The sequence below is a fragment of the Oncorhynchus mykiss genome, chromosome 22, assembly GCF_013265735.2.
Source record: "Oncorhynchus mykiss isolate Arlee chromosome 22, USDA_OmykA_1.1, whole genome shotgun sequence".
Taxonomy (NCBI): Eukaryota; Metazoa; Chordata; class Actinopteri; order Salmoniformes; family Salmonidae; genus Oncorhynchus; species Oncorhynchus mykiss.
In genome coordinates this window covers 31,421,073-31,565,251 of record NC_048586.1, presented here as the reverse complement: position 1 = coordinate 31,565,251, position 144,179 = coordinate 31,421,073, and the positions used below count along the sequence as shown (strand labels likewise).

Below are 144,179 nucleotides of genomic sequence, written 5' to 3'. Positions count from 1 at the left end.
TTGCACAAATCTGGCCTTTATGGAAGAGTGGCAAGAAGAAAGCCATTTCTTAAAGATATCCATAAAAAGTGTGGTTTAAAGTTTGCGACAAGACACCTGGGAGGCACACCAAACATGTGGAAGAAGGTGCTCTGGTCAGATGAAACCAAAATTGAACCTTTTGGCAACAATGCAAAACGTTATGTTTGGCGTAAAAGCAACACAGCTCATCACCCTGAACACACCATCCCCACTGTCAAACATGGTGGTGGCAGCATCATGGTTTGGGCCTGCTTTTCTTCAGCGGGGACAGGGAAGATGGTTAAAATTGATGGGAAGATGGATGGAGCCAAATACAGGACCATTCTGGAAGAAAACCTGATGGAGTCTGCAAAAGACCTGAGACTGGGACGGAGATTTGTCTTCCAACAAGACAATGATCCAAAACATAAAGCAAAATCTACAATGGAATGGTTCAAAAATAAACATATCCAGGTGTTAGAATGGCCAAGTCAAAGTCCAGACCTGAATCCAATCGAGAATCTGTGGAAAGAACTGAAAACTGCTGTTCACAAATGCTCTCCATCCAAGCTCACTGAGCTCGAGCTGTTTTGCAAGGAGGAATGGGAAAAAATGTCAGTCTCTCGATGTGCAAAACTGATAGAGACATACCCCAAGCGACTTACAGCTGTAATCGCAGCAAAAGGTGGCGCTACAAAGTATTAACTTAAGGGGGCTGAATAATTTTGCACGCCCAATTTTTCAGTTTTTGATTTGTTTAAAAAGTTTGAAATATCCAATAAATGTCGTTCCACTTCATGATTGTGTCCCACTTGTTGTTGATTCTTCACAAAAAAATACAGTTTTATATCTTTATGTTTGAAGCCTGAAATGTGGCAAAAGGTCGCAAAGTTCAAGGGGGCCGAATACTTTCGCAAGGCACTGTATCTACCTACCTCATCCCCATACAGTATTTATTTATTTATCTTGCTCCTTTGCACCCCAGTATCTCAACTTGCACATTCATCTTCTGCACGTCTACCATTCCAGTGTTTAATTGCTATATTGTAATTACTTCGCCACCATGGCCTATTTATTGCCTTAACTCCCTTATCTTACCTCATTTGCACTCACTGTATATAGACTTTTTGTTTTATTTTGTTCTACTGTATAATTGACTATGTTTTGTTTATTTCATGTGTAACTCTGTGTTGTTGTATGTGTCGAATCGCTATGCTTTATCTTGGCCAGGTCGCAGTTGCAAATGAGAACTTGTTCTCAACTAGCCTACCTGGTTAAATAAAGGTCAAATAAAAATTAAATAAATAAAAAAGTAGCCACCCTTTGCCTTGATGACAGCTTTCCACACTCTTGGCATTCTCTCAACCAGCTTCACCTGGAAACCTTTTCCAACAGTCTTGAATGAGTTCCCACATATGCTGAGCACTTGTTGGCTGCTTTTCCTACACTCTGAGGTCCAACACATCCCAAACCATCTCAATTGGGTTGAAGTCGGGTGATTGTGGAGGCCAGGTCATCTGATGCAGCACTCCATCACTCTCCTTCTAGGTCAAATAGCCCTTACACAGCCTGGAGGTGTGTTGGGTCATTGTCCTGTTGAAAAACAAACGATAGTCCCACTAAGCGCAAACCAGATGGGATAGCGTATCGCTGCAGAATGCTGTGGTAGCCATGCTGGTTAAGTGTACCTTGAATTCAAAATAAATAGCTGACAGTGTCACCAACAAAGCACCCCCACACCATCACACCTGCTCCTCCATGCTTCACGATGTGAACCACACATGCAGAGATCATCCGTTCACCTACTCTGCATCTCACAAAGACACGGTGGTTGGATCCAAAAATCTCACATTTGGATTAATCAGACCAAAGGACAGATTTCCACCAGTCTAATGTCCATTGCTCATGTTTCTTGGCCCAAGCAAGTCTCTTCTTCTTATTGGTGTCTTTTAGTAGTGGTTTCTTTGCAGCAATTTGACCATGGAGGCTGGCTTGGCTCAAACGCATTAAGAAGAAATTCCACAAATTAACTTTTTACAAAGCATACTTGTTAATTGAAATGCATTCCAAGCGACTACCTCATGAAGCTGATTGAAAGATTGCCAATAGTGTGCAAAGTTGTCATCAAGGCAAAGGGTGGCTACTTTGAAAAATCTCAAATATATTTTGATTTGTTTAAAAAAAATTCTGTAACTACATGATTCCATATGTGTTATTTCATAGTTTGATGTCTTCACTATTATTCTACAAAAACCCTTGAATGAGTAGGGTGTATACAAACTTTTGACTGGTACTGTAGGTCATTGATTGTATTGACACTAAACTCTACCACTTTGTAAAACATGCACACACAGCAAGTCTGTATCATATGCTACTGGGTTACTGGTGCTTATTGTCTGTCTCCAGTTATCTTCAGTGCCACACTTGAACACCTCTCTTTCCTGTACTGTCCCGTCCTGTCCTATCCCGCCATGTCCTGTCTCCACCTAACAGATCCGTAAGAGGAGACCTACACCAGCTACCCATGTCATCTATCTTCCACCAGACCTAACTGCAGCAGGTAAGACACTGCTACTGAGTGAAGAACAGGGTTGGGGTCAATTCATTCAATTCCGGAAATAAACTGAAATTCCAATTGTAATTTTCCTCACTGAAAAGCAATGGAATTGGAATTTATTTTATTTCCTGTGTCGCAATGGAATGTTGAAGCCATTTGCCAAGCTTCACTCTGCATGACTCACAAACTGTCATGGAAGTTATGTGTGTCTTCATGTGACAATGTTTGTTTTGTTTGTTATACTCTAGTCTACTGGCATTGAGCATGTTATGCTTAAGTAGAGGCGTATTTGTGTTTAGAGGGGTTTTGTTCATGTATGTATCCCAATTTACTCAAGTTTTACTGCTAAAGAGAAGAATTAAGACTTTGGCTCGATCTCATTATGTCAATAAAGTGTTTTCTTTCAGAACCATCTGTTGATATTTAATGAAGAGCTGTGGGATATGAAGGAGTTTTGTTAATTTGGGTTGAATGAGGGCTTGAGACTATTCTTATGGGGTACACAAAATTGAGTGTTACTATAAGAGGTCTGGGGGGAGAAGGATGGATGGAGGGTGATAAAAGGATAGATGGAGATTGATAGGATGGACGAAGGGTGATAGGATGGATGGAGGGTGATAGAAGAATGGATTGAGACTAAAAAAAGGATGGATGGAGGGTGATAGAAGGATGGATGGAAGGTGATAGAAGGATGGATGGAGGGTGATACAAGGATGATGGAGGTTGATAGAAGGATGGAGGTTGATAGAAGGATGGAATTAAGGATGATAGAAGGATGGATTGATGCTGATAGAAGGATGGATTAAGGTTAATAGAATGATGGATGGAGGGTGATAGGATGGATGGAGGGTGATAGAATGGCTGGAGGTTGATAGAAGAATGGATGGAGGTTGATAGAAGGATGGATAGAGGGTGATAGAAGGATGGATGGAGGTTGATAGAAGGATGGATGGAGGTTAATAGAAGGATGGATGGAGGTTAATAGAAGGATGGATGGAGGGTGATAGGATGGATGGAGGGTGATAGGATGGATGGAGGGTGATAGGATGGATGGAGGTTGATAGGATGGATGGAGGTTGATAGAAGGATGGATGGGGGGTGATAGGATGGATGGAGAGTGATAGAATGATATAATTAAGGTTAATAGAAGGATGGATGGAGGGTGATAGAAGGATGGATGGGGGTTGATAGGAGGATGGAATGGAGGTTGATTGGAGGGTGATCAAAGGCTGGATGGAGGGTGATAGAAGGATGGAATGGAGGTTGATAGAAGGATCGATTGAGGCTGATAGAAGGATGGGTGGAGGGTGATAGGATGGATGGAGGGTGATAGGATGGATGGAGGGTGATAGGATGGATGGAGGGTGATAGGATGGATGGAGGGTGATAGAAGGCTGGATGGAGGATGATAGAAGGATTTAATGGAGGTTGATTGGAGGGTGATAGAAGGATGGATGGAGGTTGATAGAAGGATGGATTAAGGTTAATAAAAGGATGGATGGATGGAAGGTGATAGGATGGATGGATGGTGATAGGATGGATTAAGGTTAATAGAAGGATGGATGGAGGGTGATAGGATGGATTAAGGTTAATAGAAGGATGGATGGAGGGTAATAGAAGGATGGATGGATGGTGATAGAAGGATTGATGGAGGGTGATAGAAGGATGGGTGGAGGGTGATAGGATGGGTGGAGGGTGATAGGATGGATGGAGGCTGATAGAAGGATGGATGGAGGTTGATAAAAGGATGGATGGGGTGATAGGATGGATGGAGGGTGATAGAAGGATGGATGGAGGTTGATAGAAGGATGGATGGAGGTTGATAGAAGGATGGATGGGGGTGATAGGATGGATGGAGAGTGATAGAATGGATGGAGAGTGATAGAATGATATAATTAAGGTTAATAGAAGGATGGATGGAGGGTAATAGAAGGATGGATGGGGGTTGATAGGAGGATGGAATGGAGGTTGATTGGAGGGTGATCGAAGGCTGGATGGAGGGTGATAGAAGGATGGAATGGAGGTTGATAGAACGATGGATGGAGGTTGATTGGAGGATTGATGGAGGGTGATAGAAAGATGGATGTAGGGTGATAGAAGGATGGATGGAGGTTGATAGAAGGATCGATTGAGGCTGATAGAAGGATGGGTGGAGGGTGATAGGATGGGTTGAGGGTGATAGAAGGATGGATGGAGGCTGATAGAAGGATGGATGGAGGGTGATAGAAGGATGGATGGAGATTGATAGGATGGATGGATGGAGGGTGATAGAAGGATGGATGGAGATTGATAGGATGGATGGATGGTGATAGAAGGATGAATGGAGGTTGATTGGAGGGTGATAGAAGGATGGATGGAGGTTGATAGAAGGATGGATTAAGGTTAATAGAAGGATGGATGGATGGAGGGTGATAGGATGGATGGTGATAGGATGGATTAAGGTTAATAGAAGGATGGATGGAGGGTGATAGGATGGATTAAGGTTAATAGAAGGATGGATGGAGGGTGATAGGATGGATGGAGGTTGATAGAAGCATGGAAGGGGGGTGATAGGATGGATGGGGAGTGATAGAAGGATATAATTAAGGTTAATAGAAGGATGGATGGAGGGTGATAGGATGGATGATGGGTGATAGAATGATGGATTGGGGTTGATAGGAGGATGGAATGGAGGTTGATTGGAGGGTGATCGAAGGCTGGATGGAGGGTGATAGAAGGATGGAATGGAGGTTGATAGAACAATGGATGGAGGTTGATTGGAGGGTGATAGAAGGATGGATGGAGGTTGATAGAAGGATGGAATGGAGGTTGATAGAACGATGGATGGATGTTGATTGGAGGGTGATAGAAGGATGGATGGAGGTTGATCGAAGGATGGATGGAGGGTAATAGAAGGATGGATGGATGGTGATAGAAGGATTGATGGAGGGTGATAGAAGGATGGATGTAGGGTGATAGAAGGATGGATGGAGGTTGATAGAAGGATCGATTGAGGCTGATAGAAGGATGGGTGGATGGTGATAGGATGGATGGAGGCTGATAGAAGGATGGATGGAGGCTGATAGAATGATGGATGGAGGGTGATAGAAGGATGGATGGAGATTGATAGAAGGATGGATGGATGGTGATATGATGGATGGAGAGTGATAGAAGGATATAATTAAGGTTAATAGAAGGATGGATGGAGGGTGATAGGATGGATGGAGGGTGATAGAAGGATGGATTGGGGTTGTTTGGAGGATGGAATGGAGGTTGATTGGAGGGTGATTGAAGGCTGGATGGAGGGTGATAGAAGGATGGAATGGAGGTTGATAGAACAATGGATGGAGGTTGATTGGAGGGTGATAGAAGGATGGATGGTTGATAGAAGGATGGAATGGAGGTTGATAGAAGGATGGAATGGAGGTTGATAGAACGATGGATGGATGTTGATTGGAGGGTGATAGAAGGATGGATGGAGGTTGATCGAAGGATGGATGGAGGGTAATAGAAGGATGGATGGATGGTGATAGAACAATTGATGGAGGGTGATAGAAGGATGGGTGGAGGGTGATAGGATGGATGGAGGGTGATAGAATGATGGATGGAGGGTGATAGAAGGATGGATGGAGATTGATTGAAGGATGGATGGAGATTGATTGAAGGATGGGTGGAGGGTGATAGGATGGATGGAGGGTGATAGGATGGATGGAGGGTGATAGAAGGCTGGATGGAGGATGATAGAAGGATTTAATGGAGGTTGATTGGAGGGTGATAGAAGGATGAATGGAGGGTGATAGAAGGAGGGATGGAGGTTGTTAGAAGGATGGATTAAGGTTAATAGAATGATGGATGGATGGAGGTTGATAGGATGGATGGATTAAGGTTAATAGAAGGATGGATGGAGGGTGATAGGATGGATGGAGGGTGATAGAAGGATGGATGGAGGTTGATAGAAGGATGGATGGGGGGTGATAGGATGGATGGAGAGTGATAGAAGGATATAATTAAGGTTAATAGAAGGATGGATGGAGGGTGATAGAAGGATGGATGGGGGTTGATAGGAGGATGGAATGGAGGTTGATTGGAGGGTGATCGAAGGCTGGATGGAGGGTGATAGAAGGATGGAATGGAGGTTGATAGAACGATGGATGGAGGTTGATTGGAGGGTGATAGAAGGATGGATGGAGGGTGATAGGAGGATTGATGGAGGGTGATAAAAAGATGGATGTAGGGTGATAGAAGGATGGATGGAGGTTGATAGAAGGATCGATTGAGGCTGATAGGACGATGGGTGGAGGGTGATAGGATGGGTGGAGGGTGATAGGATTGATGGAGGGTGATAGAAGGATGGATGTAGGGTGATAGAAGGATGGATGGAGGTTGATAGAAGGATCGATTGAGGCTGATAGAAGGATGGGTGGATGGTGATAGGATGGATGGAGGGTGATAGGATGGATGGAGATTGATAGGAAGGATGGATGGTGATAGAAGGATGAATGGAGGTTGTTAGAAGCATGGAATTAAGGTTAATAGGATGGTTGGAGGGTGATAGGATGGATGGAGGGTGATAGAATGAATGATGGAGGTTGGTAGGAGGATGGATGGAGGTTGATAGAAGGATGGATGGTGAATGATAGAAGGATGGATGGAGGTTGATAGAAGGATGGATGGAGGGTAATAGAAGGATGGATGGAGGGTGTTAGAAGGATGGAATGGAGGTTGATTGGAGGGTGATATAAGGAGGGATGGAGGGTGATAGAGGGATGGAATGGAGGTCGATAGAAGGATGGATGGAGGTTGATAGAAGGATGGATGGAGGTTGATAGAAGGATGGATGGAGGGTGATAGAAGGATGGAGGGAGGTTGATAGAAGGATGTATGGGGAGTGATAGGAGGATGAAAGAAGGGTGGATGGAGGTTTATAGAAGGATGAATGGGGTTGACAGAAGGATGCATGGAGGGTGATAGGATGGATGGTGGGTGATGGGAGTAACCAGAAGAGAGTAAAAGAAAGACAAGGCTGTGCACAGCAAGGTGAATGTTCTGTCTGTGTTGCGTCATCCTGAAACAGTGAGATTGGAATCTAACCTGGGGTGAGAGATCCAGAACATTGTGTGAGAGGGTCACAATGTGACATCAGTACAAATACCTTCCCTGTGACACAGCCACAGCTTACAGCTCAGACTGCAGCACAGCCTGCTGCTTAGCCATAGTCACAACTCATACACTGCAGCACAGTCACAGCAAAACAAGCTGCCTTGTCCACACTCTGGTCCTCCCCACTACTTTTGGAAAGGTCACCATAGAGTAAGACAGGGAGGACCTATGCCAAAAGCCCCCAGGCACAGCTGTGGATGACAGTGAGACAGTTAGAAGAGGCCATAAGGACCAAACTAGAGATGTGAGTACAGGAGCTGTCTGTAATAAAACACTTGTGTATGTTTTACACTTCAAAGCTGATAGAAAGCTGTGTGTGCCTGTACAGTATACAAACAGGTTGTATCTATCTATACTATCTATACTGTTAGTTGATGGATGGTGTGCTGGCCCGTATGTTTCTCATAGAGAGGTCCAGGCAGAATAGGGGGTGTTCTTGTCTGCTTCTCAAATGGAACCCTATTCCCTACATCAGGAATATTAAACTCTTACCCTTCAAGGTCCGGCACATGATGTTTTTTTGTTCTAAGTGATCATTTATTGCACCCACCTTGTGTCCCATCTAAATCCCTGATTAGAGGAGAACAATTTAAAATAGCAGTGGAACTGACTTCGAGGTCCAGAGTTGAGTTTGAGGGGCCTATATAGTGCACTACCTTTGACCCTATTGGCTCTGGTAAAAGGTAGTGCATTTCATAGGAAATAGAGTGCCATTTGGGCCAAACCTGTCTCAGGGACAAACCATCTAACACAAATCTACTGGGTGGCAATGAAATAGCCCTGCATCCAGGAGCCAGTTTAGAGTTGTTACATTGTCAGAATGGCATTGGTATGTGTGTGTGTGTTGCATCATAGACCCAGGTTGTCTTTTATCCATGGATTTCTTCCTCCTCAGTTCCAGGTCTGTGTTTATGGCAAACTTAGGTAACTGGAGATGATTGTGGACTGCAGGAAAAAGAGGACAGAGCACGCCCCCATTCTCATCAACAGGGCTGCAGTGGAGCAGGTTGAGAGCTTCAAGTTCCTTGGTGTCCACATCACTAACAAACTAACATGGTCCAAGCACACCAAGACAGTCGTGAAGAGGGCACGACAAACCTATTCCCCCTCAGGAGACTGAAAAGACTCGGCATGGTCCCCAGATCCTCAAAAGGTTCTACAGATGCACCATCGAGAGCATGATGGTTGCATCACTGCCTGGTATGGCAACTGCTCGGTTTCCGACCGCAAGGCACTACAGAGAGTAGTGCGAACAGCCCAGTACATCACTGAGGCCAAGCTTCCTGCCATCCAGGACCTTTATACCAGGCAGTGTCAGAGGAAAGCCCTAAAAATGGTCAAAGACTCCAGCCACCCTAGTCATAGACTGTTCTCTCTGCTACCACATGGCAAGCAGTACCGGAGCACCAAGTCTAGGTCCAAGCGGCTTCTAAACAGCTTCTACCCCCAAGCCATAAGACTCCTGGACATCTAATCAAATGGCTACCCAGACTATTTGCATTGCCCCCCCTTTTAAACCTCTGCTACTCTCGGTTGTTATCATCTATGCATAGTCACTTTAATAACTCTACCTACATGTACATATTACCTCAACTAACCAGTGCCAACACACATTGACTCTGTACCGGTACCCCCTGTATATAGTCTCGCTCTTGTTATTTTACTGCTGCTGTAAGTAAGCATTTCACTGTAAGCATTCACCTGTTGTATTCGGCGCATGTGAATAATACAATTTGATTTGATTTGAACTGCTGCCGATGGGACAGTTCTGTTCCCTTCATGAGCCTGGTTCTATCCCTCCCTCCATCCCTCTTTCCACCTGCGTCTCCATGGGTGTAGTCAATGGCTTTATGGACAGTTTTCTCCAGCCTAGTTGTCTCGTCAAGCTCTTTGTTTAGTTGATCAACTGTTTATGCTATATGGCCTTTTACATTTACATTACCCTGCCTGTGTGTTGTGAATGGTACTGGGTGGTGTACTGTAATGTAGCCTGTCTGTAGTTTGTCTGCTTGTGTCGGGTGAAACTTGTTTTGCTCAACTCTGTCTGTGTATGTGAGCTGCATACTGTAGTGTGCGTGGGACCCTTTTCACTATTCACAGCCATTATTTCAGCTACAAGCAGCTCTTTGTCTTGCTAATATTTCCCTGTGAATGTCATCTGAACTGTGTCTCTTGAAGAGAGACCACTTCGGAAGGTTAATACTGAACCTTACTGTAGTGTTGTGTCTCTGGATCATTGTTTGTCCTGAATCAGAATTGTATCCTTGAAAACCAGATGTGTTATCAAAATATTTGAGAAGCAGTGCCCTATGGCTTTAATTGAACACTCCCAAACAGATATATAATATGTGAAAACCATGGAGCTGGCCTCAGAGGACAACATACTGTACAATACAGGGCTTGTGTGTTGCCCCTTGCCATGCATTCAACAAATGAGTCATGTTAATGTGTTTCACATGTTGTTCTTCCGTTTATATACTCTTGTACTGTGTTGACCTTCAGAATACAACATAGGCGTGTCTGTGATGCAGTCCAATTCATTTATAAATGTGCTCATGTGTGTTTCACATGTTTGTCCTGTCCTTGTGTTCTCCTCATCAAACAAAGGCTAGAAGGTTTTATCAATGGCCCAGTGCTGTTCATTCAACAAAATGGTTAGCTAGTTATTGATCTTAAGCTCCAGCTGTCATGTTCATGGTGATAAAACCCATCATCAGAACTGTCTCAATGACACCCTATGAATCACCCTCTGCTTGATGGAGATCTCAATTTCAATTCAGAGAAATGTAAATGGAGGTGGAGTGGAATAGTCACCAGTCAGCCATTAGAGCCTGAGGTCAGCAGTGATCTGGACACTGAACCATAAACTCTCAGCCTCATGGTGACCATCTTATCGCTCTCCATCTCTCTCCCAGGGTCTTAGTCTATAATAAACCAAGTCACATGTCACACGCTGTCTCTCTCTGTGTGGGTGTGGGTGTGGGTGGGTGTGTGTGTGGGTGGGTGCAGAGCCTCAACACACAGATAGGCTGCACATCACTAACTGTCTGCTTTTCTCTCCCACAGATGACAAGCATCAAGGAGAGGTAGGTTACACACACTGTCACCCATACCCGACTGCTCTGTTTCAAAATCATGTGATGTCACAAATAAAATTTCCCATAAAATCAACTTTTATTTAAATGTTGCATGTTTGGATATGGACAGAATAGCCAGATTGCAAAAACCTCATCTCTAGCTGTTGTCTATGGTTCAAGAGGCATTTCTGATGCAGTTGTCATTGATTCCTGAAATAGCATCAGTGAAATGGGATCTCTGGCTCTGCCTTGTTGGTTCACATGCTGTTCTTTTCCACCCGCACCATTCCTCCTCGACACCTCCTCCCTCCATCCCTCTACACCTCCTCCCTCCATCCCTCTACACCTCCTGCCTCCATCCCTCTACACCACCAGGTCCAGAGTGCAGAGTCGTCTCCTGCTCAGAGGAAACACAGTGTCTACTCTCCACCCACCATGAAAGGTACAGTACAGAACCTTGTTCACACAAACTGCCATAACATGATGAGATGGAAGTGCCATTAGTTCATACTCTCCCTTTTATTCTGGTGAGTGTAGGAAACACTGATGAAACGTCTGTAGTCAGCATTATACCGCCACAGAGACCACTGAAATGTGTGACAGAGCTAGTCAGGTGCTGACTTAGACAGGAGGTAGCACTGTAAATCTACATTAGATATTGATTGACTGACCAGGGAAGCTACGCAATCCTACTTTAGCTGCAGTGATAGACAGGGCAAAGAGAGAGCTACACCATCCTACTGCATGTCTCTCAAATAGATAGTTGTTATTCAGACAATATGTACAGAGGATCAAAATTCATTTCAGCACAGCAGCCTATTTATGGTCCAATTTTATACCACAACAAATATTTTCTTCACAAACCTGGCTTGTTAATTAGTGTGTAGATTAGAAAATATCCAACATGGCCAAACACCCCAGGTTGGATGGCCTTGAATTCAGTTGACCGAGAGTAGCATGCTGAATATGGTCCAGTAAAATAATCGGCCCAGGTTTGTACATGGCTGGAAGGCATAGGGCTACAGATTATACTGGTAATTCATGCAATTACGGAAACACAAAAACAACATTCTGTGTTCCCAGAAGAAATCTGAAAGGAAATAGAAAACACACATTTCTCAGTCGGGAGAGCAAAGGTTAAGAGTAGGAGACCAATTTCCGTACAAATTAAGCACACCATTATAATTGTGATCATTGGACAAATCAAATCAAATTTATTTATATAGCCTGTCTTACATCAGCTGATATCTCAAAGTACTGTACAGAAACCCAGCCTAAAACCCCAAACAGCAAACAATGCAGGTGTAGAAGCACGGTGGCTAGGAAAAATTCCCTAGGAAGAAACCTAGACAGGAACCAGGCTATGAGGGGTGGCCAGTCCTCTTCTGGCTGTGCCGGGTGGAGATTATAACAGAACATGGCCAAGATGTTCATAAATTACCAGCATGGTCAAATAATAATAATCACAGTAGTTGTCGAGGGTGCAACAGGTCAGCACCTCAGGAGTAAATGTCAGTTGGCTTTTCATAGCCGATCATTAAGAGTATCTCTACCGCTCCTGCTGTCTCTAAAGAGTTGAAAACAGCAGGTCTGGGACAAGGTAGCACGTCCGGTGAACAGGTCAGGGTTCCATAGCCGCAGGAGGAACAGTTGAAACTGGAGCAGCAGCACGGCCAGGAGGACTGGGGACTGCAAGGAGTCATCATGCCAGGTAGTCCTGAAGAATGGTCCTAGGGCTCTGGTCCTCCGAGAGAGAGAAATAAATAAAGAGAGAATTAGAGAGCATACTTAAATTCACACAGGACACCGGATAAGACAGAAGAAGTACTCCAGATATAACAGACTGACCCTAGCCCCCCGACACATAAACTACTGCAGCATAAATACTGGAGGCTGAGACAGGAGGGGTCAGGAGACACTGTGGCCCCATCCGATGATACCCCCGGACAGGGCCAAACAGGTAGGATATAACCCCACCCACTTTGCCATACTGTGGACCTCTATAATGTACTGTGTGTGTCCTCCACAGGCAGAGAGCCCACAGACTGCTGTAGAGGCCACAGTGAGGACAGAGACAGCCTGCCTCCTACCAGACTGCCCCAGTCCCACACAGATACACTGGCCCTAGCAGATGAGCTATCAGGGGATCTGCCACGACTGGCAGACACACCAAGGCGCAAAGACACCCCCTATCAATACCAGCCTCCCTTTACTCCAGGTAAGGCCATCACAACTCCACACATATGGAGTGACATAGCTGCCAAAAGGTTGAACGTACGTATCGTTTTGATCGCACAAAAATCCATAGGTAAATTGTTAGGATCGTAAGAAAAGCCATGCTTGAAACATAACGTACATGTTAAATTAGTACGTACAAACCCTATGTTACGACTCTGAATGAACATTCCCAATCTTACTTTACGTCACCATTTACTCAGTTACAGATCTTTTTGTATATGTACAAACTTTTGGCAGTAGACAAACAGTAGCTAGTTGAAGTTAGCTAGTCAATCAAGCAACTCTAGCCCAGATGTTAGAGTTGCTTTGCAGCTTCTGGTTTCATTTTCATAATAAAAGTCTAGTGTGGCATCCTAAGATGCTGGGTTCTTTTACTGAAGACACCAAAGCGTGCTTATAATGAACGGAACAGATTTATTTAATGTTCTCCTTAACACATTCCAGTCTACTACTCTGTATAGTGTCTTCAGCCCAACTCCCCAATACATCATTGAACTTTAACCCCCCTTGCATCTCATAATCCAATCAGTTCAAATCAAGAATGGAAACCCCATTGTCATTTGTTAATTCAAATAACTCAACCTCTGCATACAAATCCATTGGCTATGTGCAACCATTTTAAATATAAACTCATTAACACAAAACACATTTCTCAATACACCACATCTAGAGCTTGTTTTTAGAACTGCATTCAATAACGACGTTGTACCAGTAGATGGCGTAGTATAGGCTTGGGCCATCAGCAAATGACTTGTGTGAGAATGATAAAGACACACAAGAGACTTGTCTAGAATAACCTCCTGAGCTGCAAAATGTAAAGTATTTTTTGATTTATGCTAGTAGAAGTCGGAAGTTTACATACACTTAGGTTGGAGTCATTAAAACTTGTTTTTCAACCACTCCACAAATTTCTTGTTAACAAACTATAGTTTTGGCAAGTCGGTTAGGACATCTACTTTGTACATGACACAAATAATTTTTCCAGCAATTGTTTACAGACAGATTATTTCACTTATATATGTGCCAGACGTTTACATACAGTAAGTTGACAGTGCTTTTAAACAGCTTGGAAAAATCCAGAAAATTATGTCATGGCTTTAGAAGCTTATTATAGGCAATTTGACATTGTTTAAGTCAATTGGAGGTGTACCTGTAGATGCATTTCAAGACCTACCTTCAAATCAGTGGCTCTTTGCTTGGCATCATGGGAAAATCAAAAGATATCAGCCAAGACCTCAGAAAAACAATTGTAGACCTCCACAAGTCTGGTTCATCATTGGGAGCAATTTCCAAATGCCTGAAGGTTTATCTGTACAAACAATAGTATGCAAGTATAAACACCATGGGACCACGCAGCCGTCATACCGCTCAGGAAGAAAATGTGTTCTGTCTCCTAGAGATGAATGTACTTTGGTGCGAAAAGTGCAAATCAATCCCAGAACAACATGCTGGAGGGAGCAGGTACAAAAGTATCTATATCCACAGTAAAACGAGCCCTATATCGATATAACCTGAAAGGCCGCTCAGCAAGGAAGAAGCCACTGCTCCAAAACCGCCATAAAAAAAGCCAGATTACAGTATGCAACTGCACATGGGGACAAAGATCGTACTTTTTGGAGAAATGTCCTCTGGTCTGAGGAAACAAAAATAGAACTGTTTGGCCATAATGACCATTGTTATGTTAGGAGGAAAAAGGGGGAGGCTTACAAGCCGAAGAACACCATCCCAACCGTGAAGCACGGGGGTAGCAGCATCATGTTGTGAGGGTGCTTTACTGCAGGAGGGACTGGTGCACTACACAAAATAGATGGCATCATGAGGTACTGAAATTATGTGGATATATTGAAGCAACATCTCAAGACAATGACCCCAAGCGTACTTCCAAAGTTGTGGTGAAATGGCTTAAGGACAACAAAGTCAAGGTATGGAGTCAAGGTATGGAGTGGCCATCACAAAGCCCTGAGCCAAAATTCACCCACCTTATTGTGGGAAGCTTGTGGAAGGCTACCCGAAATGATTGACCCAAGTTATAAGGCAATGCTACCAAATACTAATTGAGTTTCTCTAAAACAGGATATAGTCTACATGTGCAGCATCACGTCAGAACAGTAGGCAAAATTAAGAGTGAAAAATGGACCAAATTATTAGGGTGAGGCACATGGGCTACTAACAGCTTACTTCACAACATACACTTAGTATTACTTTCTGAGCTACAGTATACATATCTCCCTGGCAATTTACATAATTTATGCAGCAGCATACAATACATTTTTGGCCTCACCTTGTTGTGCTGTGGCATTCTCTGCATTTATGGTGCTTTCAAGACAACTGGGAACTCAGAAAAAAACAAGGTTGAATCATGATGACATTGGTGATATTCAGGTCGGAGCTCTAGAAAGAGGCCCAAGTCCCCGACTTGATACTCCGAGTTGGATGACTATTCAAAATGTATTTTCGCAGTCAGAGCTTGTTTCTTACTGAGTTTCCAGTTGTTTTGAGTCCGTCAGAAGTCATGCTGGATTGACAGAATGGCCAATGTAGATGTTTATCCTTTTAAGCTGGGGGGGGGGGGGGGGGGGGGTGGGGCTGGTGCACTAACTGACCTAAGACCTACACCGAGTTTAAATGTATTTGGCTAAGGTGTATGTAAACTTCCGACTTCAACTGTATATAGTAGATGTCCTAGCCTACCTCTTTCAGGTAATACATTCACTGCAGTATTAGCCTTATATTTAGCTAATTAATGATGGGTTATGCATAATACGTTTCTAACTTTACTGTAAATATGCCATGCTGTTGTGTTATTTATTGGCCTTATAATTGCATAATTTATTTTTATAGCCGCATGGGGCTACTGTGATGACCATGCAACCTAATGAATCAGACTTTTTCCAGTATTGGCCTTATATTAGTCATTTTGCCTGTTGTATTAGTGAATTCCACTCTGTATGTAGGGCATGATGTGGAAGTCCACTGTACTCTAGTAGCCTGGAACCAAATCTCTATCGGCACGCGTTACCTACGAATTTCTCAGGAGGCTATTTCGTATTCAGATTTACCTTATTTAGTCGCGTAACAGGCTCTGCAGGTGTGGCTAATTTGCGCACTTTTGAATAAATGTCATTCAACCGTTGAAAACTCTCCCACTTGCTTGCCAACACATTTTCCCCTTGAGTTTTCAGTACATTTCTTTTAAGCCATCCCTTTAAATACGTTACACATTTAATTAGAATTTTGTCGACAGACTCAGTAGAACAAATACATCGAGAGAGGTTCAGATTATAGGGATCAAAGGAAGAAGGCAATCTATGCATATTCGTCTCCATTTCAGCACCAACTGGAAGAATACAAATACTCTGATTTTATATATTATTTATGCACATTTATGCACGGAATACTTTATATTGATGAATACAAAATACAGAGGTTTGATTAATCCTGAATGATGTCATATTCAAGTTCAATACATGAAATATTGGAATGTCGAACAATAATCCTATGAATCTACTCTAAATCTCACTATCATGGAACTGTATGACAACGGTCCAGTTGTCGTGAACCGTGCGCCATGATCCACTAACGCTAGCGACCCTTAGGAACAATTTACAAGGATGTGACAGCGAAAAAAAAAAGATGAATGGAATGATGCGAAAATAAATGTATGTGGGTATTACCAACGGTGGCGCCCGATAGTGTCTCACATGATACATTTATCAAAACATTATAAAGCCGTGCAGGCGCGCAAGATAGTGGTCAGTGCAGATGCGATTATTTTTGGTAGCTGAAGGAATTATTGGATTTCCTCACCCAAATAGGACCATGTGGTTATTTCTATGGTCATAAAACCCTGCATGAATATGGTCTAGTGTGTTTACCAAAGTAATTGATTACTTTCTGCAAGTTATTCACTTCAAACTATTAAGTTAGCGACAACACTAGATAGCCAGATCAGCTAGCTAGCTCAAAAACGAGAATGTCTTCATGAAAACTTCCACGACCAGAACCAAAATAAAATAAATTGATCAATCATCAGATGGACAATTAACTGCAAAAGATGGTATGGTTTTGGGTACTCCTCTTCAGAATGTAACTGTGGGGTGAAATACTGCTGTGGGTGATGAAAATCTGGTGAGCACGGACAACAATGCTGACAACTTGCGCCCACCCAGTCCCCAGCTCAGGCTGTCACTTTACGACCACGACACTCCAGTCAAGCCCCAGGGGAAAAAGATGAGAGGGCAAGAGGGCAACCTCTTGAGATGCAAAACAATATTGTGATGCTTTTGACAGCAAAGATAGGTGAAAGGGCATATGGCTTGGAGGACACGGTTAGGGAAAATACTATGAAAATTGAGGCCATACAAAAAAATATGTTGACTTTATGGAGAAGTGAAAACTAACAGATCCAGCATTGTTAATCCTGAGATTAATAATCTATGTCTTGGTCTTGGATTATTCGATATTTGGAGATGTAAATGTCCTGATAAAAGGGACTTCACTTGGAGTAACAAGGACATGTCCAGACAGTCAAGAATGAGTCAGGGTATCAATTGAACCATCAATTCTTACTGATCATAAAAATATATTCTCATCTTTAATATTAATGGATCTGAAGTTAATAAATCGAATCAGAGTTATTGGAAACTCAATAGTAGACTGTTGGGAGATGATCATTTCAAGATGGATGCCAAAGATAGACCATATAATTGGAGGAAAGCCCAACTATTTAAGTCTTATGGGAAATATTGAGAATGAATGAAGTATGACAAACAGCCACGAAGAGAGGTAAAGAAATGGCTGAACTTAAAAGATTGAGGGAAGAGAAACTTGTTATCCAGAATTCATGAGAACACACAATGTTACATTCACTCTTGAGTAGTTTCAAATAGTTGTTAGAGCTGTCCCTTAAGGTGCTATTCTTCGTTTAGAATATAACAGTGCTCCAAGTACAACTGTTGAGGATTTTGTAGCTTCGACACAGTTAGAAGGAATTTATATATTAAACTATAAATGTAATAATGTGTATATAAAAAAACCAATGTCAATATGTTACTATTCCCTTTGCTAGAAGATACTAGAATGCAGTCCTAGGACAAGTGAACTGGAACAAAGTCTGGTTGTTGTCTGGAAAATATTTTATATCTAATAAGGTGAAGTATCATATAAACTCATTCATAGAATCTACCCTGTAAAGACCTTTATTATACACAGATTCAAAATAGCTGTTGATAACAAATGTGTATGTTGTGGTTGTGACCCAGAGAGTCTTGACCATTTATTTTGGGACTGTTCTTATGTCAGATGATTTTGGAGTGAGTTCATGTTCATTTGAAAGACTCTGATAATATGTTTTATTTGGAACCAAATGATATGGACCCCGATTTTAACTTTCATTGTTCATGTGTTTATTTTTCATGGCATATTCTTTATCCATAAAATGAAATGGGTGGAGTACAAACTGCTCTTCACATCGTTTCAGATAGAATTGAAATATTATTTTGAAATGATCAGTCAGTGTAAAAACAAAAAAGCAATGTGTACCATCAAACTTTTTGGCAAATTGAAAATGTATCTCGATATGTAATGCCCGTCTGTTAGGTTCATGTACATTTGTTTGTATAATTATGTTTTGGTATTTGTTTTGTTCATAATAATAATATATATATATTAAAATTATTTAAAAAATATATAATGAATAAAGCAGTGCATGGAGAATGGTGTTCTCAATAGAAAAAATAAAGTAGATGCTTTTTCCACTTGGAACCAGTAGGTTCGCTCGACCATATTCATGGTTTCTTCAAGCTTAAAGGTGGTGGAATTAATTAGAGAATTAAGTCAAGGACAGAATATGTCATATCTGTAGAGCAGAGTTTGCTGGTGGGAGGAGCTATAGGAGGACGTTCTTATTGTAATGGCTCGATTGACAAATGGAATGGAGTCAAACATGTCATACCTTCCCGTTTATTAAATTCCAGAAATTACAATGATCCCGTCCTCCTATAGCTCCACCCACCAGCCTCCACTGCTGTAGACACCTCCACCTTCATTTATTCAAGCTACACCTCAGACGAATAGTGGGTGAATCTCATGCTATTCTCATGCTTAAGTTCAAGGTCAGAATACACATAGAGAGAAAAGCCATTAAAAAGGGAATAAAGTTCAATTTACGATGTGATTAACTGGAGTTGGAACCTGGGCCTATGTGCTGCCTTGTCACCTCAAGGGATCTAAGACCAGGCCAGTCAAGTAGGCCAGGAAAAGCCAATGTTGTTTTATTTGTAGAATGCTTAGTAACAGGTGTAGCTCAATACTGTTGTTTAGGAGGTGCGGGTGAACAAATTCACATTGTCAAGTCTAGTGAGTCACACACTATGCACTGTATTTTCTTGAGACAACAGCTTGTGGGTTGATGTTGATCAGTGCTGTAGTGGTGGGGGTAAACTAATCACCAGTTGCGTTGAAAAATGTAACGCTCCCTATACTTTCAATGCTTTTTTTCCACAAAAAAAAGGTGGGTAAACCACTACACCACTGATGTAGATTGCAGTCAGCGGATATGAGTCAGAAAGAATATTGAGTCATAAGTGTGGTCATCACTGAGTGTTTATCAAGAGAGTGAAAAAAGCTCTTTGAAACATGAGCTGTTGATTGTAGCTGCAAGGAGCACTCTGGTAACCTTAACTAACAGATGGTCTGGTCACAGGACAGATGACAGTTGGCCCCTACGCTGACACAAACAGCATCATGCTTACACACAACAACAACACAGCATCATCCTCTGAAACACTTACTACAGTCCCAACACTGATGGACATATAGTTTCATCCTTTGACAGCAAGGGGACTACACAGACAGAAATTATTGTAGTTTAGGCTTGTAGATCATGACACAGTGTGTGTCAGTGAAGAGCTAGTAGCTGTTAGAAGACACTGAGTGGGTTTCCTATTGATCTCTCTGATGTGACTGCAGTCACAGTCTGTCACATTACCCATGACTATCCAGCACTCTGTCTGTCCAATCCCCAGGGGTCAAGCTGCTCAAGAGCAAATCAAAAGTATCCTTCCCTGAGGAAGAAGAGAAAGAGTAGGAGAGGGAGGAGGAGGAAGACAAGCAGAAGGATCCAAAGTGAAGAGGAACACAAACTGCAGATCCATGTTTCTGATGGTTCAAACACATGACTGGGTTAAGAACTCTTGGTTAGAAATGTATCTAAACTTGATCAGGTTATAATTTCTAAACTTATAATCCATTTTATTCAGCCTTGTATTGTTGAGGTCAAGAAAGGACATTTTAATGAATTTCTCAAACTCTTCTTTTAAGTCTTGGTTATGTATGGTGGATTATCGTTATATATTGTAATAAGAGAGTATGTGGGGAATATCAACAGCAATACTGACTGATATGCACTTAACGTTCACTGGAAATATACAGGTTTTAGTTTTAATTTTCTTATAAAAGAAAATATCTACTTCTATTTTTTGCATCTCAGATTGTCATCTCATAATGTAAAAACACTTGCTGATATTTCACATATATTTTTGTAGTATTTTATACTGAAACTGGGCTTTTGTGCATACAGTATAGCAGGCTTGTGTACTACATACAGTACACTGAGGTACAAACAAAGACGTCCTGCAAAAAAAAAAGGGTCTTCTCTGGAGTGTCTTAAGTCCTAATAAAGTTACTCATTTTATGAACACTTGGCGAAACCTGTATGTTTTTTCATCATTCATTATTGTACAAAAATGACAAACAAATGTCATTTCTACAGCCTCATGGACACGTCATTTAACATCTATTGCCAAACCCTCTCTTCTGAATGGCAGGCATTATTATTTTAGTGGGCTAATTGTTATCTCAGCAAATGAATTATGGGAAGAGTTCATAAAACAAAATAAAAATATGTACCCATACATATTGTCGTCAGTGTATTTCTTGTGTCAATGAAGGGAGTGTAACTGTATGTTAACAGCATTACAAGGGGAAAGGTATGCAACAGCACCCCCAAGTGGGTAATATTAAGTTACATTAATCAAATCAAATGTATTTGTCACATACACATGGTTAGCAGATGTTAATGCGAGTGTAGCGAAATGCTTGTGCTTCTAGTTCTGACAAGGCAGTAATAACCAACGAGTAATCTAACCTAACAATTCCACAACTACTACCTTATACACACAAGTGTAAAGGGAAGAAGAATAATGTAGGGTATGTAAACAAAGTGGCATAGTTTAAAGTGGCTAGTGATACATGTATTAAACACAAGTGTAAAGGGATAAAGAATATGTACATAAAGATATATGAATGAGTGATGGTACAGAACGGCATAGATAAGATGCAGTAGATGATATAGAGTACAGTATATACATATGAGATGAGTAATGTAGGGTATGTAAACATTATATTAAGTAGCAATGTTGGCTAGTGATATATTTTACATCAATTTCCATCAATTCCCATTATTAAAGTGGCTGGAGTTGAGTCAGTGTGTTGGCAGCAGCCACTCAATGTTAGTGGTGGCTGTTTAACAGTCTGATGGCCTTGAGATAGAAGCTGTTTTTCAGTCTCTCGGTCCCTGCTTTGATGCACCTGTACTGACCTCGCCTTCTGGATGATAGCGGGGTGAACAGGCAGTGGCTCAGGTGGTTGTTGTCCTTGATGATCTTTATGGCCTTCCTGTGACATCGGGTGGTGTAGATTTCCTGTAGGGCAGATAGTTTGCCCCCGGTGATGCGTTGTGCAGACCTCACTGCCTTCTGGAGAGCCTTACGGTTGTGGGCGGAGCAGTTGCCGTACCAGGCCAATACAGACGCCCCCAGGTGGTGAGGGTAGGTAACAACATCTCCACCCCACTGATGCTCTCGATTGTGCATCTGTAGAAGTTTGTGAGCGCTTTTGGTGACAAGCCAAATTTCTTCACGACGCTGTCTGTGTGGGTGAACCAATTAAATTTGTCTGTGATGTGTACCCCGAGGAACTTAAAACTTACTACCCTTTCCACTACTGTCCCATCGATGTGGATAGGGGGGTGCTCCCTCTGCTGTTTCCTGAAGTCCACAATCATCTCCTTAGTTTTGTTGACGTTGAGTGTGAGTTTATTTTCCTGACACCACACTCCGAGGGCCCTCACCTCCTCCCTGTAGGCCGTCTCGTCGTTGTTGGTAATCAAGCCTACCACTGTAGTGTCGTCCGCAAACTTGATGATTGAGTTGGAGGCGTGCATGGCCACGCAGTCGTGGGTGAACAGGGAGTACAGGAGAGGGCTCAGAACTCACCCTTATGGGGCCCCAGTGTTGAGGATCAGCGGGGTGGAGATGTTGTTACCTACCCTCACCACCTGGGGGCGGCCCGTCAGGAAGTCCAGTACCCAGTTGCACAGGGCGGGGTCGAGACCCAGGGTCTCGAGCTTGATGACGAGTTTGGAGGGTACTATGGTGTTAAATGCTGAGCTGTAGTCGATGAATAGTATTCTCACATAGGTATTCCTCTTGTCCAGATGGGTTAGGGCAGTGTGCAGTGTGGTTGAGATTGCATCGTCTGTGGACCTATTTGGGCGGTAAGCAAATTGGAGTGGGTCTAGGGTGTCAGGTAGGGTGGAGGTGATATGGTCCTTGACTAGTCTCTCAAAGCACTTCATGATGACGGAAGTGAGTGCTACGGGGCGGTAGTCGTTTAGCTCAGTTACCTTAGCTTTCTTGGGAACAGGGTCAATAGTGGCCCTCTTGAAGCATGTGGGAACAGCAGACTGGGATAAGGATTGATTGAATATGTCCGTAAACACACCAGGCAGCTGGTCTGCGCATGCTCTGAGGACGCGGCTGGGGATGCCGTCTGGGCCTCTGCAGCCTTGCGAGGGTTAACACGTTTAAATGTTTTACTCACATCGGCTGCAGTGAAGGAGAGTCCGCAGGTTTTGGTTGCAGGCCGTGTCAGTGGCACTGTATTGTCCTCAAAGCAGACAAAAAAGTGATTTAATCTGCCTGGGAGCAAGACATACATACTGGTCCGTGACGGAGCTGGTTTTCTTTTTGTAATACGTGATTGACCTCTTGTGTCTGAGCCGTTGAATTGCGACTCTACTTTGTCTCTATACTGACGCTTAGCTTGTTTGATTGCCTTGCGGCGGGAATAGCTACACTGTTTGTAGTCGGTCATGTTTCCGGTCACCTTGCCCTGGTTAAAAGCAGTGGTTCACGCTTTCAGTGTCACACGAATGCTGCCATCAATCCACGGTTTCTGGTTTGGGAATGTTTTAATCGTTGCTATGGGAACGACATCTTTAATGCACTTTCTAATGAACTCGCTCACCGAATCAGCGTATTTGTCAATGTTGTTGTTGGACGCAGTGCGGAACATATCCCAGTCCACGTAATGGAAACAGTCTTGGAGCGTGGAATCAGATTGGTCGGACCAGCGTTGAACAGACCTGAGCGCGGGAGCTTCTTGTTTTAGCTTCTGTCTTTAGGCAGGGAGCAACAAAATGGAGTCGTGGTCAGCTTTTCCGAAAGGAGTACGGGGGAGGGCCTTATATGCGTCGCGGAAGTTAGAATAGCAATGATCCAAGGTTTTATCAGCCCTGGTTGCACAATCGATATGCTGATACAATTTAGGGAGTCTTGTTTTCAGATTAGCCTTGTTAAAATCCCCAGCTACAATGAATTCAGCCTCAGGATATGTGGTTTCCAGTTTGCAAAGAGTCAAATAAAGTTAGTTTAGAGCCATCGATGTGTCTGCTTGGGGTGGAATATATAAGGCTGTGATTATAATCGAAGAGAATTCCCTTGGTAGATAATGCGGTCGATATTTGATTGTGAGGAATTCTAAATCAGGTGAACAGAAGGACTTGAGTTCCTGTATGTTGTTGTGACCACACCACGTCTAGAGGCCAACATTCCAACATTCCAATAGTACCTCTCGAGCAGGCCTGGGCAATTATTTTCTATGGAGGGCCACAATAAAATATATTTTTGCCATCGCGGGCCAGAATCATATTACAGGATTATACATAATGTGTATGACTGTGTTGACAGATATATCTACTGTAAATCATGTCCAGATATGCTACTTATTTTACTTTTGACACGTGCACAGAAGTTAACCACAACCTTTTGGTAGGTATTTTCATTATTAAACATGCAATGAACTACACGGAGGGAAGAGTACACTGTGCATTCAGCACCATGGACAGAACTCTTGTTTTAACGGGTATGCACAAAAACACAAGAAAGAGAGAGAGCTCAACATTACATTTAAACTACTCAATCAATGTGAGGAGTTAAGTCTCTGATGGGCATTGACTAGAGCAGTGAAGTCAGGTATAGTTTCTGACGCTATGAGCAGGATTGCTGAGAGGTGAGAGTCAGTAAGAGATGAGCTGTGCCTTGACTTGCTATATTTCATTACTGAAAATGTCTGTTCACATACATAGGTAGACCCAAACAGTACAAACATCTTCTGAGCATGACTCCTTATGTTTGGAAAGTTTTGTTCATCGAGAGATGCTTAGAACCTCGTCAGTGACAGTGGAGAACTATTCACAACAAACACTGCATCAGACTGAAGATCGATAAGCTCAAGTTGCAGGTCAGTGGGAGTGTTATCCACATTGAAGGTGAAAGGAGAGGAAACCAACAGCATGTCATTTTCCAACACTTTGAAATCCTCAAAACGACAAGAAAACTCACAGTTCAAAGCACGCAGCAGCGATGTATACTTCTCCCGCTGGTCATCTGAGAGGAACAGACTAGTAGTGTCGGAAGGTGGGTGAGATTGTTGGCTTCTACTTGGCGTGTCAGGAGGAGTCATTTTCCCTTGAAGGCTTTGACAAGGCTGTACATCTGATGTGCTAAAAGGCCCTTCCCTTGTAGTTTGGAATTCAGTTCGTTCATGAGGGCCATGATGTCCACGGTGAAGGTAAAATCAGCCAATCCTTCTTTATCTTGCAGTTAAGGGAAATCCACGTTCCTTTAATTTGCAAAAACTCAGCAATCTCCGACTTCAGGTCCCACACCCTTTTAAGCACCTTCCCCAAACTCAGCCATCTCACTGTCATGACGTGGCCCTTTCTGGGTACAGAACGTGGCATCCTCCTCTCTCTCTCCTACACTCAGGTTCTGTTATCTCACGTCGTAAATTCCTACAGGAGACTCCCTCCTGGCCATGCAGTATATACACTGCTCAAAAAAATAAAGGGAACACTAAAATAGCACACCCTAGATCTGAATGAATTAAATATTCTTATTAAATACTTTTTTCTTTACATAGTTGAATGTGCTGACAACAAAATCACACCAAAATGATCAATGGAAATCAAATTTATCAACCCATGGAGGTCTGGATTTGGAGTCACACTCAAAATTAAAGTGGAAAACCACACTAAAGGCTGATACAACTTTGATGTAATGTCCTTAAAACAAGTCAAAATGAGGCTCAGTAGTGTGTGTGGCCTCCACGTGCCTGTATGTATGTCTCCTGAGGGATCTCCTCCCTGACTTGGACAAAAGCATCCACCAACTCCTGGACAGTCTGTGGTGCAACGTGGCGTTGGTGGATGGAGCGAGACATGATGTCCCAGATGTGCTCAATTGGATTCAGGTCTGGGGAACGGGCGGGCCAATCCATAGCATCAATGCCTTCCTCTTGCAGGAACTGCTGACACACTCCAGCCACATGAGGTCTAGCATTGTCTTGCATTAGGAGGAACCCAGGGCCAACCGCACCAGCATATGGTCTCACAAGGGGTCTGAGGATCTCATCTCGGTACCTAATGGCAGTCAGGCTACCTCTGGCGAGCACACGGAGGGCTGTGCGGCCCCCCAAAGAAATGCCACCCCACACCATGACTGACCCACCGCCAAACCGGTCATGCTGGAGGATGTTGCAGGCAGCAGAACGTTCTCCACGTTCTCCAGTCTGTCACATGTGCTCAGTGTGAACCTGCTTTCATCTGTGAAGAGCACAGGGCGCCAGTGGCGAATTTGCCAATCTTGGTGTTCTCTGGTAAATTAAAAACCTCCTGCACGGTGTTGGGCTGTAAGCACAACCCCCACCTGTGGACGTCGGGCCCTCATACCACCCTCATGGAGTCTGTTTCTGACCGTTTGAGCAGACACATGCACATTTGTGGCCTGCTGGAGGTCATTTTGCAGGGCTCTGGCAGTGCTCCTCCTGCTCCTCCTTGCACAAAGCCGGAGGTAGCGGTCCTGCTGCTGGGTTGTTGCCCTCCTACGGCCTCCTCCACGTCTCCTGATGTACTGGCCTGTCTCCTGGTAGCGCCTCCATGCTCTGGACACTACGCTGACAGACACAGCAAACCTTCTTGCCACAGCTCGCATTGATGTGCCATCCTGGATGAGCTGCACTACCTGAGCCACTTGTGTGGGTTGTAGACTCCGTCTCATGCTACCACTAGAGTGAAAGCACCGCCAGCATTCAAAAGTGACCAAAACATCAGCCAGGAAGCAGAGGAACTGAGAAGTGGTCTGTGGTCACCACCTGCAGAACCACTCCTTTATTGGGGGTGTCTTGCTAATTGCCTATAATTTCCACCTGTTGTCTATTCCATTTACACAACAGCATGTTAAATTTATTGTCAATCAGTGTTGCTTCCTAAGTGGACAGTTTGATTTCACAGAAGTGTGATAGACTTGGAGTTACATTGTGTTGTTTAAGTGTTCCCTTTATTTTTTTGAGCAGTGTATATAGAGAGTTTCACAGTAGAACAAAGGAACTTCTTCTACATCACAGAACTTGAGAACTGAACAATATCCATGTTTTGGAGAATGTGTAAATGGTCGGTGGAGAATCCAGCTACAACCCGATCCATTTTGTTTCATGTTTGTGACCTCATGAAAGACAATACAGCCACATTACCATTACTCTGCTAATACAGGTGCCTCCATTATGAGGTTTGCGTCTAATTATTGTATAAAATAAATGAGTAAAGATGAAACTATTTGTGAAATGATGTAATGATGTTAATGTGAGAGAATTGTATTCCCTTTAACGTTTAACTCATTGGCCTACCCCCATGAGCACAGACATCATCTGGCTCATGGGACAGTCCTTTTCTACTGTTCCGAATAAAACCCCAACCTGAAGAAATCCTATTCAGACCATGCGTACCTCGGTCAGCTGAGGGGGCGAAGGTTTGAGTAGAGACCACAAAAACCTCAGTGTCCGCTAAGGTTACAATGGTTGTTGAATTCCTAACCATACCACGTGGAGCATTGGCTGCATGGGTGGAAATGGTTCAACTCTGAGACTATCGATCCCGACAGAATAAGAGCAAATCTTAGATACTAATTACTAGTCTGCAGCTAGAAATTATGTACCATGGGATGAGAAGACCAACAGCCGCCAAAACATCTAATCTATAAGAACATTTCTGAATGGTACTCTGAAGTATCCATTCTAACCACGAAAAACTTCAGGGAAGCAGAGAGACTCTTGGATGAACTTTCCAACAGAAGGACTGATGATTCCAACAGAGACCAAGGCGACACAATGGGCGTGAATATATATTGATTGCAATTATTCCCGAATGAGTGAGCGTTCATGTGCAAAGGATTAGCATTTAATATAATTATCAACTGTGTAGTGACTCTTTTGTAATTCCCGCCCTCCTCAGTCCACACCCTCTTCCCTTTGTCCACCAAGCCGTCATGTTGGCTGAGCCCACTAGGGAACATCCCCTATCATTTCCTTGTAACCATATCTACTGTTTGTTTGTGCATTTCTGTGATTATTTAGTTAGTTAGTAAATGAATGATTAAGACAATTGATGTATGGATGATTCATAGTAAAGGCTGGGTCCGTGCAGATAACCAACAATTTACGACGTTTGGAATGAGACTAACGTGAGCTAAAGAATAATTGATCAGATATTAAAATATCTGAAGTTATATAGTAGGAAAATTATAACTTTGTAATCTGAAGATTTTCCTTGGTGCCCCGACTTCCAAGTTAATTACATTTACATGATTAGTTTAATCACGTAATAATAATTACAGAGAATTGATTTGATAAAATAACAGTCTTCACTTTAATGATGCCAAAGACACGACATCACGTTTGTGTGGTAGGGGAGATCTGCATGACCCGACTCTGTTTCTTCCAACAGTGAGACAAACTGCCTGTGGTTTAAAGATTTTGCTCTTATGAAGTTTACCACTTTAGTGACTGTATCCACAACATGGCTCATTTTCAGAAAACATTTACAGAGCACCTCCTGATGAATAATGCAATGCAGGGAAAAAAATCTGATCTGGGTTCAACTCTTGATTCTTGATCTTGTATCCAGTTTTTTCCTGTCAAGTTTGGGCACCCATCAGTGGTCACACTGGATAACTTTTCAAAACTCAGTTCAAAACTCAGTCCCACACACTTATTAACCTCCTCCAATAAATCTTTCCCTGTGGTTGTGCTCTTCATTGACTGAACTGAAGCAAGCTCCTCTGTAGTCTGGGGTTATGCCTCGTAAGAATATCAACAACTGCACCATGTCACATCACTGCTCTCATCCAGGACCAAGGAGAAATAGGTGAACTCCTTTACCTTGTCTTTCAACTGTTGCTCCATATTCTCTGCGATGTCCTCAACACGCAGTGTCACTGTTCTTCTTGACAGGGAAACATTTTCAAACATCTCTTTCTTGTGGGGGCAAAGTATTGCTGCAGAGTCAATTAAACATTCTTTAATGAATTTGGCCTCTGCGAATGGCTTGCTATGTTTAGCATTTTTGTGGAACAGTCCGTAGCTAGCTCTCACAATTCCGTCATTTGCTGAATGCAGCTTTGTGAAAAGTCCTTGCTGCTTTTGCAACTGAGAAAGCAACTATTTTGATGCACTTGCCCTCTGCTCAGAAGACATGTTCCTATATTTCTCTGCATGCTTTGTCTGGAAGTGTCGGGGCAAGTTGTAGTCTTTCAAGACAGCGATGTTTTCTTTGCACACTAAGCACACAGCTTTCCCTGATACCTCAATAAAGAAATAGTTCAATGTCCACTCTTGTTGGAACACTTTTCTTAGAAAAACACATTTTTGCGCAATTTCTAGCTAGCTACTATTTGTAACTGTGATGTGTGTGCCAGCCTGTCAGTCACTGTCGGTCCTCGTGCAGTTGTTATTTACACGATCCTTCAAAATAAATGTCCCACAAGCGGTGGGAGTTAAATCATTACAAAAAGGCGAGTATTCATTGGGCTTTAAATTTGAACAACAAATATGTTCTTCAAAACTTTACTATCACAAATTCTTTATGTGATCTGAGCATGATTCCGCGGCCCGTATTGAATCAGGTCGCGGGCTGCATACGGCCCCCGGGCCAGCCTTTGCCCAGGCCTGGTCTAGAGTAAAATATGTGTATGTCAACAGATCAACAGAGAACACTATCGTGATCGTCCTATTCTTACGCTTGATGTCTAATATAGTGAGTGTGTACGGTGCAGACCCATCTAAAAGACCGAATTTTTTTTTTTTTTTTTTTTTTTTTTTTTTTTTTTACCTTTATTTAACTAGGCAAGTCAGTTAAGAACAAATTCTTATTTTCAATGACGGCCTAGGAACAGGGGCAGAACGACAGATTTGTACCTTGTCAGCTCGGGGGTTTTGAACTTGCAACCTTCCAGTTACTAGTCCAACGCTCTAACCACTAGGCTACTAGGCTATTGAAAATAGACAGATAAATAGACCATAAAGACTGAATGAAAATAGACAAAAACCACTTGGAGCATGAAGACCCCTATCTTTAATAAATAACAATAAAATGAATCAGAACAAATTTACAATAAAAAAACAAACAAATATAATGCCTGTTGAATCAGGAAGTGGCAGTGTTGTTGGGTAGCCTATCAAAATCAAGGGCTCTGAAGAGACTCCTCCCCATGCTCAAGGACTGGCTCAGGGCCTTCTCCTGCAAGCAACACCAGTTACCATGACAACACAGCGTCACTCAGCTGTAACCTTGACAACCCTCCACTCGGCAGCTATCTATTTCTTCGACACTTGGTCACAGATGGCTGTAACTGACAACACAATTATAGAAACAAGAAAAATACCACATAGCTATAGCTTACTGACAGGGCAACAGCATTGTTAAAAGGCATGACTGTTGGTTTCACTGTGCTATTGTGCTGTGTTGTATTGCATTGCATGTTGTTGTGTTGCGTTATGTTACGTTGCACTACATTATGTTGCATTGTTGTATTGTACATTCTATCGTATATTGTATCGTATATCATATCGTATATCGTATCATATCATATCGCTAGCTAGCATTCCTACCGTTCCATGGTAGGTGTTCAGGAGAGATGGAACCATGTGATGTTGTCTCTTTATCCTCAGACGGTGACAGAGGCCTGTGAGGACTGTGGTCCAGCTCTGAGTCCTCCTGGGAAGAGTTATTGGAGTTTGTGTTTGTGTTGTTCATCAGTTCAATGAAGGGCTCTGATTGAAGCTCCTGGCTGTGTCTCTCAGGGCTGGTGTGAGTCAACGTAACCTCTGTGTTCATCAGGGACTCCTCCTCTGGGTCAGAAGTCAACTCAGCTTGCTCTTTCCTCGCCAACTCTGAAGAAACGAGATAACACAAGCAACAGAAATGAACCTGTAATGTCATGTCATAGTCTTCTGACAATGGAAAGAACATAAAACACAAAGAAGGATAGGTATTCAGGTGACTGAAGAAGACAAAGAAAAAAAAGGAAGAAGAGCAACAACAACAACAACAACAACAACAACTATACCTTGTACAGAGAGCTCCTTCCATCTGTCTTTGTTGTGTTGGATGACCTCTGCCAGTGTGTGTCTGACCCGTTTCAGGTCAATGCCAGCCAGGCTATAGTCTGTAGTGAGCCCCTGGTCAACCCCCTGGCTGGACCCTCGACCACTGTGTCTCTGGACTGACTCCACCACCGTCACTGACCCACTACCTGTCAAACTGAACCAACAAGCAACTTACAACAGAAACTCTGTCAAATGATGTCCATGCCGTAAGTCAAAATGACAATGACACCAACTCTTTGTGTGGCTGTCCAAATATGGACATATTATATAGAACAGAAAACACTGCAGTAATACTTGGTTGCTTATTCCACAGCGTAGAACGATCATAGAGATAGAAGACAGATACATTCTGAGTGTGAGTGGTACTGGTGATACTGGTAGGCATTTTGAATACGTCAGAGATGCTAATCTGGGAAAAGTGAGCCGGGAAAACTGGGATTTTCCAGAGTTTATAATAATGGGAATGTGTCTCACCTTGACCTGCGGACACCAGTGTCGTGTGACTTTAAGGTATCCTCTATGAGAGGTGTAATGATCTTCTCTGTCGTGTCCACCAACACAGAGAATGTGGGTTCTACTATGAAGTCAATGAACCCTGGGAGACAGACAGAGAAACTGATGATTGTACTTTTCAGAGAAACAGGAGAAAAAACAGTGTGTGATGTTACAGCAAACGTAATTTATGATGACAGACAATGAAGATTCCCATGCCTTATCGTAGCAAGGGAAAAATATCTGATGATTTCTCAAATGTCCACATGGTGGCGCATTTGCGCTATGGCCTGTCTGAGTACACAAACCCTTGAGAGCTGTATGAAACAGCTCACAGGGGGGTCAATAACAGGATGTGATGCTCACCTATTTGTGACTGGGCAATCATGGTAGCTTTACGATCACACAGAGGGGAGAATGGCAGCCCTAACTCAACCTCCTTATCGCCCTGTAAGAAACAACAACAATACCAGCCTTTATAACCAAATCAATGCAGAATGGCAGGAGCGGCTCTACTGTATAATGTAACATGATTCACTACAATACCCATAATGCTGAATGTAACATATCCAGTTGATCCAAGTGAAGATATTCCTAAAGCTATTGGAATGGTATCCCATATCCTTAGCAATACAGGATACATACATAATACAGTGGTCAAGTTTCCCTCTCCCATGGTATCTGTCAGGGACTGTAGGGTAGGACGTTGTTGGTACTGTACCTGTCTGAAGAACTCCTCCATCAGGGCCTGTGTCCATCGGTAGTGCAGCTTCCAGGCCTTGGCTGGGTGGCTGATGTCAGCTGCATGCAGCATCAGAGATAGGGCTTTAGCCTTGTCTACTCTGTAGAAACAACAGTACATCATCTAACACAAATACATATACACTGATACACTAAGACAGACAGCCAGACAGCATCAGAGATACAGTAGGGCTTTAGCCTGGTCTACTCGGTCAATCAACCACACAGACAACAGTACATCAGATACACTCAAGACAGACAGACGGACAGACGGACGGGCGGACGGGCGCACACACACACACAGATATCATACAGGGACACATAAAGGATCAAGATGAAAGGCATGGTCCAGAGAGCTGGGGCTATAGGTTAGACGTTAGGGTTTAGCGGTGGGGGCTAAGGGTTCAGGGGTCATAGGTCAGGGTCCAGAGGCAGTCCACTCACCCCTCGGGCTGCTGCAGGGCGTTCCTCATGGTTTTGATCTGCTGGAAATGGCAGGACATGTCTGTACTCATCACCATCTCAATCACCAGAGTCCGCAGTTCTCTGACAGACAGACAGGTTAGAGTTAGGTGAAAGAGAAATGGCAGGGCATGTCTGTACTTATTACTATCTCAATCATCAGGATCCGTAGCTCTCTGGAAACAAACACAGGAGAACAGGGTCAGTTTCCACCTAGCCACTCCAGCTGTTCTTAGATTCTCAAGGACAAGAACACAGTGTGATGTCTAGCACCGCTTCTTCACGACAAACCCCAGTCATTAGCATAGCATTTCTATACAGTACCTACTGATCGGAGTGAGCTGTGGAACGTTCCATAATCACTGAATCACAGCCAGAAGATGACTGACCACCCCTTAGAGCCTGGTTTCTCTCCAGGTTTCTTCCTAGGTTCCTGTTTTTCCTAGCCACCATGCTTCTACATTTGCATCGCTTGCTCATTGGTGTTTTAGGCTGGGTTTCTGTATAAGCACTTTGTGACAACTGCTGATGTTAAAAGGGCTTTATAAATACAGTATCTATACAAAGGTATGTGGACACCCCTTAAAATGTGTGGATTCTGCTATTTCAGCCACAACTGTTGCTGACAGGTGTACACAATTGAACACACAGCCATGCAATCTCCATAGACAAACATTGGCAGTAGAATGGGCTTACTGAAGAGCTCAGTGACTTTCAACATGGCACAGTCATAGGATGCCACCTTTCCAACAAGTCAGTTCGTCAAATGTCTGCCCTGCTAGAGCTGCCCCGGTCAACTGTAAGTGCTGTTAATGTGAAGTGAAAACTTCTAGGAGCAACAACGGCTCAGCCGCGAAGTGGTAGACCACAAAGCTCACAGAATGGGGTCGCTGAGTTCTGAAGCGCGTAGTGCGTAAAAATCGTCTGTCCTCGGTTGCAACGTTTACTACCGAGTTCTAAACTGCCTATGGAAACAACGTCAGCACAAAAACTGTTCGTCGGGAGCTTCGTGAAATGGGTTTCCATGGCCGAGCAGCCAAGCGTTGGGGGTGTAAAGCTCGCCAACATTGGACTCTGGAGCAGTGGAAACGCGTTCCCTGGAGTGATGAATCACGCTTCACCATCTTGCAGTCCGACAGACTAAACTGGGTTTGGCGGATGCCAGGAGAACACTAAAATGCCTTGAAAAAGTATTCATCCCCCTTGGCGTTTTTCCTATTTTGTTGCATTACAACCTGTCATTTAAATGTATTTATGTAATGGACATACACAAAATAGTCCAAATTGGTGAAGTGAAATAAAAAAAATAATGGAAAAGGGGTGCATGTACTGTATGTATTCACCCCCTTTGCTATGAAGCCCCTAAATAAGATCTGGTGCAATCAATTACATTCAGAAGTCGTATAATTAGTTAAATAAAGTCCACCTGTGTGCAATCTTAGTGTCACATGGTCTCAGTATATATACACCTGTTCTGAAAGGCCCCAGAGTCTGCAACACCACTTAGCAAGTGGCACCACCAAGCAAGCGGCACCATGAAGACCAAGGAGCGCTACAAACAGGTCAGGGACAAAGTTGTGGAGAAGTACAGATGAACATCCCATGGGGGACCATTAATTAAATTCTGAAAAAAATTGAAAGAATATGGCCACAACAAACCTGTCAAGAGAGGGCCGCCCACCAAAACTCATGGACCAGGCAAGTAGGGCATTCATCAGAGAGGCAATAAAGAGACCAAAGATAACCCTGAAGGAGCTGCAAAGCTCCACAGCGGAGATTGGAGTATCTGTCCATAGGACCACTTTAAACTGTACACTACACAGAGCTGGGCTTTATGGAAGAGTGGCCAGAAAAAAAGCCATTGCTTAAAGAAAAAAATAACAAAACACATTTGGTGTTCGCCAAAAGGCATGTAGGAGACTCCCCAAACAATATGGAAGAAGGTACTCTGGTCAAATGTAGCTTTTTGGCCATCAAGGAAAACGCATCTGGCACAAACCCAACACCTCCCATCACCCTGAGAACACCATCCCCGCAGTGAATGATGGGTGGGGATGTTTTTCATCGGCTTGGACTGGGAAACTGGTCAGGAAACCTGTTTCAGTCTTCCAGAAATTTGAGACTGGGACGGAGGTTCACCTTCCAGCAGGACAATGACCGTAAGCACACTGCTAAAGCAACACTTGAGTGGTTTAAGGGGAAACATTTAAATGTCTTGGAATGGCCTAGTCAAAGCCCAGACCTCAATCCAATTGAGAATCTGTGGTATGACTTTATAGAGACATACCCCAAGAGTGTTGCAGCTTTAATTGCTACAAATGGTAGCTCCACAAAGTGTTGACTTTGGGGGGTGAATAGTTATACATGCTCTTTTTTTGTGCTGTTTCCTGTTTGTTTCATAAAACAAAATATTTAGCATCTGTACCTCCCTGAACGCATTGTACCAACTGTGAAGTTTGGTGGATTAGGAATAATGGCCTGGGGCAGTTTTTCATGGTTCAGGCCAGGCCCCTTAGTTCCAGCGAAGGAAACTCTCAATGCTACAGCATACAATGACATTGTAGTCAATTCTGTGCCTCCAACATTGTGGCAACAGTTTAGGGAAAGCCCTTTCCTGTTTCAGCATGACAATACCCCTGTGCACAAAGTGAGGTCCATACAGAAATGGTTTGTCGAGATCTTCACTGGCCTGAACAGAGCCCTGACCTCAGCCCCATTGAACACCTTTAGGATGAATTGGAATTGTGAGCCAGGCCTAATCGCTCAACATCAGTGCCTGACCTCACTAATGCTTGTGTGGCTGAATGGAATAAAGTCCCTGCAGCAATGTTCCAACATCTAGTGAAAAGCCTTCCCAGAAGAGTGGAGGCTGTTATAGCAGCAATAAGGGGACCAACTCCACATTAATGCCTATGATTTTGGAATGAGATGAGTAGATGTCCACATACTTTTGGTTATGTAGTTTGATTGATTGATGGATTGAATGTAACATATTGACTCTGTCATCCAGGTTATATAATAGTCTTGCATTGAAATACACCACACCACATTCGTATCCAAACCTAGAATCAAGGCAAGTATCCAGGTTATGTTACAGTTCTTGCCCCTTCGTTCTTTGAAGTGTTGATCTCAATCAATTCATCAAATGCATTTTATAAAGCCTTTTTTACATCCGCAGTTGTCACTAAGTGCTTTACAGATATCCAGCCTAAAACCCCAAAGCTTGAGAATCTGAGGAGTCTTTCTTAACTCACCGCCAGTCATCTTTTGACAGGTTGACCAGTATGTTCATCTCATCTTCTTGCATAAGTCTATAGGCAGCACTGACATGGTGGTTCTCCAGGACTGACCGGTCATTGTACAGGATGGCCACCTCTGACCTGGAGAGAGGAAGAGAAGAAGAAGGAAGAGAAGGTGTGATTATTCATTGTGCCACATGGGGCTTCCCAGACTGGATAACTTTACCAGGTAGCCAACTTGTATGGAAACACTACCCCAGTGGGCAAAACTGGTTGAAGCGGAACTCATTCCGACCAGTTTTGAAACGACGATAGTGATTACGAAAGCGAAGGTAGCGACTCGAGATGGTAGCGATTTTAGAACACATAATCACAGAAGGGGAGTTTGAACAATACCTTCATATTCCATCTCAACACAACAACCCTCATGTCTAAAGGGCCAGAGGCCTTTCTGATCTATGTTATTAGACTAGAAAGCCATGCAGAGGTTTCAACTAAGTGAAGGGTTTAATCTCTCTCCCTTTCTCACACATTCTCACTCTGTCTCTCTTTCGTTGCGATCCCTTGTTATCACTGAGGTCAGTGAGGCAATATTAATTATTCTTATTGTGCACTTCACTTTAATGGGTTGTTTAAATGGGTTCTTTATACAGCCATGTTCCTTTCTTCAGGCTCCATTGGCATTCATTAGTCAGGGTCAGACTGACTGCACTGTCTGTCTCTCTGGGAGGCAAGTGGTGTACTAAAAGTACAATACAAGGACATCTTCAGTTTAACATTGGTATTGATAGGATGGAATGAATGGAAATGGCAATAAATAATTATCGATGAGTCATCAATCAGTCTCTTAGGTCGATTACTATCAGTGGTACAGTGGCTTAGGAATTAAAACATCTACTGACTGAAGAATACGGACACACTCACCTGGTCTGAATGTGAAAGTTGTTGGTTGTCCCAGTGTGTTCAAAGTCATGGATAGCTGCAGCAAACACCATGGCTAGAATGTCCAGTTCAGTGAGCCAGTGCTGAGAGCGGGAGAGTGAGAGCGAGAGAGAGAGAGAGAGAGAGAGAGAGATGGTAACAAGAAACATAATCAGAACCTGTCCTTTGATTTGTGTATGATGCTGGGGGATAATTCTCACCATAATGCCAGTGTGGAGCATCAGATAGTGTGCTGTCTGTGTGACGTCAGCAGCGTGGATGAGGTTGTGGTAGGGGTTTCTGTGTTTGCTGTAGCCCACCTCTAGAGCCTCTACGAAGGTCACCAGAGATGAAACTGGAATCTGGGGAAGAACAGGGAGGTTAAGACAGGTGGTTAGAGTATTAGACTAGTAACCGAAAGGTTGCAAGATCAAATCCCTGAGCTGACAAGGTACAAATCTGTCGTTCTGCCCCTGAATAAGGCCATTAACCCACTTTTTCTAAGCTGTCATTGAAAATAAGAATTAGTTATTAACTGACTTGCCTAGTTAAAAAAAAAAAAAAAAATTAAAAAAGATGACACTGGTATCTGAACAAGGAGGTTATGACACCAGAGATGACACTGGTATCTGGGTTAGAACAGAGAGGTTAAGACACCAGAGATGACACTGGTATCTGGGTTAGAACAGGGAGGTTAAGACACTTCTATCTGGGTTAGAACAGAGAGGTTAAGACACTGGTATCTGGGTTAGAACAGAGAGGTTAAAACACTGGTATCTGGGTTAGAACAGGGAGGCTATGATACCAGAGATGACACTGGTATCTGGGTTAGAACAGAGAGGTTAAGACACCAGAGATGACACTGGTATCTGGGTTAGAACAGGGAGGTTAAGACACTTCTATCTGGGTTAGAACAGAGAGGTTAAGACACTGGTATCTGGGTTAGAACAGGGAGGCTCAAAGTTTCAGCTAGATGAACAACTAGAAGGTGATTGGCTCTGTGCTGGGTCATGGAGGGCCAGTTTCACCACAGACAACCACTAACACAGTGAGTTCCAGGCAACTGGAGAGACAGAAGTCAAATGTTATCACGCACATCACCGACTTCATTACAGAAAATATAACTCATGCACACTCCTGCAATATACTGTATTACATCTGCAAGTTGTTTATTGTTCAAATTGTTATGTGTGCGGGAGTTAGCTTTTCTACAATGAAGCTGGAGAGATAAAGAGATACACGTGTGGGAGCTTCGTGTACATGTACTGTAGCTTGTGTGCAAGCTTAACTTCTATTGCTTAATCAGACTAAGAGCAGAGCACGGCCCAGAACACTGCTCTTCCTAAATCCACTATCTGTAGGCGACTATCTTTGGGTGACTATTTGTAGGCAACTATCTATGGGTGACTATCATTAGGTGACAATCTGTAGGTGACAATATACAGTAGGCAACTATCTGTAGGTGACCATCTATGGATGACCATCTGTAGGCGACTATCTATGGGTGACTATCTGTAGGTGACTATATATATAGTAGGCAACTATCTGTAGGTGACTATCTATGGGTGACTAAGGTCCTGTTCCTCTGCCCAGACATTTTTTGCTGATACATGCCATATCTTACAACACCTGGATAGGTATTTTATATCAGCTTACCACATCATATGTTACAGCAATCTGGTGCCCGACGGCACAGTCCATGCAATGTCTGAGCAGTGGAACACGACCTATCTATAGGTGACTATCTGTAGGTGACAGGGCTGAAGTGGCAGAAGTGTAAATATGTATAGGTCGGGTATTGATGGATTCACAAGGTGGGGCTACAAACAATATGACTTGGAATAGAGGGTCACTGTTGTATGATCTGTAACACATTATGGCTACATAAGAGTACTACATGCCTCAAACCCTGCTGTGTGTTCTGGGCCCTGCTCTTAGTTATGTCATATAGTGTTATGTAGTGTTATGTAGCCCTTATGACAGAGCGTTCAAGTAAAGTCCAACCATATGATCATATTAATGAAAAGATTATCCTCAAATTGGGATCAAAGCACAGTAAGTGTCGGTGATATTCTCACCACTCATCTAACAGAGGACGTGTACAAACTCTCATCTAAAACCAGACAAAGAGATGAGGACAAAGAACAGAACAGTGTGAGGTTGGAGTGCTAAATGATGTCTTCACGAGGCACCCAGAGGCCTGTGGTGTAGAACAGACGACAGAGGGAGACACACACACACAATACCCACGCATGCATGCACTCACAAACAGACCCACACACACACACGCACACGCACATACACACACATTTCAGGGACCCTTTTTGGCTCTTGAGCGCTACTTTCAGAATTACTGGTTTAAAAGTTTACAAAACCTCTGTTCAATTACTCACACACACAGATAGATGTACTCACACACATAGATAGATGCACTCACACACAGAGATAGATGCACTCACACACATAGATGTACTCACAAACATAGATAGATGTACTCACACACAGAGATAGATGCACTCAAACACAGAGATAGATGCACTCACACACACAGAGATAGATGCACTCACACACACAGAGATAGATGCACTCACACACAGAGATAGATGCACTCACACACAGAGAGATAGATGCACTCACACACAGAGAGATAGATGCACTCACACACACACAGATAGATGTACTCACACACACAGACCCTGACGTTAACGATCAAGAGAGAGACTGAAGAAAGACTAACCCTGAAGCGGTTGATCAGATCATAGCGGGTGAGCAGTTCGTACACCAGGAACTTCAATGCGTGTTCACTGCTGGCCTCGTGGAGGGCAAACACATCAAAGGCCCATTTATCTACATCCTGGAAACAATCAGATGATGGTAGGGATGATGACAGCACATAATTAAATACAACATACATTGGGTACTATAAAATAAAACATATTACTTACACACAATAACACATTTTATCCTCTCTATGGATTTCAGAATAGGATGATGTTATGATAAAGTCAGGTATATATTGTACAGCTGTAATAAAGCCTGTATTCTGTATCATTATGAATGATATGACACAGTTTATTATCCCTGTAATGTTTTAAAATGGCATCATTCCCATCTCAAAAAAGTATATAAAATCACGAGGAATTCAGCTAAAATCATTGTAATTGATTGAAATCCGTTCCCAAATATACCCACATGTAAAAAGAAAGACGTGATCATGTCTCAGCGTAATCAAAGTATGAAGTGATTGTTATTATAATATTTTAAGACTCAATCTCTTTTTGAGCATACTCGTGCTAAATTTGTAGTGTTAAACATTTAATTAAAATGATACTTCAGCCCACGACAATCTGCTCTGACAAAAATCAGGCTGAATTCTAGCTGCCTACCCTACTGTATAGTAGGCATAGTAATGGTAATATGATGTACAGTATCAAGCACCTTCAAAACAGCGATGGCAGCTGGAGGGTACGTCAGCCCAGCCATGTTAGACGTCCGTCTGTACATCCTGAAGACAGATACACAATCATTAGGTAGTTAGACAAAATAATTGCAATATGCCCAGTGGGCAAAATGGGTTGAAATAATGCTAGAATAATTAGTGGTTGTAATGATTTAATTTAAAGTCAGTTTTGCCTGCTGTGGCAGCTCGTGTACATGTACTTTGTACACATAGAAAACACAGGGACAACAAACAGCGGCTGATGATTTCAATTGTATACATCCTTTTATGGTATCAAAATGCTGCAGTGTCATAAAGACACAATACCTCCGTTTTCAACAATAACCAGTAATGGTGGGAGCAACAGTAATTACATTTTTTTTTTAAACTAAAAGGCAGCAAGGCTTTTGAGAAGGCATTCTTTGTAGATAAAATACTTTTGGACCGGCCAAAGGCTGGGTGTTGAAAGGGGTGCGGGGTGGGATGAGACAGAACTGTTAAATAAGGCCAAAGAAAGACTGGGCTGTGGAAACACAACAAAGAAAGACTGGACTGTGGAAACACAACAAAGAAAGACTGGGCTGTGGAAACACAACAAAGAAAGACTGGGCTGTGGAAACACAACAAAGAATGACTGGGCTGTGGAAACACAACAAAGAAAGACTAGGCTGTGGAAACAGTAACAAAGAAAGACTGGGCTGTGGAAACAGCAACAAAGAAAGACTGGGCTGTGGCAACAGCAACAAAGAAAGACTGGGCTGTGGCAACAGCAACAAAGAAAGACTGGGCTGTGGCAACAGCAACAAAGAAAGACTGGGCTGTGGCAACAGCAACAAAGAAAGACTGGGCTGTGGAAACAGCAACAAAGAAAGACTGGGCTGTGGCAACAGCAACAAAGAAAGACTGGGCTGTGGAAACAGCAACAAAGAAAGACTGGGCTGTGGCAACAGCAACAAAGAAAGACTGGGCTGTGGCAACAGCAACAAAGAAAGACTGGGCTGTGGAAACAGCAACAAAGAAAGACTGGGCTGTGGAAACAGCAACAAAGAAAGACTGGGCTGTGGAAACAGCAACAAAGAAAGACTGGGCTGTGGAAACACAACAAAGAAAGACTGGGCTGTGGAAACACAACAAAGAAAGACTGGGCTGTGGCAACAGCAACAAAGAAAGACTGGGCTGTGGAAACAGCAACAAAGAAAGACTGGGCTGTGGAAACACAACAAAGAAAGACTAGGCTGTGGAAACAGTAACAAAGAAAGACTGGGCTGTGGAAACAGCAACAAAGAAAGACTGGGCTGTGGCAACAGCAACAAAGAAAGACTGGGCTGTGGAAACAGCAACAAAGAAAGACTGGGCTGTGGCAACAGCAACAAAGAAAGACTGGGCTGTGGAAACACAACAAAGAAAGACTGGGCTGTGGAAACAGCAACAAAGAAAGACTGGGCTGTGGAAACACAACAAAGAAAGACTGGGCTGTGGAAACAGCAACAAAGAAAGACTGGGCTGTGGAAACACAACAAAGAAAGACTGGGCTGTGGAAACAGCAACAAAGAATGACTGGGCTGTGGAAACAGCTACAAAGAAAGACTGGGCTGTGGAAACAGCAACAAAGAAAGACTGGGCTGTGGCAACAGCAACAAAGAAAGACTGGGCTGTGGAAACAGCTACAAAGAAAGACTGGGCTGTGGAAACAGCAACAAAGAATGACTGGGCTGTGGAAACAGCTACAAAGAAAGACTGGGCTGTGGAAACAGCAACAAAGAAAGACTGGGCTGTGGAAACAGCAACAAAGAATGACTGGGCTGTGGAAACAGCAACAAAGAATGACTGGGCTGTGGAAACAGCTACAAAGAAAGACTGGGCTGTGGAAACAGCAACAAAGAAAGACTGGGCTGTGGAAACAGCAACAAAGAAAGACTGGGCTGTGGAAACACAACAAAGAAAGGTGTGACATGTCGGAATCCAGCCAAGTTCACTCTGTTCTTCAAGTGTCTAGCTAATTTAAGAGAAGAGGGCTGCGTCCCAAATAGCACACTATTCTCTACGGGTAATGGTCAAAAGTTGTGCACTATAGAGGGAATAGGGTACAATTTGGAACTCATCCTACATGTAGTTAATAAAAGAGAAGAAGAATCTGGCAGGCTGGGCTTTGACTGTATTCTCCTCTCTCCTCTTCTCTGAGAATGTTTGTAATCACAGACCTGTTAGTTTTTCACAGGATAATCTGGGCTGAAGAGATCACACTGTCTGACAGACATACTTTATAACTGTAACAACAGATCTTACAACATTCTTAACATGTGGAATTACAACACACATTTTATAACTCAAATTATACTGTTGGTCACTAAAGAAGAACCCATCAAACACATTAAACATTAACCTATTTAGTTTGACGAATTTGAGAAATAAACTAAGAAATAAAAACTGTCGAACCGAGCATGAAATCTCAAATACCTGCATTGTGCCTTTCATTTTGTAATATTCAGCTTCAGGAAATAAAGATGTAGAGGATTGTTTCCAACAGGTGTCTATGGCACACTGAAATAGCCTAGTAGTTGCCATGGGAATAAGAGTGAGACACAGGCCCTACGAGCAGCTCGGGGAGATTGAGACGCGTTGCTGAATATTATGTTTACATATTCATGTTGGTGCCCAATGTAAGTAGGCAATTATGCTCAAGAAATTGTACGCACATTTCACTAATGTCCATTTCTATTACTGGCAGAATGTCTGTTGTTCTTTACTTCTAAGAGCAACACCACAACTGAAAGCCACCATGTCTGTTTGTGCCCAGGTTTTGAATAATAATCATTTTCTATTGACAGTTGTGTTTTCCTTTTAAGAAACAACACTACCTCTGAAGTAATTCATAGGAGCTTGGAATAAGTGTTGATGGTCTGATGGTATGTTGTTTTTGTACTTATCTGTACATGTCTCTGCATACTTATCAATATCAATAGCCTACTATAATTCTCTTATAGGGTTATTTCCCCATGCCTCATGAAAGTACAATCTCTCAACAAAAAATAGTGTGTGTGTGTGTGTGTGCATGTGTGCGTGTGCGTGTACCTCTCGACGAAGATGCCAGCCTGCACGGCATGGACGATGCTCCTGAACCGTGGTTTCTCCTCGGGTCGTCTCCTGACCACGCCCATCTTCCTGGTGAAGGTTGAGGCCAGCCAATCACGCACCTCCATGGGCACAGAGTCCGCCTGGATGTCACTGAGCTCATCCTCAGTGTCCAGAAGACGCCTGGTAGGGGGACATCAAGGGACAGTCACACTCCGGCTCACATAGAATACACATTACACAAATGTATCAGCACCATACTATACCTCACAACCCTACCATACTATACCTCATAACCCTACCATACTATACCTCACAACCCTACCATACTATACCTCATAACCCTACCATACTATACCTCATAACCCTACCATACTATACCTCACAACCCTACCATACTATACCTCACAACCCTACCATACTATACCTCATAACCCTACCATACTATACCTCACAACCCTACCATACTATACCTCACAATCCTACCATACTATACCTCATAACCCTACCATACTATACCTCACAACCCTACCATACTATACCTCATAACCCTACCATACTATACCTCACAACCCTACCATACTATACCTCATAACCCTACCATACTATACCTCATAACCCTACCATACTATACCTCATAACCCTACCATACTATACCTCATAACCCTACCATACTATACCTCATACCCTACCATACCTCATAACCCTACCATACTATACCTCACAACCCTACCATACTATACCTCATAACCCTACCATACTATACCTCACAACCCTACCATACTATACCTCACAACCCTACCATACTATACCTCATAACCCTACCATACTATACCTCATAACCCTACCATACTATACCTCATAACCCTACCATACTATACCTCATAACCCTACCATACTATACCTCATACCCTACCATACCTCATAACCCTACCATACTATACCTCATAACCCTACCATACTATACCTCATACCCTACCATACCTCATAACCCTACCATACTATACCTCACAACCCTACCATACTATACCTCATAACCCTACCATACTATACCTCACAACCCTACCATACTATACCTCATAACCCTACCATATTATACCTCATAACCCTACCATACTATACCTCATAACCCTACCATACTATACCTCATAACCCTACCATACTATACCTCATAACCCTACCATACTATACCTCATAACCCTATCATACTATACCTCACAACCCTACCATACTATACCTCATAACCCTACCATACTATACCTCATAACCCTACCATACTATACCTCATACCCTACCATACCTCATAACCCTACCATACTATACCTCATAACCCTACCATACTATACCTCATACCCTACCATACCTCATAACCCTACCATACTATACCTCACAACCCTACCATACTATACCTCATAACCCTACCATACTATACCTCACAACCCTACCATACTATACCTCATAACCCTACCATATTATACCTCATAACCCTACCATACTATACCTCATAACCCTACCATACTATACCTCATAACCCTACCATACTATACCTCATAACCCTACCATACTATACCTCATAACCCTATCATACTATACCTCACAACCCTACCATACTATACCTCATAACCCTACCATACTATACCTCATAACCCTACCATACTATACCTCATAACCCTACCATACTATACCTCATAACCCTACCATACTATACCTCATAACCCTATCATACTATACCTCACAACCCTACCATACTATACCTCATAACCCTACCATACTATACCTCATAACCCTACCATACTATACCTCACAACCCTACTATACTATACCTCATAACCCTACCATACTATACCTCATAACCCTACCATACTATACCTCACAACCCTACCATACTATACCTCATAACCCTACCATACTATACCTCATAACCCTACCATATTATACCTCATAACCCTACCATACTATACCTCATAACCCTACCATACTATACCTCATAACCCTACCATACTATACCTCATAACCCTACCATACTATACCTCATAACCCTATCATACTATACCTCACAACCCTACCATACTATACCTCATAACCCTACCATACTATACCTCATAACCCTACCATACTATACCTCATACCCTACCATACCTCATAACCCTACCATACTATACCTCATAACCCTACCATACTATACCTCATACCCTACCATACCTCATAACCCTACCATACTATACCTCACAACCCTACCATACTATACCTCATAACCCTACCATACTATACCTCACAACCCTACCATACTATACCTCATAACCCTACCATATTATACCTCATAACCCTACCATACTATACCTCATAACCCTACCATACTATACCTCATAACCCTACCATACTATACCTCATAACCCTACCATACTATACCTCACAACCCTACTATACTATACCTCATAACCCTACCATACTATACCTCACAACCCTACCATACTATACCTCATAACCCTACCATACTATACCTCATAACCCTACCATACTATACCTCATAACCCTACCATACTATACCTCATAACCCTACCATACTATACCTCATAACCCTACCATACTATACCTCATAACCCTACCATACTATACCTCATAACCCTACCATACCTCATAACCCTACCATACTATACCTCATAACCCTACCATACTATACCTCATAACCCTACCATACTATACCTCATAACCCTACCATACTATACCTCATAACCCTACCATACTATACCTCATAACCCTACCATACTATACCTCACAACCCTACCATACTATACCTCATAACCCTACCATACTATACCTCATACCCTACCATACCTCATAACCCTACCATACTATACCTCATAACCCTACCATACTATACCTCATAACCCTACCATACTATACCTCACAACCCTACCATACTATACCTCATAACCCTACCATACTATACCTCATAACCCTACCATACTATACCTCACAACCCTACCATACTATACCTCATAACCCTACCATACTATACCTCATAACCCTACCATACTATACCTCATAACCCTACCATACTATACCTCATAACCCTACCATACTATACCTCCCAAATAATGAATACATAATGGTAAATAAGGTTATCCAAGCAATAATAACATCCCTAGAGAGTAGTAAAAATAATAAAAATACATAGAAATAAATCCAGAAAAGTTCAATGGAATGTGTTATAACCCGGTCTGGCACAAAGAGAAGTTTAAAGTGTGAGACAGACCTACACACACTCTGCATACATAAGTGTCCCATATCTGGAGCTAAATCAGTTTTCTTTTATTCCAGGCTATATCTAAACTTTTTGCTAACAGAAATTAACAATGAACAAAGTAAACATGTTCAGTTTCTCCTCATGGCTCAGCCACATAATGCCAGGTTATATCTGGTGGGCTTTCTCCTCATGGCTCAGCCACATAATGTCAGGGTTTCCATGGCCGAGCAGCCACAAACAAGCCTAAGATCGCCATGTGCAATGTCAAGCGTCGGTTGGAGTTATGTAAAGCTCGCCTCCATTAGACTCTGGAGCAGTGGAAACGTGTTCTCTGGAGTGATGAATCACACTTACCATTCAGCAGGCGGACGAATCTGGGTTTGGCGGATGCCAGGAGAACGCTACCTGCCCCAATGCATAGTGCGAACTGTAAAGTTTGGTGGAGGAGGAATAATGGTCTGTGGTCGGTTTTTCATGGTTCGGGCTCGGTCCATTAGTTCCAGTGAAGGGAAATCTTAACACTACAGCATACAGTGACATTCTAGATGATTCTGTGCTTCCAACTTTGTGGCAACAGTTTGGGGAAGGCCCTTTCCTGTTTCAGCATGACAATGCCCCCGTGCACAAAGCAGAAATGGTTTGTCCATACAGAAATGGTTTGTCGAGATCGGTGTGGAAGATCTTGACTGGCCTGCACAGAGTCCTGACCTCAATCCCATCAAACACCTTTGGGATGAATTGGAACGCTGACTGCGAGCCAGGTCTAATAGCCCAACATCAGTGCAGTGCCCGACCTCACTAATGCTCTTGTGGCTGAATGGAAGCAAGTCCCCACAGAAATGCTCCAGCATCTAGTGGAAATCCTTCCCAGAAGAGTGGAGGCTGTTATAGCAGCAAGGGGGGGACCAACTCCATATTAACGCCCATGATTTTGGAATGAGCAGGTGTGAATTTATTCACCAAAACAAAAGTGAAAAACAATTATCTTAGCAGCTGGTTTTCTAAAATCCATCAAGTGTTTTTTTCATGTGAATCATGAGTCTTGATCTTTTCCACCAATTGACTGTACTATTTACATTGACACCCTTTATTATTTCTATATCTTCATTGTTTTACACTGACTCTCTTGCACTGGCTCTATACACACATACTACACACACACACTTTACATACGCTGCTGCTATACACTGCTGCAATACGCTGCTGCTACTCTGTTTATGATACATCCTGATCGCCTAGTCACTTTTACCTCTACCCACATGTACAGTGCATGCGGAAAGTATTCAGACCCCTTGACTTTTTCCACATTTTGTTACGATACTCATACGTTACCCCCCCTCATATATCTACACACAATACCCCATAATGACAAAGCAAAAACAGGTTTTTAGAATTTTTCGCAAATGTATTAAAAATGTACTCAGTACTTTGGCAGTAAAAGCACCTTTGGCAGTCAATACAGCCTCGATTCATCTTGGGTATGACGTAACAAGCTTGGCACACCTGTATTTGGGGAGTTTCTCCCATTCTTCTCCTCTCAAGCTCTGTCAGGTTGGATGGTGAAAGTCTCTGCACAGCTATTTTCAGGTCTCTCCAGAGATGTTCGACCGGGTTCAAGTCCGAGCTCTGGCTGGGCCACTCAAGGACAATCAGAGACTTGCCCCGAAGCCACTCCTGCGTTGTCTTGGCTGTGTGCTTAGGGTCGTTGCCCTGTTGGAAGGTGAACCTTCACCCCAGTCTGAGGTATTGAGCTCTCTGGAGCAGGTTTTCATCAAGGATCTCTCGGTACTTTGCTCCGTTCATCTTTCCCTTGACCCTGACTAGTCTCCCAGTCCCTGCCACTGAAAAACATCCCAACAGCATGATACTGCCACCACCATGCTTCACTGTAGGGATGGTGCCAGATTTTCACCAGACGTGACGCTGGGAATTCAGGCCAAAGAGCTTGGAATCTTGTTTCTCATGGTCTGAGAGTCCTTTAGGTGCCTTTTGGCAAACTCCAAGCGGGCTGTCATGTGCTTTTTATTGAGGATTGGCTTCCGTCTGGCCACTCTACCATAAAGGCCTGATTGGTGGAGTGCTGCAGAGATGGTTGTACTTCTGGAAGGTTCTCCCATCGCCACAGAGGAACTCTGGAGCTCTGTCAGCATGACCATTGGGTTCTTGATCACCTCACTGACCAAGGCCCTTCTTCCCAATTGCTCAGTTCAGCGCGCAGTCAGCTCTAGGGAGATTCTTGGTGGTTCCAAACTTCTTCCATTTAAGAATGATGGAGGCCACTGTGTTCTTGGGGACCTTCAATGCTGCAGACATTTTTTGGTACCCTTCCCCAGATCTGTGCCTAGACACAATCCTACCTCGGAGGGCTACGGACAATTCCTTCGACTTCACGGTTTGAATTTTGCTCTGACATGCACTGTCAACTGTGGGACCTTATATAGATAGGTGTGTGCCTTTCCCAATCATGTACAACAATTTGTAGAAACATCTCAAGGATGTTGAATGTCATTTTGAGTCTCATAGCAAAGGGTCTGAATACTTATGTAAATAGGGTATTTCTGTTTTTTATTATTTACACATTTGCAAACATTTCTAAAAGCCTGTTTTCGCTTTGTTATTATGAGGTGTTGTGTGTAGATTGACGGGGAAAATGTTGTATTTAATTTATTTTAGAATAAGGCTATAACGTAACAAAATGTGGAAAAATTAAAGGGGTTTAAATGCACTGTACATAGGATATTACCTCCATTCCCTCAACTACCTCGTACCCCTGCACATTGACTCACTACTGGTACTCCTTGTATGTAGCCTCGTTATTGTTTTTACTGTGTTTTGTCTTACTTTTGAACTCTGCACTGTTGGCAATGGGCTCATTAGGAAGCATTTTACTGTTAATTCTAAACCTGTTGCATCCGGCGCAGGTGACCAATACAATTTGATTTGATGATTTGATTTGATGTCTTTTTCCAAATCACGAATAAACATAACAGAGTCAGTGATAAGGTGTCTCCTTGTTTTACAACTTAGGGTGTGGGGAAACCAATCTGTATGATATTCAATAACACATTCATATTTAGATTTTGGTCATTTAGCAGGAGTTCTTGAGCCTTATCAACTTACAGTCAAACAAGGCTGATAAAACTAACATCACAGTCATAGCAGGGAAAAACTTTCTTTAACCTTTTACGGAAAATGTTGTTGTAGTTAAGGATACATTGGTGTTCAAAATAATTGTAATTACAACAAGATATCTTATGATATCTTTGACTATCACTGGATAGTGCCAATACAATACTGAGATATACATGATCATTTGACGCCAGAGGAATGAAACACAGTTCAATACAGTGAAATTGACTACTAAACTGTAAGAAAATGATTTGTACATAATTTTACTGTAATTACAAGGGATTAGAACAAGCAGGTTGGCTGTAGGCATTTGCATATTAATAAATACTAGGTGTTTTATATAACTTGCACTTCTAGAGGCCTAAACAAAAGGCTTCTAAACTAAAGAGATGAAATGGACATGGGTAAATATTCAGCCATTAAACCATTTAAGACCCCCTAGCACTCTGATCTGTTCCCTATATACATGCGCCTGCAAATCTTTTTCATTCCAGTGCAGCATAATTTACAGTACGCTGTACAGTACGGTATTTTACTGTGCATTCTATGGTAATCTACTGCATTCAGTGTATATTTATTTAACTAGGCAAGTCAGTTAAGAACAGATTCTTATTTACAATGATGGCCTACCCCGGCCAAACCTGGGCCAATAGTGCGCCGCCCTATGGGACTCCCAGTCACGACCGGGAGTAAACCAAGTACTGCAGTGACGCCTCTTGCACTGAGATGCAGTGTCCTTAGACCACTGCGCCACTCAGGAGTATACAGTATCATACTTTTGATTAATACAGTAAGTTACTGATAAAATTACAAAAACGGCTAACAGTGTAGTATACTGTAGGTTCCATTTCCTGCAAAGGTATGCTATAAATGTCACTCTTTGTTTCCATTGCTGATTGTAATGTAATGAGTTGAGAGGCCAGGTATATTGAGTCTTGTAAATGTCTGTTTACCTGTCCTGGTATGGAGCTGTGTGATCTCCAGTAAATGTATGTTTACCTGTCCTGGTATGGAGCTGTGTGATCTCCAGTAAATGTCTGTTTACCTGTCCTGGTATGGAGCTGTGTGATCTCCAGTAAATGTATGTTTACCTGTCCTGGTATGGAGCTGTGTGATCTCCAGTAAATGTCTGTTTACCTGTCCTGGTATGGAGCTGTGTGATCTCCAGTAAATGTCTGTTTACCTGTCCTGGTATGGAGCTGTGTGATCTCCAGTAAATGTCTGTTTACCTGTCCTGGTATGGAGCTGTGTGATCTCCAGTAAATGTCTGTTTACCTGTCCTGGTATGGAGCTGTGTGATCTCCAGTAAATGTCTGTTTACCTGTCCTGGTATGGAGCTGTGTGATCTCCAGTAAATGTCTGTTTACCTGTCCTGGTATGGAGCTGTGTGATCTCCAGTAAATGTCTGTTTACCTGTCCTGGTATGGAGCTGTGTGATCTCCAGTAAATGTCTGTTTACCTGTCCTGGTATGGAGCTGTGTGATCTCCAGTAAATGTCTGTTTACCTGTCCTGGTATGGAGCTGTGTGATCTCCAGTAAATGTCTTTCTGAAGGCTGAATGGGGTTCTAACTGGATGAAGTGTAACTGACAGGTTCTCTTTCCACTGCAGTTTGTTTTGTTTCCCTTCTTCCTGTCTCACAGTGAGTCATCTTGTTTTACTGAGGAAAATAGCCTTGGTGATTTACTAACTGGAAAACAGATCTTTAGTCTTCATGTGAAAGAAAATGAGAAGAGAGGCATATATTTTTCATGATGTGATTATAGTGTCAACATTAGGTTAGATTCTAACGTAAGGAAATGAGGCCTTTAGAATCGCGATAAGGGTGCAGGTCAGGACTTCCTTCTGCAAGTAATTATTCTGAAATTGTAATACTGAGCGACCGTGAAAATAAATAATGATTTATTATGATGGGAAACAAAATTACTACACAAATATGATTCAATCAAAGTCTATGGGTACTGACCAACTAATGCACTACATAGTATATATGGTGCCATTTGGGATGCACACAAAGAACGACTTCATTGCAGTTTGTTTTGTTTCCCTTCTTCCTGTCTCACAGTGAGTCATCTTATTTAACTGAGGAAAATAGCCTTGGTGATTTACTAACTGGAAAACAGATCTTTAGTCTTCATGAAAATGTGGCCAATGAAGGAGAAGAGAAGCAGATATTTTTCATGATGTAATTATAGTGTCAGCATTAGATTAGATACTAACGTAAGGAAATTAGGTGTGTAGAATGGTGATACGGGTGCAGGTCAGGACTTCCTTCTGCAAGTAATTATTCTGAAATTGTAAAACTGAACGACCGTAAAAAACAAGAATAAACGACATAGTAAGTATGGTGCCATCTGGGATGCACACAAAGAACGACTTCATTATTTTGTTTGGATCAAACTTCTGGAAATGTAGCAGTGCTTTCTGGCAAACATGCCTTATGTTGTGGTGATTGAAGAGAGTTCTAGCACTGAGGACCAAAACCTTGTTAATGAAGAGCCAATACTAAAGGGAGGGAGATAGAATTGGGGCCTCAGAGAGATAGAATTGGGGCCTCAGAGAGATAGAATTGGGGCCTGAGAGAGAGAGAGAGAGAGAGAGAGAGAGAGAGAGAGAGAGAGAGAGAGAGAGAGAGAGGAGAGAGAGAAAGAGAGAGACATAGACAGAGACAGAGAGAGAGAGAGAGAGAGAGAGATATGTTGAACATGAGCTCTGTCAACATGCCTGCATGTGATCAGTCTACAGGCTATGTAAACACCTGCTTATCGTTGGAGAGCACAGCTGAGCTGACACACTGCAGTCTGCATAAACAACTACAGCCACAACAGCCCAGACTGAGGGGGGTGTGGGGCTCAGTCAGAATCTAGTTTAATAGTCTCCTCCATGGAGAGATGGAAAGCGTCCCACATGGAGTTGAAGAAGTAAAGCAGGGAGTGGATCAGCCTCCTTTCAGTTTATCTGTCACCCCATTTGAAGACAGACGTTCCCCCCTGACGTTTTCTCCCTGTCTCTGGCTTCAACACACATATAAGCATACACACGCACATGTACACGCATGTGAACGCGCACACACACACACACACACACACACACACACACACACACACACACACACACACACACACACACACACACACACACACACACACACACACACACACACACACCAGTCATTGATGGCTGGAGGGATAACCTTAATCAGTAGAATAACAGGCCAGACACAGACAGAACTGAGACACAGAAGGAGAACTGAGACACATAGGGAGAACTGAAGGGCTTTGATAAGCATACACATAGACACTGTTTGTACTGGAAACCTCACTTTCCAAACTGTCTGAGCTAAGGCACTAAAACAGAATAGTACCACACTGGTAGTACTGCACTCGATTCTGTCAAGGAATTTTATCATCAGAATATGTTTTATATATATATATGACTTGTATTGTCTGTGAGTTGTATTTGTGCCGTTCTTTCCTGTACCTTCAGCCGTGCAGAAAGTGCAATATACTTGCTGTAGTCATGCATGGAATGGGATTTCTTTGAAATGCACTCACCTGGTTTCATCAATATAGACTGCCTCTAGAACAGAGGCTGCATACTCTATATTCTTCCTCAGGTCCACCACGTTCACCTCTCCCTTGTCCAGCTGCTTCACCAGGCATCTCAATCTGTAAAGAGCAAGGTGGATCCATATTTCATCTTCACGTACAGTATGAGCTGATGAACACTGGATAATACTTACAGTACGGAGAAGAGTACGTCAATACGACTCAACTGTGCCATTGCATTATGTGTCAAAGAGTTCACTTATTCTATAGGCCTACATTGGATTCTATATCAACTGACAGTCAGCTTTAATACTAGCCTATATGTCTCTGGGTTAGGTCAAAGACCAATGGTTTGACAATTTGAGACAGTATAAATATTACAGTTATTGATCTGTTATGTTGTGCAGATAGCAGCAGTAGTTAAACAGGTTAGCCATGACAGATATTTGATAATAATGAATACTCTACCACATAATCCAATCAAATCATTCTATTTTAGATGGTTCAGACGGATCTTAAGTCCTACAGCACAGAATCACATTGACTAACTTTACAATGCCAACAACTAAAGCTTTCAGTGTGAACACTGAACTTTTTGAGAAAACACACAAAGCCAATGTCCTTGAAACTGCCATTAAAGGTCTACAAGGGAAGCAGTTCTCATTATCCTGCAGTATTTCAAGGACTAAACTAAACTCAGTTTTTTTATTCATGAACTGCAAAGGCACAGAAGGCAGAGAGGGAACGTGTCTTTACTGTAAGTAGGAGAACTGTCAGGATCACTGGTCCTGCCGCAGCAGAAAGGATCTGGGCTGGCGTGTGTGTGTATGTCTCTCCCAGTGTGTGTGTGTGAAACCATCCAAAGAATGAGCACCATTGAACTCCGCCGACTGTCTGATCAACAAAGCCCGGAAAGTGAGTGGCGTCTGTGAAGCCTTTGGTTCTGCTAGCATACAACTTTAAATATTTACCACGGGACTAGTGCCTCGTTACAACAGGGGATTGACACAGATCCATGCCTCGCCTCAGCAGGCACACACAGTCTCCAAACCTCAGACCCCCAACCAACCCTCAGAGAAATGAATTAGGATGCGTCCCAAATGGCACACTATTCACCATGTAGTGCACTACTTTTGACCAGAGGGCCTGTAGGGTTCTGGTCAAAAGTAGTGCACTATATAGGGAATAGGGTGCCATTTGGGACACCTTCTAAGCTCCCATAAGAGGAGCATCACCATACCTACCTTCAAACTCAGTGGCTCTTTGCTTGACATCATGGGAAAATCAAAAGACCTCAGAAAAAAAAATGTGGACCTCCACAAGCCTGTTCATCCTTGGGAGCAATTTCCAAACGCCTGAAGGTACCACGTTCATCTGTACAAACAATAGTATGCAAGTATAAACACCATGGGACCATGCAGCAGTCATACTGCTCAGGAAGGAGACGCGTTCTGTCTCCTAGAGATGAACGTACATTGGTGCGAAGAGTTCAAGTGAATTCCAGAACAACAGCAAAGGACCTTGTGAAGATGCTGGAGGAAACAGGTACAAAAGTATCTATATGCACAGTAAAAACGAGTGCTATATCAACATAAACTGAAAGGCCGCTCAGCAAGGAAGAAGCTACTGCTCCAAAACCACCATAAAAAGCTGCACATTGGGACAAAGATGGTACCTTTTGGAGAAATGTCCTTTGGTCTGATGAAACAAAAATAGAACTGCTTGGCCATAATGACCATCGTTATGTTTGGAGGATGGACAATGATGTCTTCCAAATGGACAATGACCCCAAGCATACTTCCAAAGTTGTGGAAAAATGGCTTAAGGACAACAAAGTCAAGGTATTGGAGTGGCCATCACAAAGCCCTGACCTCAATCCTATAGAACATTTGTGGGCAGACCTGAAAAAGCATGTGCGAGCAAGGAGGCCTACAAACCTGACTCCGTTACACCAGCTCTGTCAGGAAGAATGGGACAAAATTCACCCAACATATTGTGGGAAGCTTGTGGAAGGCTACCTGAAACGTTTGACTAATTGAGTGTATGTAAACTTCTGACCCACTGAGAATGTGATGAAAGAAATAAAAGCTGAAATAAATCATTCTCTATACAATTATTCTGACATTTCACATTCTTAAAATAAATTGGTGATCCTAACTGACCTAAGACAGGGAATTTTTTACTAGGATTAAACGTCAGGAATTGTGAAAAACTGAGTTTAAATGTATTTGGCTCAGGTATATGTAAACTTCCGACTTCAACTGTATCTCTTCCACATTGTCAACTGCCTGTGTTATTACATTTACACTCTTAGGATAAAACAGGTGCTAAGTAAAACCATGTAGGGTTCCTCGGCTTATCACCATAGGAGAACCCTTTTTGTTGATAGAACCCTTTGCAGAACCCTCTATGTAGGGCCTGCAAGTCACATTATACTAGCTTGCAATGCGATATTTAATTCCTATTGGAATCCAGACAGAGTTACGATATCCAACAAGTGTATTTATTTATCACCGTAACCTGCATTCAGAATGACTGCCAGGGTAGGGAAGAATGAATACTGAGACGACCTCAGTCATCATTCAGTTCAAATCCCCGAGCTGACAAGGTACAAATCTGTCGTTAACCCAATTATCCTAGGCCGTCATTGAAAATAAGAATTTGTTCTTAACTGACTTGCCTAGTTAAATAAAGGTTAAATAAATAAAAATCTAAACTGGAACAACCATCTCAGTGCAATAAGTCCTACTACTAACAGATTGTATAGTTTAGAAAAATGTATGCTATTTATCTTTGTGTAGCATAACATTTATTAACCAATCAACGCAAAAACACAGATATTAAAACAAACAATTCTAAAAATCATCCTGCAATAGAGCATGCTGGGAATATGATATATGGTTCTATGTAGAACATGTAGAAACCTTCTTGCCTTTTAAAGAACCCCAAAAGAGTTCTTAAGATGTTAAAGGTTCTAGGTAGAACCTTTTGCCAAACAAAAAAATCCCTTGTCTTCCAAAAAGGGTTCTTCAGATCAAAACGGTTCATGGTAAAACCCTATTCCTCCATAACGAACCCTTTTGGAACCCTTTTTTATAAGAGTGTACTGTGACATTTAGACTGATATAGAGTATCTGGTGCACTTAGGATAAAAGTGAGATGCAGCCAAGGTGAGAGTTGGCAACAGCCCCTCAAAACTACCGCCTCCCCATCTCACTTATCACACAGACACTCAGCAGCAGCAGGCTCCCACAGACCTTTTTGTACTCAAAAAGTGTCTCAGAGTAGGAGTACTGATCTAGGGCAGGTCCCTCCTGTCCATGTAGTCTTACTTATTATGATTTAAAGGCCAAACTGCTGCTATTTCTACACACCTACTCTGAAAGTCTTTGTGAATAGGTCACAAACACCGCGTTTAGACCGTAGTTTGAACCCTTGGAAATAGTTCATGGGTAATGGGTTGGGGCATAACAACAGGGCTGTTCCCACCCACAGTGTTTCCATCCGTAGCTTTATCAATCATATGACCTTTTCCTCTGTCACTCTCCATGGCACTGGCCTGATGGCTTCCATCTCACACACACTGGACCAGACCAATCACACAGCAGATACATATAAATAGAGGCCCTGATTGGTGGATCTATCTGGGTCACAATAACACAACCTTGCCTTAGGAAGTAGTGAACTAAAATGATTCTCTCTTTCCTGTGACTTTAGTATGTTTTGGTAGCCTATATGTTGGCATATTGACAGAAGATTTGGACGAAAGTGGCAGTATATCAATAGCTGAAACACCCACATAGGTGTTCAGTATTGAGATTTTTCTGAGAAGAAAACCATGGACTGTACAACCGTAAAGGGACTAAAGACAGGTCAAATACATTTTACAGCAAGTTTAGTTGTATAAGTCACATCTTTCTCAACAACTGAGTTGCATATCTGAGTTCACATGAGCTCTGGGAATCTATGTTTGACATTTGGAAGGGAGGGCTTAGGACATTTGGAAGTCTCTCAGATGACGCAGTAGGTTCCGTCCCAAATGACACCATATTCCCTACATAGTGCACTACATTTGACCACAGTCCTCTGGGCCCTGGTAAAAAGTAGTGCACTATATAGGGAATAGGGTGTCATTTGGGATGCAAACAGCCTTATCTTTGCTGTCCAAGACTTAAACTCAGAGCTCAATATAATGAGACACATTATCATGTTACTGTGACATTACAATAACCATTATATTCATCAGAGGGTTATAGTAAAAGCAGTACCATATTTTGAGTATATTTGTAATAGCATCACATAGACAACAGTACTTAAGAGGACCCTTGGGGACCTGTGTAGGGAGGGTTTTTAAAGATTGAAAATGAACCAAGTTAAATTGAGCCAGGGTCAGTTAAAATAGTTATTATGTGGAACTCTACCGCCTTCACAACCCAAAGGGTCTGCTTTGAGCTGCATCCGACTGGACGTGTCAGACCTAGCCCCAGAGATCCCTGTTCTGGGACTCCCTCCTCAGGGACACACTACCTTCAGCCTTAATGCTCCAGGTGGCAGGACACTTGGGGGAAAGACTCAAAACTACCAGGACTGACCTGAGTGGAGATATCTGAGACACACTACCTCCAGCCTCATTCAAAACAACCTGGACTGGCCAGCCTTTACATAGTATAGAATCTACAATCTACAGGTGCTGGGAGTGGTGGTGACATTGAAAAGGGGTTTACGAGAGATTATTTTCCCATGAGTTAACTGTGGCCTTCTCCTTGGAGGGGGCTGCTGCCGTCACTAGGGCACCAGAGGACAGGGCTGGGGCCCGGTGACAGGGCTGGGGCCCCAGAGTGTAAGGTGACAGGGCTGGGGCCCCAGAGGGTACGGTGACAGGGCTGGGGCCCCAGAGTGTAAGGTGACAGGGCTGGGGCCCCAGAGGGTACGGTGACAAGGCTGGGGCCCCAGAGGGTACGGTGACAGGGCTGGGGCCCCAGAGGGTACGGTGACAGGGCTGGGGCCCCAGAGGGTACGGTGACAAGGCTGGGGCCCCAGAGTGTAAGGTGACAGGGCTGGGGCCCCAGAGGGTACGGTGACAGGGCTGGGGCCCCAGAGGGTACGGTGACAGGGCTGGGGCCCCAGAGGGTACGGTGACAGGGCTGGGGCCCCAGAGGGTACGGTGACAGGGCTGGGGCCCCAGAGGGTACGGTGACAGGGCTGGGGCCCCAGAGGGCACGGTGACAGGGCTGGGGCCCCAGAGGGTACGGTGACAGGGCTGGGGCCCCAGAGGGTACGGTGACTGGGCTGGGGCTGAAGCAGTATGCTCTGCTGCCCTGCTGCCTGCTCTGCCAACCTCTCAGGCAGACTGATCCAACATTCCTCACTTCTAAAGATGGCACCCAAAGGACTAATTTGCGACCCGATAACGACCCGTTTCCTAGAAACAGCAGAGGGTGATTACCTCTCTGGAAATAAAAGATTCCCGTTCAAGTATGAAAAAAGAAAAAGGGGCCAGGCTATTGAGAGCATGTTGTCTGACTGTGAACTACACTGGTTTTGTGCATCATTTATCTAGACAAATATACAGATCTGTACCATGGTGGTGCCCCACGCATACAGAGGCCAAACAAGAATACTTTTAATGTTGCCAAGAAATCCTGTCTGTGTCCCAGATTGGCACCCTATTCCCTAGTTAGTGCACTATTTTTGACCAGGGCCCACTGTGTTTGGGTTGTTGTCTTTAATGTCTTCTCAATAAACTACTTCCCATGCTTTCAGATTGTAATCAACATGGAAGGGATCAGTTGATGGCAATAACAATAACATCACTGTATGATACAGGCCATTACCAAGACAGAAAATGACTCCATGTGTAATTTAATGTTGATTAAAAAAAATAAAAAATAAATTGAAACAAAATACATTCAACTTTTGAATGTTTTTGCTGATTGTGGAAAATGGACTTTTTCTCTCTGTGAAAACAACTTTGTCAGGGAAACAAGCTTGTGAGTCATCAGACCATTCAAGGTCCTCTCATTCTGAGAGGTGAGTGGTTCCAGTACGCTTGGTGGCTTTCCAGTTCAGATGCTCAAGCTCTTAAAAACCATCCATTCACTGGCCTATAAACACACTTGGTGAGAACGAGCCCTCGTTGCGTTATGTTATCACTGGTCTAAGCCTGGCCTGCTCTCTGCTTTCTAAAGCCCTGCAGGCCTCCACTGACACAGGGTCTGTTTAACTCAAACATGTTCACAGGTCCTGGGGTTAAACCAAGCCGACAAAAGCAATTTAAAGCCAGTGTATGTTACAGACCCTAACCACAACCCGTACCATTAACCTGTCTTTCACCCTAATGCTATGTGACATACAGTGCGGTCGCAAAGTTTTCAGACCCGTTGACTTTTTCCACATTTTGTTACGTTACAGCCTTATTCTAAAATTGATAAAATATTTTTTTCCCCCCTCATATATTGACACAGAATACCCCATAATGACAAAGAAAAAACAGGTTTTTAGAAATTATTACAAATTTATTACAAAAAAAATGGAAATATCATATTTACATAAGTATTCATACCCTTTACTCAGTACTTTGCTGAAGCACCTCTGGCAGAGATTAAAGCCTCGTTTTGGGTATGACGCTCGTTTTGGGTATGACGCTGTTTGGAACACCTGTATTTGGGGAGTTTCTCTCATTCTTCTCAGCAGATCCTCTCAAGCTCTGTCAGGGTGGATGGGGAGAGTCGCTGTACAGCTATTTTCAGCTCTCTCCAGAGATATTTGACCGGTTTCAAGTCCGAGTTCTGGCAGGGCCACTCAAGGACATTCAGACACTTGTCCCGAAGCCCCTCCTGTGTTGCCTTGGCTGTGTGCTTAGGGTTGTTGTCCTGCTCGAAGGCGAACCTTCTCCCCCAGTCTGAGGTCCTGAGCGCTCTGAAGCAGGTTATCATCAAGGATCTCTCTGTACTTTGCTCCGTTCATCTTTCCCAGTACCTGCCACTGAAAATCATCCTCACAGCATGATGCTACCACCACCAAACTTCCCCGTAAGGATAGTGCCAGGTTTCCTCCAGACGTGAATACTTGGCATTCAGACCAAAGAGTTCAATCTTGGTTTCATCAGACTAGAAAATATTGTTTTTCATGATCTGAGAGTCTTTTAGGTGCCTTTTGGCAAATTTCAGGCAGGCTGTCATTTACTGAGGAGTGGGTTCTGTCTGGCCACTCTACCATAAAGGCCTGATTGGTGGAGTGCTGCAGAGATGGTTGTCCTTCTGGAAGGTTCTCCAATCTCCACAGAGGAACTCTGGAGCTCTATCAGAGTGACTTTCGGGTTCTTGGTCACCTTTTCTGACCAAGGCCCTTCTCCCCCGATTACTCAGTTTGGCCGGGTGGCCAGCTCTAGGAAGAGTCTTGGTGGTTCTAAACTTCTTCCATTTAAGAATGATGGAAGCCACTGTGTTCTTGGGGGACCTTCAATGTATAAACTGCCTTCATTTTTCTGGACCCCAGGAAGAGTAGCTGCCGCTTTGGCAGCTAATGGGGATCCATAATAAATACAAATACAAATTCTGCAGACATTTTTTGCCAACCTTCCCCAGATCTGTGCCTCGACACAATCCTGCCTCGGAGCTCTACGGACAATTCCTTCGATCTCATGACTTGGTTTTTGCTCTGACATGCACTGTCAGCTGTGGGACCTTATATAGACAGGTGTGTGCCTTCCCAAATTTTGTCCAATCAATTGAATTTACCACAGGTGGACTCCAATCAAGTTGTAAAAACATCTCAAGGATGATCAATGGAAACAGGATGCACCTGAGTAAAATGTCGAGTCTCATATCAAAGTCTGAATTCTTATGTAAATAAGGTATTTCAGTTTATAATTTCTTATACATTTGTAAAAATGTATAGAAACCTATTTTCGCTTCGTCATTATGGGGCATTGTGTGTAGATTGATGAAGACATTTGTTTATTTAATCCATATTAGAATAAGGCTGTAACGTAACAAATGTGGAAAAAGTCAAGGGGTCTGAATACCTTCCGAATGCACTGTATAAGCTAAGTAGTATGTCATAATAGTGATATACTGTATAAGTAATGTCAACTTATGTGACATACTGTATAACTAAAGTCGTTCAATGCCACCATTTTGAAATATTCGAAAGAGACCATGTTGTGTGTTTGACTGGCCTGTAGGTTTCTGTATGGACAGACAGGCAGACAGACAGACATCACTGTGGTGTTGTGGGAGCCTGGCAGTTCTAACTAAACCAACAGGTATTTTTCTCTGGCTCGCCACAGACTTCATAACTTCACTGCAGATCATATCACCCAACTGGCATCTTGGGTTCCCACTTAAAGTCCTCTAGCGTGGTCCCTAAATGGATCTCTTGGGTCTTTTTGTAATCCTAGTTTAGACACACACACACACACACACACACACACACACACACACACACACACACACACACACACACACACACACACACACACACACACACACACACACACACACACACACACACACACACACACACACACACACACACACACACACACAATCCTTCACTCTGAACAGTATCTCTGTTGGACATCTCACCCTACTAGTCTGCAGAGATTTCAGCTTCTCACAGGGCCAACAATGGATCTGTACTTCCACCAGCCCTGGTTCCACCTTCTCTGGTGGATGGCGATGTCTTAGTTCAGTCGTCCTGGGAATGGTGTGACAAATTAGTCCAGAATGCTATATTCAACTGAGGGGAAAACAAGCACCGCTCTCACTCTTAAAGTGAGTATGGTGTGATAAACAAGAGAAATGAAGCTACAGCAGCGCTGAGAGGAGGATAATTACATGAGTCTCCTGGGTGCTACATGATAAATCATACAGTGATGTGCTGTAAGCACATGTTCTCTATGAAGAGACGGGGTGCTGGGAGAGAAAACAGTCCATTTATTAACAGCTAGACCTCGACTGCACATTGATGAAGCATCATGATATTGCAAGGACAGACTCTATGCCAAGTGTAAGGCATTGGGTTAGAATGATGCCATCTGTCGGAAGACAATGCACTACATTGTCCCTCAAGGTATCTTTGGGAAGCGTGATGTTTCTATGTGGAACAATACTGACTCCAATAACACTTAGAGCCCTTCAATAGCTAAAGAACCCTTATTTGGCACTATATAAAAAACATTTATTAGATTTATTAATACATTTATTACATGTATTAGTATGTATAGCGATGTCTGAGAGAGAGAACATGGCTCTGATCACAAGGCAACAGAGAGCATGCAGTCAGGAGACAGGAGGTTAATGAAGAATAAATACCCTCCTCCTCCCTCACTTCTGTTACCATCCTGCTCTCCCTAGTGATGGGGAAAGAAAGCTTCCTGAAGCATTGAGGCTTTCCAGCCAATTGTGTCAAAAATAATGTCATTACTCGAGGCTTTGATCGATACAGTGTACACTAGTGGCACATGCTGGTCAAAAGAATTTAGAGCAGACAAATGATTAAAGGTGACGTCCAACACACCTTAGAGCGTGCACAGCGTAGCCTTTTTGTCTACTACCAAACCAACACCAAACCAATCAGGTGGTTGTTCGACGAAACAAAGATTTGGACGTTGATCACGTGCTTCTGATAAAGTGATACAGGCATCGATTGGCCCATTGCATTGATGTAAACTGCTTAGCCATTTCAGCGCATACCTCGGACCTCTGGTATCAAACATAACATCACTAGTTCTCTCCCCTCCCTCCAACACCGTTGTGTTATCATCCTCCTGTTGTGTTCTGTTGTGTTCTACATGTGATAGGAGGGCTAAGATGCATCACCAAGGCGGGCTGCAGGAGAAAATCCCAGCTGACTGGGGAGGTTACTGATGTCAGTGAGATCATTACGCGCCTGTGAAATCCACTTTGAGTCTCTCTCTCTCTCTCTCTCTCTCTCTCTCTCTCTCTCTCATTTTGAGGAGCACAATAAATCATATGAGGAGTTTGGGGGTTTATTGATGTTCATGTTAATTTGAATTTGACGAGGATTTTAAATACTTTACTGGAAATGAACATACTGTATAGACTTTATATAATGGGATGTGAAAAATATTTAGACAAACATTGACTGTGAGGACTTAATGTGAGGACTTGACTGTGAAAGACTAACAGGAGAAGTGTGCTGTACCATCTGAAAGAGGGATAACCTACTGTACAGTACACTGTAAAGTCCTGACACGTCCCATGTCACCACAGTATCACACCCACACATAACCAGCAGTTCCCCATGACTATTCTGAGTGCTGTACTGTAAGTTGAAGAGCAGGTCATGGGGTCAATGGTTTCAGAGTTGACACACACACACACACACACACACACACACACACACACACACACACACACACACACACACACACACACACACACACACACGGCCATATGAAAAACAGATGATGCTCTTTCTAAGGGAATTGTCAGAGGCCTCTCAGTCTCTCTGATCATAACCATCTGTAGTCCTGACAGCTGATGTGAATTATATCATAACACCACACACACACACACACACATACACACACATCTCCTAATTGGTCAGTCTGTATCACTTTGAGTCAGACAGGGAAGAACATTTATGTGGATAATATTTGGCATGTAATGCCACAGCCACAGCATAAATCACTACTTTAAATAGGGGGGATATTAATATGAAAGAAAGAGTGTCCGGAGTTCTTATCATTCCCAATGCTGCAGTGCAGCTAAAACAAACCATACAGATCAGCTTTCCAAGAGTCCAGGAGCTACACCAAACAAACCATACAGATCAGCTTTCCAAGAGTACAGGAGCTACACCAAACAAACCATACAGATCAGCTTTCCAAGAGTCCAGGAGCTACACCAAACAAACCATACAGATCAGCTTTCCAAGAGTCCAGGAGCTACACCAAACAAACCATACAGATCAGCTTTCCAAGAGTCCAGGAGCTACACCAAACAAACCATACAGATCAGCTTTCCAAGAGTCCAGGAGCTACACCAAACAAACCATACAGATCAGCTTTCCAAGAGTCCAGGAGCTACACCAAACAAACCATACAGATCAGCTTTCCAAGAGTCCAGGAGCTACACCTAACAAATCATACAGAAAACTGCTGAGAAGCAGAATAAATTATAGCTGGCAATAGAAGTACAAGGTCAGAAGTTGCAGTTATTACTTGATAAAAAATAAATCCCCAATATACTTTGGTGCTTTGCTTCAAACCCGAGTGGCGCAGCGGTCTAAAGCACTGCCTCTCAGCAAGAGGCGTCACTACAGTCCGTGGTTTGAACCCAGGCTGTATCACATCCAGCCGTGATTGGTCCCATAGGGCGACGCACAATTGGCCCAGCGTTGTCCGGTTTGGCTGGGGTAGGCCATCATTGTAAATAAGAATTTGTTCTTAACTGACTTGCCTAGTTATGTAAAGGGCCTGACGACAACCAGTCAGCTGTTTTCTGTTATATAATAGCCGAGCAACATGTGCTTCATGCATGCTAGTTTTAGTACAGAAATAAACCATGAAAAGTGGAGCCTAAACGTTTCTAACCATAGAGGGGAAACTATTCGCTCTTTGTCTAAAATAATTATACCAGTCTCTGCTCGGTCCCTGGCTAAATGAAGGAACTCGTAACAAACTTACAATTATTCATGTTGTTTTACAGTTGCTAGAAAGGGTGATTAGAAGATCTGCCTAGAAAAATAGTTTATTGTTTTTCCTTGGTATCATTTATTGAATAGAAAGAAAATAGTTTAATATGATCTTGGTCAACCTAATATACCTTGGTGATTAGTGTCCTGTACTGTTCTCTGTAGCTCTGAACTCAACACCCCTTTAGTACCAGGATGCAGTCGCGAAGGGTCAATGCTGTTGTGTGTGTGTGTATATACAGTATATACTGTTTTCTAGTCATGGCTCATCCTATATAACTACTGCTGTACACAACTTTTATATTCATAAACTGTCCATACTGTCTATACACACTGAGTGTATAGGAACACCTGCTCTTTCCATTACATAAACTGACCAGGTGAATCCAGGTGAAAGCTATGATCCCTTATTGATGTACCTTGTTAAATCCACTTCAGTTAGTGTAGATGAAGGGGAGGAAACAGGCTAAAGAAAGATTTTTAAGCATTGAGACAATTGAGACATGTATTGTGTATGTGTGCCATTGAGAAGTGAAGATTTAAGTGCCTTTGAATGGGTTATGGTAGTAGGTGCCAAGCGCACCGGTTTGAGTGTGCCAAAAACTTCAACACTGTTTGGTTTTTCACGCTCAAAAGTTTCCACCATCCAAAGGACATTCAGCCAACTTGACACAACTGTGGGAGAGAATTGGAGTCAACATGGGCCAGCATCCCTATGGAACACTTTCGACACCTTGTAGTAGAGTCCATGCCCCGATGAATTGAGGCTGTTCTGAGGGCAAACGGGGGTGCAACTCAATATTAGGAAGCTGTTCTCAACCCCATGAGTCAATACATGTTAGAATCACCTTTGGAAGCAATTACAGCTGTGACTCTTTCTGGGTAAGTCTCTAAGAGCTTTGCACACCTGGATTGTACAATATTTGCACATTATTATTTTTCAAGTTCTTCAAGCTCTGTCAAGTTGGTTGTTGATTGCTAGACAGCCATTTTCAAGAAATGTTTTACTCCTGAACTTATTTAAGCTTGCCATAACAAAGGCGTTGAATACTTATTGATTCAAGACATTTCAGTTTTAAATGTTTAATTAATTAGTAAAAATTCATAAAAACATAATTCCTATTCAACATTATGTGGTATTGTGTGTAGGCCAGTGACACAAAATCTCAAGTTAACCAATTTCAAATGATGTCTGTAACACAACAAAACGTGGAAAAAGTCAAGGGGTTTGAACCTTCTGACGTAAAGTAGATGGACTTGGGAAATTCTGTCAGACTCAGTGCAGATTCATTCTGAACAACATAAGAACACTTCCTACCCCTGAGAAACAAGTGCTTTGAAACATCTTTCAAACAGCAGATTATGAAGTCAAGTAGCTTCTAAATATTGATGTGCCTGGACTGACTGGGAGAGCAGAGCACATAGAGCAACAAGATCTCGGTCTCAATGAAATATTCAACGTTTGTCAGAGGGGGGGATAAACATACAGTGCCATCAGAAAGTATTCAAACTCCTTGACTTAATGCACATTTTGTTGTGTTACAGCCTGAATTCAAAATGGATTAAATATATGTTTTGTCTCACCCATCTACACACAATACCCCATAATGACAAAGTGATTATGCAAATGTATTGAAAAATAAATACAGATATATCACATTTATTCAGACCCTTCACTCAGTACTTTGCTGAAGCACCTTTGGCATCAATTACAGCCTAAGCTACAGTATACATATCTCCCTGGCAATTTACATAATTTATGCAGCAGCATACAATACATTTTTGGCCTCACCTTGTTGTGCTGTGGCATTCTCTGCATTTATGGTGCTTTCAAGACAACTGGGAACTCAAAAACAAGGTCGAATCATGATGACATTGGTGATATTCAGGTCGGAGCTCTAGAAAGAGGCCCAAGTCCCCGACTTGATACTCCGAGTTGGATGACTATTCAAAATGTATTTTCGCAGTCGGAGCTTGTTTTTTACTGAGTTTCCAGTTGTTTTGAGCACATCAGAAGTCATGCTGGATTGACAGAATGGCCAATGTAGATGTTTATCCTTTTAAGCTTGGAAAAGAGACCCTCAAACCTAGACTTGGGACCACACACCCACTCCACTGAATAGAAGGCAAGTGATTGCTTTGCAATGCCTGCAGTTAGCCACTGGTTCCTTCCAAACCATTCATTGTTGAATTTGCGATTTCCAAATTGTTGTGTGATGTTTATGTCCAATGACCGATGAGCACCACTACATTTTCTTAATAATTTATCTTCATTATTTCTCTTCATATGACAACTATTAAAAAGCATTTGTCAGTAGATTGTCGACTTGATTCGTGATGATGACTGCTAGCTTGCTAGCTAAGATTTCGAAAGTATTATGTTGACATGATCAGTCCAATCACAGCTACTGTAGATATAACATGACTTGACGTTAAGCCTTCTTGGATGGGCACTACTAATGTAACTCTATGGCTGCATCCCAAACACTTAACAGAAACATACTATCCCCTCAGCCCTGAAATGAAGTGGACACTTCTGATGACGTATCATGACGTCTGACGAGGGCATAAGGCGAGGGTAAGTGGACTAGGGTGCGTCTTTTATGAGTTTGAAATGCAGCCCTTGGCAGCACCCAAGGGCCCTGAATTTGAGCTCTACCCTTAGATTTGGCGGTGACGTAGTGTCCATGAGTGTCCCATGAGTGACAGAACACTGAGCCAATCACAGTGCAACTAGAGAACATTACCCAATCCGGTGCAACTGGAGAACATTACCAACCCCTACGCTCTGTATTTTACGCTGGCTGACCCACCACCACAGAACGCAATGAGCTAGGCTGAAACACCTGCATTTTGGAGCTGCGTTACTCAAGAAAGCAAAAAAGAGACCAAGTTTGTATGGGGCTTTATTAACTCAACAGTGTTTTAGTTTTTTTTTTACAGAGTTTGCAAACTGATATGTGACACACTGTTAATTGTTTATTTTTTTGCTAAAAAGGTGGGGCTCAAAACAGGTGGCCCCACCTTCCCTGAATGAGGGGTCGCCATTGTACCTTACAGAAAATTGTATGCGTGGGGTACAGAGATGAGGTAGTCATTAAAAAATAATGTTAAACACTATTATTACACACAGAGTGAGTCCATGCAACTTATTATGTGACTTGTTAAGCAATTTTTTACTCCTGAACATATTTAGGCTTGCCATAACAAAGGGGTTGAATACCTTTGTGACTGAAAGCTTTTCATTTTTATTAATTTGTAAACATTCATTTGTAAACATTTCAAAAAACATAATTCCACTTTGACGATATAGGGTATTGTGTTTATTAGGCCAGTGACACACCATTTCAATATTATCAATGTTAAATTCAGGCTGTAACACAACAAAATGTGGAAAAAGTCAAGGGGTGTGAATAGGTAGTAGGGGAAGTGGTGTAGTGATATTGTTTTAGGTGAGGGAGCATGAAATCAAAATGTAAATAACCACGTTTCCATCTAACCATTTCATGCGGATGAATTACCTGACACATGAAAACAGTCATGACCGGGCTGATTGCAGGTACAATTTTATACACTGAACAAAAATATGAACGCAACATGTAAAGTGTTGGTCCCATGTTTCATGAGCTGAAATAAAAGATCCCAGAAACTTTCCATATGCACAAAAAGCATATTTCTCTCAAATGTTGTGCATGTTTGTTAATTAGCATTTCTCCTTCGCCAAGATAATCCATACAACAGACAGGTGTGGCATATCAAGAAGCTGATTAAACAGCATGATCATTAAACAGGTGCGCCTTGTGCTGGGGACAATAAAAGGCCACTCTAAAATGTGCAGTTTTGTCATGCAAAACAGTTCCACAGATGTCTCAAGTTTTGAGGGGGTGTGCAAATATAATGCTGACTGCAGGACTGTCCACCAGAGCTGTTGCCAGAGAATTGAATGTTAATTTCTCTACCATAAGCCACCTCCAATTTCATTATAGAAAATTTGGCAGTACGTCCAACCGGCCTCACAACCGCAGACCACATGTAACCACACCAGCCTGAGACCTCCACATCCAGCTTCTTCAGCTGCGGAATCATCTGAGACCTGCCACCCGGACAGCTGATGAAACTGTGGGTTTGCACAACCAAAGAATTTCTGAACAAACTGTCAGAAACTTTTTAAGTGACTGCAGTTCGGCATCGTAACCGACTTCAGTGGTCAAATGTTCACCTTCGATGGCCACGGAGAAGTGTGCTCTTCACAGATGTATCCCGGTTTCAACTGTACCGGGCAGAAGGCAGACAGTGTGCATGATGTTGTGTGGGAGAGTGGTTTGCTGATGTCAACGTTGTGAACAGCGTGCCCCATAGTGGCGGTGGGGTTATGGTATGGGCAGGCATAATCTACAGACAACGAACACAATTGCATTTTATCGATGGCAATTTGAATGCACAGAGATACCGTGACGAGATACTGAGGCCCATTGTCATCACCTCATGTTTCAGCATGATAATGCATGACTCCATGAAGCAAGGATCTGTATACAATTCCTGGAAGCTGAAAATGTCCCAGTTCTTCCATGGCCTGCATACTCACCAGACATGTCACCCGTTGAGCATGTTTGGGATGCTCTGAATCGACATGTATGACAGCGTGTTCCAGTTCCCTCCAATTTCCAACAACTTCGCACAGCCCTTGAATAGGAGTGGGACAACATTCCACAGGCCACAATCAACAGTCTGATCAAATCTATGTGAAGGAGATGTGTCACGGCAGCTACATCAGGCAAATGGTGGCCACACCAGATACTGACTCGTTTTGTCCCTACCATTTATTTAAGGTATCTATGACCAACTGTATTTCCAGGCATGTGAAATCCATAGATTAGGGCCTAATGAATAGATTTCAATTGATGGATTTCATTATATGAACTGTAACTTGTTGCATGTTGCACTTATATTTTTGTTCAGTGTAAATGCCAATAGACAATTTGTTCGTTCACATGGTGGGATCTTTTCATGAATTTCACAGGGTGGTGAATGTGCAAGGTGATGAGCTTGTTGCTCCTTTCCAATAAATATCGAGGGTCTTATTCTGGTGACATGATGATCGATGCTTGGCTGCCGTTTGACAAATACAAATATCGCTCTCATCCATAATAATCTCATAATGTAAGTAGCCTACCTGCACTGTATCTGCGACCTGTTGGCAAGAGCATATGTGCCAAGACCTGTTGGCAAGAGTTTATGTGCCAAGACCAGAGTGGGCATATTTGCTATATAATGCAACCGTTTTGTGACCATCAGAGATGAAAATGCGATGGAAACCCATTTATCTTGTATTTTTCATTCGGTACATGGGAATTGAACATATTCGCATGAAATTCTGTTGCAAATTGAATGGAAACCTAGCTACTGATGTCATAATTTCTTCAATCAAAGTGTGTACAGACAGATGTAGCCAATTGAATTGTCTATCATTATAGAATATGCATACAATGCCTCATCCAATTGTAACTTCTGCCTATGCCCACACATATTGTCTAAACAAAATGTCATATTTTTAATACCCTCAAACACCAAGTTAGGCATAGGCTACCTAATTTCAAAATAAGCCATCATCATTGTCAGTCGTGAATGATAATTCGTCACGTTTTACCAGTGAAACGTCCAGCCTGAATCTCCATACCAATCATTTGATTGATCTCTTGAATTACTGTTTCGTGAGCGAATTAGAGCAAATGGTGTTAACAAACTATTAGCCTTATATTTTGTTTCAATCTGTTTGCTTTCAACTCTATTGAGGTTGAGTGCCTGATAATTGTTTTGGGACTATTCAGCTTCATCCTAAAATCTCATTAGAAATGAGGAGGTGTTCCTGGTGTAACAGTAACGTAAAAGGCGCACTATGCTATGTATTATATTCTCTTCTGTTGTGTAAAATGGAAATGAATCCATTGATTCAGCTTTGATCTAACTTTACTAAACGAGCACCATTGTGAGAAGTGATAATATTATATTTGTAATAATAATAAGGGATGAGTATGAATATTAGGGTTAGGCAACAGATCTTGATGAGATGTCATTTTAAGCGATTGGAGCGTACTTCGTGGGGCTGAAAGGATAGCGCTAGGATCGCGCAATTATGGTGAAGAAGTTGAACAAACTTCTGGTGCTGAAAGATAGCTGAAGGATAGCTCTGCCATTTGGCCAGTTCAGGAACAAACAACAATAATTAGCAGTAGGCCTACAGCCTAACAGGCCTACGACTACGTGGTATAGCTATTTGTAGGCTATAACCTAATGTAAATTAATACATATATAATTGCACTGTTTGAGTTGAGAGCTTTTTGCCTGTAGGTATTTTACTGTATTTTGGAGCTTACACACTGTATCATAAATACACTTTGATTTGGTTAGCTTGAACGTCTACAATACACCCTATTACAGAATAAAAGAAAACAGAGCAACAGAACAATCAATTCATAAAATTAATTTGCACAGATTAAACATGCTATCAAATCAATTGACCAGGGAGTGACCATAAATCCAGAGAAAAGAGGGAAGAAACCACCATTTACACCTCTAGGCTACGATACATATTTATTTGGTTTGTCATCGTTTTTCATGGAATTTTTGTGGTAATGAAATATAAATTATTTAGAATTTATCAGAATACAGAATACATTACCAGCTCTGTGTATTCCAAAATTGAAAAAAGTGAGGGAGCTCCGCACTCCAGCAGTACTACACCCATGGGTAAGGGTTAACCATAAACAACTTGACGGTTGAAGGTTCAAACAGAACCAATTTAAACGAGTATCTAGCACTGGGATTGAACCTGCTATCCTTTCAGCCGAGGTGCGCGGTTTAAACCCTTCCTCTATCCCCTTCCACTACACCATAGCAAGCTGCGAGCCAACAAGATGATAATATGTGCTCAGGTTGCCCATAGTGGACGGTATTGAAGGCATTTCCCGACGTTCTGGGGACCTGGACAAACATCAAATATTTGGTGTGATGTAGTTGCAGGGACCTGTTGCACAGCTGCATCTCTTTACCAGCCCTCCCTCCTTCCTGTTTTACATGGTAAATAGCCATTAGCAACCTGCCTTTTAACAACGGTTCCTGCCAATGAACCATGCCACAATGTTCTGCTTCTAATGACCGTATAACCACAACAGAAAACAGACAGGAGTAGTTTGTTTACTCTATTTCCTACTCCTTTGAAACACACGCACACACAAAGCCTTCTCTCACTCATTCACAAAGCCTAGACACGCACAGATATTGGAGGGTGTGCGATAACAGCGAAAGAGAGCTCTGGGAATGATCAAGCCATGATATAGGACTCTAATTACTGCAACATACCCAGCTAGCACATTTGGTTCCTTGGAAGTTGAGTGAATTTTCCCATTGGTTCTCTAAACAAAGCCATAGGTTTCCTGACTAGGCCTTCTGAGAACAGAAGTGAACATTTCACCTGTTCTGGGAACGTACATTTTTAGGTTGAAGGGAGTTTGAGAACGTTTTACTATGGTTCCCTGAAAGTTTTGCCGGGAGGTTTTATTAACGTTCTAGGAACGCAAATGATATGTTATTTGAAGGTAATTAAAGAACGTTCTGAGAACATGTTACAATGAGACGTTTAATAACACTGCTAGCTTAGTTTGGGTGAACTGTTTTGAACTCCAAGCAGAGATAGAAATTCATTTGCTTAGGCATTAATCATGCAAACATACATGTTTTATTGTGGCATGGCATCAGTGAAATTCAAATCTATGATCTTCTGTTGTCTATCCATGGAATTAGCCCACTGTGCCACCAGGATGGAGCTAGCATGCCATGTTTTCTTTAACTCAAACAAAGCTGTTCATTTTAGTCTATTCAAACAGACCCCATTTCGAAGGAAACTAGCACTCATTAAGATCAGGTGTGGTCATTTGGTGGGCGCGGCCAAAACACCAGAACATACTTAACATGTACACTGAGTATACATTAAGAACACCTTCTCTTTCCATGACATTGACTGACCAGGTGAATCCAGGTGAAAGCTATGATCCTTTATTAATGTCACTGGTTAAATCTACTTCAATCAGTGTAGGTGAAGGGGAGGAGACCGGTTAAAGAAGTATTGTGTCATTCAGAGGGTGAATGGGAAAGACAACATCTTGAAGTGCCTTTGAACGGGGTATGGTAGTAGGTGCCAGGCGCATTGGTTTGTGTCAAGAACTGAAACACTGCTGAGTTTTTCACACTCACCCGTTTCCCATATGTATGAAGAATGGTCCACCACCCAAAGGACATCCAGCCAACTTGACACAACTGTGGGAAGCATTGGAGTCAACATGGGCCTGCATCCCTGTGGAATGCTTTCGACACCTTGGAGAGTCCATGCCCCAACGAATTGAGACTGTTCTGAGGCCAAAAGGGGGGTGCAACTCAATTCCTAATGTTTGATATACTGAGTGTATATGTTTTTAACTCTTAGAAGGAACATAAACATATTTTTCACACAGTCGGTGTGCGGATTTAAACCAGCCACCTTTTGGTTACTGACCCAATGATTTTAACTGCTAGGCTACCTTAAGCCCACGCAGGATAGAGAGAGCAAGCTAGTAGTTTAATATTGTCCTTCACACTCCACAGGAGCTGGGAAGAGAGGCCGCAGGGAAGTGAGACAACAGGCAGGTAGGTAGAAAGACCTAGTAGTAGTATTTTCCATTTGGGTAATTGCTCTGTCAAAGGGACGCAGCAGTAGCAGGAAGGGCAGCAGCCATGTAGGTAGAGAGACTTTGCTAGTTGTAATTTCGTTGGGATGGACGGTTGTTCTTTCTGTCTTACCTGAAGACGGGTCTGTGGAGAAGCTTCCTCTTGATCGTGACATACTCTTCCATTTAAAGTGTGAGTCCAGACTGGGTTGGGGATAGGAGCAGGGAGCTCTGTATGAGGCTGGGCTGTCTCCAGCTGCTCCTCTCCTTGCGTTGCACTGTGCTGCTCTGAGACTGAGACGACTAGTCCTGCCTGGTCCCTGCTAGTCCCCCTAGTTCCTGGTCCTGCCCCTCTCACTGCTCTCCCTCTATCTGCTCTCTCTCTCTCCCTCTCTCTGCTCTCTATCTCTGACAGCTCAGTAACAAAGGTCAGAGGCCACATCACAGTGTTGCTTTTCTACTCTCAGACTGAGAGAGCCAGGGGAGCAGAGGAGCCTGGAATGACGCGGAAACACACACGCACGCACACACAGGAACACAAACACACACATTGTCTTTATCTCTGCGGGCCACTCACCCTCTGGACTCAAACCTGTGTCTGTGAGTGTGTGTGATCTACAGAACAGTTTCCCTGAAAGGAGAGATTTGAACCCCGCAGCATCCCCAATATCACTCAACTTCGTCACACACAGAACGTTTTGGAGACTGCTGCCTCAACTTCAAGCTGTCCCGCAAATGTTTGGGATAGAGGCTGGTCAGAAGGGCTGGCTGAACGTCAAAACATGGTCATTAAATCACAATCTGGCTTTTATTCTGTCGGAATTATGTGTGGATGGTGCAATGCAAAGCAAAGCGCCTCACTTCTGGTAAAGGGTGTGTCTGTGTGTTTGTGTATGTGTGTGTGTGCGAGTGTGTGTGTGCGTAGGGGGAGGGGGACCACAGAGCGCCGGGGGCCTGGCCCTGCGATTGTTTAATCAACAGAAGATTGGGTTGTTTAACTTATGTGAAGCTGAAGCACGCTCTCTCCCCAGCCCAACTGGAGGAAACTTATGATAAACATCACCAACATCGTGAATGAGTCCCAAATGGCCCCCTATTCCCTATGGTCCCGGGTCAAAAACTTGTGCATTATATAGGTGCATTATATAGGTCATTTGCAGAGTAGCAGAGGGCCATTCTTTCTGGAGCTGGAAACAAACTAAAACTCTGTCCTTCTGATGGAAGACATTCCACACACACACACACACACACACAAATTTGGGTTTTGGGTGAAAAGCAAGAACAGTCCAGGAAGTCTTGCTTGACAAATGCACTGTTGTGCACAACATGAGACATTTTGTAAGTTCTAACTTGTCCATGTGACACAGCAAATATTGATTGAGTGTGCTATTTGGACTGTATTCAAAATTAGTTTTCCAAACAATTTAGGACATTCAGGAGAATCAACACCACTACAGCATGTCTGTAACCAACGCATATTTTGTTAACAACTCATCAATCAGTAAATCCACTCTATTTTCCATTCATAAAGATTTGTTCTAATGAGTGGATGCGCTTTGGTGTAGGCCTAAGTTTTAGCTAAAGTTTCAACCCCTGTTGCGTGTCCTGATGGACCCCATTACTTGATTAATCAGAAAATAGCATAACTTGGGAAAATTCTCAATCAACAACATATCATCAATGTATAACAACAAACAATATCTAATCAAGCACTTCCAAGTCATTTTCCTGTCAGCTTACAGCAAACATGTCATGAAAGCAGGAGGAAAAGAAAAGATGTTTAAAAGAATGACTCACAGCTGTAATCGCTGCGAAAGTATTCAGACCCCTTCACTTTTTCAATATTTTGTTACGTTACAGCCTGATTCTAAAATGGATTAAATACAATGCTTTCCACATCAATCTACACACAATAGCCCATAATGACAAAGTGAAAACAGAAATACTTATTTACATAAGTATTCAGACCCTTTGCTATGAGACTAGAAATTGAGCTCAGGTGCATTCTGTTTCCATTGATCATCCTTGAGATGTTTCTACAACTTGATTGGAGTCCACCTGTGATAAATTAAATTGATTGGACATGATTTGGAAAAGCCCACACCTGTCTATATACGGTCCCACAGTTGACAGTGCATGTCAGAGCAAAAACCAAGATATGAGGTCAAAGGATTTGTCCGTAGATCCCTGAGACAGGATTGTGTTGAGGCACAGATCTGGGGAACGGTACCAAAACATTTCTGCAGCATTGCAGGTCCCTAAGAACACAGTGGCCTCCATCATTCTTAAATGGAAGAAGTTTGGAACCACCAAGACTCTTCCTAGAGCTGGCCGCCTGGCCAAACTGAGCAATCAGGGGAGAAGGGCGTTGGTCAGGGAGGTGACCAAGAACCCGATGGTCGCTCTGACAGAGCTCTAGAGTTCCTCTGTGGAGATGGGAGAACCTTCCAGAAGGACAACCATCTCTGCAGCACTCCACCAATCAGGCCTTTATGGTAGAGTGGCCAGACAGAAGCCACTCCTCAGTAAAAGGCACCTAAAGACTCTCAAACCATGAGAAATAATATTCTGATTCTGATGAAGTCTTTGGCCTGAATGCCAAGCGGCACATCTGGAGGAAACCTGGCACCATCCCTACGGTGAAGCGTGGTGGTGGCAGCATCATGCTGTGGGGACGTTCTTCAGCGGCAGGGACTGTGAGACTAGTCAAGATGGAGGGAAAGATGAAGGACCTCAGACTGGGGAGAAGGTTCACCTTCCAACAAGACAATGCCCCTAAGCACACAGCCAAGACAACGCAGGAGTGGCTTCGGGACAAGTCTCTGAATGTCCTTGAGTGGCTCAGCCAGAGCCCAGACTTGAACCCGATTGAACATCTCTGGAGAGACCTGAAAATAGCTTTGTAGCAATGCTCCCCATCCAACCTGACAGAGCTTGAGAGGATCTGCAGAGAAGAATAGAAGAAACTCCCCAAATGCAGGTGTGCCAAGCTTGTAGTGTCCTACCCAAGAAGACTCGAGGCTGTAACCGCTGCCAAAGGTGCTTCAACAAAGTACTGACTAAAGGGTCTGAATACTTATGTAAATGTGATAATAATACTTATGTACAGTGAGGGGAAAAGTATTTGATCCCCTGCTGATTTTATACGTTTGCCCACTTACAAAGAAATGATCTGTCTATCATTTTAATGGAAGCAACAAGAAAATCCAGGAAAACGCACGTCAAAAATGTTATAAATTGATTTGCATTTTAATGAGGGAAATAAGTATTTGACCCCCTTTCAATCAGAAAGATTTCTGGCTCCCAGGTGTCTTTTATACAGGTAACGAGCTGAGATTAGGAGCACACTCTTAAAGGGAGTGCTCCTAATCTCCGTTTGTTACCTGTAAAAAAGACACCTGTCCACAGAAGAAATCAATCAATCAGATTCCAAACTCTCCACCATGGCCAAGACCAATGAGCTCTCCAATGATGTCAGGGACAAGATTGTAGACCTACACAAGGCTGGAATGGGCTACAAGACCATCGCCAAGCAGATGGTGAGAAGGTGACAACAAATGGAAGAAACACAAAATAACTGTCAATCTTCCTCGGCCTGGGGCTCCATGCAAGATCTCACCTCGTGGAGTTGCAATGATCATGAGAACGGTAAGGAATCAGGCCAGAACTACACGGGGGGATCTTCTCAATGATCTCAAGGCAGCTTGTTTCTTCCAAAATGAGGAAGAATTCTGAGGTTTGGCACTGGGAGTTGCAATTGGAAATCAGTCTGTGGGTGCGAGAGGAAGAGGAGCTAATTTTAGCTAATTTTACTTTTCTATTGAACATACTTCTTTCTGTATTAAATAGTATAGTTTATTTACATTTTAGGGTACCTGAGGATTAAGTAGAAACGTAGTTTGACTTGTTTTAACAAAGTTTAGTGGAAGCTTTTTAGATTCCTTTGTCTGCATGTTGAACGAGTGGATTACTGAAATCGATGGCGCCAACTAAACAGACCTTTTGGGGTATAAAGAAGGATTTTATCTAACACAACGACCATTCATGTTGTAGCTGGGACCCTTGGGATTGCAAACAGAGGAAGATTTTCAAAAAGTAAGTGATTATTTTTTCTCTATTTGTGATTTTATGAAGCCTGTGGAGCAGGGCCATACCCTGAATAAACAGGGAGGTAGAGGGGTTTAGGCAGGTTTTTAATTGGACCAGGACCAGCTGGCAGAGGACGGGAGAGGAGGAGAGAGCCCTGGGTGGTGTTATAGAGTAATAGGTAGAGGGATTTTATTTCATGATTAACAACTCATGGTGTGATTGTGGTTGGAGTAACATACAGGAACCCCCTGCGACGGCTCTCAAGGAACTACACAATGTGCAAACTAGAAACCGCATATCCTGAGGCAACATTTATTGTAGCTGGAGACTTTAATAAAGGAGGAATCTGAGGAAAACGCTTCCAGAATTCTATCAACACATCTCCTGTGCTACACGTGCATCAAGGACTCTGGATCATTGCTACTCTCCCTTCCGGGATGGCTACAAGGCCCTCCCCCACCCTCCCTTCGGCAAATCAGATCACTCCTCCATTCTGCTCCTCCCCACCTATAGACAGAAACTTAAGCAGGAAGCACCTGTGGTAAGGACTGTTCAATGTTGGTTTGACAAATCAGAATCTATGCTTCAGGATTTTTTTGTTCAATGTTCTGGGTCACCTCTAAGAATAGTACTGATGTATACACTGACTCAGTGACTGGGTTAGTCAGGGGGTGCATAGAGGATGTTGTTCCCTCTGTGAAGATTCAAACTTATCCAAACCAAAAACCGTGGATAGATGGCAACACCATAGTGCTCAGCCTTCAACACCATAGTGCCCATCAAGCTCATCAGTAAGCTCAGTGCCCTGGGTCTGAACCCCTCCCTGTGCAACTGGGTCATGAACTTCTGAAGGGCCAACTCCAAGTGCTGAAGGTAGGCAACAACACCTCCGCCACGCTGATCCTCAACACTGGGGCCCCACAGGGTGTGTGCTCAGTCCCCTCCTGTACTCACAGTTCACCCATGACAGTGTGGCGATGCACGTCTCCAACTCAGTCATCAAGTTTGCTGACGACACAACAGTTCTAGGACTGATGATCAACAACAACAAGACAGCCTACATGGAGGAGGTGAGAGGCCTGGTGGAATGGTGCCAGGAAAATAACCTCTACCTCAACATTAACAAAACAAAAGAAGCTGATTGTGGACTACAGGAGACAACAGAGAGAGCACGCCCCCATCCACATCAACGGGACACAGGGTAGAAGGTGAAAAGCTTTAAGTTCCTCTGCGTGCACATCACTGATGAATTGAAGAAATATGTCTTGGCCCCTAAGATCCTCACAAACGTCTACATAATCACCATTGAGAGCATCCTATCGGGCTTTATCACCTCCTGGTACAGCAATTTCACCATCCGTAACCGCAGGGCTCGCCAGAGGGTGGTGCGGTCAGCCCAACACATCGTCCTCAAGGACATCTACAGCACCCGGTGTCACACGAAGGCCAAGAAGATAATCAAGGACCTCAGCCTCCCAGCCTGTTCATCCCGCTGTCATTTAGAAGGTGGAGACAGTACATGTGCATCAAAGCTAGGACCGAGAAACTGATGAACTGCTTCTATTTCCAGGCCATCAGACTGTTAAATCGTCACTACTAGCCGGCCTCCGCCCAGTACCCTGCCCTGAACCTTAGTCACAGTTACTAGCCGGCTACCACCCGGTACTCAGGGCCCCTTCTTCGGGATCGGTGTCCCTTCCACGAAACGGTTGAGCTAACGTTGGCTAATGCGATTAGCATGAGGTTATAAGTAACAAGAACATTTCCCAGAACATAGACATTTCTGATATTGGCAGAAAGCTTACATTCTTGTTAATCTAACTGCACAGTACAATTTACAGTTGCTATTACAGTGAAAGAATACCATGCTATTGTTTGAGGAGAGTGCACCATTTTGAACATGAAAACAAATTAGGCACATTTGGGCAGTCTTGATTACAACAGTTGCAGAGTTTAATGGCTGTGATAGGAGGAATCTGAGGATGGATCAACAACATTGTAGTTACTCCACAAAACTAACCTACAGTTGAAGTTGGAAGTTTACATGAAACTTAGGTTGTAGTCATTAAAACTCGTTTTTCAACCACTCCCCAAATTTCTTGTTAACAAACTATAGTTTTGGCAAGTCGGTTAGGACATCTACTTTGTGCAAGGCACAAGTCCTTTTTCCAACAATTGTTTACAGACAGATTATTTCACTTATAATTCACTGCATCACAATTCTAGTGAGTCAGAAGTTTACATACACTAAGTTGACTGTGCCTTTAAACAACTTGGAAAATTCCAGAACATTATGTCATGGCTTTAGAAGCTTCTGATAGGCTAATTGACATCATTTGAGTCAATTGGAGGTGTAACTGTGGATGAATTTCAAGGTTACCTTCAAATTCAGTGCCTCATTGCGTGACATCATGGGAAAATCAAAATAAATCAGCCAAGACCTCAGAAATATTATTGTAGACCTCCACAAGTCTGGTTCATCCTTGGGAGCAATTTTCAAACGCCACGTTCATCTGTTCAAACAATAGCACGCAAGTATAAACACCATGGGACCACGCAGCCGTCAGGAGATGTGTTCCGTCTCTAGAGATGAACGTACTTTGGTGCGAAAAGTGCAAATCAATCCCAGAACAACAGCAAAGGACCTTGTGAAGATGCTGTAGGAAACAGGTACAAAAGTATTTATATCCACCGTCAAACGAGTCCAATATCGCTACTCAGCAAGGAAGAAACCACTGCTCCAAAACCGCCATAAAAAAGCCAGACTACGGTTTACAACTGCACATGGGTCGTACGTTTTGGAGAAATGTCCTCTGGTCTGATGAAATAAAAATAGAACTGCTTGGCCATAATGACCATCGTTATGTTTGAAGGAAAAAGGGGGATGGCTTACAAGCCGAAGAACACCATCCCAACCGTGAAGCACAGGGGTGGCAGAATCATGTTGTGGGAGTGCTTTGCTGCAGGAGGGACTAGTCCACTTCACAAAATAGATTGCATCATGAGACAGGAAAATTGTGTGGATATATTGAAGCAACATCTCAAGACATCAGTCAGGAAGTTAAAGCTTGGTTGCAAATGGGTCTTCCAAATGGACAATGACCCCAAGCATACTTCCAAAGTTGTGACAAAATGGCTTAAGGACAACAAAGTCAAGGTATTGGAGTGCCCATCACAAAGCCAAGGTATTGGAGTGGCCATCACACTGACCTCAATCCTATAGAAAATGTGTGGGCAGAACTGAAAAAGCGTGTGCGAGCAAGGAGGCCTACAAACCTGACTCAGTTACACCAGTTCTGTCAGGAGGAATGGATAAAAATTCACTAAACTTATTGTGGGAAGCTTGTGGAAGGCTAACCAAAACATTTGACCGATGTTAAACAATTTAAAGGCAATGCTACCAAATATTAATTGAGTGTATGTAAACTTCTGACCCACTTGGAATGTGATGAAAGAAATAAAATCTGAAAGATATAATTCTCTCTACTATTATTCTGACATTTCACATTCTTAAATAAAGTGGTGATCCTAACTGACCTAAGACAGGTCATTTTTACTAGGATGAAATGTCAGGAATTGAGAAAAACTGAGTTTAAATGTATTTGGCTAAGATGTATGTTAACTTCCGACATCAACTGTAAATGACAGAGTGAAAAGAAGGAAGCCTGTACAGAATAAAAAAAATTCCAAAACATGCATCCTGTTTGCAGTAAGACACTAAAGTGAAATTGTCAATAAAAGTGGCAAAGAAATTGAATTTATGTCCTGATTAGAAAGCGTTATGTTTGGAGCAAATCCAACACAACACATCACTGAGTAACACTCTTCATATTTTCAAGCACGGTGGTGGCGTCATCATGTTATTGGTATGCTTGTACTCGACAAGGACTAGGGAGTTTTTTAGGATAAAAATAAACTGTTCCGTCCGCTTTCCAAAAGACACTGGGAGACAAATTCACCTTTCAGCAGGATAATAACTTAAAACACAAGGCCAAATATACACTGGAGTTGCTTACCGAGATGACATTGAATGTTCCTGAGTGGCCTAGTTACAGTTTTGACCTACAGTACCAGTCAAAGGTTTGGACACACCTACTCTTTCAATGTTTTTTCTTTATTTTGACTATTTTCTACATTGTAGAAATCACTAAATACATCAAAACTATGAAATAACACATGGAATCGTGTAGTAACCAAAAAAGTGTTAAACATATCCAAATGTATTTTACATTTGAGATTCTTCAAAGTAGCCACCGTTTGCCTTGATGACAGCTTTGCACACTATCGGCATTCTCTCAGCCAGCTTCATGAGGTAGTCACCTAGAATGCATTTCAATTAACAGGTGTGCCTTGTTAAAAGTTAATGTGTGAAATGTCTTTCCTTCTTGTGATGTCTTCACTATTATTCTACAATGTAGAAAATAGTACAAATAAAGAAAAACCCTTGAATGAGTAGGTGTGTCCAAACTTTTGACTATGCCAAGACTTGAAAATGGCTGTCTAACAATTACATTTATTTTCCGGACTCTGACATTGCTTGTTCTGATATTTTTTTAACAATTTTTTTGTATTTTTTAAAAACTTTTTGGATTATGTGTGTATTGTTTTGTATTGCTAGGTATTACTGCCCTGTTGGAGCTAGAAACACAAGCATTTCGCTGCACCTGCGATTACATCTGCAAATCTGTGTACGTGACCAATAAACATTGATTTAATTATGATTTAATTTTAAAGAGATTAGTATTTTTGGATAGAGGTGTGTTAAGGCATTCAATTGCTTCCCAGCCGAAACAGTTCAGTAGAGTTCGTGCATATATTATGAAGACATTGTGTTTGTTTTGGACTTTTGGATTTTTTGGGGCTGTTCGGGCACACAAATTATACACCAGTTTGTCGGTGATTGGTCAACAGTAGGATTCTTTAATAAAATATTTGCTGTCATTGAACAAGAGACGACTAATTTTCATGCAAAAAAATTCATTTTCATTAGTTGTAAATGTAAAATTGCACGACTAAGATCCCCTCGGCAAAAACTTCAAAATTAATGACAGATTTATCTTAGATTCATTCTGACTATTTTGAGGAAGTGCATTTTTTTTAAATTTAACTTGGCAAGTCAGTTAAGAACAAATTCTTATTTACAATGACGGCCTACCCCGGCCAAACGCGGACAACGCTGGGCCAATTGTACATATGGGACTCCCACAGCCAGATGTGATACAGATGTGATACAGCCTGGATTCAAACCAGGGTCTGTAGTGACATCTTTTGCATTGAGATGCAGTGCCTTAGACCACTGCACCACTCAGGAGCCCTGGCTATGGCGTCTCAAAATGTACAAACAGTACTATTGTGCTTTTTGATCATTTTTCAAGCGAAGATCTTTTAAGGGAGTATGCGAGTACAGTTTTTTGGTTCGCCTAGCCAACTTCGGGGTAGCCGCCAGCCGAACTGAAGAAGGCTGACGCCTTTACTGGTGGTGAATCCCTAGCTCTACTGAATGAATGGCCATGAAGGTGTCCCAAGACCTCTGTCTTTCTGGCTGTTAGTTTTCACCTATCTCTCTGGCTCTCTCTGATCCCGTCTGTCTCTTGCACTCTTTCTTTCTAAATCCCCCATCCCCATTTCTCTCTCCCTTCCCTCCTCCCTTTCTTCTCTCATCCCTACATAGAGTTAGCTGTGCCACGTGTGTAAGTTATGTGTCAGACAGTGGTGGGTTAAGGCTGAGGGTGAGCATCCTGCCCTAAATAACTTGGCCTACTTCTGCACTGCACTCAGCTCAGGGGCTGTGTGTGTGTGTGTTGGTGTGTGTTGGTGTGTGTGTGTGTGTGTGTGTGTGTGTGTGTGTGTGAGAAAGTTGCTTTGGATAAAAGCAAAAATATATTATTATTGCTGATTTTAGCAACCCAGAACGATGTAGAATTTCAGTGACTGGTCAGTGTAGGGCCTGAGCCAGCCCAATATTGGTGTTGGCTGTGGTGCATGGAATACAGGGCTATATTTGGATGCCATATAATTGCTTTACCATGTTTTTTTCCATACTTTTTTTCATAAGTGCAAAACATATCTTTTTTGGCTTGTTTGAGGATCCAAACAAATCCCAAGTTTCAACTTTCTTGATATTGTTTGAAAACCTGGAGATGACCTTTTCCAGCAAATGGAGAGGGGGAGGAAAGCCATTTACTATGATCTGATGTTGTGAGTGAGAAAGAGAGAGAGAGAGTGAGAGAGTGAGAGAGTGAGAGAGTGAGAGAGTGAGAGAGTGAGAGAGTGAGAGAGAGAGAGAGAGAGAGAGAGAGAGAGAGAGAGAGAGAAAGAAAAAAAAAATCAGTCTGATGCTGATTCAGATCTGCAATAAATGACAGCAAATTGGCTGTATGTGAAATGCATGAATCATGACAGACTAATGCAAAAATAACATGGAGATTAGTCCAGTTCAATATTCCAAAGGAGACTCTGATACCAGATGGCCAGAGCCGTGATGTACTGCACAGTATGTTACTAAGAAAGGAAAGATACTTGGGGGTCAACCATACTGTAGGCAAGCCTTAAACTAGACCAAAGAACTGACATATTAATGAGGACTCATCCAGAACCAAATCTTATGTGTGTGCTACGTTTCATCTGCTACAAGAGACTGAGGACTCTGAGGCACAATCATGTGCTAGTGCATTAACTAGGCCTACTCCTAACTATGTGTCAAGTGTAGCTGAATTATTCCTAACTATGTGTCTAGTATAGCTGAATTATTACTAACTATGTGTCTAGTATAGCTGAATTATTACTAACTATGTGTCTCGTGTAGCTGAATTATTACTAACTGTGTCTAGTATAGCTGAATTATTACTAACTATGTGTCTAGTATAGCTGAATTATTACTAACTATGTGTCTAGTATAGCTGAATTATTACTAACTATGTGTCTCGTGTAGCTGAATTATGAATAACTATGTGTCTAGTATAGCTGAATTATTACTAACTATGTGTCTCGTGTAGCTGAATTATTACTAACTATGTGTCTAGTATAGCTGAATTATGAATAACTATGTGTCTAGTATAGCTGAATTATGAATAACTATGTGTCTAGTATAGCTGAATTATTACTAACTATGTGTCTAGTATAGCTGAATTATTACTAACTATGTGTCTAGTATAGCTGAATTATGAATAACTATGTGTCTAGTATAGCTGAATTATGAATAAATATGTGTCTAGTATAGCTGAATTATTACTAACTATGTGTCTCGTGTAGCTGAATTATTACTAACTATGTGTCTAGTGTAGCTGTCAAACTGTGTGTGTGTGTGTGTGTGTGTGTGTGTGTGTGTGTACAACAGCTTGTAATGTCTTTCCTCCCGGTGTCAGACAGACAGACAGACAGACAGACAGACAGACAGACAGACAGACAGACAGACAGACAGACAGACAGACAGACAGACAGACAGACAGACAGACAGACAGACAGCACATAGTCAGTGCAGAGCAGGTTGCTTGTCTTCTATTTTATGACTGTTAACTTCCTGGGAAATTCCTAGTGAGAGTATTCCTGTAAGTGCCTGGCAGACCTCGGTTCAAATACTATTACAAATATTTCAGATACTTAAACTGTTTGCTCTATCCTGCCTGGAATGCCAGATGGGCACAGTTTGTTATTTTAGGACTATTCTATCGGTTCATTAAGTCAGGCAACCTCAATTGAGCTGAAATACAGTATTTGAAATTATTTCAAATAGTATTTGAACCCAGGCTTGGTGGCTGGTCTGGTCATGGTCTCATTGCCCTGACAGGAGTGGAAGGAAACAGTTCACTACTCTGTAGCTCTGAATTTAGCTCTTACCGTATTTCAATCTGTGACATGGAAAAAAAGCGGAACCCCATTCGGCTGTTAGCATGTGATTGTGATTGCCCTGTTAGCCCTGTGGGGCTATAGGGAAGGCTTGGCAGTATGCTGAGTGGATTGTTTAGTCTTGTACTTGCTGTATACATACACACATCCTGTAATTCCTGGGATTCAGTGTTTGTTAGTGATGAACAATTCATATAGTGAACCTCTCATCCTTTCTGGGGCTCTCATCCTGAAACCCTGCATTCATTCACAGCACTGTGCGTCATCCTCAAGCCGTGGCCCCAGACAGTGATACATATGTGCTGCTGTAGCAACAATGAAATGGAATGATTTGTCTCTCTATAACCTACTATAACGAAAGTGTTGATGCTAAGATATATATACATTCACTAGGGATGCCTTTTCAGCTATTAGTACATGCTGAATGATATGAAAGAACTGATAAAATGGCTGATAAAAGACCAACAGGTGTCCAATGAACTGTTTAGATAGAGAGATGAAATACTATACAACAAGTTGGACAAATGTCAATGGACAGGTAATAAGCTGAACAGATAGCCTAGCTATTTCAAAAATATGAAACCTAATCTTGATGTTTGGTTGTTTGCCGAAATCATTAGAGGGAGCCTGAGGTACTGTACGTGAGACATATTGAATGTGGGGAATTGGTAACTGCATTGCTAACACTTTCATTATATGTCAGAATTGGTTGTAAGGAAACCTGGCGCTGCAGGGTCTAATCAAGAGGAGAGAGAGGAGCAGACAGGCAGTTCTGTTGAGAATACACAGTCAACATCAAGGGATTCTAATAGAAAAAGGAATGACAAGAGAGCAACATGGAATTCCACAAAAGCCAGGACAGAATATTCACTGCTGGTTGTATCTTAGTCTAAGATATTGTTCAGACATTCTTGTAGTTATGGCTAAACAAGTGTCCTCTACATCCCCCTATGTGGAAAGGTCGCTAGTGACCTAATGTTTATGGACCGAGAATGACCTATTTTCAGTGGTGTGGCAAACTGCCAACACATATTGTATGTATATTTGATCAGATGCCAAGGTGTTCAAAGACATGCCCTCTATCAGAAACCAATTAAACATTATAGCAATGAAGGCCACATTCCTGAATAGAATGGCTACACATCACAATGATTGGCTGCTCATTAAGAGCTGCCTATCATTGGCAAGTGTGACAATGAAGAAAAAAAAACAGAGAGAACAAAACAGCTAGTTGCCAGGAAACACCACAGCACAGTGGATCAATCAACCATTCTGCTGCTAGGTCAGGGACAGAGACTTACTGAACATACATGTACATATGTACACAATAGAAGGTTACAGCTCGATTGGAGTCACAGCACACGCAAGTACACACACACACACACACACACACACACACACACACACACACACACACACACACACACACACACACACACACACACACACACACAACAAGGGTTTGGATTTGGGTGGATAGGGTTCAAGGAGTTTTAAATGTTTCATTTTACCCTTATTTTACCAGGTAAGTTGACTGAGAACACATTCTCATTTACAGCAATTCCCCAGAATTCCCAGAATAGTTACAGAGGAGAGGAAAGGGGATGAATGAGCCAATGGGAGCTGGCGATGAACAGGCGGCCATGATTGTACAGTACGGGGGTCAGATTGGGAATTAGCCAGGACACCGGGGTTAACACCCCTACTCTTACAATAAGTGCCATGGGATATTTAGTGACCACAGAGAGTCAGGAAGACAGAAAGACAGAGCCACTGAGCATACATGCACACTACAGAATAGATGAGATGGAGATGCTTCAGGGACAGGGTTCTCTGCGCACAACAGAAGCATTGGAGTCAGAGACGTACCGTAGTTACTGAGCATGACACAAGGTATAGATGGAGAGGAGAGGAGTCAAAGCCAGGGATACTAAAAGGAAAAGTAGTTTATTGCCATATACCCTATCCACAATCTGCATGTGCTATGAATTTTATCTTTATTTACTAGGCAAGTCAGTTAAGAACACATTTTTATTTTCAATGACGGCTTAGGAACAGTGGGTTAACTGCCTTGTTCAGAGGCAGAACGACAGATTTGTACCTTGTCAGCTCAGGGATTCAATCTTGCAACCTTTTGGTTACTAGTCCAACGCTCTAACCACTAGGCTACGCTGCCGCCCAGTATGAATACATTATCTCTTCATGCTTTTTACTGACAGTTGACTGTCAGAGGCACAGCTTGATTTATATGCTGGATCAAAAGCTTTTACACCCTTGGAAATAAAATGAAGGAACAGTGGCTAAAATAGTGTTGGATATGACAATATGTTAGAGAGGGCTTGAGTGTAAGCATTTGGCCAAGTGTAACTATTGCTTTTACACTGAATGCTTTTAGAAAGGGTTCAGAGATGCAGACTTGACAGAAAGTATAGCTAGAGTGAAATCAGAGTCAGGGATACTTTACTAAAGGATATTTATACTAAAGAATAAGTACTTAGCAGTGGTGGAAAAAGTACACAATTGTCATACGTAAAAGTGAAAGTCATCCAGGAAAATACTACTTGAGAAAATACTAGTTGAGTAAAAGTTTAAAAGGTATTTGGTTTTACATATACTTATGTATCAAAAGTAAATGTAATTGCAAAAATATACTTAAGTATCAAAAAGAAAAGTATCAATCATTTCAAATTGATTAAATTAAGCAAACCAGACAGCACAATTATTATTATTATATATTTCTTTACGGATAGCCAGGGACACACTACAACACGCAGACATCATTTACAAATGATGCTTTTGTGTTTAATGAGTACGCCAACTCAGAGGCAGTAGGGATGCCCAAGGATGTTCTCTTGATAAGTGCGTGAATTGGGCCATTTTCCTGTTCTGCGAAGCATCCAAAATGTAACGAGTACCTTTGAGTGTGAGGGAAAATCTATGGAGTAAAACGTACATTATTTCTTTTAGGAATGTAGTGAAGTAAAAGTTGTCAAAAATATAATTAGTTCAGTAAAGTACAGATACCTAAAAAAAACTATTTAAGTAATACATAAGCACTTTGCACACTGGTACTTAGTAGAGTTGTAGGATCTTCAGTTGACCTATATTGATTCAGCTGCATTAGTTCTACAGCTGCACCATCGAGAGCACTGGTTGCATCACTGCCTGGTATGGCAACTGCTCGGCCTCCGACCGCAAAGCACTACAGAGGGTAGTGCGTACGGCCCAGTACATCACCGGGGCCAGGCTTCCCGACATCCAGGACCTCTATATTAGGCGGTGTCAGAGCAAGGGCCTACAAATTCACTTTTGTATTCGGCGCATGTGACAAATAACATTTGATTTGGTTATTGTCACTGCCAACAAATCCTGCAGCAACCTGATTTGAACGTTTAGTCCATAATTTTGCTTGATCGGTGGTTTGGCTATTAGCTGGCCAAAAGTAGGCTACATGAAAAGTGCAATACTCTTAATATAACTGTGTGTTTAGTGTAGGGCTGGGCGATATGGAAAATAAATGATCACAATATCTATATATTTTTTCATTCGATAACGATAATTATCCCAATATTAGTCAAATAATGTTTAAAAGGTGCATATCTGCTTCAAACTCAAGAATGCCTGAACAAACCGTGGTTAGAGCGTTGTGCCAGTAACCGAAAGGTTGCTAGATCAAATCCCTGAGCTGACAAGGTAGAAATCTGTCATTCTACCCCTGAACAAGGCAGTTAACCCACTGTTCCCTGATAGGCTGTCATTGTTAAGTTGTTCTTAACTGACCTGCCTAGTTAAATAAAGGTAACATTTTTTATTTATTATGTGATCTACACTTAAAATTATACTTGAAGGAAAATTGTTCGTTGGAAGCTGCCCCTTCTCCATGGCTATCACTGCCACTGTTTTCACCTACATTACTACCACTGTTTTCACCTACATCACTACCACTGTTTTCACCTACATCATTACCACTGTTTTCACCTACATCACTACCACTGTTTTCACCTACATCACTACCACTGTTTTCACCTACATCACTACCACTGTTTTCACCTACATCACTACCACTGTTTTCACCTACATCACTACCACTGTTTTCACCTACATCACTACCACTGTTTTCACCTACATCACTACCACTGTTTACACCTACATCACTGCCACTGTTTTCACCTACATCACTGCCACTGTTTACACCTACATCACTACCACTGTTTTCACCTACATCACTACCACTGTTTTCACCTACATCACTGCCACTGTTTTCACTTACATCACTACCACTGTTTACACCTACATCACTACCACTGTTTACACCTACATCACTACCACTGTTTTCACTTACATCACTACCACTGTTTTCACCTACATCACTACCACTGTTTTCACCTACATCACTACCACTGTTTACACCTACATCACTACCACTGTTTTCACCTACATCACTGCCATTGTTTACACCTACATCACTACCACTGTTTTCACCTACATCACTACCACTGTTTTCACCTACATCACTACCACTGTTTTCACCTACATCACTACCACTGTTTTCACCTACATCACTGCCACTGTTTTCACCTACATCACTACCACTGTTTACACCTACATCACTACCACTGTTTTCACCTACATCACTACCACTGTTTACACCTACATCACTACCACTGTTTTCACCTACATCACTGCCACTGTTTTCACCTACATCACTACCACTGTTTTCACCTACATTACTACCACTGTTTTCACCTACATCACTACCACTGTTTTCACCTACATCACTACCACTGTTTTCACCTACATCACTACCACTGTTTTCACCTACATCATTACCACTGTTTTCACCTACATCACTGCCACTGTTTTCACCTACATCACTACCACTGTTTTCACCTACATCACTAACACTGTTTTCACCTACATCACTACCACTGTTTACACCTACATCACTACCACTGTTTTCACCTACATCACTACCACTGTTTTCACCTACATCACTACCACTGTTTACACCTACATCACTACCACTGTTTTCACCTACATCACTGCCACTGTTTTCACCTACATCACTACCACTGTTTTCACCTACATTACTACCACTGTTTTCACCTACATCACTACCACTGTTTTCACCTACATCACTACCACTGTTTTCACCTACATCACTACCACTGTTTTCACCTACATCACTACCACTGTTTTCACCTACATCACTACCACTGTTTTCACCTACATCACTACCACTGTTTACACCTACATCACTACCACTGTTTTCACCTACATCACTCATTTTTCGTGGTTAATAGTGGCGACTCCATCACTCGAGGTGCTAAGTGGTTTTTAGTGAGCGTATACCTCTCCACGTGCATATTGTCACTTCTCCGCACGTTCCTGCTGAGGTGAAAATGACTGCTGTACCTAATTACTCTATATCGACATTATCGAAAATGAATCTAAACGTTTTAATATCGTTATTGAGGGAAGTAATTACCTCGATAATTATTGCTATTGATTTATCGCCCAGCCCTAGTTTAGTGTGGGTTTTCAATTAATTTATGTAAATCACAAAGCTCATCTGCATTTTCCTGCATTACAGAAAAATTATCAGCAACAAAAGAGTGATTAAATTAAGATCCTACATCTGTAGGTCTGCACTATGCATTAAGTATCTGGCCTCTGCTCACTCTGGAGACAAGCTGCATGCACTATGAATACATCATCTCTTCACACTTTTACTGAGACAGCTTGACTGACAGTTGGCTCTTGAAGTCACAGCTTGACTCATATCTGTTCTGCTCATATCATTGATGCCTGATGAAAAGCTATTACGCTCTAACAGTAGCTAGAGCTTCAGTAAACAGATGGCCCATTTTAGCTATGGCATCCTCAAAGCAAAATCTGAATGGCGCTTTCCAGAATTTTGGGTTTTTAATCCCAATTGATTGATTGAAGTGAACACATTTTGAACATACTGTATAGTATCACCTGTTGATGTCACATTGAGTGGATTGAGTGGGATAGTTCATCAGTTACCTCTAGTGGGGAGAACTCTATGGGCCATCTGAAATTACTCTAAATATGATTCAATGTTTGAAAGTCATTATTGCTTCAAAAACTGTTTCAATCAAAACCATTAACTAACATTATCTATTCATGAAAAGGTATCAGAATGATGGTTTATCAATCACTGAACCCTGTTTTAACCCAGCAGAGAATGGACAATAAATCCATTCCCTTAAGTGACTGCTCCCTGAATCATTGGCCAAATACTGTACACTCTAATCTCTCATGGAGAGATGCAATTAACACAGGATGGTATCGCACCGTCTGTCAATGCACTGTGAGATGCGACGACTAACGAAGAACTTTGTTCTGGTGCTCAGATTTTTCCGTCACCCTCTAACCACATTGCTACAGTTCTGTTGAATACTGTAAAACCACATCTCAAACAGTTTAGTTCTGTTGAATACTGTATAACTACATCCTTACAGTTTAGTTCTGTTGAATACTGTATAACTACATCTTTACAGTTCAGTTCTGTTGAATACTGTACAACTACATCTTTACAGTTCAGTTCTGTTGAATACTTTATAACTACATCTTTACAGTTTAGTTATGTTGAATACTGTATAACTACATCTTTACAGTTCAGTTCTGTTGCACCTGGCTCTACGTACTGAAGTGGAATACTAATGCAGAGTTCTGTATCATTATATTTCTCCACACTTCACAACCCACACCCACCCTTACATCTCAGAGAAAGACAGATAGACAGATGGAGCTGTGCTGAGGGCCTGACTGTCTCCGACAAGGGCCATTGTAGAAGAGCACCTCTCTGTGAGCGTGTTACATAAATGCAAGCGTTCAACAGGAGAATGCATAATGCAGCTGGGAAGTGTGTGTGTGTGTGTGTGTGTGTGTGTGTGCCTGTGTGTCTCCCTCTGTTTGTGTTTGTGTGTGTGTGTGAAGGCCACTTCATCCAACTTAACATTATCTGAATGTGCGCTTTGTGAGAGCCACTGACCCCACCGGAGTTCATCCATACTGTAGGAAAGGGATGTATCAAGTAATGTTGCAAAATTCCGGGAACTTTCAATAAATTCCCTGGTTTTCCTGAAATCCCAGTTGGAGGATTCCCGGAATCAGGAGGGAATAAGCAGAAATTATGTGTTCCTCCAACCAGGAATTCCTGTAATTTTGCAACCGTAGTAACAAGACTCTCTAAACCCACACAGTAAAGTATAGTATGAATAAAGTATTTAAACTCACACAGTACTGTTTAGAATGAATAAAGTATTTAAACCCACATACAGTAAAGCTACAACAAGAGCCTCATATGCTTCACCCTATAGATACTTTACTGTTAAATAAATTATCTTTACGTATGACAATTCAGCGCTAACAGATTGTTTGTTGAAAGATTGATCTAAGGCAACATCTACCAATGCTTTGTGTTATACATTCTTAGGCTAATGACTGTATGCATAAGATAAGAAGAGTTGGTATCATTATATAGCATGTGGGCATGTTTGATAAAGTAGATAGACAGTAGACAGACAGACACCATGGGACGTACCTTTGAGATGTGTTTTTGTACTTCTGCCTGAAAAACAAGATGAGGAGTGTACATTAGATGAATAGGCCATACAAAGTACACCATCGCTCTGAGATAGATCTGCAGCCCAAATGGCACCCTATTCCCTTATTCCTATAGTGCACTTTTGACCAGAGATTTTCAGTCAAAAGTAGTGCACTAAATAGCAGGGTTGGGCTCAATTCAGAATGTTTTAATTGACTCCCATTCAACTCAATTGTTGATGTTGAATTTGAGTTTTAGTTACAGGAAGTAGAATTTAATTCAGTGCAATTCAAAGAAATTCCACTCAGTGATAGAACATTTAATTGAATATGACAGGTCACACACCAAATCAAATCAAATTTTATTTGTCACATACACATGGTTAGCAGATGTTAATGCGAGTGTAGCGAAATGCTTGTGCTTCTAGTTCCGACAATGCAGTAATAACCAACAAGTAATCTAACTAACAATTCCAAAACTACTGTCTTATACACAGTGTAAGGGGATAAAGAATATGTACATAAAGATATATGGATGAGTGATGGTACAGAGCAGCATAGGCAAGATACAGTAGATGGTATCGAGTACAGTATATACATATGAGATGAGTATGTAAACAAAGTGGCATAGTTAAAGTGGCTAGTGATACTGTATTACATAAGGATGCAGTAGATGATATAGAGTACAGTATATACGTATACATATGAGATGAATAATGTAGGGTATGTAAACATTATATTAGGTAGCATTGTTTAAACTGGCTAGTGATATATTTTACATCATTTCCCATCAATTCACATTATTAAAGTGGCTGGAGTTGAGTCAGTGTGTTGGCAGCAGCCACTCAATGTTAGTGGTGGCTGTTTAACAGTCTGATGGCCTTGAGATAGAAGCTGTTTTTCAGTCTCTCGGAACCAGCTTTGATGCACCTGTACTGACCTCGCCTTCTGAATGATAGCGGGGTGAACAGGCAGTGGCTTGGGTGGTTGCTGTCCTTGATGATCTTTATGGCCTTCCTGTAACATCGGGTGGTGTAGGTGTCCTGGAGGGCAGGTAGTTTGCCCCCGGTGATGCGTTGTGCAGACCTCACTACCCTCTGGAGAGCCTTACGGTTGTGGGCGGAGCAGTTGCCGTACCAGGTGGTGATACAGCCCGCCAGGATGCTCTCGATTGTGCATCTGTAGAAGTTTGTGAGTGCTTTTGGTGACAAGCTGAATTTCTTCAGCCTCCTGAGGTTGAAAAGGCGCTGCTGCGCCTTCTTCACGATGCTGTCTGTGTGAGTGGACCAATTCAGTTTGTCTGTGATGTATATGCCGAGGAACTTAAAACTTACTACCCTCTCCACTACTGTTCCATCGATGTGGATAGGGGGGTGTTCCCTCTGCTGTTTCCTGAAGTCCACAATCATCTCCTTAGTTTTGTTGACGTTGAGTGTGAGGTTATTTTCCTGACACCACACTCCGAGGGCCCTCACCTCCTCCCTGTAGGCCGTCTCGTAGTTGTTGGTAATCAAGCCTACCACTGTTGTGTCGTCCGCAAACTTGATGATTGAGTTGGAGGCGTGCGTGGCCACGCAGTCGTGGGTGAACAGGGAGTACAGGAGAGGGCTCAGAACGCACCCTTGTGGGGCCCCAGTGTTGAGGATCAGCGGGGTGGAGATGTTGTTGCCTACCCTCACCACCTGGGGGCGGCCCGTCAGGAAGTCCAGTACCCAGTTGCACAGGGCGGGGTCGAGACCCAGGGTCTCGAGCTTGATGACGAGCTTGGAGGGTACTATGGTGTTGAATGCCGAGCTGTAGTCGATGAACAGCATTCTCACATAGGTATTCCTCTTGTCCAGATGGGTTAGGGCAGTGTGCAGTGTGGTTGAGATTGCATCGTCTGTGGACCTATTTGGGCGGTAAGCAAATTGGAGTGGGTCTAGGGTGTCAGGTAGGGTGGAGGTGATATGGTCCTTGACTAGTCTCTCAAAGCACTTCATGATGACGGAAGTGAGTGCTACGGGGCGGTAGTCGTTTAGCTCAGTTACCTTAGCTTTCTTGGGAACAGGAACAATGGTGGCCCTCTTGAAGCATGTGGGAACAGCAGACTGGTATAGGGATTGATTGAATATGTCCGTAAACACACCGGCCAGCTGGTCTGCGCATGCTCTGAGGGCGCGGCTGGGGATGCCGTCTGGGCCTGCAGCCTTGCGAGGGTTAACACGTTTAAATGTTTTACTCACCTCGGCTGCAGTGAAGGAGAGTCCGCATGTTTTCGTTGCAGGCCGTGTCAGTGGCACTGTATTGTCCTCAAAGCGGGCAAAAAAGTTATTTAGTCTGCCTGGGAGCAAGACATCCTGGTCCGTGACTGGGCTGGTTTTCTTCTTGTAGTCCGTGATTGACTGTAGACCCTGCCAAATACCTCTTGTGTCTGAGCCGTTGAATTGAGATTCTACTTTGTCTCTATACTGACGCTTAGCTTGTTTGATAGCCTTGCGGAGGGAATAGCTGCACTGTTTGTATTCGGTCATGTTACCAGTCACCTTGCCCTGATTAAAAGCAGTGGTTCGCGCTTTCAGTTTCACGCGAATGCTGCCATCAATCCACGGTTTCTGGTTAGGGAATGTTTTAATCGTTGCTATGGGAACGACATCTTCAACGCACGTTCTAATGAACTCGCACACCGAATCAGAGTATTCGTCAATGTTGTTATCTGAGGCAATATGAAACATATCCCAGTCCACTTGATGGAAGCAGTCTTGGAGTGTGGAATCAGCTTGGTCGGACCAGCGTTGGACAGACCTCAGCGTGGGAGCTTCTTGTTTTAGTTTCTGTCTGTAGGCAGGGATCAGCAAAATGGAGTCGTGGTCAGCTTTTCCGAAAGGAGGGCGGGGCAGGGCCTTATATGCGTCGCGGAAGTTAGAATAACAATGATCCAAGGTTTTTCCAGCCCTGGTTGCGCAATCAATATGTTGATACAATTTAGGGAGTCTTGTTTTCAGATTAGCCTTGTTAAAATCCCCAGCTACAATGAATGCTGTCACGACTTCCGCCGAAGTTGGCTCTCCTGCCTGTTCGGGCGGTGCTCGGCGGTCGTCGTCACCGTCCTACTAGCCACCATCGATCCCTTTTTCGTTTGTCTGTTGGTTTTGTCTTATTAGTTTCACCTGTGTGTATTTTAGTTTATTGACGTCCTTATATGTAGTAGGTTGTCCCGCCCTTGTTTCGTGCGGGATTGTTTTGGTTTCATGTGTTTTCGTGAATACGTATTTGGTTATTTGCTCCGATATATTTAATCCTGTGTTGGATTATTTCACCCTGTATTTTGGGTTGACCGTGTTTGGTTCCGGAGAATAAACTATCGACTCACTGCACCTGCTCTCTGCGCCTGATTCCACCCACCTTGTTAATACGTGACAGAATCCCGCACCCACGATGGAATCAGCAGGAGCAGCCGCGTCTCCTCTCCCATCGATGGAGGAGAGAGTCCTCCACCACACCAGCGTGCTCCATCGGATTGGTTCTGCCATGGACCAAATGATGGAGAGGATGGATCGATGGGAGAGGAGTGGTCTTCCCACATCATCGCTAGCACCCCCTTCTCCAGCACCTCCTGTTCCTGCGACCACATCTGGCTCCGGGGCTCTGCGGTTGACACTCCCACGGGAGTATGACGGAACGGCGGCTGGGTGCCAGGGTTTCCTCCTTCAACTGGAACTATACCTGGCTACCGTGCGTCCTGCTCCCTCTGGAGAGGAGAGCGTGAGCGCCCTCGTCTCCTGCTTGACTGGGCGAGCCCTCGAGTGGGCCAACGCAGTATGGAATGGTCCGGACTCGGCGAGGGATAATTACCCAGAGTTCACCCGCCGATTCCGAGCTGTTTTTGACCATCCACCAGAGGGTCGGGCGGCGGGTGAACGGCTGTTCCACCTGCGGCAGGAGACGAGGAGCGCACAGGACTTTGCTCTGGAGTTCAGGACCTTGGCCGCAGGAGCAGGATGGAACGACAGGGCCTTGGTCGACCATTTCAGATGCAGTCTCAGGGAGGACGTCCGCAGGGAGCTGGCATGTCGGGACACCACCTGCACACTGGATGAGCTCATTGACTTGGCTATCCGTCTCGACAATCTGCTGGCTGCCCGCGGGCGTTCGGATCAGGCCCTGTCGTTTCCACTTCCCAGCCCTCCTGCCCCTATCCCTATGGAATTAGGAGGGGCAGCTTCGAGGGAGACCGGAGGAGGAGTGTCCTCCTGCACCAGTTGTGGTCGACGAGGGCACACGTCAGACCGGTGCTGGAGGAACTCGTCTGGGAGTCGGGAGGGCAGGCGGAGCACTGCTCGATCACCCCAGGTGAGTAAGCACCAGACTCACCCAGAGCCTCCTGTCGGTCATGTGTATGTTTTGATTTCTTTCCCTGGGTTTTTCCCTCTCTACAGCATAAGGCGCTAGTCGATTCAGGCGCAGCTGGGAATTTCATGGATCGTGGGCTTGCGTTAAGGCTAGGGATTCCCCTGGTGTCGGTAGACCAACCTTTCCCCGTGCACTCCTTAGATAGCCGACCATTAGGGTCAGGAGTGATTAGGGAGGCTACGGTGCCACTGGACATGGTAACGCAGGGGGATCATAAGGAGCAGATTAGTCTGTTCCTTATAGATTCACCTGCGTTTCCGGTGGTGTTGGGGGTTCCCTGGTTAGCTCAACACAACCCGGTGATTTCCTGGCGACAGGGGGCTCTTAAGGGGTGGTCAGAGGAGTGTTCAGGTAGGTGTAGAGGAGTTGCCGTTGGTGCGACTACGGTGGAGAGTCCAGACCAAGTTTCCACCGTGCGCATTCCCTCTGAATATGCCGATTTGGCTATCGCCTTCAGTAAAAAGAAGGCGACCCAATTACCACCTCATCGTCGAGAGGACTGCGTGATAAACCTTCTGGAGAATGCTGCACTTCCTAGGAGTCACGTGTATCCATTGTCCCAGGAGGAGACGGTAGCGATGGAAACATACGTTGCTGAATCGCTGAGACAGGGGTACATTCGGCCCTCCGCATCACCTGTCTCCTCGAGCTTCTTTTTTGTGAAGAAGAAGGATGGAGGTCTGCGTCCGTGCATTGATTATAGAGGTCTAAATTCCATCACAGTGGGGTTTAGTTACCCACTACCTCTCATCGCTACGGCGGTGGAATCATTTCACGGGGCGCGCTTCTTCACAAAACTGGACCTGAGGAGCGCGTATAATCTGGTGCGTATCCAGGGAGGAGATGAGTGGAAAACTGCATTTAGTACTACATCTGGTCATTATGAGTACCGCGTCATGCCATACGGGTTGAAGAATGCTCCAGCCGTCCTCCAATCCTTCGTAGACGAGATTCTCCGAGACCTGCTCGGGCAGGGGGTGGTAGTGTACATCGATGACATCTTGATCTATTCTGCCACACGCGCGGCGCATGTGTCTCTGGTGCGTAAGGTACTTGGGCGACTGCTGGAGCATGACCTGTATTGCAAGGCGGAGAAATGTGAGTTTTTCAAACAGTCCGTTTCCTTCCTGGGATATCGTATTTCCACCTCTGGGGTGGTGATGGAGGATGACCGCGTTACAGCCGTGCGTAATTGGCCGACTCCGACCACGGTGAAAGAGGTGCAGCGGTTTTTAGGGTTTGCCAATTACTACCAGAGGTTTATCCGGGGTTTTGGTCAGGTGGCTGCTCCCATCACCTCGCTGCTGAGGGGAGGACCGGTGCGCTTGCGCTGGTCAGCAGAGGCGGGCAGAGCATTCACTCGTTTGAAGGAGCTGTTCACCAATGCGCCCGTGTTGGCGCATCCGGACCCCTCTTTAGCGTTCATAGTGGAGGTGGATGCGTCCGAGGCTGGGGTCGGAGCCGTGCTGTCCCAACGCTCGGGCGTGCCACCCAAACTTCGCCCTTGTGCTTTCTTTTCGAGCAAGCTCAGCCCAGCGGAGCGAAACTATGATGTGGGGGACCGGGAGTTGTTAGCTGTAGTCAAGGCTCTGAAGGTGTGGAGACATTGGCTTGAGGGGGCTAAACACCCCTTTCTCATCTGGACTGACCATCGTAATCTCGAGTATATCCGGGCAGCGAAGAGACTAAATCCACGTCAGGCTAGATGGGCCATGTTTTTTACCAGGTTCCGGTTTACCCTCTCATACCGGCCCGGCTCCCAAAACACCAAGGCCGACGCGCTGTCCCGCCTCTATGATACCGAGGAGCGGCCCGTTGAGCCAACTCCCATCATTTCACCGTCATGTCTCGTGGCACCGGTGGTATGGGAGGTGGACGCGGAGATAGAGGAGGCCTCACGGTCAGAGCCGGCCCCCCCCAACTGTCCAGTAGGAACCCAGTACGTACCGAGGGGGGTCCGGGACAAGCTGATTCGATGGGCTCATACTCTCCCCTCCTCGGGTCATCCTGGCATCGAGAGGACAGTGCGGAGTCTGAGAGTGAGATACTGGTGGCCCACGCTAGCTAAAGACGTGAGATTTTATGTCTCCTCCTGCTCCGTGTGTGCTCAGAGCAAGGCTCCTCGGCACCTGCCTAGAGGGAAATTACAACCCCTCCCCGTTCCACAACGGCCGTGGACACACTTATCGGTGGACTTTCTTACCGACCTTCCCCCGTCCCAGGGAAGTACTACGATCCTGGTCGTTGTGGATCGGTTTTCTAAGTCCTGTCGTCTCATCCCGTTGCCCGGTCTCCCTACGGCCCTGCAGACTGCTGAGGCCTTGTTTACCCATGTCTTCCGGCACTATGGGGTGCCTGAGGACATCGTTTCTGATCGGGGTCCCCAATTCACGTCCAGAGTATGGAGGGCGTTTATGGAGAGACTGGGGGTCTCGGTCAGCTTAACCTCAGGTTTTCACCCCGAGAGTAATGGGCAGGTGGAGCGCGTAAACCAAGAGGTGGGCAGGTTTCTGCGGTCCTATTGCCGGGACCGGCCTGGTGAGTGGGCAAGGTATGTTCCCTGGGCTGAACTAGCTCAGAACTCCCTACGCCACTCCTCAACTAACTTGTCTCCTTTTGAGTGTGTGTTAGGTTACCAGCCGGTCCTGGCCCCATGGCATCAGAGCCAGACCGAGGCTCCTGCGGTGGAGGAATGGGTACAGCGCTCCAAGGACACATGGAAAGCCGTTCAGGACTCACTACGGTTAGCGGGCGAACGGCAGAAGAGGAGCGCTGACCAGCACCGCAGTGAGGCCCCCGTATTTGCACCGGGGGACAGGGTCTGGCTCTCGACCCGGAACCTGCCCCTCCGCCTGCCCTGTCGGAAGCTGGGGCCGCAGTGTGTGGGGCCGTTCAAAGTCCTGAGGAGAATAAACGAGGTGTGTTACAGGTTACAACTTCCTAGGTATTACCGTATTAACCCCTCGTTTCATGTGTCTCTCCTCAGGCCGGTGGTGGCTGGTCCCCTGCAAGAAGGTGAGGTGCCTGAGGTCCCTCCGCCCCCCCTGGACATCGAGGGGTCCCCGGCATACACAGTTCGGGGCATTCTGGATTCGAGACGCCGGGTGGGGGGCCTACAGTACCTCGTGGACTGGGAGGGGTACGGTCCGGAGGAGAGATGCTGGGTTCCGGTGAGGGACATTTTGGACCCTTCTCTCGTGAGAGATTTCCACCGCCTCCACCCGGATCGCCCAGCACCTCGTCCTCCGGGTCGTCCTCGAGGACGGTGGCGGCGCGCTGCGGGGGCCGCGCGTCAGGGGGGGGGTACTGTCACGACTTCCGCCGAAGTTGGCTCTCCTGCCTGTTCGGGCGGTGCTCGGCGGTTGTCGTCACCGTCCTACTAGCCACCATCGATCCCTTTTTCGTTTGTCTGTTGGTTTTGTCTTATTAGTTTCACCTGTGTGTATTTTAGTTTATTGACGTCCTTATATGTAGTAGGTTGTCCCGCCCTTGTTTCGTGCGGGATTGTTTTGGTTTCATGTGTTTTCGTGAATACGTATTTGGTTATTTGCTCCGATATATTTAATCCTGTGTTGGATTATTTCACCCTGTATTTTGGGTTGACCGTGTTTGGTTCCGGAGAATAAACTATCGACTCACTGCACCTGCTCTCTGCGCCTGATTCCACCCACCTTGTTAATACGTGACAAATGCAGCCTCAGGATGTATGGATTCCAGTTTGCAAAGAGTCAAATAAAGTTCGTTCAGAGCCATCGATGTGTCTGCTTGGGGGGGAATATATACGGCTGTGATTATAATCGAAGAGAATTCTCTTGGTAGATAATGCGGTCGACATTTGATTGTGAGGAATTCTAAATCAGGTGAACAGAAGGATTTGAGTTCCTGTATGTTTCTGTGATCACACCACGTCTCGTTAGCCATAAGGCATACGCCCCCGCCCCTCTTCTTACCAGAAAGATGTTTGTTTCTGTCGGCGCGATGCGTGGAGAAACCGGCTGCACCGCCTCCGATAGCGTCTCTCCAGTGAGCCATGTTTCCGTGAAGCAAAGAACGTTACAGTCTCTGATGTCCCTCTGGAATGCTACCCTTGCTCGGATTTCATCAACCTTGTTGTCAAGAGACTGGACATTGGCAAGAAGAATGCTAGGGAGTGGTGCACGATGTGCCCGTCTCTGGAGTCTGACCAGAAGACCGCCTCGTTTCCCTCTTTTACGGAGTCGTTTTTTGGGGTCGCCGGCTGGGATCCATTCCGTTGTCCTGGTTGAAAGGCAGAACACAGGATCCGCTTTGCGAAAATCATATTCTTGGTTGTACTGATGGTGAGTTGACGCTGATCTTATATTCAGTAGTTCTTCTCGACTGTATGTAATGAAACCTAAGATGACCTGGGGTACTAATGTAAGAAATAACACGTAAAAAAACAAAAAATTGCATAGTTTCCTAGGAACACGAAGCGAGGCGGCCATCTCTGTCGGCGCCATGGCAACAAGAATACAATAATTCCAGATACCACCTTAGTGTTTAGGATAGCCAATTATATTTCCACCAACCATTACATTTCTGTGGCTTCTTTTTGAAGGCCTTGAGGTCAACTTTAGTGTTAAACTAGTGCATTCTGGGAAATGTAGTATTTAGCAGAACTCTATTTGAGAGGAACTGACCTAGAAAGAAATAATGAGTGTGTTTCTGCTATGGAGCAGTATTGTCTGGGGGATTCAGACTAGTTATGAAGGAGCTCTTTTTCCTGTTTTCCCTCTTCTCTCCAGTCAGTCTCCTTCTATCTGTAGGGTAGGGGAGGACTCTCTCTCTCTCTCACACGCACACACACACACACACACACACACACAAGAACACACACACACCCACACGTTTCATCTGGTGTGAAGATCCAGTGAAGAGGAGGAATGTTGGGAAAGAAATTATTACACTCACAGCAATCAACAGCAGTAAATGATGCATCACACAAAATGTGTTTGTCTCATTTTATTTAAAAAACTTGAAACCATCTTTAACGAGAAGTTAGGAGATAAGAACTAAATCACTCAAATTTTGCGTAATCATTTTGTAAATGATTTTCTCCTGGACTGCTATATTGACAAATGTGTCGCTGTATGTCCCCCTGTATGTTGTTGTGAATGAACCGAGTTGATATGACCTGATGACTCCTCCAGTCCCGAAACAGAATTCTGGTAACACTGAAACAAGAAAGATGAAGAAGAAGCGGAAGAAGGACAGGAAGAGTGCTCAACCACAAGCAGCTAGAGAGCAGCAAAAACCAGTCAAAGGCAGAGAGGAAATAACAGGTGTGGGGTGGACTATATGCAGAAGTTCCTCTGACGGAGGGCGGAGGTTCAACTCATATGGCGACACCCCCGTCAAACTCAAGCACTGGGATGGAGCTGGTGGATTTGCCTGATGGCACGTGGGCCATGAAGCAGATGACACCACTGCCTGTATGTCCCCCTGTATGTCCCCCTGTAATTCTGCCTGTATGTCCCCCTGTATGTCCCCCTGTATATGACCCTTTATGTCCGCCTGTATGTCCCCATGTATGCCCCCCTGTATATGATCCTGTATGTCTGCCTGTATGTCCCCCTGTATGTCTGCCTGTATGTCCCCCTGTATGTCTGCCTGTATGTGACCCTGTATGTCTGCCTGTATGTCCCCCTGTATATGACCCTGTATGTCTGCCTGTAATTCTGCCTGTATGTCCCCCTGTACGCCTGCCTGTATGTCCCCCTGTATGTCTGCCTGTATGTCTGCCTGTATGTCTGCCTGTATGTGACCCTGTATGTCCCCCTGTATGTCTGCCTGTAGATCCCCCTGTATGTCCTCCTGTATGTCCTCCTGTATGTCTGCCTGTATGTGACCCTGTATGTCCCCATGTATGTCTGCCTGTATTTCCCCCTGTATGTCTGCCTGTATGTCCCCCTGTATGTCCCCCTGCGCTCTGGAACAGGTTATCATCAATGATCTATCTGTATTTTGCTCCATTCATCTTTCCCTCGTTCCTGACTAGTCTCCCAGTCCCTGCCACTGAAAATCATCCACACAACATGATGCTGCCACCACCATGCTTCACTGTAGGGATGGTGCCAGGTTTCTTCCAGACGTGAATACTTGCCAAAGAGTTCAATATTGATTTCTTCAGACCAGAGAATCTTGTTTCTCATGATCTGAGAGTATATTAGGTGCCTTTTGGCAAACTCCAGGTGGACTGTCTTGTGCCTTTTGCTGAGGAGTGGCTTCCATCTGACAACTCTACCATGAAGGCCATTGTCCTTCAGGAAGGTTCTACCATCGCCACAGAGGAACTCTGGAGCTCTGTCAGAGTGACCATCGGGTTCTTGGTCACCTCGCTGACCAAGGCCCTTCTCCCCCGATTGCTCAGTTTGACCTGGCGGCCAGCTCAAGGAAGAGCCTCTGATGGAGGCCACTGACATGTTTTGGTACCCTTCGCCAGATCTGTGCCTCGACACAATCATGTCTCTGAGCTCTACGGACAATTCCTTCTACCTCATGGCTTGGTTTTTGCTCTGACATGCACTGTCATCCGTGGGACCTTATATAGACAGGTGTGTGCCTTTCCAAATCATGTCCAATCAATTGAATTTACCAAAGGTGGACTCCAGCCAAGTTGTAGAAACATCTCAAGCATGATCAATGGAAACAGAATGCACCTGAGCTCAATTTCAACTCTCATATTAAAGGGTCTGAATACTTATGTAAATAAGGTACGGTATTTCTGTTTCGCTTTGTCATTATGGGGTATTGTGTGTAGATTGATGAAGACATTTTTTTATTTAATCCATTTAATAATAAGTACTTTTCCCGAATGCACTGTAAGCAGAGGCTCAGTGTGTCACCATGTTATTGCAGTGCTCCGTGGAGATGCCTGACTAAATGTAAAAGGGGCTTTATAAATACATTTGATTTGATTTGATTAAATAATGTGTATGTGTGTGTGCGTGTGTGTGCGCTGCTCTTTGTGAGCTGAGGTGATTAGAATGTTTTTAATCTCTGAGATCAGCCAGTTAACCAGACAGCCACCCAACCAGCCAGAAACAGCCAGTCAGTGGTCACCATTTCCACCAGTGTGCTGACTTAGATCAGCCCGCCTAAAAATGGACAGATATCTGCCCTACTCTGCTCTAACCTCTGTTCTCCTCTACTCTACTTTCCTTCTCCCCTCTCCTCCCTTCCTCTGCTATTCTCTTCTCTCCTTTGCGCCTTCTGTCCTCTCTTCTACTCCCCTCTCTCCTCCTCTCCTCTCCCCTCCTTTCCTCTCTTCTCCTCCTCCTATCCTATTCTCTCTTCTCTTCTTCCCTTTCCCTTCCTCTCCTCTTCTCTCCCCTCCTCTCTTCTCTCCTCCGTTTCTCTCTCAGACACGACAGTCAGCACTACTCCTCTGCTCTCCTTTGCTCCATGGCAACACACCTGTCTGTCTCCTGCATCAGCGAGCCACAGGTATTCAGGGCATTACATTGCGAGAACTTGTCCCACACTTCAGCTTGGTAGAGGAGCAGTGTGTGTGTATGTGTGTGTGTGTGCGTGCGTGGGTGGAGATGCTCAGGGGACAGGGTGTGACTGAGGACTATGCGATCAGGGATTTCAGCGGTAGAGTGTGTGTAGGCGCAAACGTGTATATAGAGCGTGACTGCACGTTATAATGAACCATTGAATACATAATGGGTTTAGTCAAGCTTCAGTGATAAACAGTTTGCTTCTACTGAGACACATGTTTGTCAGATACAAGTTTAACAGCTACATAATTGACCCATTCATTTGTTGCAAGCTGTGAAATGATATATTATGTAATAGCATATTAGTCTAATCATGCTGCCAGCTGTATTTAGCTTGATCAATTTGTTGTGGTAACATATTGATTAGACGGTAAAAACACAACTGCAGAAGACCACATATTGTACCATTATAACTCCCATTCATTCAATCATTAATTCATTGATGAATTGATGAATGAATGAATTAATTTACTGTAAAAACAGTAGGTAAATACAAGTGCAGGTACCTGACTACCAACTTACCTACATACCGATCTGCTTTATGTATACACGAATATGCGCATATGCTAAGGTATGTACTTACCTGCATACCACAGGAGGTTGGTGGCACCTTAATCGGGGAGGACGGGATCTTGGTAATGACTGGAGCGGATGGGTCGATGCCATTCCATTTGCGCCGTTCCAGCCATTATTCTGAGCCATCCTCCCCTCAGCAGCCTCCACCGATAGGTACATTTGTTCATACATACATTGAAATCATGAAATGTACAAACCTACAGTTGTAGTGCTTTATACACACTAATGTATTGTTTACAAAACAAAGATGTGCACATAAGAATACTATTAAACGTGCTTCAATATAGAGCACAGTGATGGAAAACTAAGATACTGTAGAAACGCGACAGAACGCGGCATCAACACGGCATCACTTCTGATAACAAATAAACATTTCACAAGAGCTTGAAATAACCTCACTCTTTCAACCACCCTTACAGATCACATGCCTCTAAGTCAGTCCCTCTCTGGGGAAGTTGAACACAAGAGGAGGGATGAAAGAAAGAGAAAACTTACATTCCCTTGAGTCGCATCCACATTTTCTCTGTCTGCTCAGTCTTTGGGTACTTTAGGGAGTTTTTGTCCATGCTATCTGTGTATGTACACAGTTCATCCATGCTGAATGTGTTATAAGGTGCAGCGGTTAACTGCGGTATCTCAGGTACGTACAGCAGACCTCTGTCTGCACTCTGCAGTGTGAATCCCTGAATCCTAAGAGCACTCCTCAGTCTGGTCCTCAGAGCATCCTCCCTGTGCTGTAGTCACGGGAGTATTGTCTCTTCTCTCCTCTCTACAGCACCTGCATTACTTGTCTCATTAACCTATTAGTTTATCAGAGCAGAGAGAGACAGCGGCTTCACACACTGCAGCTCTGTCATGCAGGCAGGAAGGAACCACTCTCCACTACACACTGTCACTCACTGTCTGACTGTCAGATGATTTAATCTCTCTCTAGAGTACCTCTCTCTCTTTGTTTCTTTCTCTCTCTCTCACACTATCTCTCTCTCTAGTACTTCTCTCTGTTTCTCTCTCTGTGTTTCTCTCTCTCTCTCTCTGGTTCTTTCTTTCTCTGTCTGTCTCTCTCTCTTGCACCTCTCTGATCACTCTCTCACCATGCGGTTTTACTGCTCTGTGTACACTGATGGTGCCGCTGCTTTATAGAACCCTCACTCCTGCGCAATGCTCCATCCATCCACGACATCGGTGCAGGTAGGTAGGTGGGTAGCGTTCCTTTGACAGACAGAGAGGGTTGGTGCGGTACGGAAACGCAGAAGTAGCAGATGGTATCAGACACGACAGGGTCAGCACCACCAAATCCTGCGATCACAGAGCGTTCAGAGCAGTCAGACTATGGTGAGCGGCTCCACCACACAGAAGCAGAGGTAGAGATTCCTCTCTCACCAAGAGGAGTTCAGTTGCATTTCCTCACATCAAGATCCAATGTAATGTGATGTGGCCAGTAGATGCGCATCACAAGCTGTAACAGCAGTATCCTCTACGGCGCTCACATTACAGGCGCTCCGTTTGTCCAGGCAGTTCCATTGAGAGATGCTAGAGATGTTCAATTAGCGTCAGCTGCTTATGGCATAATTATCAAGCCCACCTAGAAATCTTTCAGTGCGCCTCGCTGAGGGAACTACAAACAGCTGAGGCAGCCAGGGAAGCAGAGCATCGGCAGCTGTATAATAGATCCAAGTCCTAGAGCTTGCTGCGTTTGGTTCCTTTATTATCACTAAGGTGCAGTAGCAATGAACTAAAGCAGATCGGTAGCAGCATCTTGCATCCTGACTCCTCTCAGTGCCTCCTCTTACAGTATATTGTCCTGCTGCTGAGGCTGTTACATCTCACCCCCCCATTCCACTACTGTCACTCCGGCTTTCACTGCAGGAAGGAAGGAATGAAGAGCTCTGATCTGATGAAAATGTCCCGATTGTTTGTGAAGCAAAACAGGCACCGTGGCTGATTAGTGGGACAGAGGGAAGAAAAAAATATAGAGAAAGAGGGAAGAAAAGAAAGAGAGGGAATATAAGAATGGAGAGATAAAGGTAATGTAGCTAGAAGGCTTGTGCTAAAGGTCAGTACTCTACACGTGCCCTTAATCATTCAAAATAATGGCAGAAGCTGGAGAAAAACAAGGTCCAACAGAGAAAGGGGCTACCTCTTTGTGATTAACATATAAGATTATACTGTAGCTATTATCCCACTGAGAAATAGTCTCACTAGAACAGCAATACCACTGCAATGAATTAACACATTTCTCCATTTCACCACGTCACTTCTCTACCTAGAATTCATTTCAAGGGTGCACACTGCACTGTGCAGGTCTCTCAGAACAGAATAATCCTAATCATATCATTGAGGTCTGCTTGCTTTGTCTTCATATAATTACAGAACAGGAGATAGCAACACGCAGAACAACTCAATTGTTTTCAGATTAGCATGGCACGCCAAGCAGAAAAACATTTCCTCTATTAAATGAATCTAGAGTGGAAAAAGAGAGCTTCTCATGATAGTCACACATGTTGTCTTGCCCAAGAATTAGTCTATATCATGTGCAAGATTACACAATCCACAATATATAATAATGTAACACTGTACTTACAGCTTGCAGGTATAGACCTAGTGTACTATGACAGTGTTATAATGCAATGTAAGCAATTATTCACAGGGTATAGGCCTAATTCACAGATTACACTGTAAAGGGGTTACTGTGAATTTGACAGTAGCTTACAGGCAGCTCGGTGGCAAGTACAATTCTGTATTTCATATTACAGTACACCTACTGTAATATAAATACGGTATCATGACACACAGTACAATACTTTAAAATTGACTCTATTATACTGTAAAAAGTAAATGCTACTGTAATCGGAATTAATTCAATAAATGAATGAAATTCATTGAGGGGATGGGTTTGTTTTTCCACAGTATTTTACTGTAATTACAAGGGATTGGTGAAAGCAAGTGTTTACTCCGTAACAGTGTAGCCTATAGTTTTCAAAAACGAAGAGAAGAGAAAATATCAGCAAAAGTTTCAAGTTTTATTAGTTGTATGTACGGGATACGTATGGCAAACATCGTCCAACTAAATTATTACTTGCAGGTTCCTTCTTGACAATGCAACTCAATAATAAATAAGAAAAGATAAGAATACGAACATAAAGTAAACGGCAGTAGAATATACTGTATATTTTTTGCACAAGTATAATACAGGAAGGCACAATTTATAATCCAATATTTACACGTGTATTGGGGAGGGGTGGGGATGAGGGGCAAGTGTATACAGTGCCTTCAGAAGGCAGTGCCTTTTCCAGATGTTTTGTTGTAATCAGAAATTATGTTTTGACTGTCTGAACTTATTTTCATTCGAAGATAATTGGAAAACAACAACATAAACCATCAATAACGGTAAATATGAACATTCACCCTGAGCAAATCAATCAAACATTATTCTTCCTATTTGCTCCCTGCTTCGTGATTGATAAGATGGGTTGCCGTGGTAACACACATTTTCTTGTTATACAAATGGCTTCTTAGTACAGAGGGTGATGACTTGACTGCTGTAAAAATAATATATAAGAACAGAGAAGAATGGACCTGATGCCGAGAGACAGGGGAGCGTATTATTTTTTTATATACTTTTTATGTATTGGTTTTAGGGAAGCTTATTCTAATGCTTGAAGTAGTTTTTTCTTTTAAACAAACTGTTTTTCTTCCCTGAAGCGCTGACAGACAACTGTATACCAAATACATAACATTTACTTCCATTCAGCATCATAAAAGCATCCCACGTCTTTCTGTGTTATTGTCTTTGGGCAGAATTCTACAGTAGAGAACATAGCTCAGTAAGTTCTAGGGCAATGTAAGACTAATTTCTCCTGCAATAATATTATTATGCAGAAAGGCCATTTCCATAATCCTAAAGAATGAATGTCTTATTTATGAATAACAAATTAGCTGTAGGAAGCTAAGCTCCCTTCAACAGTGCACACTAATAGATGTGTGAATGTCAATCTCCCTCGGAGAGGGCATATGTCAATAAACATAAGCAGAAATGGTAATTGGATGTATAGAATCGTACATACTGTACGTTAGCCTACATACTGTAGGTTATGTTACAGTGTGCTGCTCAAGGCCACATCCACATCCTTCCTTTCAACCCCCTGCATAAAGCCAGAGCATGTCATCAGTGTACAAGTGTACATCTGATACAGAGCACACACACACACAGTTTCCATCCACGCAAGAGGCATTAAGGGGCAAGGGCATTAAATCTGCTCTGATTAACTCTGCTTTCAATCCTCTGTGATACAACGACAGATACCTGCCAGACCAGTGAATGGCCAACAATGAACATGATTTGACTTCTATAAACATTTGTCTTCAAGCTTTAGTGACCCAGTAATGCACTGACAGACACACAGCCTTGAGGTCAGAGCTCAGAGAAAACAATCATCGTCAGGACAGGAAGTTGATGGTTAGCAGAGAAAGCACTGTGTGGGCGTACATGGTTATAACACACCTTTTAGTTAAATGGCTTTCTAAGTACCTACAGACAGTATGACAGTATGACTGTCTGCATGTTTATCTCCAACGGCAGTAAAATATTATACAAGGTGATTTACATTTTACCCTTCAAGTGTGTGATATGCTCAGAACTTGTAAAGAAAAAGTATAACTGCTCATTTAAAGTTGGTATCATAACAGTCGAGTCCAGTACACAAACCCTATCCCCTAGCCGTTCTGTGATAGAAGATCTGGAGGAACCGGACAGACAGATGAAAACAATATGGCAGAGCCTCATCAAATCACATTTGATTGGTCACATACACGTGATTATGTCACGACTCGGACCGAAGGTGGCTCTCCTTCCCGTTCGGGTGGGGCTCGGCGGTCGTCGTCGCCGGCCTACTAGCTGCCACTGATTATTTTCTCCCCTCCTTATGTGTTTATTGAGTACACCTGTTTTGAGTTGGTTATAATTAGTGAGGCTTTATTAGTTATCCTGGTTCTTTGTGCGGGATTGATTATTGTAACCCTGATGTTTGCATTAGATGTACATGTTTGTGTATTTTGTGCTAGACTGTTTTCGTTTCCCTGTGTGTGGGGCATTTGGTTTGAGCACCCGTAAGTGGGTTGACCGTAGTTCACCGTGTGTGCATTAAAGTAGCACTTTATTGAACTCTGCTTTCCTGCGCCTGATTTCACCCTCACGACACCTAGGACCTTACAGATTAGCAGCTGTTATTGTGGGTGTAGCGAAATGCTTGTGCTTCTAGCTCTGACAGTGCAGTAATATCTTACAAGTAATATCTAACAAATTACACAACATATACCCAATACACACAAATCTAAGTAGGAATGAATTAAGACTATATACTGTACATATGGACGTGAGATATCAGAGCGGAACGGACTAAGATACAGTAGAATAGTTTAGAAAACAGTATAACACATGAGATGAGTAATGTCAGATATGTAAACATTAAGTGACTAATATACCGTAGAATAGTATAGAACACAACAAAGTATATACAGTTGAAGTCGGAAGTTTACATACACTTAGGTTGGAGTCGTTAAAACTAGTTTTTCAACCACACACAAATTTCTTGTTAACAAACTATAGTTTTGGCAAGTCGGTTAGGACATCTATTTTGTGCATGACACAAGTCATTTTTCCAACAATTATTTACAGACAGATTTTTTTTTTTTTTTACCTTTTGTTTTACCTTCCCTCGAACTTTCAACCACTAGCCCAACGCTCTAACCACTAGGCTACACTGCAATTGTATCACAATTCCAGTGAGTCAGAAGTTTACATACTCTAAGATGACTGTGCCTTTAAACAGCTTGGAAAATTCAAAAAAATGATGTCATGGCTTTAAAAGCTTCCGATAGGCTAATTGACATCATTTGAGTCAATTGGAGATGTACCTGTGGATGTATTTCAAGGCCTACCTTCAAACTCAGTGCTTCTTTGCTTGACATCATGGGAAAATCAAAATAAATCAGCCAAGAAATTGTAGACCTTCACAAGTCTGGGTCATCCTTGGGAGCAATTTCCAAACGCCTGAAGATACCACGTTCATCTGTACAAACAATAGTACACAAGTATAAACACCATGGGACCACGCAGCCGTCATACCGCTCAGGAAGGAGACGCGTTCTGTCTCCTAGAGATGAATGTACTTTGGTGCGAAAAGTGCAAATCAATCCCAGAACAACAGCAAAGGACCTTGTGAAGATAGTGATGGAAACCAGTACAAAAGTACTGGTATAACCTGGTATAACCACAGTCAAACGAGTCCAATATCGACCTAACCTGAAAGGCCGCTCAGCAAGGAAGAAGCCACTGCTCCAAAACCACCATAAAAAAAAGCCAGACTACAGGGACAAAGGTCATACTTTTTGGAGAAATGTTCTCTGGTCTTATGAAATAAAAATATAACTGTTTGGCCATAATGACCATCATTATGATGCTTTGCTGCCGGAGGGACTGGTGCACTTCACAAAATAGATGGCATCATGAGGCAGGAAAATTATGTGGATATATTGAAGCAACATCTCAAGACATCTCAAGTTTAAGCTTGGTCACAAATGGGTTTTCCAAATGGACAGTGACCCCAAGTATACTTCCAAAGTTGTGGCGAAATGGCTTAAGGACAACTAAGTCAAGGTATTGGAGCGGCCATCACAAAGCCCTGACCTCAATCCTATTTGAGATTTGTGGGCAGAACTGAAAAAGCGTGTGCGAGCAAGGAGGCCTACAAACCTGATTCAGTTACACCAGCTCTGTCAGGAGGAATGGGCCAAAATTCACCCAACTTATTGTCGGAAGCTTGTGAAAGGCTATCCGAAATATTTGACCCAAGTTAAACAATTTAAAGGCTATGCTACCAAATACTAATTGAGTGTAAGTAAACTTCTGACCCACGGGGACACCATGCAGATAGCCCGGTTAGCCAATGTGCGGGAGCACTGGTTGGTCGGCCCAATTGAGGTAGTATGTACATGAATGTATAGTTAAAGTGACTATGCATATGATAAACAGAGAGTAGCAGCAGCGTAAAAAATAGGGTTTGGGGAGGCACACAATGCAAATAGTCTCTGTAGCCATTTGATTACCTGTTCAGGAGTCTTATGGCTTGGGGGTAAAAACTGTTGAGAAGCCTTTTTGTCCTAGACTTGGCACTCCGGTACCGCTTGCCATGTGGTAGTAGAGAGAACAGTCTATGACTGAGGTGGCTGGGGTCTTTGACAATTTTTAGGGCCTTCATCTGACACCGCCTGGTGTAGAGGTCCTGAATAGCAGGCAGCTTAGTCCGGTGATGTACTGGGCCATACGCACTGCCCTCTGTAGTGCCTTGCGGTCAGAGGATGAGCAATTGCCGTACCAGGCAGTGATGCAACAAGTCAGGATGCTCTCGATGTTGCAGCTGTAGAACCTTTTGAGGATCTCAGGACCCATGCCAAATCTTTTTAGTTTCCTGAGGGAGAATAGGCTTGGTCGTGTCCTCTTCACGACTGTCTTGGTGTGTTTGGACCATTCTAGTTTGTTGTTGATGTGGACACTGTCGTGTCTTTACTATCATTAAATTGAAGACTTATAGTTATCAAAGATTCTCTGTAATTAGTATTACACAATCAACGGATTAATCGTGAAACTGTAATTAACTAGGAAATCGGGGCACTAAGGAAAAATATTCAGATTACAAAGTTCTTAAAAATAACTTTTCAGATATTTTATCTGATCAATTAGTCTTCGAATTAATGAATTATTTACTTTACCTCACGTTAGTCTCATTCCAAACGTCGTAAATTGTTGGTGTTACGGATACAAGTATCCTGTGTGTGTATCCTGTGTGTGTGTATCCTGTGTTCTTTTCTCTCCTTCTCCCCTCACAGGTGAAAATCATCACTCCCCAATCAGTCACCAATCCAATCATCAATCAGAAGACACACCTCCTCCTGTTTCCTACCCAATCACAGTTCCTTTCCATTGGTTTAAAAACCCCATCAGTTGTTTGCTCTAGAGCTCAATCTCTCTGTAAAGGCCATGTCTGTAGGTCTCTGTGTTTCACTCTCTCTTTGTGTATTAACCTCGCTTTTGTTTGAGCATCTCCATAGCACTTTGTCATCACCTGTGAGTATTGTTTTGGTTATGGTGTTTGTTTATTTGCTGGTGGGAAAAGGGGGAAACCAAGACAAGTCGCCCATGGGCATACACTACCCGTAGGTAGACTTTGTTAAATACACTAGTTAGAACTAGGCGGACCCCCCCCACTGTATTTTTAGTTAGTTAGCTATTGTTAAAGTAGGCTAGTCTAGCTTAGGGGTGTTTTTGAATACTTAGTGTTTCTTTCCTTGGGTCCAGCTCAGCCCCTTTTCCTGCTCCCCCCATTACCGTGTGTTTATTAATAAACCCTGAGTTTGACGGTAGATTTCAGTAGTCGTGGTTATTTTGTTCTCACTTTTACTTTGTCACAATAATAATTTGCATGAGTTATGTTACGGGTCTCATTACCATCCCCCCCTAGACTGTCGGGCCAAAAGGGATTCGTAACATAAGTGGGGTCTCGTCCGGGATCTGTCTTTACTGACACCCATGCCGCTCATGTAGATTGTGACAGTGGTATAGTTCAGTGTTGGGCGTCATAGTTGAAGTAGCATTAGTGTTTGCTATTTTCTTTGGCTCTTGTGAAGTAGTTAAAGATGGCTACTTTTGAGTTGAAGTCCTTTTTGGGTAACCCTTCGTGGGAGGTTTTTGACAAATGTCGTAGAGTTGACTTAATGACCGTGGCTGACAATTATTCAATATTGATTCCGCAGAGTTTAGTTAAGGCGGAGGTTAAACAGCTAGTGTTAAATGTATTGATGGAAGAGCAGGTGCTTGTGTTACCGCTGCCTGAGCCTACTACCCCTGTAGGGGATGTTGCTGCTCCTGTAAGCCCACTGGTGTCTGAGAATGAGGGCGAGGTAAAGCTCCAGCCACATTGCCCCGTTTCGATCCACTCTCCCCACTGTCAACCGGTGATGCCAGCAGGGATGTCCGTTCAATACAGTTCCAACTGGAGGTGGAAGAGAGCCCAAATTAGGCGAGAGACTCTCCAGTTGGAGATGTGTAAAATTGAGGCAGACAGAGAACAAAGGCAGTTGTAGTTCAAAATGCGCCAGATGGAACTGGAGGCAGAGACAGCAAGGCTAGCCTTCGTTCCTACTGTGCCTGTTTGTGAGCCGTCCTCACCATCTGTGTCCTCAAACACGTTTGACATTAGTAGGCAGACAGCCTTAGTACCTTTGTTCAGAGAGTCGGAGGTTGACTCCTATTTTTGTGTTTTTGAGCGTATAGCCGTAGCATTGAAATGGCCTGAAGAGGTATGGCGTCTATTACTTCAGTGTAAATTAACTGGTAAAGCCCAAGAGGTTTTGTCAGCGCTACCTCTGGAGGACAGTTTGAATTATGATGTGGTCAAAGCTACTGTTCTTCGTGCCTATGAGCTTGTGCCTGAGGCATACCGACAGAGATTTAGGTCTCATAGAAAGTCTTCTAGTAAGACTTATGTGGAATTTGCTAGAGACAAGGGAAATCTGTTTGATAAATGGCATGCTGCTATTAAGGTAACTGATTTCAACTCTCTCCGGGAGTTAATCTTGTTGGAAGAGTTTAAGAATTGAGATTGGAATGCTGTTCATCAAATAGTGAATCCTACAGCCTTTCGACAAATTGTATTATCCCTTGCTCATGATCACCAGTGGTCTGCTCATTAGGAATCACAAAGACTTATGATCGGATCCTTCAACATTTATTTTGGCCGGGTTTAAAACAAGATGTGGCTCAGTTCTGTCGGACATGCCACACCTGACAGATAACAGGAAAACCAAATCAGGTTATTCCTCCCGCTCCTCTTTGTCCCATACCTGTCATAGGTGAACCATTCGAGCATGTGGTGGTTGATTGTGTCGGACCGTTACCAAAGACCAAATCGGGTAACCAGTTTTTGTTAACGATTATGTGTATGGCTACAAGATACCCCGAGGCCATTCCTCTGAAGTATTACAGCCCCGGTAGTGAGTAAAGCCTTAATAAAATTCTTCACAACATTTGGGTTACCTAAGGTGGTACAAAGCGATCAAGGTACCAATTTCCTATCCAAAAACTTCAAGCAGGTGTTAAAATCCTTGTCAATTACGCACCGTGTGTCAAGCGCCTATCACCCAGAGTCTCAGGGTGCGCTTGAAAGATGGCATCAGACACTGAAGTCTATGCTACGTAAATATTGTTTGGAATCTGAGAAAGATTGGGATGAGGGAGTTCCTCTAGTTTTGTTTGCTGCTCGTGAAACTGTGCAGGAGTCCCTAGGTTTCAGCCCGGCTGAACTGGTGTTTGGTCACACAGTGAGAGGACCAATGAAAGTCCTTAAAGAACAGTTCTTGTCCCAAGAGTTGTGTACAGGAGACGAGAATGTGTTGGACTACGTTAGTCGCTTTCGTGAGCGCCTACACCAAGCTTGTGCTCTCGCAAAGGAAGCTCTGTCTTCCTCACAGAGGAGCATGAAAAGACCCTATGATAAAGAGGCTGTTTCTCATCCACTACAGCCAGGTGACCAAGTACTGGTGTTATTACCTGTTCCAGGATCTTCACTGTCAGCTCCTTTCTCTGGTCCTTATTTAATTGAAAAGAAAATAAGTGAAACTGACTGTGCTTCAAACTCCTGATAGACAACGCCAATCTCGTGTGTGTCACATTAATATGTTGAAAGCTTACCACAGTTAGAGTTCAAAAACAGGAAGGTACTGCTGTCTCCTCTGCTACTACTGCTATCATAGTGGACTGTCATATTGATGATGTTGATGGCTTGGAGTTGCACAATACTCAGCAGCAGTGTGTTAGATTGCCCAACTCAGAAATGCTGCTGTCTATCCAATCCGGTCTGGTTCATTTAACGGACGGACAGGCCGATGATATTGTGAGGCTACCACAGTTTTCCATGTCTCTTTAATGACGTTCCTACTCGCACAAACGTGTTGGAACATGACATTAATGTTGGAAATGCTACACCTATCAAGCAACACCCATATCGTATCAACGCTTCCAAGAGGAAGATAATGAGGGATGAGGTGAGATTTGTTGGAGAATGACCTGGCTAAGCCAAGTTCAAGCCCTTGGAGTTCTCCTTGCATTCTGGTTCCTAAACCTGATGGTACGTCCAGGTTATGTACGGATTATCGAAAGGTAAATTCTGTCACAATGCCAGATTCGTTCCCGTTACCCAGACTGGACGACTGTATCGACACTATTGGTGCTGCTAAGTATGTAACTAAGTTGGACCTCTTAAAAGGTTACTGGCAGGTTCCGTTAACTTCACGTGCATCTGAGATTTCTGCCTTTGTGACCCCAGACAACTTCCTACAGTACTCAGTCATGGCTTTTGGGATGCGAAATGCACCAGCCACTTTCCAACGACTGGTTAACTCCGTATTAGCTGGCGTTCCTAATTGTAGTGCATAACTTAATGACCTAGTGATTTATTCGTCTGAGTGGTCAGATCATGTTGACTCTCTAAGGGTAGTATGTGAACGGTTGGCAGCTGCTTCTCTAACCCTGAACTTGGCAAAGTGCGAGTTTGGGAAGGCTACTGTTACCTATCTCGGTAAAGAGGTTGGCCATGGACAGGTGCGCCCTGTTGATGCCAAGGTCTTGGCTATTACTGCATTCCCTGCACCTACCACCAGACGAGAGCTACGCCGCTTTTTAGGGATGGTTGGCTACTACCGAAGCTTCTGTAAAAACAATTCTGCGGTAGTTGCTCCATTGACCGATTTGCTTAGTCCGGCTAGATAATTTGTGTGGTCCCCTGATTGTAAGAGAGCTTTTGAATCTGCGAAAGCACTCTTATGTAGTACCCCTGTACTTGCTGCTCCAGATTTTGAACAACCGTTCAAACTTGAGGTAGATGCTAGTGCCAGAGGTGCTGGTGCTGTTCTACTGCAGCAGGACAAGAGTGGAGTAGATCATCCCGTTTGTTATTTTTCCCGTAAATGTAATAAATGTCAAACAAACTATGCGACAATAGAACAAGAAGCTCTTGCTTTGTTGTTGGCTCTGCAATACTTTGAAGTATATATTGTTTCCAGTGCCCTACCAGTGATTGTATATACTGACCATAACCCTTTAGTTTTTCTCCACCGGATGTACAACCAGAACCAGCGCCTTATGCGTTGGGCGCTGATTGTACAGAAGTATAATTTGGCGATCCGCCACAAAAAGGGTTCAGATAATGTGTTGGCAGATGCTTTGTCTCGTGTGTAAAAATGATTAAGTATGTTTTGTAAGGTTGACTTTGTTGATCTTGTGAGTATTCATTGAAATACTGTAGTCGCAATCCCTAGGGTTGCTCTTTTAAGGGTGGGAGTGTTACGGATACAAGTATCCTGTGTGTGTATCCTGTGTGTGTGTGTCCTGTGTTCTTTTCTCTCCTTCTCCCCTCACAGGTGAAAATCATCACTCCCCAATCAGTCACCAATCCAATCATCAATCAGAAGACACACCTCCTCCTGTTTCCTACCCAATCACAGTTCCTTTCACTTGGTTTAAAAACCCCATCAGTTGTTTGCTCTAGAGCTCAATCTCTCTGTAAAGGCCATGTCTGTAGGTCTCTGTTTCACTCTGTCTTTGTGTATTAACCACTCTTTTGTTTGAGCACCTCCATAGCACTTTGTCATCACCTGTGAGTATTGTTATGGTGTTTGTTTGTTTGCTGGTGGGAAAAGGGGAAACCAAGACAAGTCGCCCATGGGCATACACTACCCGTAGGTAGACTTTGTTAAATACACTAGTTAGAACTGGGCGGACCACCCACTGTATTTTTAGTTAGTTAGCTATTGTTAAAGTAGGCTAGTATAGCTTAGGGGTGTTTTTGAATACTTATTGTTTCTTTCCTTGGGTCCAGCTCAGCCCCTTTTCCTGCTCCCCCCATTACTGTGTTTATTAATAAACCCTGAGTTTGACGGTAGATTTCAGTAGTCGTGGTTATTTCATTCTCACTTTTACTTTGTCACAATTATCATTTGCATGAGTTGTTACGGGTCTCATTACCATCCCCCCCTAGACTGTCGGGCCAAAAGGGATTCGTAACAGTTGGTTATCTGCACGAACCCAGTCTTCACTATGAGTCATCCATACATCAATTGCCTTAAATCATGTATTTATTACTAACAAGTAATTCACAGAAATGCACAAACACACAAGGTAAATGTGGTTACAAGAAATTATAGGTGAATGTGCCCTAGTTGGTTAAACCGGCATGGCGGCTTATAAGACAAAAGGGGAAGTGGGGGTCGACTAAGAAGTCACTTCAGAGTTAATAATTATAACAATTGAAATGTTAATCCTTTACACATGAACGCTCACTCATTTGGGAACAATTGCAATCAATATATATTTACACTCAGTGTGTCGTCTTGATCGCTGGTGAAAAGTTTGTTTCTTTTGTAGAATTGTCCGTCTCTCTCCCTCTCTCGGTTGTGGTTAGAAGGGATAGTTCAGAGTGACATTCATTCGTTTTGTTATAGAAGCTGTCTTTCAGTCTCTCGGTCCCAGCTTTGATGCTCCTGTACTGACCTCGCCGTCTTGATGATAGCGGGGTGAACAGGCAGTGGCTCGGGTTGTTAATGTCCTTGATCTTTTTGGCCATCCTTTGACATTTGGTGCTGTAGGTGTCCTGGAAGGCGGGTAGTTTGCCCCCGGTAATGCGTTGGGCAGACTGCACCACCCTCTGGAGAGCCTTGCAGTTGCGGGCGGTGCAGTTGCTGTACCAGGCAGTGATACAGCCCGACAGGATGCTTTCAATTGTGCTTCTGTAAAAATGTGAGGGTTTTAGGTGCCAAGCCACATTTCTTTAGCCTTCTGAGGTTGAAGAGGCTCTGTTGCGCCTTCTTCACCACACTGTCTGTGTGGGTAGTCCATTTCAGTTTGTCAGTGATGTGTACGCCAAAGAAGTCAAAGCTTTCCACCTTCTCCACTGCGGTCCTGTTGATGTAGATAGGGGCGTGCACCTTCTGCTGTTTCCTGAAGTCCACGATCATCTCCTTTGTTTTGTTGACATTGAGTGAGAGGTTATTTAGGCCCATTCTAAGTCTCTTACTGCCCTCATAAACAAATATGGCTGTGAAACGCTGCTATCACCATGGAGACCAATCCTGAATAAGGCAATGAGTGAAAATATAATCTCTTTATTTAGATGAATATGTTGGCATTTACTTTGGATGAGCACAAGGGACAGACAATGCCCAAGAGAAAAGAGATTTAGATATGAGGGTGGATATAAGGCTATAGGGTTAGGGTGATCATTCTCCTTGTTTCATTACATTAACATATAGTATATTATGTCCTGGCTCGTTAGTTACTGATTGTGTGCGTCCCAAATGGCATTCTATTCCTAATGATAGCGCACTATTTTTGACAAGGACCCATAGTGTTTTGGTAAAAAAGTAGTGCACAATGCAGGGAACAGGGTGCCATTTGGGATGCAGTTATTGAGTTTCAAAGGGACATTTCCAGAATTATGTTTTTATGGGCTCCATTGTGAAAGCTGATGGTACTGATTACTGCAGCATTTTAAGGGGGAAACTGGAGAGACATTAAATAAAACAGAATCCCCTGTAGATTCATTAAAATTGTCTGCATTTCCTTAATCTTCTCTATCCATTTACAAAGTCTTCATTATGCTTCACAAACTGGGAACAAAATGTAATATCTTGATAAGTGACGTGTTCACACTCAATGTTGATTCCACAGGAATTAACATGTTAATTAACTTAGGTAACATTTATCAAGATGTTACTCCACAAACAGAGATGTGTACAAAGCTCTTCTTCGTCCTCCATTTGGCAAATCTGACCATAACTCTATCCTCTTGATTCCTGCTTACAAGCAAAAATTAAAGCAGGAAGTACTAGTGACTCGCTCAATACGGAAGTGGTCAGATGACGTAGAGGCTAAGCTACAGGACTGTTTTGCTAGCCGTACAAAGCTAAGCTCACTTCAACAGTGCACAGTGCACGTAATAAATGTGTGGATGTCAACCTTCCTCGTGGCAATAAACATACTGTCTGTAGGTACTTAGAAAGCCATTTAACTAAAAAGGTGTGTTATAACCATGTACGCCCACACAGTGCTTTCTCTGCTAACCATCAACTTCCTGTCCTGATTGTTTTCCCTGAGCTCTGACATCAAGGCTGTGTGTCTGTCAGTGCATTACTGGGTCACTAAAGCTTGAAGACAAATGTTTATAGAAGTCAAATCATGTTCATTATTGGCCATTCACTGGTCTGGCAGGTATCTGTCCTTGTATCACAGAATGGAATATATTCCAAGATTCTTCCAATGGCATTGAGGAGTAAACCACATCAGTCACTGGCTTCATCAATAAGTGCATCAATGATGTCTTCCCCACAGTGAACGTACGTACATACCCCAACCAGAAGCCATAGATTACAGGCAACATCCGCACTGAGCTTAAGGTTAGAGCTGCTGCTTTCAAGGAGCAGGACTCTAGCCCGGACGCTTATAAGAAATCCTGCTATGCCCACCGACAAACCATCAAACAGGCAAAGCGTCAATAAAGGACTAAGATTGATTCCTACTGCACCGGCTCCGATGCTCATCGGATGTGGCAGGGCTTGCAAACTATTATGAACTAGAAAGGGAAGCACAGCTGTGAGCTGCCCAGTGACAAGCCTACAAGCTAAATTACTTCTGTGCGTGCTTCGAGGCAAGCAACACTGAAACATGCATGAGAGCACCAGCTGTTCCGGACGATTGTGTGATCACGCTTTCCGTAGCCGATGTGAGTAAGACCTTTAAACAGGTCAACATTCACAAGGCCGAGGGCCATACAGATTACCAGGACGTGTACTCCGAGCATGCGCTAACCAACTGGCAAGTGTCTTCACTGACATTTTCAACCTGTCCCTGACCGAGTCAGAAATACCAACATGTTTCAAGCAGGCCATCATAGCCCCTGTGCCCAAGAACGCAAAAGTAGCCTGTCTAAATGACTACCAACCCATAGCACTCACGTCTGTAGTCATGAAGTGCTTTGAAAGCCTGGTCATGGCCCACATCAACACCATTATCCCAGAAACCGTAGACCCACTCCAATTTGCATACCGCCCCAACAGATCCTCAGATGACGCTATCTATAGTGCACCCCACACTGCACTTTCCTACCTGAACAAAAGGAACACCTACATGAGAATGCTATTCATTGACTACAGCTCAGCGTTCAACACCATAGTACCCTCAAAGCTCATCACTAAGCTAAGGACCCTGTAACTAAACACCTCCCTCTGCAACCTCATCCTGGACTTCCTGATAGCCGCCCCCAGGTGGTAAGGGTAGGTAACAACACATCTGCCACGCTGATCCTCAACACGGGGGCCCCTACTGTACTCCCTGTTCACCCATGACTGCATGGCCAAGCACAACTCCAACATCATAATGAAGTTTTCTGACAACACACCAGTGATCACCGAAAACGATTACACAGTCTATAGGGAGGAGGTCAAAGACCTGGCAGTGTGGTGCCAGGATAACAACTTCTCCCTCAACGTGATCAAGACAAATTAGATGATAGTGGAGTACAGGTTGAGAGCTTCAGGATCCTTAGTGTCCACATCACCAACGAACTGTCATGGTTCAAACACACCAATGCCTATGCACCCTCAGAAGACTGAAAATATTTGGCATGGGTCCTCAGATCCTGAAAGTTCTACAGCTGCACCATCGAAACCCTGACTGGTTGTATCACCGCCTGGTATGCTTCCAACCGCAAGGCACTACGAAGGGTAATGCGTTCGGCCATGTACATCACTGGGCCAAGCTTCCTGCCATACAGGACCTCTATACCAGGCGGTGTCAGAGGAAGGCCCAAAAAATTGCCAAAGACTCCAGAAACCCTAGTCATAGATTGATCTCTCAAGCGGTACCGGAGCGCCAAGTCTAGGTCCAAAAGGCTTCTTAATGGCTTCTACCCCCAAGCTATAAGACTCCTGAACAGCTAACCAAATGGCTACCTGGACTATTTGCATTGACACCCCCATTTCTACGCTGCTTCTACTCTCTGTTTATTATCTATGCATTTTCACTTTACCTCTACCTTTTTACATATTACCTCAATTACCTCGTCTAACTTGTATCCCTGCACATTGACTCCTGCAATGAAGAGAGGAGCTACAGATGTGGGCTAGCCTAGTTAGTTCACACATTCACAGAAAGTCCTCCTAAGCTTGCCACACAGGCATCATTAGCTCCATAATGAAGAGAGGGATAGTGACATTAGCATGGTGCTGTAACTGGAGGAGACAAGACAGCCTTAACACTGTGTGTCTCAAATGGCACCCTATTCCCTTTATAGTGCACTACTTTATCGTCCATAAGGCTCTGGTCAAAAGTAGTGGACTATCAAATCAAACTTTATTTGCCACATGCGCCGAATACAACAAGTATAGACTTTACCATGAAATGCTTACTTACGCCCTTAACCAACAGTGCAGTTCAAGAAGCAGAAACTGTTTACCAAGTAGGCTAAAATAAAAAGTAATAATAAAAAGAAACACAATAAGAATAACAATAACAAGACTATATACAGGGGGCACCGGTACCAAGTCAGTGTGCAGGGGTACAGGCTTGTTGAGGTAATATGTACATGTAGGTGGGGGCGAAGTGACTATGCCTAGGTAACAAACAGCGAGTAGCTGCAGTGTACAAGAGGGGAGTGTAGTCAATGTAAATTGTCCGGTAGCGATTTTTATGTATTCTTCAGCAGTCTAATGGCTTGGGGGTAGAAGCTGTTGAGGAGCCATTTGGTCCTAGACTTGGCACTTGCCGTGCGGTAGCAGAGAAAGCAGTCTATTACTTGGGTGACTGGAGTCTCTCACAATTTTCTGGGCTTTCCTCTGACACCGCCTATTATATAGGTCCTGGATGGCAGGAAGCTTGGCCCCAATGATGTACTGGGTCGTTCGCACTTCCCTCTGTAGCGCCTTACGATCAGATGCCGAGCAGTTGCCATACCAGGTGGTGATGCAACCGGTCAGGATGCTCTCGATGGTGCAGCTGTAAAACGTTTTGAGGATCTGGGGACCCATGCCAAATCTTTTCAGTCTCCTGAGGGGGAAAATATTTTGTCATGCCCTCTTCACGACTGTCTTGGTATGTTTGGACCATGATAGTTTGTTGATGTGGACACCAAGGAACTTGAAGCTCTCGACCCGCTCCACTACAGCCCCGTCAATGTTAATTGTGGGTCTGTTCGGTCTGCCTTTTCCTGTATTGCACGATCAGCTCCTTTGTCTTGCTCACATTGAGCGAGAGGTTGATGTCCTGGCACTATACTGCCAGTTATCTGACCTCCTCCCTATAGGCTGTCTCATCATTGTCTGTGATCAGGCCTACCACTTGTGTCGTCAGCAAACTTAATGATGATGTTGCAGTCGTGTTTGGCCACGCAGTCGTGGATGAACAGGGAATACAGGAAGGGACTAAGTACACACCTCTGTGGGGCCCCAGTGTTAAGGATCAGCGTGACATACGTGCTGTTGCCTTCTCTTACCACCTGGGGGCGGCCCGTCAGGAAGTCCAGGATCCAGTTGCAGAGGGAGGTGTTTAGTCCCAGAGTCCTTAGCTTAGTGATGAGCTTTGTGAAACCTATGGAGTTGAATGCTGAGCTGTAGTCAATGAACAGCATTTTCACATAGGTGTTCCTTTTGTCCAGGTGAGAAAGGGCAGTGTGGAGTGCGATTGAGATTGCGTCATCTGTGGATCTGTTGGGGCGGTATGCGAATTGGTGTGGGTCTAGGGTATCCGGGAGGATGCTGTTGATGTGAGCCGTGACCAGCCTTTCAAAGCACTTCATGGCTACCGACATGAGTGCCATGGGGCAGTAATCATTTAGGCAGGTTACCTTCGCTTCCTTGGGCACAGGGACTATGGTGGTCTGCTTGAAACATGTAGGTATTACAGACTCAGTCAGGGAGAGGTTGAAAATGTGAAGAAACTTGACAGTTGGTCCGTGCATGCTTTGAGGTCACGTCCTGGTTATCCATCTGGCCCAGTGGCTTTGTGAATGTTGACCTGTTGATGTGTTTACTCACATCGGATTCACTCTTAATCCTGTATTGACGCTTTGCTTGTTTGATGGTTCGTCTGAGGGCAAAGCGGGATTTCTTATAAGCGTCCGGATTAGTCTCCCACTCCTTGAAAGCGGCAGCTCTAGCCTTTATCTCGATGCGGATGTTGCCTGTAATCCATTGTTTCTGGTTGGGATATGTACGTACAGTCACTGTGGGGACGACGTCATTGTTACGCACGCCTCTGTGAAGAGGGAACGCAACACCCTGCTACAACTCAACTCTCTGTGAAGTGAAAGAGGTATGGACCTTAGGTGTGAGTAAGGATGACAAAAGGCAGAGAGAGTGGTACCGTTTATAAGGATTTTTTTCCGTCACACAGTAATATGGGGAAAAGGGTCTGGACGGAACCAAAGCAAAGAAAGTAAATATCAAGGCCCCCTCTCCTATCTAACCTGACTACCCACTACTTATCTAACTTAGCACCACCTGGTGCGCTAACCAAAATGCAGGGGGTGGTCCGCCCAGGTCTTACCTAGTGTGCCTAGACAGTGAATATACTACGGGTATATGTATGCCCGCGGGCCTCTTGCCTAAGCACTCCCTAGGTGCCTACCCCCTGGGAACAAATTAAACAGAATATTAAACAATTTCACAAACATACTAAGAAACAAAGGACATCAAATAAGCTCTATCTGATTATGCAACAAACTAACACAGTACATACCAACTGCCTGTATCACTCTCAGAAACAACAAACATAATATGGCCATCAGCCTCCTCTCTCAGCCATGATCTCTCTTTTGAACAACAGAACACTGGCTTTTATAACTGGAGAAGGAGTCTAATGGGATACAGCTGTAACTTGATGAGGGGGCGGGGTCAGCTCCAATTAACCGTGGAGTCGACCAATCAGCTGCTGGGAGATTTCAGGAAGCCATCTCCTGAAACACAATCAAATACACAAACTACCACACAGAAACTGGGGAACGTAACAGTCATCGATGCACTTATTGATGAAGCCAATGACTGAAGTGGTGTATTCCTCAATGCCATTAAATGAATGCCGGAACATATTCCAGTCTGTGCTAGCAAAACAGTCCTGTAGTGTAGCATCTGACCACTTCTATACTGAGCTAGTCACTGGTACATCCTGCTTTAGTTTTAGCTTGTAAGCAGGAATCGGGAGGATAGAATTATGGTCAGATTTTCCAAATAGATGGTGGGGGAGAGCTTGCATCTCTGTGTGTGGAGTAAAGGTAGTCTCGGATTCTTTTCCCCCTGGTTTGCTCATGTGACATGCTGGTAAAAATTTGGTAAAAATTATTTAAGTTTGCCTGCATTAAAGTACCCGGCCACTAGGAGCGCCGCTTCTGGGTGAGCATTTGGGTGAGCGTCTCTGTTCTGCCGGTTCATGGAAAATCCCGCCAGCTCTATATTGTCATCTCTGTGAAACATAAGATGTTACTTTTTTTAATATCCCGTTGGTAGGATAATCTTAATAGTAGGTCATCAATTTTATTTTCCAACGATTGCATGTTAGCAAGGAGAATGGAAGGCATTGGGAGTTTGCTCGCTTGCCTCCAGATTCTCAGAAGGATCCCCGATCTGTGCCCCCTTTTCCGATGTCTTTTCTTCACACAAAAGTCGTGGATCTGGGCGTGTTCCAGTGAAAGCAGGATATCCTTCCCGTCAGAGTCATTAAAGGAAAAAGTTTCTTCCAGTCCGCGGTGAGTAATTGCTTTTCTGATGTCCAGAAGTTATTTTCGGTCATAAGAGACGGTAGCAGCAACATTACGTACGCAATAAGTTTAAAAATAAGTTTCACAAAACGCAATTTATTAAACAAAATTTCACAATTGGTTGGGAGAATGTAAAACGTCAGCCATGTTCTTCGGCGCCATCTCAGTAATATAAAGGGAATAGGGTGCCATTTAAGACACAGTCACTGTATCACTGTGATAAATGACTTCTGTTACCTCAGTCTTATGTGGTGTTACTCAGAACTACATCCTCTGATTGGGGTCAGAGCTGTACTGGTCCTGGCAGCTAGCTATCATGTGTGGATAAGTAGAAAAAATGTATGCACTTACTGTAATGTAGTTGCTTTCCATAAAAGTGTCTGCTAAGAGACACAGTATATTATTACATATATTTGTCTTAGTATGTGGCTGCTCTACATTGTAGTTTCACTGCGTTGTACCTTGGCTCTTTGCAGGCTGAAACATTGAGGTAGACTGTTGCTCCTTCGATGTGCAAAGGACTGTTAATATTGCAAAGTGTTCGTGATTTCAATACCAGGACTTTGACTGAAATGTGTTTATGAGAGCAACAGAGGAGCAGAGTGGACTTGTTGCTATGGCTACCTGAGCCTGAGCATGTGTGTCTGTGTGTTTCTGCATTAGAAAAGATGCCAAAGCATTACATTTCATTACTCCCACCATTTATATCCCCCACGCAAAACAGAGCATTTTGCTAATGAATCAAAGAGGATCAAAGAGGATATTTTAATGTGATATAGACTCTAAATAACAAATCCAAGTGTACATCAAACTATCCGGCTCGAAGAACCAGTGTGCTGGGACAGGGAACGATGAAACAGATTCTAAGCTTTTTAACTTGCAAGAATTCCCTACCTCCTATGTGCCCTCTTGGGATCCTTTTGCCATTATATCTATCCTTGCTCTTAAATGTGAAAACAACCCTGTGAAGTGAGGTGATAGATATAGTAATAAGTCAACATGAGAACCGGCAATTGTGACAGACAGTTGTAGCCGTCCAGTCTCCCATTGGGGCCCTTACCTGATCCTGGGGTCTTTGGCTGCAGTTACATTGTTCTCCTTCCCTGATCCTCCTGTCCTAGGCCCTGTCCTTGGCTGCAGCTGAGGCCGGACCCCCACAGTGCTACACCTGGTCCTCAGTGGCCAGGATGAGAGGTGGGGTGGCTGGTGGGATGTTGGGTGGGATGGCTGGTGCACCGTGAAGATGGAGTGCAGTGAGTCACCTGGCAGGAAAGGAGGAGCAGACTGTTAGAACCACACCTCAGACAACACACTGTGAATCGTGTCCTGAATCGTTTCTCTGATTCCTTGTGTCCTTTCTACTCACCTCCTTCTCAAAATGTCACAGAAGGTGTGAGGACTAGGGTTGAATATTTTCCCTGTATTTTACAAATGTTACATCCCGAGAATAAATCACTTTTCTCCAGGTAACACAGTATTTCCCGCCAAAACCGTAAGTGTCATTCAAAAGCATTATAAAGTATATACTGTAAATATGTCTAGATTTGATTAGAGCTTTGATCAGTATAACAATTCTAACCTGAGCGCAAATGATTGTGCCATTATCCAATACACATATGATAGTCTACTGCACATTACACAAGACAGAAAAAAATAAAAGCCCATAGATGTAGCTAACTACAGTATATGCTCTCTTGGGTAAATAAATTAAACTAGCTTCAGTAGGCTAATCTTTTTGAGTGTGAACTGTATTACTGTACTGTATTATATTGTATTACTGTATATGGAGTGGAATTATGCACAATTGTTCAAACCATGATAAAGCAGAGATTCTAGTGCAGCACATGCGGGCTACCAAGTATAGGCTAGCGAATTTGATTTACATTTTTTAAATATAATAGGGCCTACTGTATTTGTATAATTAGTAGACTGACGCATATATACTTTCATAATATTTCCCCTAATGTTATTAGTCTACCTCCTATTTCACTCTCTATTGTTGCTTCGTTCCTTCCTTGCTTTCAAGTGCTAAGGATGTTTTTTTAAGAAGAGGCCAGCGAAGCACAGGTGCTTGTGTATTGTGAAGGAAACAGAGGCCTAAAGTTAGAAGCTTATTATGCATAACCCATCATTAATTAGCTAAATATAAGGCTAATACTGCAGTGAATGTATTACCTGAAAGAGGTAGGCTAGGACATCTACTATATACAGTTGAAGTCGGATGTTTACATACACCTTAGCCAAATACATTTAAACTCAGTTTTTCACAATTCCTGACATTTAATCATAGTTAAATTCCCTGTTTTAGGTCAGTTAGGATCACCACTTTATTTTAAGAATGTGAAATGTCAGAATAATAGTAGAGAGAATTATTTATTTCAGCTTTTATTTCTTTCATCACATTCCCAGTGGGTCAGAAGTTTACATACACTCAATTAGTATTTGGTAGCATAGCATTTAAATTGTTTAACTTGGGTCAAATATTTCGGGCAGCCTTTCACAAGATTCCCACAATAAGTTGGGTGAATTTTTATCCATTCCTCCTGACAGAGCTGGTGTAACTGAGTCAGGTTTGTAGGCCTCCTTGCTCGCACATGCTTTTTCAGTTCTGCCCACAAATCTTCTATAGGATTGAGGTCGGGGCTTTGTGATGGCCGCTCCAATACCTTCACTTTGTTGTCCTTAAGCCATTTTGCCACAACTTTGGAAGTATACTTGGGGTCATTGTCCATTTGGAAAACCCATTTGCGACCAAGCTTTAACTTCCTGACTGATGTCTTGAGATGTTGCTTCAATATATCCACATAATTTTCCTGCCTCATGATGCCATCTATTTTGTGAAGTGCACCAGTCCCTCCTGCAGCAAAGCATCCCCACAACATGATGCTGCCACCCCGTGCTTCATGGGTTGGGATGGTGTTCTTCGGCTTGTAAGCCTCCCCCTTTTTCCTCCAAACATAACGATGGTCATTATGGCCAAACAGTTATATTTTGTTTCATCAGACCAGAGGACATTAGTCTAAAAAGTACAATCTTTGTCCCCGTGTGCAGTTGCAAACCGTAGTCTGGCTTTTTTATGGCGGTTTTGGAGCATTGGCTTCTTCCTTGCTGAGCGGCCTTTCAGGTTATGTAGATATTGGACTCGTTTGACTGTGGATATAGATACTTTTGTACCTGTTTCCTACAGCATCTTCACAAGGTCTTTTGCTGTTGTTCTGGGATTGATTTGCACATTTCGCACCAAAGTACATTAATCTCTAGGAGACAGAACGCATCTACTTCCTGAGCGGTATGACGGCTGCGTGGTCCCATGGTGTTTATACTTGCATACTATTGTTTGTACAGATGAACGTGGTACCTTCAGGCGTTTGGAAATTGCTCCCAAGGATGAACCAGATTTGTGGAGGTCTACACATTTTTTTCTGAGGTCTTGGCTGATCTCTTTTGATTTTCCCATGATGTCAAGTAAAGAGGCACTGAGTTTGAAGGTAGGCCTTGAAATACATCCACAGGTACACATCCAATTGACTCATATTGTGTCAATTAGCCTATCAGGAACTTCTAAAGCATTTTCTGGAATTTTCCAAGCTGTTTAAAGGCACAGACAACTTAGTGTATGTAAACTTCTGACCCACTGGAATTGTGATACAGTGAAATAATCTGTCGGTAAACAATTGTTGGAGAAATGACTTGTGTCATGCACAAAGTAGATGTCCTAACTGTCTTGCCAAAACGATTGTTTGTTTACAAGAAATGTGTGGAGTGATTGAAAAACGAGTTGAATGACTCCAACCTAAGTGTATGTAAACTTCCGACTTCAACTGTATATTAGGGCTATACTGTATATCAATCTAGAACAGGAATATCTATTATAAATGCAATTTGAATGGGGTTGATGGAGAGAGAGAGAGACTGAGAGAGTGTTCGCACGTGCACTGATTTATAGCAACAATATTCGAGTGAAAGGCTGTTTTAAAACTCTGCAGCTACAGTTAAAAACATATGAATCTTTACAATTTAAAAACAAGGTGACCCTTGAAAGCCAGATGGAGATGTATGAATTAGACATGCACTCTGTCTTTATATTACTATAGCATAGGCTATTCTGCAGCAAATGTAGGCCTACCTGTCACAAGACAAAAAAGTTACCATGACGAGATGATAGGTCTACAATACATGCATTGTGAAGTGGGTTCCATACTGAGATGGGCTGTCTTTCCCTACCCTGAGCGTTGATGATTCATCATGCAGAGTCCATAGAGAAGCCCGATTTAGACATCGCACATCATTTAAAAGTTCAATTTCACGCCATGCTGTTCATATAAATAATGTATTATAATTTACCGGTTTCTCGCACTTATTTATCCCAGGAAAAGGTAGTGGTTTTGGGCAGTAAAACACGGTTAATCTTGGTAACCAGGTTCCCGCAATTTCACCTTAGTGAGTACAGAGGCAAGAGCAATCAAGGAAAATGCTTTTGAGAGATGGAGTGCAGTGAGTCACCTGTCAGGTAAGAATTACATTACAGAAAACAGATTTTACACATTGTTCTGCACAACAGCACACTGGTCAAGACTGTGACAGATGCAAGAGTAGCTTACAGTACATTGAATCAGATTTGTCAGGGCAAACTACACAGCAAATTGTCCGGTGTAGATTTTCTTTTGTGGAACATTTCTAATGTTAAATTTACTCTGTAAAAATGAAATTAACACTCAGTGGTGTAAAATAACACTTTGGCGAGTAAAACGGTCCCATCAAAACCATACCCATCATTATCATCATTATTTCCCACCATGCTCTACTTCAGGTCGATTTTTTTAGGGGGGGATTGTTTTCAATATCTATGTTTTTGCATGTACATTGATTCATTTATTAATCTTATGCTACACAAAGACAAATGACATACATTTTCTAAACTAATCCAAATAGTTAGTTAGATTTTTTGCACCCATTACTGAAATTGTTGTTCCAGTTTAAATGTTTTAGATAGTCTTCTTACTAATGTTCCTACCCCTGACAATCATTCTGAATGCAGGAATAAAAATGCCAAGTGTTGGATATTCTAACTCTGGCTGGATTCCAATAGGAATTACACATCACATTGCAAGACATCAAAATTTTACTTGCAGGCATGACGTGGCCTTTAAACCAGGAGTTTCCTAACAACACTGTGTTGGGGCGGCAGGGTAGCCTAGTGGTTAGAGCGTTGGGCTAGTAACGGAAAGGTTGCAAGTTTGAATCCCTGAGCTGACAAGATACAAATCTGTCTTTCTGCCCCTGAACAGGCAGTTAACCCACTGTTCCTAAGCTGTCATTGTAAATAAGAATCTGTTCTTAACTGACTTGTCTAGTTAAATAAAGGTAAAATGGTAAAACCAGGCCATCAAACACCTTGTTGTATTTTAATGACAGCATTCGCGTAGGTACTCACATGGTGAAAGCCAAGTGAGTACCTTTAAAAGGAAATAATTCAAATAATTCATTAACTGTGTCTCTGTCACTAACAAATACAGTCATGGGAAATATGCAAAATAGGCTTTACAGTGTTAAAACAACACCAAAAAAGTATTTACTGTAACACAACAGGTGTTAATTTCTTACACTGAGAAAGTGTAACAACGTCAGCACTAAGCAAAGTTAGTCTAGTTTACTCTAAATCAAGTGTTATGTTTTACACTGTAGGTGCTGTGTATTACTCCACAGTAGACCTATGCAAACACCACAACCAAGTTCAGTTACACAGTTTAAGAGTTGAATGGGGAACACTACAACAGAGTTAAATCTTTAACACTTTCAAAAGTGTTATTTTAACTCCAGTTCAGTGGGACTCATGCTCACTGAAAATAGTGTACATTTAACAAACCCTGACAATCTGCACCAAATATGATTCTACCTATTTCTAGAACTAATTTCCTTCATGTCTATGGAGAAATTATGACCATCCGACATACTATTAGAATACGAATGTATTATTGTCATCTAGGAATGTGTAATTATTTCATCCCACTAGCAGTGTTTAAATATGGATGTCATTAATATACTAATGGTTTTCCGGAGAGTCTTTTTCTTGTTAGGCCTAGAGCGCAAAGTCATCAGGGTGAAAATGAGACAATATTAACAGAAATCCATTACTGTAATTAAAACAGAGAGAGCGAGAGATCGAGAGAGAGGGGGGGGAGAGAGAGCGAGAGAGAGTGTGAGTGAGTAAGTAAGTGAGAGAGTTGGGTGGGCTAGACAGAAAGAAGGAGAAGGAAAGAGAAAGAAACGGAGAGAGAGAGAGAGCTTTTTTATACAACCAATCACTGTTAGCGGTGCCGTATCTAGGCATATAGGAAATAAGGAAATAATTCAAATAAATGGGCGCATAGGGACCCGCGGCTGCTAGGTGTCCCCCCCCGAAAAAAAGCAGAAAACAAATTAGGAAGTCAGTCGGAGTCTCAACTTACTGTTAGGACATTAACTTTAAAGCTGCACATTTTTCTTTCCACCACCAAGAGGGGGCCACTACAATGTTTTGCCCGCAAGGTAGGGGGGCCCCCCCAACCAAATCTCGCTTAGGGTCCCCAAAACACTAGAAACGGCCCTGACTGTTAGTGACAGTCAGTCAGTGGTTAAACAGGTTGCCATGGAGACAGTCAGTGTAGCCCTTTCAAAGTTAGCAGAGCACACTAACGTAATGGCAAAGCTTCTAATCCATGATGTACACAGCAAATTCCCCAGTGTAAAATTAAATAGACACTGAACAGTGTTGCATTAACACACTGCTTAGTGTAAAGCTTTATTTGCATATTTGCCTTTCAAGTCAATTGTAACTTTTTTTTTTACAACCCTTTTTTTTATTGAATATATATATAACATACAATCTACTTGCAGTGAAGCCGCTCAACATCTACATCACATTAGTCATCTAACAGACTCCCATCCAGAGCAACCCACAGAAGCAACCTGCGTCAACGCCCTGCTCAAGGGCACGTCAACAGATCTCCCACAAGGTCAAAAATGGGGGACCCAGCGGCACCACCAGGCCACCAGCCCTCCAAGACCCCCCCCCCACAGTTCCCCAAGAGCTGCCCCTCAACCATCTGAGAAACCCCCCCCCCCTTTAAGAAAATCATAACAGCAAGGCCAACTGAATATGTTTGCGTGCATGTATGGCCCTATTTACATGTGTGTACGTGTTAATATTTGAATGAGAGTGTGTGTGTATATAGTGGGGAGAACAAGTATTTGATACACTGCCGATTTTGCAGGTTTTCCTACTTACAAAGCATGTAGAGGTCTGTCATTTAATCATAGGTACACTTCAACTGTGAGAGACGGAATCTAAAGTCCAGAAAATCACATTGTATGATTTTTAATTAATTAGCATTTTATTGCATGACATAAGTATTTGATACATCAGAAAAGCAGAACTTAATATTTGGTACAGAATCCTTTGTTTGCAATTACAGAGATCATACGTTTCCTGTAGTTCTTGACCAGGTTTGCACACACTGCAGCAGGGATTTTGGCCCAGTCCTCCATACAGACCTTCTCCAGATCCTTCAGGTTTCGGGGCTGTCGCTGGGCAATACAGACTTTCAGCTCCCTCCAAAGATTTTCTATTGGGTTCAGGTCTGGAGACTGGCTAGGCCACTCCAGGACCTTGAGATGCTTCTTACGGAGCCACTCCTTAGTTGCCCTGGCTGCGTGTTTCGGGTCGTTGTCATGATGGAAGACCCAGCCACGACCCATTGTCAATGCTCTTACTGAGGGAAGGAGGTTGTTGGCCAAGATCTCACGATACATGGCCCCATCCATCCTCCCCTCAATACGGTGCAGTCATCCTGTCCCCTTTGCAGAAAAGCATCCCCAAAGAATGATGTTTCCACCTCTATGCTTCACGGTTGGGATGGTGTTCTTGGGGTTGTACTCATCCTTCTTCTTCTTCCAAACACGGCGAGTGGAGTTTAGACCAAAAAGCTCTATTTTTGTCTCATCAGACCACATGACCTTCTCCCATTCCTCCTCTGGATCATCCAGATGGTCATTGGCAAACTTCAGACGGGCCTGGACATGCGCTGGCTTGAGCAGGGGGACCTTGCGTGCGCTGCAGGATTTTAATCCATGACGGCGTAGTGTGTTCCTAATGGTTTTCTTTGAGACTGTGGTCCCAGCTCTCTTCAGGTCATTGACCAGGTCCTGCCGTGTAGTTCTGGGCTGATCCCTCACCTTCCTCATGATCATTGATGCCCCACGAGGTGAGATCTTGCATGGAGCCCCAGACCGAGGGTGATTGACCGTCATCTTGAACTCCTTTCATTTTCTAATAATTGCGTTGTTGCCTTCTCACCAAGCTGCTTGCCTATTGTCCTGTAACCCATCCCAGCCTTTTATCCCTGATGTCCTTACACAGCTCCCTGGTCTTGGCCATTGTGGAGAGGTTGGAGTCTGTTTGATTGAGTGTGTGGACAGGTGTCTTTTATACAGGTAACGAGTTCAAACAGGTGCAGTTAATACAGGTAATGAGTGGAGAACAGGAGGGCTTCTTAAAGAAAAACTAACAGGTCTGTGAGAGCCGAAATTCTTACTGGTTGGTAGGTGATCAAATACTTATGTCATGCAAAATGCAAATTGCAAATTAATTATTTAAAAATCATACAATGTGATTTTCTGGATTTTTGTTTTAGATTCCATCTCTCACAGTTGAAGTGTACCTATGATAAAAAATTACAGACCTCTACATGCTTTGTAAGTAGAAAAACCTGCAATATCGGCAGTGTATCAAATACTTGTTCTCCCCACTGTATGTGTACAAACACCTGAATGGCATCAACCTCGGGCAAACATACATCTGTAACAATACTGCCCCTCAGTATCATTCAAACATAATTTTTGTTATGTTTTATTTTGACTTTATTTTTGTACTTTTAACTTTGACTGTCATTCTGTCCCCCGCCCAGCAACTCAACTCCCACTTTTCTCCAATTCCACATCCCAACCCTCAGCTTCCCTCAGCCCATCCCACCTATCTCTGCTTGCAACCCTTTTCGGATTTACAGTATATGCACCATATATCTTTCAACTATGCTGTGATGATTACATACAATTTGACGGTATCTAATCGAATAGCATCCACAGATTACGAGTTGAAGGTAAATACTTTTACTAAGAGGGCGTTGGGCCAGTAACGTTGGGACAGTAACCGAAAGGTTGCTGGATTGAATCCTCGAACTGACAAGGTAAATCAATGTTTTAGATCAATGTTGTGTTTTTTTCAGCCATTCCTGATCCTGATACCAGAAACAGGCTACCTGAAGGCAATACCAACACAAATGGTCTATTGATCCTGTATCCTCACAACAAAATCTGCGGAGCTGTGATGATTGTATGCCCCAAATATTCAACATTTTGTTGGTGGCAAGAATTCTGTACAATTTTAGCTGAAAAGCATGGTCTTGAATCTTGCGTTGTTTTATTTTTCAACTCTTACACCCTGTACCATGGAATCGGTACATAAAAAATCTCTTCCCAACTATTTTGAAATCTGTATGGCACAGCTGTCAACATCCTGGTCATCAAATGAAACTGGTATACTTTCCTATTTTTATTCCTCCGCAGGATTTGATCCTTTATATCAGGCAGACAGACCAGTTCCCTACCTCCTCCCGCTGCCACCTGCCTCTTCCATTTTTGGGGTAATGTTCTAATGAATTGGTTGTAATCTTGGATTAAGCAGACCTTCCCATACAATTCTGATAACTCCACGAAAAACATGACTCTACCATTCCAATTTACAATATAATTTAAAAACAAAATACCACTTTCAAACATATTTTCAATAAATACAGGTCTTTTATCAACCAGCACATTTGAATTCAGCCATAATATTTGTTGTAATATTTCTTCTCTCTTCAGGGGGATGAAATTGAAAGTGTAGCCAGCTCTGCAGTGCTTGTTTGAAAAAGAGATACTTTGAAAAAAGTTTCATTTTCAATTAATCGAAAATAAGACATGGCAATCTGCACAATGGCAAAAAGGCCATTTATAAGCAATGGAAGAGCTTTTCTTAGTAATCTACTTGAGAGCCATTTAAACCATTCAAGTAAAATAATGTTAATCCACCTAGTTTGTATTCATTATATAGATAGGCACGCTTTATCTTGTCTGGTTTAGCATCCCAGATAAAGCTAAATAGTTTTTGCTCATATGAGTTGAAAAGTGAATCATCAGGAGTTGGCAGCACCATAAGAAAGTGAGTAAACTGAGATATGACTAAGGAGTTCATCAGGGAAATTTTTCCATAAATAGACAGTTATTTACCTCTCCATGGTTGCAGGATCTTGTCTATTTTTACAAGTTTTCTTTTGCAATTCATTGTGGAGAGCTCATTTGTATCTTTTGTGATATTCACCATCCACCCATTTTACAGGTAAACTTCAGGGTAATGTAAAAGTTTTATTTTTTAAAGATCCAATATGTAATATTGTACACTTATCATAATTAAGTTTTAATCAAATCAAACACATTTTTATTGGTCACATACACATGGTTAGCAGATGTTCCGACAGTGCAGTAATATCTAACAAGTAATCTAACTATTTCACAACAACTACCTTATACACACAAGTGTAAAGGAATGATTAAGAATGTGTACATATAAATATATGGATGAGCGATGGCCGAACGGCATTGATAAGATGCAGTAGATGGTATAGAGTACAGTATATACATTTGAGATGAGTAATGTAAGGTATGTAAACATTATATAAAGTGCCATTGTTTAAGTGACTAGTGATACATTTATTGCATCCAATTATTAATTGTTAAAGTGGCTAGAGATTGAGTCTGTATGTTAGCAGCAACCACTCAATGTTAGTGAGGCCTGTTTTTCAGACTCTCGGTTCCAGCTTTGATGCACCTGTACTGACCTCACCTTCTGGATGGTAGCAGGGTGAACAGGCAGTGGCTCTGGTGGTTGTTGTCCTTGATTAACTTTTTGGCCTTCTTTTGACATTGGGTGGTGTAGGTGTCCTGGAAGGCAGATAGTTTGCCCCTGGTGATGCGTTGTGCAGACCTCACAACCCTCTGGAGAGCCTTACGCTTGTGGGCGGAGCTGTTGCCGTACCAGGCGGGGATACAGCCCGACAGGATGCTCTCGATTGTGCATCTATAAAAGTTTGTGAGTGTTTTTGGTGACAAGCCAAATTTCTTCAGCCTCCTGAGGTTGAAGAGGCGCTGTTGCACCTTCTTCACCACACTGTCTGTGTGGGTGGACCATTTCAGTTTGTCAGTGATGTGTATGCCGAGGAACTTAACTCCACCTTCTCCACTACTGTCCCATCGATGTGGATATGGGGGTGCTCCCTCTGCTGTTTCCTGAAGTTCACGATCATCTCCTTTGTTTTGTTGATGTTGAGTGTGAGGTTATTTTCCTGACGCCACACTCCGAGGGCCCTCACCTCCTCCCTGTAGGCTGTCTTGTCATTGTTGGTAATCAAGCCTACCACTGTTGTGTCATCTGCAAACTTGATGCTTGAGTTGAAGGCGTGCATGGCCACGCAGTCATGAGAGAACAGGGAGTACAGGAGAGGGCTGAGAACGCACCCTTATGGGGCCCCAGTGTTGAGGATCAGCGGGGTGGAGATGTTGTTTCCTACCCTCACCACCTGGGGGGCGGACCGTCAGAAAGTGCAGGACCCAGTCGCACAGCACGGGGTCGAGACCCAGGTTGGAGGGTACTATGCTGTTGAATGTTGAGCTGTAATCGATGAACAGCATTCTTACATAGGTATTCCTCTTGTGCAATCTAAGGATTACATTTAAAAACAAGAACCAGCTGCTTGGTCAACCCAGTATGAAAGTGAATGAAAACCCAATTGATGCTTAAATTAAGTCACGATTGGATAAGGCGAACAACCCAACATGTTGGGTTATTCACGCAACCTGTCACATTATGCTGGCTTGCAAAGTGATATACAATTCCTATTTAAATCCAACCAGAGAGGAGATATCCAACCTTTTACATTTCATCACCCAAAAGCTGCATTCAGAATGACTGCCAGAGTTGAGAAAATCCTTTAGGTATGAGACTACTTAAAGCATCTAAACTGGAACAACCATTTCAGAAATGATTGCAATAAGTCCAAGTAACATATTGGAGAAGGTTTAGAAAATGTATGTAATTTATATTTGAGAAGCATAAGATGAATCAATCAATGTACATGCAAAAAGATAGATATTGAAATAAACAATTCTTAAAATTAACCTGCAATAGTGCATGCCGGGAAATATGATAATGATGGGCATGGTTTTGGTTAAACACTGGTTATTAGCACTTAACACTGGAGGATTATTTTACACCAATAAGTGCTAATTCAAAACTTAGAGTTAATTGTTATGTTTAGAGTGTAGTTCCTCTAAATAAGACCTTATGAAATACGTATTGTGTTAGATATTGAACCTTAAACGATAACATATTCCATAGGACGATAACATAACATATCCCATTGACCTGAAAATTGATAAATGCAACAACTATGTCTCTGTCACTAACAAACACAGTCATGGGTGGTAACTCTATGATTCACTCGAAAGGCAAGGCACTTGAAATAAGGCTTTACACCAATCAGTGTGCTAATGTTCCAGTGTCTATATGGGTCCACACTCTCAGTGTTGATTTAACACTGGAGAACTTGCTGTGTAACAATAATAAAGAGCAAATACATGTTTTCTGTTTCTAGTGAGCAGGAACGTTGGGGAATTCTAAAGTAGAATAGTGGAGAGAGTGGAGACATTCTCTTTCTAAAAGTGGAGGATCCATTTCAGAATAGCGATGGGGGAAAAAATCTATGCAGTATTGAATCACAATCCATACACTATAGAATTGTGGGAATCGCAATAAGTATCATGATAATATCGTATATTGAGGCCCCTGGCAAATCCTAGCCCTAGTGGAAAACAGAGGAGGTAGGAGCTATAAGAGGACGGGATCATTGTAATGGCTGGAATGGAATCAATGGAACGATATCAAACACATGGAAACAACTCGTTTGACTCCGTTCCATTAATTCATTTCCAGCCCTTACAATGAGCCCGTCCTCCCATAGCTCATCCCACCAGCCTCCTTTGGTGGAGAATGTTCAAATCCTTCTATAGAACATCTATTACAAAATATGAAGATTCAGTTTGGCTGTTGCGCTGTAATACTGTTTCCCCAGTGATATAAAACCGATAATGATATCAGGACATATTTCTCGTTAACTTTGAACGATTAGTCTATTCCAGACATGCTGCTGTTATGAAGAGAAGAGCAGAAGACAAAAGATTGAATCTGACAATGGAGTGTCAGTGGAATGTCTGTCTCTCATGTATTTGAACCGATCTGACTTGCATGAAGCTCAGACCAAACACACACACGTGCGCACACACGCACACACGCACACACACACACGCACACACACCGTCAGTAACTTTCATGGAGATCAAGGATTCATTTCAATCTTTATGAGTTATTGAGAAAGAGCAATGACTTAATTTGTGTACATACTGAAAGAGTGACCCACCAACAATTAACTAGATGTAAATATGCAAATGGTACTTGATAGTTCAATGACACATCAGATGTACTGCAATTCCCAATCACATCATCCCCATACTGTGTGTGTGTGTCCTGCCATTGCAGCCCATTAGCAGGCGATCTGATTCTGATTGGATCATGGCACGTTCATGCTCGTGAGAACAGAACACACTAACTGCTTTGTTCTCTGGTTGCCATGGTAAAAGATAAGAACCAGATACATGTGTCCAATCACATCCCACCAGGAAACATAATGAATACATGAAATAATGAGTTCTGAAACAGAAACCACAGGTTACACTGATGTTAACCATTTCACGTCAGGCTGACAGTTAGTGGCCTATCCACTATCAATGTGAACACGTTGAATCAACGAGGAAAAATGATTGGATTTGAAAAAGTCAAACGTAAGCGAATTTTGTCTTTTTTTCACAACTTTTTACATAAAATCGAATGAAATGGTGAATTTATTTGTTGATTTAAAGTTGAATTTACGCCTGTTGACAACGCAACCAAATGAAAATTAGATGTTGAACTGACATCTGTGCCCAGTAGGTAGATGGTATGTAGCTACATCCCCCCTCCCCCTCTCTCTAAATGTTATGTGCAGGCGGTTTGACTAGTTGTCTATGACAACATACATATGTGCTCTGCCACAGAATGCCACATTGTGAGATTTCCACACAGTTGCAATTGTAAAAACGCTAAAATGCTCCATTTGCTTCAGAAGACTGACAAATTAGACACTTGATGAGGGTCACTGATAACCAGACTGTACTGTGCTCTGATCTTGTTACAACATGTCTGACATTAGGCCTAGCAAATCCAAGTAATGTTTCATTGAAATTGCCATGCATGCTTTGCTCAGAGCAAACCAAATAGGTACAATTTAATGGAAAAACATTTTCATGCTCCTTTATGAATTAAACATTTATTTCACCAGGAAAAGTACCTTGGGGTTGGAAACCTGTTTTGCGAGGGGGATCTAGGAACCTGCTAGGGCAATAATAGGTTCAATGTATTGGAAATACATTTTCATGCTCCTTGATGAATTAAACATTTATTTAACCAGGAAAAGTACCTTGGGGTTGGAAACCTGTTTTGCGAGGGGGATCTAGGAACCTGCTAGGGCAATAATAGGTTCAATGTATTGGAAATACATTTTCATGCTCCTTGATGAATTAAACATTTATTTCACCAGGAAAAGAGCATTGAGGTTAGAAACCTCTTTTGCAAGGGGGACCTGGGTACCTGCTAGGGTGGCAGGTAGCCTAGCGGTTAGAGTGTTGGGCCAGTAATGAAAAGGTTTCTGTTTCAAATATCTGAGCTGACAAGCTTAAAAATCTGTGGATGTACCTTTGAGCAAGGCACTTAACTCTAATTAGTTCCATGGGTGCTGTGCTACTTTGACTGACCCTGTAAAACAACACATTTCACTGCACCTACCTGGTGTATGTGACAACATATAAACTTTTTTTTTAAGAGGTCAGCAGGAAATATCATGAATTTACCATTACCTATTAAAACAAAGTCTACTTCCCTGAAAATAACTATGGCTTTACCGCACAGCACCTAATGTAACGGCTCTCGTCGAAAGGAGTGGACCAAAGTGCAGCGTGGAACGTGTTCATGATATTTTATTTTCAAAAAACACTCAAACAAAATAACCAAAGTGAAACCGAAAGCGCAAAGTTCTGTCAGGTACAGACACTAAACAAGATCCCACAAACTCAGGTGGAAAACAGGCTGCCTAAGTATGATTCCCAATCAGAGACAACGATAGACAGCTGCCTCTGATTGAGAACCACACTTGGCCAAAAACAAAGAAATAGAAAACATAGAATTTCCCACCCGAGTCACACCCTGACCTAACCAAACATAGAGAATAATAAAAATCTCCAAGGTCAGGGCGTGACACCTAACTCTGTACTGTTCACCTTCTCACAAAGTAGCTGCTTTGTGAGAAGGTGAACAGTACAGAGTTAGGTGTCACGCCCTGACCTTGGAGATTTTTATTATTCTCTATGTTTGGTTAGGTCAGGGTGTGACTCGGGTTGCTGCTTTATGCTTTATATCTGCAGTATGATTCTCTCTGTATGACCTTTCTACTACAACCATCTTAATGGGCATAGCACAAACAAGCACATATTATACAGGAAGGGATTCTCATTGTCCACAGAGGGTTTAGCAAAGGACCTGTTTGTTTTGTACGTTTGCTTTTAACAGTTCACAATCACATTAAACAACATTTGTCTCATTATTGGGTTTCGGCACAACAGTAAAACGCTAGATGTCCAATTAAAACGTCTGATACCCATTGAAATATCCAATGAAATGGAAAGGAAGTTGTAACAGTTGAGACATTACTCTGCATCCCAAATGACACAATATTATTTAAACATTAGTGCACTACTTTTACACTATATAGGGGACAGAGTGCCATTTGGGATGCACCCTATGGCTTTCTGTTGGAGCTGCCAGCGGTATACAATCCTATTTATGGTCCCACTGAAACTGTTACTGGCCAATCTAGTAAAATTGCTCCTGTTCTCCGTTTTCTTCATTACAGTTTGTGAGTTTGCACTCTGCGACTCCGTAGTAGCAATGGGTTCCACATCAATTTATTTGATGCGACAATTCTCCCTCTCCCTCTTTATTTTTAGTTTAAAAAAATCCCATTTATTTCGACAGGGAGAAATGCTGAGACCAAGGTCTCTTTCACAGATGAGCCCTGCATACACAATAATAGACATCAATACACATCAATATACACATCACTACACACATCAATATTCACATAAATACACTAAAAGAAAAACACTATCAAAGATAAAAGCATTCCTTTTTCAGTAAAATGGTCCTCAATCATCCTTTTGAATTGCCCTAGAGGCACCAATTCATCACATTTTAGAAAGCCTTGTAGATCATTCCACAAGTAAAGTGCAAAAAAACTAAAAGCAGATTTACCTAACTCAGTGGAGATTGAAGGGATCTCCAGATTTAGCCATCCCTGAGACCGGGTCTGGTATCTCGCATGTTTGTGAGTTAACAATGAAGTAAGGGATGGCGAATGCTTATGCAGGAGGGCTTTATAAACTAAAAGAGTGCAATGCATCAATCGACAAGACTTAAGAGTGTGTGTGTGTGTTTGTGCCTGATAAATACTGAAACAATTACCTTGAAGCCATATGCACTGTGCAGTCGGCTGTATTCTGAAATGTTATTGTCAATAGAAGCATTCACAACAATGGCTTGGAGGCAACAAATGTAAAACTGTTATTGCCTCAACTAACACTCTCCAAAACCAAATGTCATCCACATTTCCTGCCTTCACACACACACACATAGAGATGCAATTGGTTTTATTAACCTGCTCACCCTCATCTGTTAGAAACCTCACAGAGCTATCAACAACCAATCAGAGTAAGGGCCACTCCAGAGGTCTGAGAGTGACTTTGGATGAACCTGTGTTCTTTGGCTTCGTTCCAAATGGTACCCTATTCCCTATATAGTGCACTACCTCTGGTCGAACGTAGTGTGCCCTAAAGAGAATATGGTGCCATTTGGGAAGCAACCTAGGTGATGCTCAGGTGCATCATCATTCTGAAACAATAACAAGGTCAAAGTCATCAGTCCATACAGACAAACTGGCAGTAAATATTGAGGTTGAATGTCACCAATACAACTGCTGTAGAGTATTTTTGTAGTGTTTGGACTGGATGTACGCTTAGTAAATGTTTGTCAGGGCAGGCATCAAGTAAAAGCTGCCTGGGAAAAAGATCACTAATGACAGAGTGACTGCCATCAGACTGATTGTTAGTTCATGGTCTCTGTCTCGCTTCTAAAAAAAAATCCTCCCTGCCCGCTATTGTAATAACATTGTAGTTAATAACACAAGGCTATGGCTAATATAGCCTATTTATATAACAAGTGATGGGCACTAGAAAGTCCATATCGATAAAAGCGGAGAGAAGCAGACTGGAAAAGGTCATGCGCTTTTTTGGTGCTAGCTGATTACACCAATCAAAACGTTCTGCTTCCCTGTTTGGCTTAAGGCTAGCTAGCTAACAAACCCCTAAACCCCCAATGATAAAATCAACACCCACCAGCAATTATAATGGGAAAGACTATAAGGACACAGCTGATGCTTAAACTGACAAGCAAAAACCTAAAAATGTCCCTTACCTTAACTGTAACATTAACCAAACCTTTAACCCTCACCCTGACCCTTACCCTAACTTAATTTTAATCAATACTGAAATTAAATATCGGTTTGGGCATCAGGAGTGTCCTTATAGCCTTTTCTAATTATAGCAGCAATT

The 144,179-nt window shown here is 43.0% G+C and overlaps 2 protein-coding genes across 4 annotated transcripts in view; one reads left to right on the top strand and one right to left on the bottom strand.

The window, feature by feature from the left end:
• Nucleotides 1-20,924, top strand: part of LOC110501758 (protein phosphatase 1, regulatory (inhibitor) subunit 1C) — a 23,180-nt gene extending 2,256 nt beyond the window's left edge. The window contains exons 2-6 of the mRNA XM_021579531.2: nt 2,494-2,560; nt 10,763-10,782; nt 11,149-11,215; nt 12,803-12,991; nt 20,037-20,924. Coding sequence (XP_021435206.2) covers nt 2,494-2,560; nt 10,763-10,782; nt 11,149-11,215; nt 12,803-12,991; nt 20,037-20,098 — 405 coding nt within the window. The 3' untranslated portion in view covers nt 20,099-20,924. The remainder of the gene's footprint in view (nt 1-2,493; nt 2,561-10,762; nt 10,783-11,148; nt 11,216-12,802; nt 12,992-20,036) is intronic.
• Nucleotides 20,925-29,730: 8,806 nt separating this feature from the next.
• On the bottom strand, nt 29,731-107,241 carry pde1a (phosphodiesterase 1A, calmodulin-dependent). 3 transcript variants are annotated; one of them, XM_036959121.1, is made up of 15 exons: nt 105,940-107,241; nt 92,952-92,978; nt 53,088-53,201; nt 43,159-43,341; nt 40,086-40,152; nt 39,385-39,501; nt 36,869-37,009; nt 36,651-36,751; nt 35,742-35,867; nt 32,470-32,571; nt 32,006-32,126; nt 31,651-31,732; nt 31,267-31,387; nt 30,753-30,946; nt 29,731-30,576 (listed from the first exon to the last, which is right to left on the bottom strand). In XM_036959121.1, the coding sequence occupies exons 1-15, from the start codon at nt 106,038-106,040 to the stop codon at nt 30,278-30,280; spliced, it is 1,896 nt and encodes a 631-aa protein (XP_036815016.1). In that variant the 5' UTR covers nt 106,041-107,241; the 3' UTR covers nt 29,731-30,277. The 3 variants fall into 3 exon arrangements, with proteins under 3 accessions (XP_036815016.1, XP_036815018.1, XP_036815017.1); XM_036959123.1 differs by lacking the exon at nt 105,940-107,241 and adding an exon at nt 102,007-102,800; XM_036959122.1 differs by lacking the exons at nt 92,952-92,978; nt 105,940-107,241 and adding an exon at nt 73,578-73,804.
• Between the last annotated feature and the right edge of the window lie 36,938 nt (nt 107,242-144,179).

Bases quoted from the DNA above. Each gene is read 5' to 3' on its own strand.
- pde1a (XM_036959121.1), bottom strand. From the start codon at position 106,040: ATGGATGAACTGTGTACATACACAGATAGCATGGACAAAAACTCCCTA. The intron at 92,979-105,939 runs GTAAGTTTTCTC...CTTGTTTTTCAG, and splicing joins TGGATGCGACTCAAGGGAAT to GCAGAAGTACAAAAACACAT. The intron at 53,202-92,951 runs GTACGTCCCATG...TGCTCTTTACAG, and splicing joins TACAAAAACACATCTCAAAG to ATTGAGATGCCTGGTGAAGC.